Source organism: Entelurus aequoreus, linkage group LG21, assembly GCF_033978785.1.
Source record: "Entelurus aequoreus isolate RoL-2023_Sb linkage group LG21, RoL_Eaeq_v1.1, whole genome shotgun sequence".
NCBI classification, from domain to species: Eukaryota; Metazoa; Chordata; class Actinopteri; order Syngnathiformes; family Syngnathidae; genus Entelurus; species Entelurus aequoreus.
In genome coordinates this window covers 2,199,230-2,343,408 of record NC_084751.1, presented here as the reverse complement: position 1 = coordinate 2,343,408, position 144,179 = coordinate 2,199,230, and the positions used below count along the sequence as shown (strand labels likewise).

The window sequence follows — 144,179 nt, the reverse complement described above, 5'->3', positions numbered from 1 at the left end:
TCAGTACGCATTTATAATTGCTGGTAGGATTGATCACTTCATGACAAGCACTTTGGAGACAGAGGCAAGGAAATACTCCCTGTTTTTATCCCCAAGCCAAAAAAATTATCAGATTGCCACAAATGTTTCCTAAAGTAACACATTAACCTCAGTATGCATTTATAACTGGCGGTAGAATTGATCACTTCATGACAGGCACTTTGGCGACGGAGGCAAGGAAGAACTCTCATTTTGGATCTTCAAATCAAAACAACTGCTTTCACATCACATTCTGGTTGGAAATTAATATTTTTAGCGGAAAAATAATACCTAGTAACACATTAAGCTTAGTGTGCATGCATAACTGGCGGTACGATTGACCACTTTATGACAAGCACTTTGGCGACAGAGGAAAGGAAAAACTCCCTTTTTGGATCCTCACATCAAGAAATGTACTCTCCCATTGCATTTTTTGCTGGAAATTATTATTTTGCGACAGATTATTCCTAGTAACGCATTAACCTCAGTGTGCATTTAGGAATGATCACTTTGGAGATAGAGGCAAGGAATTACTCTCATATAGGATCTTCAAATCAAAGCAGCTGCTTTCACATCACATTTTGGTTGGAAATTATTATTTTGCGACAAATGATTTCTAGTAACGCATTAACTTTAGTGCGCATGCATAACTGGCGGTACGATTGACCACTTTATGACAAGCACTTTGGCGACGGAGGAAAGGAAAAACTCCCTTTTTGGATCCTCACATCAAGAAAGTTAGTTTCACTTCGCATTTTTGCTGGAAATTATTATTTTGCGACAAAATATTCAGAGTAACGCATTAACCTCAGTATGCATTTATAATTGGTGGTAGGATTGATCACTTCATGACAAGCACTTTGGAGACAGAGGCAAGGAAATACTCCCTGTTTTTATCCCCAAGTCAAAAAAATTGCTTTCCTGTCACATTTTTGTTGGAAATGATCAGATTCCCACAAATTATTCCTAAAGTAACACATTAACCTCAGTATGCATTTATAACTGGCGGTAGAATTGATCACTTCATGACAGGCACTTTGGCGACGGAGGCAAGGAAGTACTCTCATTTTGGATCTTCACATCAAAACAACTGCTTTCACATCACATTCTGGTTGGAAATTAATATTTTTAGCGGAAAAATAATACCTAGTAACACATTAAGCTTAGTGTGCATGCATAACTGGCGGTACGATTGACCACTTTATGACAAGCACTTTGGCGACAGAGGAAAGGAAAAACTCTCATTTTGGATCTTCACATCAAAGCAAATGCTTTCTCATCACATTCCTAGTAACGCATTAACCTCAGTGTGCATTTAGGAATGATCACTTCATGATAAGCACTTTGGAGACAGAGGCAAGGAAGTACTCTCATTTTGGATCTTCACATCAAAGCAGCTGCTTTCACATCACATTTTGGTTGGAAATTATTATTTTGCGACAAATGATTTCTAGTAACGCATTAACTTTAGTGCGCATGCATAACTGGCGGTACGATTGACCACTTTATGACAAGCACTTTGGCGACGGAGGAAATGAAAAACTCCCTTTTTGGATCCTCACATCAAGAAAGTTAGTTTCACTTCGCATTTTTGCTGGAAATTATTATTTTGCAACAAATTATTCCGAGTAACGCATTAACCTCAGTACGCATTTATAATTGGTGGTAGGATTGATCACTTCATGACAAGCACTTTGGAGACAGAGGCAAGGAAATACTCCCTGTTTTTATCCCCAAGCCAAAAAAATTGCTTTCCCGTCACATTTTTGTTGGAAATTATCAGATTGCCACAAATTTTTCCTAAAGTAACACATTAACCTCAGTATGCATTTATAACTGGCGGTAGAATTGATCACTTCATGACAGGCACTTTGGCAACGGAGGCAAGGAAGTACTCTCATTTTGGATCTTCACATCAAAACAACTGCTTTCACATCACATTCTGGTTGGAAATTAATATTTTTAGCGGAAAAATAATACCTAGTAACACATTAAGCTTAGTGTGCATGCATAACTGGCGGTACGATTGACCACTTTATGACAAGCACTTTGGCGACAGAGGAAAGGAAAAACTCCCTTTTTGGATCCTCACATCAAGAAATGTACTCTCCCATTGCATTTTTTGCTGGAAATTATTATTTTTCGACAAATTATTCAGAGTAACGCATTGACCTCAGTACGCATTTATAATTGGTGGTAGGATTGATCACTTCATGACAAGCACTTTGGAGACAGAGGCAAGGAAATAGTCCCTGTTTTTATCCCCAAGCCAAAAAAATTGCTTTCCTGTCACATTTTTGTTGGAAATTATCAGATTGCCACAAATTTTTCCTATAGTAACACATTAACCTCAGTATGCATTTATAACTGGCGGTAGGAGTGATCACTTCATGACAGGCACTTTGGCGACGGAGGCAAGGAAGTACTCTCATTTTGGATCTTCAAATCAAAACAACTGCTTTCACATCACATTCTGGTTGGAAATTAATATTTAGCGAAACAATTATTCCTAGTAACGCATTAAGCTTAGTGTGCATGCATAACTGGCGGTACGATTGACCACTTTATGACAAGCACTTTGGCGACGGAGGAAAGAAAAAACTCCCTTTTTGGATCCTCACTTCAAGAAATGTACTCTCACATTGCATTTTTGCTGGAAACCTTTTAATTTGCGACAAATTATTCCTAGTAACGCATTAACCTCAGTATGCATTTATAACTGGTGGTAGGAGTGATCACTTCATAGAGTAGAATAGAAAGTACTTTATTGATCCCTGGGGGAAATTCAGCACCACAGTTCGCTCACATTAGACAGTAATAATAATAAATAATATAATATATATTCATGACAAGCACTTTGGAGACAGAGGCAAGGAAATACTCCCTGTTTTTATCCCCATGTCAAAAAAATTGCTTTCTCGTTTCACATTTTTGTTGGAAATGATCATATTACCACAAATTTTTCCTATAGTAACGCATTAACCTCATTTATAACTGGCGGTAGGATTGATCACTTTATGACAAGCACTTTGGTGATGGGGGCAAGGAAATACTCCCTTTTTGGATGCTCACGTCAAGAAAATTAGCTTCACATTGCATTTTTGCTGGAAAAAAATTTTTTGCGTCCAATTATTCCTAGTAATGCATTAACCTTAGTGCGCACTCATAACTGGCAGTAGGATTGGTTACTTTATGACAAGCATTTTGGCGACAGAGGCAACGAAATACTCCCTTTTTGGATCTTCACGTTAAAAAAAATTGCTTTCACATCATATTGTTGTTGAAAATTATTACACTTCCACAAATTATTCCTAGTAACGCATCAACCTCAGTATGCATTTATACCTGGCGGTAGGAGTGATTACTTTATGACAAGCACTTTGGCGCCGGAGGCAAGGAAATACTCCCCTTTTGGATCATTACATCAAGAAAATGACTTTCACCTAACATTTTTTTCTGGAAACTATTATTTTGCCTCATGCTAGAAGAAACACATTAACTTTAGTGCGTACTCATAACTGGCGGTACGATTGATCACTTTATGACAAGCACTTTGGCGACCGAGGCAAGGAAATACTCCCTTTTTGGATCCTCGCATCCATAAAATTACACAGGATGCTGTCGCATTTTTGTGGGCTCTTTTACACCAAAACTGTGAAAGCCAAGTACACTAGTACCTCAACTTACACGCTTAATTGGTTCCGTAACAGAGCTCTTAACTCAAAACACGTGTATCCCAAATCAAGGTCTCCCGTTGAAATGAATGGAAATCAATTGAATTGGTGCCTGCCCCCCCAAAACAGCCCACTTTTAACATGTAACATGCCTTTTAAAAAGAAAACAAACTTTTTGATCAGAATATTGTATAAAAACAATACAATATGATGTACTACTAACAACTACAGTAGTTTTATGAAGTAATGTATTAACAATACACAGCATTAACCTTGGAGAGTGGACTTGTATGCTACTTCTCTCTTGCTCCTTCTCTGTCAAACACACCATCAGCAGCTTTTCTGTATTTTCGTGGAAAAATGTCCGCTGTTTAAATAATATTTTAACATGATGAATTCAATGAATATCATCTACTTCTTCTCAGCGCTGTCCTTCACACTCCCTTTTTTCCTTTTTTTTGGTTGGGTAACACAGTTTGTTGCTCCGTAGCTAGAAGCTAATGCTAGTGGTGTGTATTTCTGGTCTTGTCTCCCTCTTCCGGACAGAAGGGTGACACGGCAGTGTGGTTGGATCAAAAGAGACGTCGGAGACGCTTTGCTAAACAAAAAGTTGCTTTATTACAAGCGAGCGTCATTATACAGGTCTGCAGTACCTGGAGGAGGTTAAGTCAAAAATGAGGCACTCCTAACTTGGAGAAGCCAAACAGTTTTATATTCCTCCTTCCTGTCTCGACGTGTGTGTGTGTGTGTGCTAAGTCAGGAGAGCACATCCTGACCATAAAAGGAGATGTTTGTTTCTAAGTGTCTGGAAAGACTACAGATGTATACCATAACTTGTCGGTTAACATTTAGGATCAACATGGAGTCTTTCCTCCAGGATAGAGCTATCACTTTTGCATTCCAAACCGTGGTTTCATTGCTTCTTGTGGTGAGAGAGCTAATTCCAGTCCACATGCGAATGTCCAACTAAGATTCCTTAATTTATTATGGGCTCAACCCTTATTTACTTAAACCCGGTGGTTGGCTTTCTCCAAGTTGAATATAAACATTCACCATATGTAGAATATAATATGAGTTAATTCATTCACTTCATTAGCAAATCAGGTAAGGATCTCACCAGGTTCCATGTGACATTTGCTACGCCAACTTATGGCAGGGATGCTTGTAACTCTAATTTTTGCCCGCAACTTAACCCTTATGTGGTGTTCGGGTCTGTGGGACCCGTTTAAATTTTTTTTATTAGAAGAAAAATGATACAATTAATTAATTTTTCAAACTGAGAGTCACTGACTTTGGCTCATTTTCTGTGAAGAACATATATCAGAATACATATTTAATGACCACAGACCATACACCCTCCCTACACATTTCTATTACATATAAGATGTCCGGGTCCACTGGACCGGGGCTAATAGAAGTGTGGAAATTGATGTTCTGTACACTACACACACACACACACACACACACACACACACACACACACACACACACACACACACACACACACACACACACACACACACAGCAGGCCTAGACAGGAGGAGGACAGAGTGTAGGTACACAGAACATCAGAGGGTCAAATGTGCGAGAAAATGAGAGCAGACAGTGTTGACAAACAATGTTGCAACCTTGTGTGGGAACCGCAGGTGCAGAAACACAAAATAAGAATCCCTGTGGGATGCAGAAACTGGCGGAGAAATTTTCCGTGCAACGTTCATATTGTTGTTACTCAGCCAGCGTTTGTGGGTCTGATGGACCCGTTGCATTTTGTGGCTTTTAGTGCCTCACAATCAAACACTTTTATGTTGAAATACTGAATAGATGTTGATTGAGATAAGGGAAACATCTGTTCAGTATTTTAACATAAAAGTGTTTGATTGTGAGGCATTAAAAGACAAAAATGCAACGGGTCCATCAGACCCACAAACGCTGGCTGAGTAACAACAATATGAACATTACACAAGGTTTAAAGCATAACAACTCTTATCTCAAAACACTCTAAAGTTGGGTCACTCTTAAGTTGAGGTACCAATGTAAGTGTGTGTCACTCGTAGTGGTCCAGCTACATTCGTGCCACGGTGAGGAAGGAGAAGGGTCTTCCCATCTTGGTGGAGCTTCTGCGCTCGGACGTGGACAAGGTGGTGAGAGCGGTGGCCATCGCTCTCCGTAACCTGGCCATGGACAGACGCAACAAAGACCTGATAGGTAGACGTCTCCCTCGAGTCCGTATCGCGGGTGTGTCCAGCGCCTCGACGCTTGTCACCTGTGTCTTCAGGAAGCTACGCTCTGAGGGACCTGGTGGCCAACCTGCCGTGTGGCCAGCAGCGCCCCGCCAAGAACTTGGAGGGCGACACGGTGGTCTCGCTCCTCAACACCATCCACGAGATCGTCAGCGACAGCCAGGAGAACGCCAGAGCGCTCATCCACGGACACGCCATCCAGAAACTGGTGGCCATCAGCAAGTCAAGGTGATCGACGACCTCGTCAAGCTAAATGTCTTCTTCCTTTTGTTTACTTATGTTCTTATGACACTCCAGCGGATTCGAACTCCAACGCCAAACTAGCTATTACTTGCTAGGCTAGCTTAATTATTGCAATATTTTTATCGTAAACTACATTGCCAATTCTTACGCTTGTATTCTTCTCGTAAACATTACGACATTATTCTGCTAATAATAGAACGTTATAGGGTTGTAAGGTATACCGGTATTAGTATAGTACTCCAATACTATATTCGGTACTATACCGCCTCTAAAAAATACCGGTATACCCAACTTTCCCTTGTGATAACATGTTTTTAATCTAGTATTTGTATTTTTACTACTACGTTCTTGTGAAATTACTCTTTTGATTTTCGAGATGGCTTTATTCTATTTTTCTTCTTGCAAATGTACTACTTTATTCTTGAAAAATAATAACTTCATTGTGTCAACATTACGACGTTTTTCTAAATTGACTTTATTCTTGTCTTGTTACTAGGACATTATCCTGGAGTAATTAGTAAGAATAAGTACGACGACATTCTCAAGACATTACGACCTTATTCTTCTTACAAATTGACAACTTTTTGTTCTGCTAACATTACGATTTTAGTAAAGTTAGGACTTTATTCTCAAAATATTTAGATTTTAACCACTAAGTTATTCTAGCATTTTTTCAACATTACGACTCTAATCTCCTAAAATGTATTACTTCTCGTTATATTATGGTTTTGTTTTTGTTCAAATGTGACTCGATTCTAACGGGGTTTTTTTTTCGCGGAAACGGACGATTTCTCTCGTATCGAACCGCAAACGTTACCACTTAATTTTCGTAAAATCACGACATTCTCCTTAAGATACAAATCGACAACTTTTTATTCTCTTAACGTTACGATTTTAATAAAGGTATGACTTTATCCTCAAAAAATTAAGACCTTATTCTTCTTACAAATTGACAACTTTTTGTTCTGCTAACATTACGATTTTAGTAAAGTTAGGACTTTATTCTCAAAATATTTAGATTTTAGCCACTAAGTTATTCTAGCATTTTTTCAACATTACGACTTTAATCTCCTAAAATTTACTACTTCTCGTTATATTATGGTTTTGTTTTTGTTCAAATGTGACTCGATTCTAACGGGGGTTTTTTTTCGCGGAAACGGACGATTTCTCTAGTATCGAACCGCAAACGTTACCACTTAATTTTCGTAAAATCACGACATTCTCCTTAAGATACAAATCGACAACTTTTTATTCTCTTAACGTTACGATTTTAATAAAGGTATGACTTTATCCTCAAAAAATTAAGATTTTAGCCACTATGCTGTTGTAGTATTTTTTTCCAATATTCTAACTTTAATCTTATAAAATGTACTTCTTCTACTTATGGCTTTTTTTGTTCAAATGTGACTCGATTTTAACTTCTTTTTTTCTCGGAAATATACGACTTCTTCAGTATCGTACTGACAACATTACGAGTTAATTTTTGTAAAAATCACTACATTATCCTTAAGATATCATGTTTTTAATCCATAATTTGTTTTGTTAGGTTTACTACTTTGTTCTTGCGAAATTACCTTTTTTCTATTCTTGAGACAACTTCTCGTTATATTATGCTTTTTTTCTGTTAAAATGTGACTCGATTTTCACTTTTTAATTTTTCTCGGAAATATACGACTTCTCCAGTATCGTACTGCGAACATTACAACTTAATTTTTGTAAAAATCACGACACTATCCTTAGGATATCGTGTTTTTAATCTATTATTTGTTTTGTAGTATTACTACTTTGTTCTTGCAAAATCACTCTTTTCATTCTCAAGACGACTCTGCTAACATCGCAGTTTTAGTATGACTTTATCCTCAAAATACTTAGATTTGAGCCACTATGTTATTCTAGCATTTTTTCAACATTACGACTCTAATCTCCTAAAGTGTGATACTTCTCGTTATATTATGGCTTTGTTTTTGTTCAAATGTGAGTCGATTCTAACTTTTTTATTTTCCGCGGAAATATACGACTTCTCTTGTGTCGAACTGCAAACGTTACCACTTAATTTTCGTAAAATCACGACATTCTCCTTAAGATACAAATCGACAACTTTTTATTCTCCTAACGAAACGATTTCAGTAAAGGTATGACTTTATCCTCCCAAAATTTTGATTTTAGCCACTATGCTATTGTAGTATTTTTTTTCTTCCATATTACAACTTTAATCTCGTAAAATGTACTTCTTCTACTTATGGCTTTTTTTGTTCAAATGTGACTCGATTTTAACTTTTTTTTTTCTTCTCAGAAATATACGACTTCTTCAGTATCGTACTGACATTACGAGTTAATTTTTGTAAAAATCACTACATTATCCTTAAGATATCATGTTTTTAATCCATAATTTGTTTTGTAGGTTTACTACTTTGTTCTTGCGAAATTACCTTTTTTCTATTCTTGAGACAACTTCTCGTTATATTATGCTTTTTTTCTGTTAAAATGTGACTCGATTTTAACTTTTTAATTTTTCTCGAAAATATACGACTTCTCCAGTATCATACTGCGAACATTACAACTTAATTTTTGTAAAAATCACGACACTATCCTTAGGATATCGTGTTTTTAATCTATTATTTGTTTTGTAGGATTACTACTTAGTTCTTGCAAAATCACTCTTTTCATTCTCAAGACGACTCTGCTAACATCACAATTTTAGTATGACTTTATCCTCAAAATACTTAGATTCGAGCCACTATGTTATTCTAGCATTTTTTCAACATTACCACTCTAATCTCCTAAAGTGTGATACTTCTCGTTATATTATGGCTTTGTTTTTGTTCAAATGTGACTCGATTCTAACTACTTTTTTTTCCGCGGAAATAGACGACTTCTCTTGTGTCGAACTGCAAACGTTACCACTTAATTTTCGTAAAATCACGACATTCTCCTTAAGATACAAATCGAGAACTTTTTATTCTCCTAACGAAACGATTTCAGTAAAGGTATGACTTTATCCTCCCAAAATTTTGATTTTAGCCACTATGCTATTGCAGTATTTTTTTTCTTCCATATTACAACTTTAATCTCGTAAAATGTACTTCTTCTACTTATGGCTTTTTTTGTTCAAATGTGACTCGATTTTAACTTTTTTTTTTCTCTCAGAAATATACGACTTCTTCAGTATCGTACTGACAACATTACGAGTTACTTTTTGTAAAAATCACTACATTATCCTTAAGATATCATGTTTTTAATCCATAATTTGTTTTGTAGGTTTACAACTTTGTTCTTGCGAAATTACCTTTTTTCTATTCTTGAGACAACTTCTCGTTATATTATGCTTTTTTTCTGTTAAAATGTGACTCGATTTTCACTTTTTAATTTTTCTCGGAAATATACGACTTCTCCAGTATCGTACTGCGAACATTACAACTTAATTTTTGTAAAAATCACGACACTATCCTTAGGATATCGTGTTTTTAATCTATTATTTGTTTTGTAGTATTACTACTTTGTTCTTGCAAAATCACTCTTTTCATTCTCAAGACGACTCTGCTAACATCACAATTTTAGTATGACTTTATCCTCAAAATACTTAGATTCGAGCCACTATGTTATTCTAGCATTTTTTCAACATTACGACTCTAATCTCCTAAAGTGTGATACTTCTCGTTATATTATGGCTTTGTTTTTGTTCAAATGTGACTCGATTCTAACTTTTTTATTTTTCGCGGAAATAGACGACTTCTCTTGTGTCGAACTGCAAACGTTACCACTTAATTTTCGTAAAATCACGACATTCTCCTTATGATACAAATCGACAACTTTTTATTCTAACGTTAATATTTTAGTAAAGGTATGACTTTATCCTCACAAAATTTAGATTTTAGCCACCATGCTATTGTAATATGTTATTCCAGTATTACAACTTTAATCTCATAAAATTTACTTCTACTTATAGCTTTTTGAGTTAAAATGTGACTCGATTTTAACTTTTAAATTTCTCGGAAACATACGACTTCTTCAGTATCGTACTGACAACATTACGAGTTAATTTTTGTAAAAATCACTACATTATCCTTAAGATATCATGTTTTTAATCCATAATTTGTTTTGTAGGTTTACTACTTTGTTCTTGCGAAATAACTTTTTTTCTATTCTTGAGACTACTTCTCGTTATATTATGCCTTTTTTTTCTGTTAAAATGTGACTAAATTTTAACTTTTTTATTTTTCTCGGAAATATACGACTTATCTAGTATCGTACTGCAAACATTACAACTTAATTTAAAAAAAAAATCACGACTTTATCCTTAGGATATCGTGGTTTTAATCTATTTGTTTTGTAGGTCGACTACTTTGTTCTTGCAAAATTACTTTTGTTTTCTATTCTTGAAGCGACTTTATCCTATTTTTATTTACGGAAATGTACTACTTTATTCTCATAATATCACAAAGTTATTCTCTTCACGTTTTGACATGTCAAAATACAACTTTTTGTTATCATTTTCCAATGGTCAGGTCCTTGAATACAGCATGAGCGTCCAATCAGATTGCACTAATGCGAGGGGGCGTACTTCCTTTGTGATGATATGCTTTGCTGTTTTAACAAGCCCTTCCACTTTTTGTGTGTTTTTATGTGTTCAGCCAATCATCACGTGAGACCAGAGCCGCTTGCCAAGTCCTCCAGAGCATCTGGACCTACAAGGACCTGAGGACCAATCTCATAAAGGCGGGTTGGAACAAAAGCCACTTTAAGGTATTTCCTTCCTGACTTCAAAAGACTACAAAGTGCTTTTTTTCATCAAGACGCTCTCAAATGTTCCTTTTTATCATTCCCAAGCCAACAGCCACCACGGCGACCAAAAAATCCAAGAGTGCAAAGCAAAGCAGCGATGACATCACTTTGCCTCTCATGGACAAAAGCCAAGGTCAGCACATATCTGTGACATTTTAACATTTTACAGGATTAAAGTGGTACGTTTGAGAGAAGGAAGACGGAATACAGTCGCAATTTCTCAAGCATAAAAGTAAGTAATTTTACAAGAATCAAGTTGTGAAATTAAACGATTCAAGTCATAAATTAAAAACTGAAGTTGCCAAATTACGAAAATAAAGACAGTACAAAAGAACTGAATGATAAGGTTGGGTTTTTAAAGTAGAGTCCAGCAAACTTTTGTAATGTTACGTCATAGTCTTTAGGATCACAATAAACAATAACAATAAAAATAAAGGTGAAATTTTGACTATCAAATAGTTCGTCTATTGAAAGAAAAAAATGTCATAATCTTGCGGAAAATGTTCTAAATTCATAAAAATAAAGAATAAGACTTTGAATTATTTAAAAATAATGGTGCATTTTCACAAGAAAATGTATCACATAAGGTAACCCAAGAATAACGTTGTCATGTTACGAAAATTCTTAGAATTTTTTCAAGAATAAATTTGTACGATAACAGGGAATTCAACGTAACATTTTGAATGCTCACGGTTTGACAAAAAGTTATAAGAGCGGACCCAAAAGTTCAGAATGGTGCAGGAAAAAAGTTAAAATTATGAGAATAAAGTTGCAACATTATATAAAATACTGAGTAACGTTACTAAATGTACTAAAGAATTCAATAAAGTCTCAAAATAAAGTTGCATTTCTATGAAAAAAAATCGGAATGTTACGAGTAAATTGTTGAAATATTACGTCCTAATGTCACAAGTCGGAAATTTACGGGTCTAAAGAGCAGAACTATAATTAACAATAATGTTTTTCTAACGCCCAAATAGTTGGTCCATAAGAGAAAAACATTTCAAAATAATTCATACTTTTAGAAGAAAAAAATTGTACGTTTATGAGGATAAAGAATGAAAGGATGAAGTCTTGAGACTAAAGCCCCATTTTTACGAGAAAAGCCTGAATGTCACGAATAGAAAGTTGTCATGTTACGATATATTTTCTTTTAAAGAATAAAGTTGTACGAAATGAGAATAAAGTAGTATCATTACCAAAATAAAACCATAAATTGACGACACTACGAAAGGCTGGGCAAAGTCTCAAAAATAAAGTTGTATGTTTACCGAGAAAAAAAGGATATGTCAAGTAAAATATCGTCATAATGTCTCGATTGGGTCTGGGAAATTAATTCGACAAAGGTAGTCAGAATTTTACAAGAAAATAAGTTATAAAAGGATAAAGAATAAGACAAGATTGAAGTAGACTTGAAAGCAAAGGTGCATTTTTATGAGAAAAGTCAGAATATTACCAGGAAAATAGCACGGAAATTGTCTTGATTTTCTAGAATAAAGTTGTACGGAATGGGAATAAAGTTGCGTCATTTTAAATAAATCTGTAAATTGATGCTAATAAGGAAATAAAGTTTCAAAATCAACAGTCTGTTTTTACGAAGAAAAAGGGTATGACAAGTAAAATATCATAATGTTACAAGAACAATGTCAGGTCAAATTTTTACCACCCAAAAGTCGGTCTGCAAAAGGTAATTCTACATAAGTAGTCATAATTTTACAAGAAAGGAGGTTATGAAGATAAAGAAAAGAACAACTATGTCTTGAGAACAAAGTTACATTTTTACGAGAAAGCAGTCAGAATATTACGAGGCAAATATTGCCGCACTGCGAAAATCGTTTGTACATGTACAATAATAGCGAATAAGACATAATCAAATATTAATATTATGAAAGAAAGTTTGCAAAGTTATAATAAAAGTTGAGATTTATGAGGATAAAGTGGCGACATTGCTAAAAATGGAGAAGTGCATTTGCCAGAATAAAAAATATGACAATTAAATGATGATGTCTTGAGTAAAAAAAAATTAGTCGGATTAGTATTCAGGGGAAAAAGGATGTGATGTCGGATTTGTACGACAATTAATTAACAAATTACAACAAAAAGTTTCAACGTTACGTGAAATTCAGATTTTAACACTGTAAATAGTCGTACTATATATTATATATGTACAGTATAATTGTCTTACATTGTTAGCAGCAGGTTATATATGATGTATGTATTTGTCTTACATTATTAGCAGCAGGTTATATATGATGTATGTATTTGTCTTACATTGTTAGCAGCAGGTTATATATGATGTATGTATCTGTCTTACATTATTAGCAGCAGGTTATATATGATGTATGTATTTGTCTTACATTGTTAGCAGCAGGTTATATATGATGTATGTATTTGTTTGACATTGTTAGCAGCAAGTTATACAGGTATATGATGTATGTATTTGTCTTACATTGTTAGCAGCAGGTTATATATGATGTATGTATTTGTCTTACAGTGTTAGCAGCAGGTTATATATGATGTATGTATTTTTCTTACATTGTTAGCAGCAGGTTATATATGATGTATGTATTTGTCTTACATTATTAGCAGCAGGTGATATATGATATATGTATTTGTCTTACGTTGTTAGCAGCAGGTTATATATGATGTATGTATTTGTCTTACATTGTTAGCAGCAGGTTATAGATGATGTATGTGTTTGTCTGACATTGTTAGCAGCAGGTTATATATAATGTATGTATTTGTCTTACATTGTTAGCAGCAGGTTATGTATGATGTATGTATTTGTCTTATATTGTTAGCAGCAGGTTATAGATGATGTATGTGTTTGTCTGACATTGTTAGCAGCAGGTTATATATAATGTATGTATTTGTCTTACATTGTTAGCAGCAGGTTATGTATGATGTATGTATTTGTCTTATATTGTTAGCAGCAGGTTATATATTATATATATTTATTTGTCTTACATTGTTAGCAGCAGGTTATATATGATGTATGTATTTGTCTGACATTGTTAGCAGCAGGTTATATATGAAGTATGTATTTGTCTGACATTGTTAGCAGCAGGTTATAGATGATGATGTATGTATTTGTCTTCCATTGTTAGCAGCATATTATATATATTTATTTGTCTTACATTGTTAGCAGCAGTAGATTGATTGGCAACACTAAATTGGCACTAGTGTGTGAATGTGAGTGTGAATGTTGTCTGTCTATCTGTGTTGGCCCTGTGATGAGGTGGCGACTTGTCCAGGGTGTACCCCGCCTTCCGCCCGAATGCAGTTGAGATAGGCTCCAGCACCCCCCGCGACCCCAAAAAGGGACAAGCGGTAGAACATGGATGGATGGATGGATGTTAGCAGCAGGTTATATATGATGTATGTATTTGTCTTACATTGTTAGCAGCAGGTTATATATGATGTATGTATTTGCCTTACATTGTTAGCAGCAGGTTATATATGATGTATGTGTTTGTCTTACATTATTAGCAGCAGGTTGATGTATGTATTTGTCTTACATTGTTAGCAGCAGGTTATACACGATGTATGTAGTTGTCTTACATTGTTAGCAGCAGGTTATATACAGTATGATGTATGTATTTGTCTTACATTATTAGCAGCAGGTTATATACTATGTATGTATTTGTCTTACATTGTTAGCATTGTTATATATGATGTATGTGTTTGTCTTACATTGTTAGCAGCAGGTTATATATTATATATATTTATTTGTCTTACATTGTTAGCAGCAGGTTATATATGATGTATGTATTTGTCTTACATTATTAGAAGCAGGTTATATATTATGTATGTATTTGTCTTACATTATTAGCAGCAGGTTATATATGATGTATGTATTTGTCTTACATTGTTAGCAGCATGTTATATACAGTATGATGTATGTATTTGTCTTACATTATTAGCAGCAGGTTATATATGATGCATGTATTTGTCTTACATTGTTAGCAGCAGGTTATATATGATGTATGTATTTGTCTTACATTGTTAGCAGCAGGTTATATATTATATATATTTATTTGTCTTACATTGTTAGCAGCAGGTTATATATGATGAATGTATTTGTCTTACATTATTAGCAGCAGGTTATATATGATGTATGTATTTGTCTTACATTATTAGCAGCAGGTTATATATGATGTATGTATTTGTCTTACATTGTTAGCAGCAGGTTATATATTATGTATGTATTTGTCTTACATTATTAGCAGCAGGTTATATATGATGTATGTATTTGTCTTACATTGTTAGCAGCATGTTATATACAGTATGATGTATGTATTTGTCTTACATTATTAGCAGCAGGTTATATATGATGCATGTATTTGTCTTACATTGTTAGCAGCAGGTTATATATGATGTATGTATTTGTCTTACATTGTTAGCAGCAGGTTATATATTATATATATATTTATTTGACTTACATTGTTAGCAGCAGGTTATATATGATGTATGTATTTGTCTTACATTATTAGCAGCAGGTTATATATGATGTATGTATTTGTCTTACATTATTAGCAGCAGGTTATACATGATGTATGTATTTGTCTTACATTGTTAGCAGCAGGTTATACAGTATATGATGTATGTGTTTGTCTTGAAGATGTTTATTCCAGTTTGGAGGCCAGCGACAGAGTCGGGGATGGAATTGGAGCAGTTGTTGAGAGAGATGCTGTCCAGGTAAACTCATTGGACTTCCTTCTACGTATTCCTTGGGATTATTGGTTTCTTTTATCCTAACTTGACTCGATTTTTGTGCGCCGACGCAGGCCACCAGCGAGAAGAAGCACTTCATCCGAGCCGGCCGGCCCGCCGTGGGCCTCATGGATAACAAACCTCCGCCACTGGACTCGTGGGTGTAAACACTGTTGACCATTTCTACTGTACTCTACTGGAGACGCCCTCTAGTGGACATTTATGCAAATTGATGCGACACTTCGAAACAACCACTATTTCATTTTGATGATAAAGTAGGGTATGTGCCAAATATTGACGAGATATATTAGACCTGACATCCAGTGTGAAGTAGAGTGAAATATGCAAGCTGTGGTATATTAGGACTCCAAAGAAAATGTAGGTTGACCACAAAAATTCATGAACTTAAGCTGCTATTTTTTTATATATAAATATCAATTATTAGACACTTAAATAATTTGAATAATGATACTAATGATAATAATATGGTGATATATGTATTGAGCATAATGGAATAATTCTGTCCCCCCCCCCCCCCCAACGGTTTTGATTCAGAGCAAGACGAGATGTGTAAATGTGTAACAAAGGACTGTTAATAGGCTAAATCAGTGCATTTATATTGTAATATTTATGATACATTATAGAGTATAAAACAGCCATGTTATGAATCCAAGTACGTCGGTCATTCTGTACACTTGAGGTTTGTAGTCGCTCGCTCCCTTTTGCATTGCAGTGTCGAATGAAAGATGGAAATAAACCCAAGTGCAGAAGATTTTGAAATATTTTGATTATTTTTTTCTTTCTTTTACACGTGCTAGTTTGCAAACAGGATTAGGAGGCTTTATTATTGAATGGTTTAATCAGCAGCACAGGTTTGGGTGATTACAACAGCATGTTGTGTTGTTTGCTGGCAGTCAGTGGACTGTGAGACTTCCAAAAATAGTAAAAGACTTGCCAAAATAATATTTTAAAAACGACACATAAAAGTATAAGGAACAGGGCTGGAATGTAAATAAAAAATTGTTTTTATTTTAGTGACATCACAAAGCAAGACTATTTTTTTTTTTTTTTTTGGTGATATTACCATTTTATTCGTGGAAAATTCCAACCGTTTCGTCGATAAAAAAATGCAACTTTTTTGGTGAGGGAATTGGGGTGTAATATTGAATGAAAAAAAAAGACTTTTTATTCTGCAAAATCAAGACGTTTCTCTGAAAGAAATACAAAGCTATTTTGTAATTAATTCATTGAAAATGTTTTCTCCAAAAAATTGACTAATGACTGAGTGACGTCCTTCTCTTACAAGAAGTAAACCATATGGTTTAAGAAAATAGTTGTAATCTAATCACATGCCTCCAAAAAATGTTGTTATTTAAGAAATGTTTTTTGTTTAGTTTTTTTTATAGAGAAAAAAGTTACTACTGTAGTTTATGTTAATAAAGTTGCAACGCTAACAAAATAAAGTTGTAATTGTACAATTGTTTATTTTAGTGACATCACAAAACAAGACTTTTAAAAAAAATTTATTTGGTGATATTACCATTTTATTCGTGAAAAATTCCAACCGTTTCGTCGATAAAAAATTCAACTTTTTTGGTGAGGGAATTGGGGTGTAATATTGAATGAAAAAAAAAGAGTTTTATTCTGCAAAATCAAGACGTTTTTCTTAAAGAAATACAAAGCTATTTTGTAATTAATTCATTGAAAATGTTTTCTCCAAAAAATTGACTAATGACTGAGTGAAGTCCTTCTCTTACAAGAAGTAAACCATATGGTTTAAGAAAATAGTTGTAATCTAATCACATGCCTCCAAAAAATTTTGTTATTTAAGAAATGTTTTTTGTTTAGTTTTTTTTATAGAGAAAAAAGTTACTACTGTAGTTTATGTTAATAAAGTTGCAACGCTAACAAAATAAAGTTGTAATTGTACAATTGTTTATTTTAGTGACATCACAAAACAAGACTTTTTTTTTTTTTAAATTTGGTGATATTACCATTTTATTCTTGGAAAATTCCAACCGTTTCGTCGATAAAAAAATGCAACTTTTTTGGTGAGGGAATTGGGGTGTAATATTGAATGAAAAAAAAAGACTTTTTATTCTACAAAACCAAGACGTTTTTCTTAAAGAAATACAAAGCTATTTTGTAATTAATTCATTGAAAATGTTTTCTCCAAAAAATTGACTAATGACTGAGTGAAGTCCTTCTCTTACAAGAAGTAAACCATATGGTTTAAGAAAATAGTTGTAATCTAATCACATGCCTCCAAAAAATTTTGTTATTTAAGAAATGTTTTTTGTTTAGTTTTTTTATAGAGAAAAAAGTTACTACTGTAGTTTATGTTAATAAAGTTGCAACGCTAACAAAACAAAGTTGTAATTGTACAATTGTTTATTTTAGTGACATCACAAAACAAGACTTTAAAAAAAAATGTATTTGGTGATATTACCATTTTATTCTTGGAAAATTCCAACCGTTTCGTCGATAAAAAAATGCAACTTTTTTGGTGAGGGAATTGGGTTGTAATATTGAATGAAAAAAAAAGACTTTTTATTCTGCAAAACCAAGACGTTTTTCTTAAAGAAATACAAAGCTATTTTGTAATTAATTCATTGAAAATGTTTTCTCAAAGAAATTGACTAATGACTGAGTGACGTCCTTCTCTTACAAGAAGTAAACCATATGGTTTAAGAAAATAGTTGTAATCTAATCACATGCCTCCAAAAAATGTTGTTATTTAAGAAATGTTTTTTGTTTAGTTTTTTTATAGAGAAAAAAGTTACTACTGTAGTTTATGTTAATAAAGTTGCAACGCTAACAAAACAAAGTTGTAATTGTACAATTGTTTATTTTAGTGACATCACAAAACAAGACTTTTAAAAAAATGTTATTTGGTGATATTACCATTTTATTCGTGGAAAATTCCAACCGTTTCTTCTATACAAAAATGCAACTTTTTTGGTGAGGGAATTGGGTTGTAATATTGAATGAAAAAAAATGACTTTTTATTCTACAAAACCAAGACGTTTTTCTGAAAGAAATACAAAGCTATTTTGTAATTAATTCATTGAAAATGTTTTCTCAAAAATTTTTACTAATGACTGAGTGACGTCCTTCTCTTACAAGAAGTAAACCATATGGTTTAAGAAAATAGTTGTAATCTAATCACATGCCTCCAAAAAATTTTGTTATTTAAGAAATGTTTTTTGTTTAGTTTTTTTTATAGAGAAAAAAGTTACTACTGTAGTTTATGTTAATAAAGTTGCAACGCTAACAAAATAAAGTTGTAATAGTACAATTGTTTATTTTAGTGACATCACAAAACAAGACTTTTAAAAAAAATTTATTTGGTGATATTACCATTTTATTCGTGAAAAATTCCAACCGTTTCGTCGATAAAAAAATGCAACTTTTTTGGTGAGGGAATTGGGGTGTAATATTGAATGAAAAAAAAAGACTTTTTATTCTACAAAACCAAGACGTTTTTCTTAAAGAAATACAAAGCTATTTTGTAATTAATTCATTGAAAATGTTTTCTCAAAGAAATTGACTAATGACTGAGTGAAGTCCTTCTCTTACAAGAAGTAAACCATATGGTTTAAGAAAATAGTTGTAATCTAATCACATGCCTCCAAAAAATTTTGTTATTTAAGAAATGTTTTTTGTTTAGTTTTTTTTATAGAGAAAAAAGTTACTACTGTAGTTTATGTTAATAAAGTTGCAACGCTAACAAAATAAAGTTGTAATAGTACAATTGTTTATTTTAGTGACATCACAAAACAAGACTTTTAAAAATGTTTTATTTGGTGATATTACCATTTTATTCGTGGAAAATTCCAACCGTTTCTTCTATACAAAAATGCAACTTTTTTGGTTAGGGAATTGGGTTGTAATATTGAATGAAAAAAAAGACTTTTTATTCTACAAAACCAAAACGTTTTTCTTAAAGAAATACAAAGCTATTTTGTAATTAATTCATTGAAAATGTTTTCTCAAAAAAATTGACTGATGACTGAGTGAAGTCCTTCTCTTACAAGAAGTAAACCATATGGTTTAAGAAAATAGTTGTAATCTAATCAAATGCCTCCAAAAATGTTTGTTATTTAAGAAATGTTTTTTGTTTATTTTTTTTTAGAGAGAAAAAAGTTACTACTGTAGTTTACGTTAATAAAGTTGCAACCCTAACAAAATGAAGTTGTAATTGTACAAGAACTAAATATTAAAGAATTTTAAAGTAATTTTAACAAGTTTTTTTTTAAACATTTCGTAAAAAAAATAAAACAAAATAAAGTTGTAATTGTTCAAGAACTAAATATTAAAGAATTTTAAAAGTAATTTTAACAAGTCTTTTTTCAAACATGTCGTAGTTATGTATTTTATTTTTACTACGACATGTTTGAAAAAAGACTTGTTAAAATTACTTTAAAAAACATTATTTTGTTTTATTTTTACTACGACATGTTTGAAAAAAGACTTGTTAAAATTACTTTAAAATTCTTTAATATTTAGTTCTTGTACAATTACAACTTTATTTTGGTAGGGTTGCAACTATATTAACGTGAACTACAGTAGTAACTTTTTTTTCTCTAAAAAACTAAATAAAAAACATTTCTTAAATAACACAATTTTTTGGAGACATGCGATTAGATTACAACTTTTTTCTTAAACAATATGGTTTACTTCTTGTAAGAGAAGGACTTAATTCAGTCATTAGTCACGCAAAATTTAAACTTTTTCTTTTTAAAAAATACTGCATTTTTTCTGGTATAATTTAACCCGCCTCTACAAAAAAAAATGCTCGTTAGCTTCCATAATTATGATTTTGTTTCTCAAAAAAAAAGACTCCTTTTTAAATAGTGTAAGACCTATTACTTGAAAAAAATATCACTCTTAAAGATTCTTGATTTTTTTTTTACCTTAAGATAATTTTTTCATGTAGTGTAAATATTTTTAGTGTAAAAATCCACTTAATCTCATGACAAGAGTTAATGTATAAAAAATTTTAAGCCCACTATTTTTTATTATTTTTGCAAAAAATACTCTATCTAAATAAAACATGTTTTTATTGTAATATTCCAGCAGTTTTCTTGTAAAATTTCAACTTTATTCACATAAGGTTACTAATTTTTCCAATTAAAAATATTTTACGCTCCCCATATTATTGCGACTTCAATCTCACAATTATTTTTATTTTATTTTATCTATCTACTCCTTTATATAAAGACAATAAATCTAGACTTTTTTTTTTCACCCAAATACTGGCATTGCTCCCGAAAAAAGGCCTTTTGTGGTGTTTTTGAAATCGCTAATATCATCCTCATCCATTTTAATTAAAACTAGACTGTGATAAGCCACTGCTGACAAAGACTGATTAATAAAATTAAAACCTCTTTTTCTCGTTCAATTAAACTAATGGTAGCCTTAAGCTATAAAACGGCAAAATAGAGATGTTTATCTTATAATAAAGTGTATTTTATTGGATATATGTTATTCTGAGCACAGTGGAAATCCCTCTTGTGCTTCTCTATGTTGGAATGACTCATTAGTGCTGCTCTAAGAGGACAAACAAAGCATGGCGTTATTAATCCCCAAATAAGAGGATGATTTATTTGTGACAAGACAAAAAGATTGTGAGCACAATAGTTTCCCCCCAAGGTGGTAGCGGGTTCACGTTGCAGCTAAACTGCGTCAACATTGTGATGATTCAGCAGTGACTCAGCTATGGATTATGTCGGAATTCTTGAATAAAAAATGCACTGCACTCCGGAAACATGCTGTATATTACATTAAATCACCACATGGTTATTATTAAGCTTGTAGTTTGCAGCGGTGTGCAGCTATTGTATTATATATAATTGTTGTGCCATTTAGAGACTGAATAATAACAGTTAGGCTGTTGGAAAACTAGAAAGCTCAACATTGGAGCCTAAAATGAATCAAATATTGTGCATTTCTATATTTGATAAACATATTTATTTTAGCAGAAAATGTGGCAATAAATATACAAGACTGTATTTATTTGTATTTGTAATTGTTTATTTGACCTAACAAAAAACTATTTTACTTTTTAATCTCACAGTGTCCGTAAAATGACATAAATTAAATTAGATAATGAAAATGTTAGAATTCTCTACATCAGGCCTGGGCAACTATTTTGACACGGGGGCCAAATTTAGAGAAAAAAATGTGTCTGGGGGCCGGTATATCTATTTTAGGAACACTAATACAAAACTGCGCAATAATGTCTGATTGAATGCTAAAAACGTTGTGCCATACCGCCTTAAAAAACTGAATGAAATTTTAAATTTTCTACTGAAGGAGACACCCAGAAAGTACATGACAATAATGTGGGATTTACGATATTAACTATAAACCAGGGGTGTCCAAACTTTTTCAACTGAGGGCCGCACACGGAAAAATTAAAGCATGTGGGGGCCATTTTGATATTTTTCATTTTCAAACCATAACAAAATATATGCATTTTTTATTTATTTTACCTTTAGGGGTCCCGGGGACCATAAAGGGTCTCAGTCATTAAAATGTTAAAAATAAGTCAGATTATTATTTTTTTTAAATTATTTAACGCTTACAGTAAATCTCTATATCAACTTCAAGTTGATATAAAGTAATACAAATTTAAAAAAATGTTTTATGGCTTTTCTGTCATAAACAACTTAGTTTTTTTTTATAGTAAAACTGAAATATGCAGTATTTATTAATTAGAGCCCTAAAAGATCAATAATGCAGGACACCATTGATTTTAATTATTTCATATTTTTGAGTAATCACAGTGAAAAGATAAATAAAAAATCACTAAATATATTTGGGATCCAAAAGGTGCCCCACTCATAAAGTGATACATTTCTATTAGGTTTTTCTTTTACTTTCAAAACTTAAGTTACGAGATCAACTTCAGATACATCTGTCGATTTTATGATGGAACTATTATTTTGTCTGTTTTATGCGCTTTTGTCAAAGAAAACTTTGATGTTTTCATATGGCTACTACACAATATATGCAATATTTACCACATAAAACATTTTACAGTGAAATATTTGAAGTAATTGGAGCCCTGAAAAGAATTCATTATAACATGGATTTTTTGTCATAATTTTTTTTTTTTGAGCAATTGCAAAAAAAGAAAAATAAAGAAAGACAAAAGAAAAAAAAAACAGCTTACATGGCAGCTTTTGTGTCAACATTGCAACTTTTTCTCGTTAGATTTCACCTCATTCCACTTTTTTTAATGTTCTTTTTTATTTTTACAATAGTATTTCCAAAATGTGTGGCGGGCCGGTAAACAATTAGCTGTGGGCCGCAAATGGCCCCCGGGCCGCACTTTGGACACCCCTGCTATAAATGATAAAACACTGAATATTGACAACATATGAACGTCACACCCCCTCTCGATCGACATATTTTACAATCAAGCGAAAGGCAACAAAAATGCAACAAAAGCAGCGAAATATGAACGCAAAGGGTAAAAAAAACCCCACCTACAATCTGACATATCTGATATATCACTAAGCTTTAGAACTTTGTTGTAAAAATCTCCTTCCTCGTCTGTCCCTGACACCCACTGGAAATACTCTGTGGAAACGCTCCCCAACCACACTGCTTGGTGCCTCGTCTGCGATGCTGTGATTTAGATTACCATAGTAACTACTCAGATTACCATAGTTACTAGTACGGGGGTCGGCAACCCGCGGCTCTAGAGCCGCATGCGGCTCTTTAGCGCCACCCTAGTGGCTCTCTGGAGATTTTTCAAAAATGTATGAAGAATGGAAAAAGATGAGGGGGAAAAAAATCTATTTTTTTGTTTTAGTATGGTTTCTGTAGGAGGACAAACATGACACAAACCTCCCTAATTGTTATAAATCACACTGTTTATGTTAAATATGCTTCACTCATTCGAGTATTTGGCGAGCGCCGTTTTGTCCTACTTATTTTGGCGGTCCTTGAACTCACCGTATAGTTTCTTTACATGTATACATTTCTCCGACTTTCTAGGACGTGTTTTATGCCACTTTTTCTGTCTCATTTTGTCCACCACACTTTTAACGTTGTGCATGAGTGCACAAAGGTGAGTTTTGTTGATGTTATTGACTTGTGTGGAGTGCTAATCAGACATATTTGGTCACTGCATGCCTGCAAGCTAATCGATGCTAACATGCTATTTAGGCTAGCGATATGTACATATTGCATCATTATGCCTCATTTGTAGCTATATTTGAGCTCATTTAGTTTCCTTTAAGTCATCTTAATTAAATTTATATCTCATGACACATGTAATATGGCTTTTAATTTTTTGCGGCTCCAGACAGATTTTTTTTTGTATTTTTGGTCCAATATGGCTCTTTCAACATTTTGGGTTGCCGACCCCTGAACTAGTATATCATGCAAAAGTGCAGATTCCAACCATTGAAATACTTTGTATAGTTCAAGACTTGCAGTAATTTAAAAACATCACTGCACATCATAATGGCAGCTACACTTTCCATCTTAAAGATCTAAAAAAAATATTTGGGAATGTCCGGCGACACCAGATTGAAAAGCTTCACGGGCCGCATGCGGCCCCCGGGCCTTAATTTGCCCAGGTCTGCTCTACATCATACTAGAACAGAGATGGGCAAATAGTTTGACTCGGGGGCCACATTGAGAGAAAAAATGTGTTTGGGGGGGGCCCAATGTGTATGTGTGTATAAATGATATATACACATTCAGCTGTAAAAACCTGCTGTACAGTATTTGTGTTTGGGTCCCTTTTTTTTTCCAGGAACACTAATACCAAAAGTCACAATGTCCGATAGAGTTGTAAAAACAGACCGCCTCAAAAAAAACGGAATGGAATTTTACAGTTTTTTACTGAATGGGACACCCAAAATGTACATTAAAATAAAGAAAGTGGGATTTACAATATTACCTATGAACAATAAAACACTGAATATTAACAACATATGAACATCAGCCCAGCTCCTCGATAGACATCTTTTACAATCAAGCAAAACACAACAAACATGTAACAAACAAGCAAGGGTAATAAACACCTACAATATGATATATTATCACTTTTATGCAGACATTTGTTGTAAAAATGTGCTTCCGCATCTGTTCCTGACACATGCGTTTCGGGCTGGCTGCTCTGAAAACAAACCCCGCCCACTCTGCTTTGTTCCTGGTCCGAGCTGCTGTGATGTAGATTACCGTTATAACTCCTATAACACTCAGAAGTGCAAATTTCAACCATTGAAGAACTTTCTATAGTTCAAGACTTAGGCCATTTAAAAACAGCAATGCACATCATAATGCACATCCTACAGTTTTGATGTTAAAGGTCTAAAATAGTTATGTAGAATGTCCGGTGGAAGGGCCGAATTGAAAATCTTAATGGGCCGCATGTGGCCCGCGGGCCGTATTTTGCCCAGACCTGACTAGAAGTTGCTTTAAAATGGTGCAAAATATTCCAATAAATGCAAAAAAATATACAATATTAAAATGAAAAAATTACAATTTTCCTGTGTAATTTCTGGCCTAAAAAAAACTACCATTTAACAAATAAAAATGTACTTTTGGTTATATGTTTTGTTTTACACACACCAAAATGTGTGACACGGAAACATATTTTTTCTAGTGCTGTCCATTGATTAGTTGTTTAAAATCAGGTTAATCACACGTTTGAATCGTGATTAATCATGATTAATCAAAGTAAATTACTTGCTTGCAAACTTTAAAGGAACCTTTAAAAAAATACCACAATATTTTTGACACAAATGCAATTTTATTGTCACAATGTCATACACAAACATTTAAAACATGTTTTTTTTGGGTTAATATTCGTTATTTATTTGCTCAAAACTTGGTTAAAGTTACAGTACCACTGATAGTCACACACACACTAGATGTGGTGAAATTAACCTCTGCATTTGACCCAATCCCCTTGTTCCACCCCCTGGGGGGTGAGGGGAGCAGTGAGCAGCAGCGGTGGCCGCGCTCGGGAATCATTTTGGTGATTTAACCCCCAATTCCAACCCTTGATGCTGAGTGCCAAGCAGGGAGGCAAATGGGTCCCATTTTTATTGTCTTTGGTATGACTCGGCTGGGGTTTGAACTCACGACCTAGCGATCTCAGGGCGGACACTCTTAACAATTGTTAAAGTGTAAACCGTTTTAAACGTTTAGTGGTAAACGTTTTATCTACACTACCGTTCAAAAGTTTGGGGTCACATTGAAATGTCCTTATTTTTGAAGGAAAAGCACTGTACTTTTCAATGAAGATAACTTTAAACTAGTCTTAACTTTAAAGAAATACACTCTATACATTGCTAATGTGGTAAATGACTATTCTAGCTGCAAAATGTCTGCTTTTTGGTGCAATATCTACATAGGTGTATAGAGGCCCATTTCCAGCAACTATCACTCCAGTGTTCTAATGGTACAATGTGTTTGCTCATTGGCTCAGAAGGCTAATTGATGATTAGAAAACCCTTGTGCAATCATGTTCACACATCTGAAAACAGTTTAGCTCGTTACAGAAGCTACAAAACTGACCTTCCTTTGAGCAGATTGAGTTTCTGGAGCATCACATTTGTGGGGTCAATTAAACGCTCAAAATGGCCAAAAAAGAGAACTTTCATCTGAAACTCGACAGTCTATTCTTGTTCTTAGAAATGAAGGCTATTCCACAAAATTGTTTGGGTGACCCCAAACTTTTGAACGGTAGTGTATCTTATTGCCAGGTTAAATGCGATAATTTTTTGTGGTTAATCACATTAGTTAACTTGTTGAATTTGACAGCCCAGAATTGTTTTTGTTTGTAAAAAAAAACTACAGGAAAAGTTTGTTCCAGTGGAGTAAATAAAATAGGTTCAATCATAAAAAAATATAGATCTGAAATTGTGTCAGATTGCAAGGCAACATGTCCGAAAAGGAGTAGGAAGAAGCAGAGTTTATTTAATCCCACCCTTTCCTTGTTGCTTTGTGTGAGGAGACCGATGCTTGGAGTTCCCTAGAATGAGAAGGCATCATGGAGTCCTGGACAGGCATGAGGGTGGTAGGTGATTGGGGGGCGTAGAGGAGGGTCGAGCACGGCCTCGATGACATCTCCAAACATGTCAACAGCACACATTGGACTGCCCTCACAACCCGAGCACATGAAGGGCACAGCTGCTTTGTCCTCGCCTCGTCGCCAACCTGTTCACCGTTGAGAGTCCAATCGCCTCATTTTCGGATACGAGATCGTTGTTTCTGCACCCGGCCATGACCCTGACAGTCGTCTCCGGCTTGGGCTCGATCCTCTCCTTGAGCGTCCTTCTTGTCGTGAGCTCCGGCGGTCCCGTCGGACGCGACGGTTCGCTTCTCGACGCAAAAGACTTCCTCAGCCACTTTCTGGCCACGCTGAACGTCACCGGGCAGAAGACCCCGGTCAGGGCCCTTTCCGCTCCTAAGGAGCCCCCAGAGTACATGCTGGAACTCTACCAGAGATTCGCCAACGACCGAAGCGCAGTGCCCTCGGCCAACGTAGTGCGCAGTTTCAAGAACGAAGGTACGGCCGCTTTTTTTGTCCCATCAGAAGGTATCATATACTGCATTATATTCTCTTTTTTGTAATTAATGGCCTAAAAAAGTTCTGGTATGTTCCCAAAGTGTACACATGAAGGGTGAAAGGTACTTGAGCAGTTCTACCCCTTTGTCAAGCCATACAATTATCCAATTCTGTGCCTATTAATAAACCCTCTATTGGGCTTGTAATTCACCTAAAGTGGTACTGGTATGTTCCCAAACTGTAAAAGAGAAGGGTTAAAAGTACTGAACACGTACTTTTGAGGGAACTACCCCAAGGACAGGTCAGTGTACCTCAAAAACTTTGCTAATCTCCCAAAAAAATCTTGATTAAGGCTATATGTACTGCATATGTTTTTCCATTTCCATTAGCACTGGTATGTTCCCAAACTGTAAAAGTGATGAATGAAAGTGAGTAAAAACATTCGTTTTGAAGAAAACACACCATGAACAAGTCTAAAAAACTGAAGGTTGATAAGCTACATACTTCAATATTCGCTCCCAAATTCTTGATTTAAGACTACTGTATATGTATATGTCTTTTTCCCTTTTCATTGGCTTGAAAAGGTACTGGTATGTTCACAAACAGTAAAAGAGATGGGTTAAAGGTACTAAATACATACTTTTGTGGGAACTACCCCAAGGACAGGTCACAGTACCTCAAAAACTGAAGTTTGATATTCTAGATACTTCCCTAATCTCCCAAAAATCTTGATTAAGGTTATATGTACTGCATATGTTACTCCATTTCCATTGGCCTGGAAAGGCACTGGTATGTTCCCAAACTGTAAAAGTGATGAATGAAAGTGACTAAAAACATTCTTTTTGAAGAAAACACACCTTGGACAAGTCATTGTACCTAAATAACTGAAGGTTGATATGATACATACTTCCTTATTCGCTCCCAAATTCTTGATTTAAGACTATATGTATATGGTTTTTTCCATTTTCATTGGACTGGAAAGGTACTGGTATGTTCACAAAGTGTGAAAGAGAAGGGTTAAAGGTACTAAACACGTACTTTTGAGGGAACTACCCCAAGGACAGGTCAGTGTACCTCAAAAACGTTGCTAATCTCCCAAAAAATATTGATTAAGGTTATATGTACTGCATGTTTTTCCATTTCCATTGGCCTGGAAAGGCACTGGTATGTTCCCAAACTGTAAAAGTAATGGATGAAAGAGACTAAAAACATTATTTTTGAAGAAAACACACCATGGACAAGTCATTGTAACTAAACAACTGAAAGTTGATACGCTACATACTTCCCTTTTCGCTCCCAAATTCTTGATTTAAGACTATATGTATATGGTTTTTTCCATTTTCATTGGCCTGGAAAGGTACTGGTATGTTCACAAAGTGTGAAAGAGAAGGGTTAAAGGTACTAAACACGTACTTTTGTGGAAACTACCCCAAGGACGGGTCATTGTACCTCAAAAACTGAAGTTTGATATTCTAGATACTTCCCCAATCTCCCAAAAATCTTGATTAAGGTTGTATGTACTGCATATGTTACTCCATTTCCATTGGCCTGGAAAGGCACGGGTATGTTCCCAAACTGTAAAAGTAATGGATGAAAGTGACTAAAAACATTCTTTTTGAAGAAAACACACCATGGACAAGTCATTGTAACTAAACAACTGAAAGTTGATACGCTACATACTTCCCTTTTCGCTCCCAAATTCTTGATTTAAGACTATATGTATATGGTTTTTTCCATTTTCATTGGCCTGGAAAGGTACTGGTATGTTCACAAAGTGTGAAAGAGAAGGGTTAAAGGTACTAAACACGTACTTTTGTGGAAACTACCCCAAGGACAGGTCACTGTACCTCAAAAACTGAAGTTTGATATTCTAGATACTTCCCTAATCTCCCAAAAATCTTGATTAAGGTTGTATGTACTGCATATGTTACTCCATTTCCATTGGCCTGGAAAGGCACTGGTATGTTCCCAAACTGTAAAAGTGATGAATGAAAGTGACTAAAAACATTATTTTTGAAGAAAACACACCATGGACAAGTCATTGTAACTAAATAACTGAAGGTTGATATGATACATACTTCCTTATTCGCTCCCAAATTCTTGATTTAAGACTATATGAATATGTTTTTTTCCATTTTCATTGGACTGGAAAGATACTGGTATGTTCACAAAGTGTGAAAGAGAAGGGTTAAAGGTACTAAACACGTACTTTTGTGGAAACTACCCCAAGGACAGGTCACTGTACCTCAAAAACTGAAGTTTGATATTCTAGATACTTCCCTAATCTCCCAAAAATCTTGAATAAGGTTATATGTACTGCATATGTTACTCCAATTCCATTGGCCTGGAAAGGCACTGGTATGTTCCCATACTGTAAAAGTGATGAATGAAAGTGACTAAAAACATTATTTTTGAAGAAAACACACCATGGACAAGTAATTGTACCTAAAAAACTGAAAGTTGATACGCTACATACTTCCCTTTTCGCTCCCAAATTCTTGATTTAAGACTATATGTATATGGTTTTTTCCATTTTCATTGGCCTGGAAAGGTACTGGTATGTTCACAAAGTGTGAAAGAGAAGGGTAAAAGGTACTAAACACATACTTTTGTGGAAACTACCCCAAGGACGGGTCACTGTACCTCAAAAACTGAAGTTTGATATTCTAGATACTTCCCTAATCTCCCAAAAATCTTGATTAAGGTTGTATGTACTGCATATGTTACTCCATTTCCATTTCCATTGGCCTGGAAAGGCACTGGTATGTTCCCAAACTGTAAAAGTGATGAATGAAAGTGACTAAAAACATTCGTTTTGAAGAAAACACACCATGAACAAGTCTAAAAAACTGAAGGTTGATAAGCTACATACTTCAATATTCGCTCCCAAATTCTTGATTTAAGACTATATGTATATGTCTTTTTCCATTTTCATTGGCTTGAAAAGGTACTGGTATGTTCACAAACAGTAAAAGAGATGGGTTAAAGGTACTAAATACATACTTTTGTGGGAACTACCCCAAGGACAGGTCACAGTACCTCAAAAACTGAAGTTTGATATTCTAGATACTTCCCTAATCTCCCAAAAATCTTGATTAAGGTCGTATGTACTGCATATGTTACTCCATTTCCATTGGCCTGGAAAGGCACTGGTATGTTCCCAAACTGTAAAAGTGATGAATGAAAGTGACTAAAAACATTATTTTTGAAGAAAACACACCATGGACAAGTCATTGTACCTAAATAACTGAAGGTTGATATGATACATACTTCCTTATTCGCTCCCAAATTCTTGATTTAAGACTATATGAATATGTTTTTTTCCATTTTCATTGGACTGGAAAGGTACTGGTATGTTCACAAAGTGTGAAAGAGAAGGGTTAAAGGTACTAAACACGTACTTTTGTGGAAACTACCCCAAGGACCGGTCACTGTACCTCAAAAACTGAAGTTTGATATTCTAGATACTTCCCTAATCTCCCAAAAATCTTGATTAAGGTTGTATGTACTGCATATGTTACTCCATTTCCATTGGCCTGGAAAGGCACTGGTATGTTCCCAAACTGTAAAAGTGATGAATGAAAGTGACTAAAAACATTCTTTTTGAAGAAAACACACCATGGACAAGTAATTGTACCTAAAAAACTGAAAGTTGATACGCTACATACTTCCCTTTTCGCTTCCAAATTCTTGATTTAAGACTATATGTATATGGTTTTTCCCATTTTCACTGGCCTGGAAAGGTACTGGTATGTTCACAAAGTGTGAAAGAGAAGGGTTAAAGGTACTAAACACATACTTTTGTGGAAACTACCCCAAGGACAGGTCACTGTACCTCAAAAACTGAAGTTTGATATTCTAGATACTTCCCCAATCTCCCAGAAATCTTGATTAAGGTTGTATGTACTGCATATGTTACTCCATTTCCATTGGCCTGGAAAGGCACTGGTATGTTCCCAAACTGTAAAAGTGATGAATGAAAGTGACTAAAAACATTCTTTTTGAAGAAAACACACCATGGACAAGTCATTGTACCTAAATAACTGAAGGTTGATATGATACATACTTCCTTATTCGCTCCCAAATTCTTGATTTAAGACTATATGAATATGTTTTTTTCCATTTTCATTGGCCTGGAAAGGTACTGGTATGTTCACAAAGTGTGAAAGAGAAGGGTTAAAGGTACTAAATACATACTTTTGTGGGAACTACCCCAAGGACAGGTCACAGTACCTCAAAAACTGAAGTTTGATATTCTAGATACTTCCCTAATCTCCCAAAAATCTTGATTAAGGTTATATGTACTGCATATGTTACTCCATTTCCATTGGCCTGGAAAGGCACTGGTATGTTCCCAAACTGTAAAAGTGATGAATGAAAGTGACTAAAAACATTCTTTTTGAAGAAAACACACCATGGACAAGTCATTGTACCTAAATAACTGAAGGTTGATATGATACATACTTCCTTATTCGCTCCCAAATTCTTGATTTAAGACTATATGAATATGTTTTTTTTCCATTTTCATTGGACTGGAAAGGTACTGGTATGTTCACAAAGTGTGAAAGAGAAGGTTTAAAGGTACTAAACACGTACTTTTGTGGAAACTACCCCAAGGACAGGTCACTGTACCTCAAAAACTGAAGTTTGATATTCTAGATACTTCCCTAATCTCCCAAAAATCTTGAATAAGGTTATATGTACTGCATATGTTACTCCAATTCCATTGGCCTGGAAAGGCACTGGTATGTTCCCATACTGTAAAAGTGATGAATGAAAGTGACTAAAAACATTCTTTTTGAAGAAAACACACCATGGACAAGTCATTGTACCTAAAAAGAACTAAAGGTTGATATGCTACATACTTCCCTTATCTCCACAAAAGTCTCGATTAGGCTATATGTATATGTTTTTCCATTTCCATTGACCTGGAAAGGTACTGGTATGTTCACAAGCTGTGAAAGAGAAGGGTTAAAGATACTAAACACGTACTTTTGTGGGAACTACCCCAAGGACAGGTCACTGTACCTCAAAAACTGAAGTTTGATATTCTAGATACTTCCCTGATCGCCCCAAAAACTTGATTAAGGTTACATGTACTGCATATGTTTTTCCATTTCCATTGACCTGGATATGTACTGGTATGTTCCCAAACTGTGAAAGTGAGTATGAAAGTTACTAAAAACATTATTTTCAAGGAAACACCATGGACAAGTCAATCGACCTCAAAAACTGATGGTTGCTATATACCAGGGGTCGGCAACCCGCGGCTCTAGAGCCGCATGCGGCTCTTTAGCGCCGCCCTAGTGGCTCTCTGAAGCTTTTTCAAAAATGTATGAAAAATGGAAAAAGATGAGGGGGCAAAAAATATTTTTTTGTTTTAATATGGTTTCTGTAGGAGGACAAACATGACACAAACCTCCCTAATTGTTATAAAGCACACTGTTTAAATTAAACATGCTTCACTGATTCGAGTATTTGGCGAGCGTCGTTTTGTCCTACTAATTTTGGCGGTCCTTGAACTCACCTTAGTTTGTTTACATCTGTAACTTTCTCCGACTTTCTAGGACGTGTTTTATGCCACTTCTTTTTCTGTCTCATTTTGTCCACCAAACTTTTAATGTTGTGCGTGAATGCACGAAGGTGAGTTTTGTTGATGTTATTGACTTGTGTGGAGTGCTAATCAGACATATTTGGTCACTGCATGACTGCAAGCTAATCGATGCTAACATGCTATTTAGGCTAGCGATATGTACATATTGCATCATTATGCCTCATTTGTAGGTATATTTGAGCTCATTTAGTTTCCTTTAAGTCATCTCAATTCAATGTATATCTCACGACACACTATCTGTATGTAATATGGCTTTTAATTTGTTGCGGCTCCAGACAGATTTGTTTTTGTATTTTTGGTCCAATATGGCTCCTTCAACATTTTGGGTTGCCGACCCCTGCTATATACTATATACTTCCCTTATCCCTCCCAAAATCTTGGTTTAAGACTACATGTATATGTTTTTTGTTTCATTTTCATTGGCCTGGAAAGGTACTGGTATATTTCTAAACTGTGAAAGTGATGATGAAAGTTACTAAAAACATTGTTTTTGATGAAAACACACCATGGACAAGTCATTGTACCTAAAAAACTGAAGGTTGATACGTTATATACTTCCCTTGACTTTGACACATAGGCACTAAATGGTGGTACGCGTACCACAATTTAAGAATCCCTGTTCTCGATAGATTAATTGGCCTAAAAGAGGAGGGTTATGTTCCCAAGTGAAGTAGAGCAGTTCTTTTGAGAGTACTAAATTTGTTAAGACATCTGTGTTAATATTTTCAGGTTTGTCCCGCAACGGTGTGACATTCAGGGGTGTCAGGACACACCTGCTCCTCTTCAACATCTCCGTTCCGCAGCACGAGGACATCACCCGAGCTGAGCTTCGCCTCTTCACGCTGGTCCGTAGGTCCCAAAGACCCTACCTTGCCTGCAAGGTGACCATTTACAAAGTCCACGGCGGCGTGATTTGGACCAGGGAAGTTGGCAAGACTGTGCGAAGGCGGGATCAAGAGGAGGAGGAGGAGGAGGAGGAGCATCTGGAGGAACTGCTGACCAAGCACATTGTCGCCGAAGATTGCAGCTGGGTGTCCTTTGACCTGACTCATGCCGTGGAGCTCCGACGAGAGTTTGGATATGTGACGCTCAGGCTGGAGGTCCATATCGCCATTTTGGGGTCGGAGGAGGCGGTGACGCGGGACGGCGAGGTCCTGATTGATACCGAGGGGCAGCAAAACCCAGTGATGGTGGTCTTTTCGGACGACCCCGGCAAACGTCACGAGCAACGTGGGAACGACCTACCCGACCGACAGCTTATCCACGACACACCTCATCGGCTCCGCCGCAATGTTAAGAGCGAGGCCTGCAAGAGGACACCGCTCTTTGTGGATTTTAAAGACATCGGCTGGGACACGTGGATCATCCAGCCGTTGGGCTACGAGGCCTACACGTGCAAAGGCGTGTGCGGCGCCCCTCTGACCCCCGAGGTCTCGCCCACCAAGCACGCCATCGTGCAGACGCTGCTGAGCGTTAAGAGCCCGGAGAGGGCATCGCGTGCCTGCTGTGTACCCACTAAGCTGGAGCCCATTTCGCTCCTTTATCACGATAACGGGGTGATCACTTTCAACCACAAATATGAGGGCATGGTGGTGGCGGAGTGTGGCTGTAGATAGTCTCCCACGCACAAAGATAAAGACTGAGGGCTTCAAACATAGTCACTTCTCTACTATACATGGTGTAAATTGTATATTATTAGTATCTTTATTAGTATGTAAATGGTTTGCTTAGTTTGTTTGACACCTACGAATGAAATTACCGTAATGTTTAGACACAAAAGGCAGGTCAAATACGTTATTTAATCATCTAAATGGTTCTTTTGGTGATATTTAATTATGTCCGCATGACATCGACACGATAGCAGACACCTTAATAGGCACACTGTAGTTGAATTCTGATAAAACTGCTCAGTTGTGACAATGTTAGAGAGGTATTAATGTGGTATACATATACAATTCATACATATACTGTGTATGTGTATATATATATATATATACATATGTGTGTGTATGTATATATATATTTTGTATATATTTTTAGATAAAAAATATATATAACGAAAACTCATAAATAAATAAGGAATTGTTTGTATACAGTACAGGCCAAAGGTTTGGACACACCTTCTCATTCAATGGGTTTTCTTTATTTTCATGACTATTTACATTGCAGATTGTCACTGAAGGCATCAAAACTATGAATGAACACATGCGGAGTTATGTACGTAAGGTGAAATAACTGAAAACATGTTTTATATTCTAGTTTCTTCAAAATAGCCACCCTTTGCTCTGATTGCTGTTTTGCACACTCTTGGCATTCTCTCGATGAGCTTCAAGAGGTGACCTGAAAGGGTTTTCACTTCACAGGTGTCCTAGTTTTGATGCCTTCAGTGACAATCCACAATGTAAATAGTCATGAAAATAAAGAAAACGCATTGAAATTAGAATGTGTGTCCAAACTTTTGGCCTGTACTGTATGTAGATAAATTGTATAAGTATATCGCATATCACATTACATATTATATTAATATGTGAAGATGATTATTCAAGAAATGTATTGAGAATCATATGTTAAATGTATCTATTATTGTGGTTTGCATAGGTGTCATAGTGAAGTTTTTATACACTATTAATATTAATATTGATAATAATGTAATAATAATGATAACAATAACAAAAAATAACAACAATAATGATAACGATAAAAACGTCGAAAAATTATTATGTAAATATTAAAGATGTCCGATAAATGCGTTAAAATTATCGGTATCGTTTTTTTTATTATTGGTATCGTTTTTATTTTTATTTTTTTTAATCAAATCAACATAAAAAACACAAGATACACTTACAATTAGTGCACCAACCCAAAAAACTCCCTCCCCCATTTACACTCATTCACACAAAAGGGTTGTTTCTTTCTGCTATTAATATTCTGGTTCCTACATTATATATCAATATATAACAATACAGTCTGCAAGGGATACAGTCCGTAAGCACACATGATTGCGCGTGCTGCTGGTCCACTAATAGTACTAACTTTTAACAGTTAATTTTACTCATTTTCATTAATTACTAGTTTCTATGTAACTGTTTTTACATTGTTTTACTTTCTTTTTTATTCAAGAATTTTTTTTAAATGTATTTATCTTATTATTTTTTATTTTTTTAAATGTACCTTATCTTCACCATACCTGGTTGTCCAAATTAGGCATAATAATGTGTTGATTCCACGACTGCATACTGTATATCGGTTGATTTCGGTATCGGTTGATATTGGTATCGGTATATAAAGTGTTGGACAATATCGGAATATCGGATATCGGCAAAAAGCCATTATTGGACATCCCTAGTAAATATTAATAATGATAATAATAATATCCATAATAATGATATTAATACGCTGCAAAAAAAAGTCTGTAGATTTTACGGTAAAAGACTGGCAGCTCAGTCACCAGAATGTTACCGTAAAATTAACAGTGGTACAGTTTGTCCATGGAGAGTAATCCGGTGCAAAAAACATTGTAAATTTTACTGTAAAATTCTGGCGACAGCTGGCAGTTTTTACTGTAAAATCTACAGATTGTTTTACAGTGTAATAATAATAATAATGCACTGTAGAAAAGTCAGAAGAATTTACAGTAAAAATCTGGCACCTCAGTCGACAAATTTGACCGTAACAATAACAGTGGTATTTACTGATTTTTTTAATTCTTAGTGATTTGGTGTAAAAACCTTTGTAAATTTAACTGTAAAATTTGGATGACTGATCCGCCATTTTTCAACGGTAAAATCTACAGATATTTTTGTTTTGCACTGTGACAATAATAATACAAATAAAAAAATACTTTTGAGTAATAAAGACCTCAGAATAAGTTAGAATAACAATAAAAATGCAATAAAATCAAACGTGAACATATATTTTTTACAATTAATATTTGAAAATCTGCATTAGGGCAGCACGGCAGGGCAGTGGTGCTCTTGCCTCACAATAAAAAGGCCCTGAGTTCGATTCCCTGGCTCAGGGTCTTTCTGTGTGGAGTTTGCATGTTCTCCCCGTGACTGCGTGGGTTCCCTCCGGGTACTCCGGCTTCCACCCCTAAAGGCTCAAGCCCCCCCGCGACCCCAAAATTAACAAGCGGTAGAAAAAGGATGGATGGAAAATCTGCATGAACTAAACATATGTTTAATATTCTGATTATTGCAGGTTTGCAGAGGTGTCATAGCGAAAGCTTGTTTTTAACACCTTTGAGTATGATGCAACCACAGTGAAAATATATATTGCTGTATCAATACTTCTCTAATACTGCATGCATTCATGCTGCATCTCTTGTACTGAATCACATTTGAGCAGGCGAGTGTACATAATGAAATGTACATTATAATGTAAATCACATTTTTCAACTATTTACATTTGTTTTGCCCTATAGCATGTACAAACCCCAAAACCAGTGAAGTTTGCACGTTGTATAAATCGTAAAAAATACCTGTATACAATGATTTTCAAATCCTTTTCAACCTATATTCAATTAAATAGACTGCAAAAACAAGATACTTAACGTTCGAACTGAAAAACGTTGTTATTTTTTGCAAATATTAGCTCATTTGGAATTTGATGCCTGCAACATGTTTAAAAAAATCTGGCACGTGTGGCAAAAAAGACTGAGAAAGTTGAGGAATGGTCATCAAACACTTATTTCGAAAATCCCACAGGTGAACAGGCTAATTGGGAACAGGTGGGTGCCATGATTGGGCATAAAAGCAGCTTCCATGAAATGCTCAGTCATTCACAAACAAGGATGGGGCGAGGGTCGCCACTTAGTGAACAATTGCGTGAGCAAATAGTTGAACAGTTTAAGAACAACATTTCTCACCCAGCTATTGCAAGGAATTTAGGGATTTCACCATCTACGGTCCGTAATATTGTCAAAAGGTTCAGAGAACCTGGAGAAATCACTGCACGTAAGCGATGATATATGGAGAGGTTATTAGGTGACCACACGTAACATTGAATGCCCGTGACCTTGGATCCCTCAGGCGGTACTTTATCAAAAACCAACAACGATATGTTAAGGATATCACCACATGGGGTCAGGAACACTTAAAAAAACCACTGTCAGTAACTACAGTTCGTCGCTACATCTGTAAGTGCAAGTTAAAACTCTACAATGTAATGCGAAAGCCATTTATCAACAACACCCAAGAACGCCGCCGGATTCGCTGGGCCCGAGCTCATCTAAGATGGACTGTTGCAAAGTGGAAAAGTGTTCTGTGGTCTGACGAGTCCACATTTCAAATAGTTTTTGAAAACTGTGGACGTTGTGTCCTCCGGACCAAAGAGGAAAAGAACCATCCGGATTGTTATAGGCGCAAAGTTCAAAAGCCAGCATCTGTGATGGTATGGGGGTGTATTAGTGCCCAAGGCATGGGTAACTTACACATCTGTGAAGGCACCATTAATGCTGAAAGGTACATACAGGTTTTGGAGCAACATATGTTGCCACCCAAGCAACATTATCATGGACGCCCCTGCTTATTTCAGCAAGACAATGCCAAACCACGTGTTACAACCGCGGGGCTTCATAGTAAAAGAGTGCAGGTACTAGACTGGCCTGCTTGTAGTTCAGACCTGTCTCCCATTGAAAATGTGTGGCGCATTAGGAAGCCTAAAATACCACAATGAAGAACAACTTAAGCTGTACATCAAGCAAGAATGGGAAATAATTACACCTGAAAAGCTTCAAAATTGGTCTCCTCAGTTCCCAAACATTTACTGAGTGTTGTTAAAAGGAAAGGCCATGTAACGCAGTGGTAAAAAATACCCGTGACAACTTTTTTGCAGTGTCTTGCTGCCATTAAATTCTAAGTTAATGATTATTTGCAAAAAAAAATAAGTTTTTTAGTTGGAACATTAAATATCTTGTCTTTGCAGTCTATTCAATTGAATATAAGTTGAAAAGGATTTGCAAATCATTGTATTCTGTTTTTATTTACCATTTACACAACGTGCCAACTTCACTGGTTTTGTAGGATATACTGACATAATTCATATATTTGCTAAATTTGCAGAAAACTATGTTTTGCATTCAAAAGTTGCATCTTTTATCCTTGTACAATTATATATGGAAAATAAACGCACACTGTAAATAGATTTGTAAAAAAACAACAACATTTTATCAGTATTGATTGCCAGTCACCTAACAACCTTAATCCCCCCCCTCGTCAAGATTCTTGCATCACATGCCTGACGGGCCTCTCGCTGCCATGCTGCCATGCCATGCCGCCGTGATAACGAGGTGTCAGAGCCTGGAGTCTTGTGGGCCATCACTCAGGACGGGACGCCACTCCAAGTGGCAGCGTTTGTGAGAGGGTGGTGTCAGATTCCTGGTCCCCAGCGCCGGCGTCAGGTTGACCTCCCGAGACCTCCTACTTCCTTTTTCTGACTCCGGCAGCGTCACGGCCAACCTTATCGAGGCCCCCGGCAACTGCACAAATGGAAAAAAAAAAACTACATGGCACATCATCACTTCACTCGGGCTGTTAACAGTCGGAAGCCGATAACAATAACTGTGGAAACAACTGAGTTGAAAGCACTCAAGTGTGTCAGGAAGATGTTTTTATTAAGAGAAGTTCAAGTTGTTTTTGTGGCTGTGTGAAAGTGCTACTACAACCAGAAATGATGAAATCACCAGTCTTGGAGGATGTTCATTCAGTTGTTTGATTTTGTAGAAAAAAAAACAGATAACAGACATAAGACAATACTACAGTCATTTCGAATAGCAACTTTCTGTCTTTAGGAAACACTAAAAGAAATCAAGAAAATAAATTGTGGAAGTCAGTAACTCTTTCATATTTGGATCAAGCAGAGCGAAAACATTATGGAGTCACCCAGTTCTAAAGGAAACAATTATGGAGTTATGAAAAACAAACAAACAAAAAACACTTCAACACACCACTATACAATTCTTGCACCACCTCTGGCTTTTATAACAGCTTGCAGTCGCTGAGGCCTGGACTTAACAAGTGACGAACAGAACTCTTCACCAATCTTGCTCCAAATGTCTCTGATCAGTCTTGTCATGGACCATTTTATTTTATTTCCACCACACATTTTCAATTGAATTGAGATCGGGACTATTTGCAGGCCATGGCATTGACCTTATGCATTTTCTTCGAGGAAAGTTTTCACATGTTTTGCTCTCTGACAAGATGCATTATCATCTTGAAAAATGATGTCATCATCCCCAAACATCCTTTCCATTGATGGAATAAGAAAAGCGCCCGATATGTCAACATAAACTTGTGCATTTGTTGAAGATTTAATGACAGCCTTCTCCCCAGTGCCATTGGCTGACATGCAGACTCATATAATCAATGTCTGTGGACATAGGAATGTTTTCTTCAGGCAGTCGTCTTCATAAATATCATTGGAACGAAACCAAACAAAAGTTCCACCATCATCGCTTTACCCAGTGCAGATTTGCGATTCATCATTGAATATGACTTTCATCCAGTCATCCATAGTCCACCATTGTTTTGTTTAATTCATTGGAACCTTGTTTTTTTGTGTCTAGATGTTAATGACGGCTTTCGTTTAGCTTTTCCGTATTTAAAACCGATTTTCTCAAGGCGGTTTCTTATAGTTCAGTCACAGATGATGACACCAGCTTCCACCAAATTGTTCATTTGTTTTGCCATACATTTTCTGTCTTGAAAACATATTGCTTTAAGTTTTCTGTCTTGACACGTTGTTTTCCTTGGTCTACCAGTATGCTTGCCTTTTACAACCTTCTTATTTTAGTTATATTTGGTCCAGATTTTAGACACAGCTGACTGTGAACAATCAATCAATCAATCAAAGATTATCTATTAGATTACCTACTCAGTGGCCTAGTGGTTAGAGTGTCCGCCCTGAGATCGGTAGGTTGTGAGTTCAAACCCTGGCCGAGTCATACCAAAGACTATAAAAATGGGACCCATTACCTCCCTGCTTGGCACTCAGCATCAAGGGTTGGACTTGGGGGTTAAATCACCAAAAATGATTCCCAGGCGTGGCCACCGCTGCTCCCCACTGCTCCCCTCACCTCCCAGGGAGTAGAACAAGGGGATGGGTCAAATGCAGAGGACACATTTCACCACACCTAGTGTGTGCATGACAATCATTGGTACTTTAACTTTACTTTAACTTTATTTATATAGCCCTAAATCACGAGTGTCTCAAAGGGCTGCACGAGTCACAACGATATCCTCGGCTCAGGAAAAACTCAACCCAATGGGATTACAATGAGAAACCTTGGAGGAGACCGCAGATGTGGGGACCACCCCCTGGGCGACCGGTGCAATGGACGTCGAGTGGATCTATCCACATCCAATCCACATCTTTTGCAACATTAGGGATGGGGTGGCGCGGTTGGGAGAGTAGCCGTGCCAGCAACCTGAGGGTTCCTGGTTCGATCCCCACCTTCTGATGGGTCGTGGTTAGGGCCTTGCATGGCAGCTCCCGCCATCAGGGTGTGAATGTGTGTGTGAAAGGGTGAATGTGGAAATAGTGTCAAAGCGCTGTGAGTACCTTGAAGGTAGAAAAGCGCTATACAAGTATTTACCATTTACCATTTAACATTGCAGGATGATTTACCTCCTTGAAAAAGTTTGATAATCCTCTCCTTTGGTTCAATTGACCTTTCTCGTGCTGGAGCCATGAATTATGCAAATCCACCTGGTGCAACAACTCTCCAATGTGTAAACACTGCTTTTTAACTTCAGACGAATTAACCGATTTAATCAGATTTAAGCTTTGAAATAGAACATTTACAGTAAGATTCCATATTTTTACCTTAGATTTGAGTGATTTCCATAATTGTTTCATTCTGCTTGATTTACAAATGTAACTGTTGCGGACAACAAGAATGTATTTTCTTTAATTATTTGAGTGTTTCTGAAAGCCACAAACTTGTTAATTGAAATTACAACAGTGTTTTGTTACGTCGGTTATCTGCTTTTTATTCCCACAAAATTAAACAACAGAATAAACGTCCTTCAAGTCTGATGACTCCATATTTTTTTTGCCGAGGGTTGTATTTACAATCTAGTCCAATCCAACTTTATTTGCAGGGCACTTTCAAAGTATTAAGGGGACCAAAATGCTGAACTGAATAATGAATAAATGACATAATAAAAGGCACAGAAACTAACTAATACATTATGATACATATTAAAAACCCTTAAACAAATATAAAGATTCAGAAATGAAAATCATGGATGGATAACCAAAATAAACTACAATAAAAACAAATAAAATGGAATCAACAAAAAACAATGCTAAAACTAAACAAAATACTGTATGAGTGGGAATACAAATATCATCAACCTTAAAAAGTGGCAATGACCAAAGACTATTTGTTATTTTTTGTTTACTTTGATTGATTGAGACTTTTATTAGTAGGTTGCACAGTGAAGTACATATTCCGTACAATTGACCACTAAATGGTAACACCCGAATACGTTTTTCAACTTGTTTAAGTCGGGGTCCACTTAAATTGATTCATGATACAGATATATACTATCATATATACTATCATCATTATACAGTCATCACATAAGATAATCACATTGAATTATTTACATTATTTACAATCAGGGGTGTGGAGGGGGGGGGGGGACATGGACATCAAGTAGTGGACATAGAGAGAGAGAGAGAGAGAGAGAGAGAGAGAGAGAGAGAGAGAGAGAGAGAGAGAGAGAGAGAGAGAGAGAGATCAGAAGGCATAAGAAGAAGGCCACAAAAAGTAAGAATAATGAACATGTTTCTAAATATGATTATTTTAGCACAAATTGGGATATTATTGCTGCATAATTACAACAAAATCTGCCTTGACATTAATAAAACTGCTATTTTTTGGCATGCTTTTTACCAAATATTATTTGTCAGGATAAAAAAATAAATAAAAATAACTGCAAAATGTATTTGTTATTTACAATGTTCCAAATCATTAATCAAGAGGAGCCAGATAAGGTGGTTCAGGCATCTGGTCAGAATGTGCGTGTCCGACCGGGAGGAGACCACAGGAAAGACCTGGGACATGGTGGAGAGACTACATCTCTCAGCTGGCCTGGGAACACTTCGGGATCCCCCAGGAAGAGCTGGACAAAGTAGCTGGGGAGAGGGAAGTCTGGGCTTCTCTGCTTAGGCAGCTGCCCCTTGACCCGACTTTGGATAAGCGGAAGAAGATGGATGGATAAATCATTATTTCTCAATAATATATATATATATATATATATATATATATATATATATATATATATATATATATATATATATATATATATATATATATATATATATATATATATATATATATATATATATATATATATATATATATATAAATAAACTACCGTTCAAAAGTTTGGGGTCACATTGAAATGTCCTTATTTTTGAAGAAAAAGCACTGTACTTTTCAATGAAGAAACTTTAAACTAGTATTAACTTTAAAGAAATACACTCTATACATTGCTAATGTGGTAAATGACTATTCTAGCTGCAGATGTCTGGTTTTTGGTGCAATATCTACATAGGTTTATAGAGGCCCATTTCCAGAAACTATCACTCCAGTGTTCTAATGGTACAATGTGTTTGCTCATTGGCTCAGAAGGCTAATTGATTATTAGAAAAACCTTGTGCAATCATGTTCACACATCTGAAAACAGTTTAGCTCGTTACAGAAGCTACAAAACTGACCTTCCTTTGAGCAGATTTAGTTTCTGGAGCATCACATTTGTGGGGTCAATTAAACGCTCAAAATGGCCAGAAAAAGAGAACTTTCATCTGAAACTCGACAGTCTATTCTTGTTCTTAGAAATGAAGGCTATTCCACAAAATTGTTTGGGTGACCCCAAACTTTTGAACGGTAGTGTGTATATATATATATATATATATATATATATATATATATATATATATATATATATATATATATATATATATATATATATATATATATATATATACATATATATATATATATATATATATATATATATATATACTGTATATATATATATATATATATATATATATATATATATATATATATATACATATATATATATATATATATATATATATATATATATATATATATATATATATATATATACTGTATATATATATATATATATATATATATATATATATATATATAAATATATATATATATATATATATATATATATATATATATATATATATATATATATATATATATATATATATATATATGTATATATATATATATATATATATATATATATATATATATATATATATATATATATATATATATATATATATATATATATATATATATATATATATAGCTAGAATTCACTGAAAGTCAAGTATTTATTTATAAATTAAATAAATACTTAAATTTCAGTGAATTCTAGCTAAAAATATACTCCTCCCCCCTTAACCCCGCCCACCCCGACCCCGCCCACCTCTACTGGTGTTTTGGTCCACTGCCAGCTTTCCTATATAAAAAAACACATTTATAAATGCATTTGAATTAGGGTTGCGGTTGAACAGCTTTTATTTGCCAACGTTTAAATGTCTCAATTTAAATTCTACAATAAAACATTATTGATACAGTTAGGAATCAAGGCCTGCCGCAATCTGCGCATGCGCACTTCGTCCGGTGCTGGAGGGGAGGAATGTTCTGTTTATTTTCTGTGCGAGCGAGACAACTGTTGTTAGCATCTCCCGCTGCGCTCACATGCGGACATTTATCGCCAGCGGAGCCCAAACACGACCCTGGGGGATCATAAAACCCCAGAACAGAGTGGCCTGACCGCGGAGGACCGTCACAGAAAGAAGGTTAGTAAGCTGGAAGTCACTAAAAGTCTCCTATAGTTAGCACTAGCCGTCAGCTAGCTAACTAGCCAGCTCGCCCTACAAATCAGTCACGCTAGCTCTAATTGGAAAGCGCCATTATCCCCCCCCCCCTGTTCCTTCTCTCTATTCTTTGCGTTAAAAGTTGTCGATTAACAGACGAGTTTGTGTTTGTCGTTGGTGTTGTTGCGAGACGGAAACATTTTATTTTAATTACCGTCAGGCCCAGCTAACGCAAAAACAGCACCACCGATACAGTACGTTAGCCTGGCGGTGTTAGCGCACAGCAATAAACCTGCTCATTTTATTTTAAACCTAAACTTGTAGATAAATACAATAAAATACTTTTGCTCTGCATGTTTATCCTGAAGTATGAAGTCATGCGTGTATCGTGTGCCTAATTAGGTACCTGTGGGGTTGTTAACAGCTAATTATTCTCTAATTGACCTGAGCTCAGGGCTGGGCGATATGGCATTTTTTTAACATCTCGATATTTTTTGGCCACGATATATATATCTCGATATTTTGCCTTAGCCTTGAATTAACACTTGATGCATATAATCACACCAGTATGATGATTCTTTGTGTCTACATTAAAACATTCTTGTTCATACTGCATTAATATATGCTCATTTTAAACTTTCAGGCAGAGAAGGAAATCACAACTTAGTCAATTGACCAAAACTGTATTTATTAAGCAGTGGCACAAACATTCATGTCATTTCCAATACAGAAAGTGCAAGATTGTCAGAGACATTTTAAAACAAGCTATTAGTGCACTTTTGTGCATGGTGTCACTAAGATGACTTATCAATACAACACTAAATTAAAGTGCACTTTTTGTACAGAACGCTACTACAATAGTATAAAAACATGATGTCACACAAGATATTTCAATAAGTGTCAAATAAAAATGAGCTGCATAATAGGAAATCAAATAGTGTTCGTCCTTCGCTATGTGGTAGGTTCCTGCGGCCATAATCTCCTTTTGTTGTCGACTCTTTTTTACATACGGTGTTGACATAGAATAGAATAGAAAGTACTTTATTGATCCCTGGGGGAAATTCAGTTCGCTCACAATAGACAGTAATAATAATAAATAATATAATATATTATATATGTAATATATAAATAATATAAATATATTCTACATATACTCTACATTTGAGTGCAGTCAAGGAACATATGCATTATACAGTCTGATGGCTGTCGGTATGAAGGACCTCCTGTGTCGTTCCGTGTTGCATTTTGGGAGTCTGAGCCTTCCACTGAACGTGCTCATTCTCTCTGCAAGGTCCGAGTGTAGTGGGTGGGAGGTGTTGTCCATAATGGCTAGGAGTTTTGCTAGACTTCTCCTCTCTGACACCACCGCCAGAGAGTCTAGCTCCACTCCCACCACGTTACTGGCCTTCTCTACCAACTTGTCCAGTCTGTTTGCGTCCCTCGCTCTCAGCCCGCTGCCCCAGCAGGCCACGGCGTACAAGAAGGCGCCCGCCACCACCGACTCGTAGAACATCTTCAACATCTTTGTACAGACGTTGAAGGATCCTAGCCTCCTGAGGAAGTAGAGGCGGCTCTGTCCCTTCTTGTAGAGTGCCTCCGCGTGTTTTGACCCATTCCGCTTGTTGTCCATGTGTACACCGAGGTATTTATAATCCTCAACCATGTCCACATCGACCCCCCTGATGGAAACAGGGGTCGCCGGAGTACTCCTCCTCCTTCCCAGGTCCACAACCAGCTCCTTGGTTTTCGTCACATTAAGCTGGGGGTGGTTATTTCCACACCATGTGACAAAGTCCTCCACCAGTGCCCTGTATTCCTCATCATCACCATCCTCAATACACCCCACATATGGAAATGTTTGCCTCGGCATTTTGATGGTGTGGGCGTGTGGCACCAAATGGAGATGATGACATGCGGAGTAAGCACTCTTCATTCTCAAGCAGGTGACTTTTCAAATGATGCTACATATTAGCAGTAATGCTACTTTTTGTAGAAACGCTTTTGCCCCACACTTGAATTGAAGCCAAACCACCGCCAGACGATGGACCCCCTGCTGTTTTTCTTGGGAATTAATTCTTCCTTCATTTGTTACCAGATTCGCACCTTCTTTCTCTCGTATTACCACTCGCACCACAGCTAATTTTAGCCATGCTGCTACCTCTCTGCTCCGCGAGGGCGTATACGTATGTGACGTATGACGTGACAGTATGTGACGTAGAAGGTGCACTTGCTGTCTGTGAGAAGGAGACACAAGAAGGAGTGGGAAGAGCCTGTCGTGTAATGCCGTCTTCCGCCTGCTCCGCCTTTGAGGTCTTCACCGTATCCCTGGCTAGGGGGCAGTCAGGTACTAGGCCTTTGCCAAGGGCCACCTGGGGTAACAGTAGTAAAGGGGTTAACCTTCTAGTGCCCCAAGACCCCATAGAGGAGTCTCCACTGCCGTATGCACTTTAACGTCATGCCCAGGACTTTGGCATACCACTCGGTAGAGCCCGTACCACAGTTTTTTTTTTTCAGTTCAGTTTCAGTAGCGGGGGGTGTATATTGTAGCGTCCCGGAAGAGTTAGTGCTGCAAGGGGTTCTGGGTATTTGTTCTGTTGTGTTTATGTTGTGTTACGGTGCGGTGGTTCTCCCGAAATGTGTTTGTCATTCTTGTTTGGTGTGGGTTCACAGTGTGGCGCATATTTGTAACAGTGTTAAAGTTGTTTATACCTCACCCTCAGTGTGACCTGTATGGCTGTTGACCAAGTATGCTTGCATTCACATGTGTGTGAAAAGCCGTAGATATTATGTGATTGGGCCGGCACGCACAGGCAGTGCCTTTAAGGTTTATTGGCGCACTGTTCTTTTCCCTACGTCCATATACCACTCCGTACAGCGGCGTTTTAAAAAGTCATACATTTTACTTTTTGAAACTGATACCGATAATTTCCGATATTACATTTTAAAGCATTTATCGGCCGATAATATCGGCAGTCTGATATTATCGGACATCTCTAGTTTTAAGTGTTGTAAAACCTTTAGTGTATCTGTATGTGAGAATCAGTTTGAGAATCTTTGCTATAGTACATGAATTGACCTTATTACAGTAAGTTCACCTGCATAATTACATCAACGACTTCCCTTAACAAATGCTCATCTTATGAATTTGAAGAGGATGTACTGCATGTTTATTGTTATTCTTGAACTTGGATTTAATAGATTGCAGCGGCATTTTATTCGCAACTTTCACACTAAATAATTCACTTGCTTCTCTTTGTGTCTCAGGTTTCTGGCACTGCGCTTGTATCGACTCTTAACGCGGTCTCTGGCACAGGCACATATACTGGAGCGAGAGAGAGACAGAGCGAGAGAGAGAAACTCCCCAAGGCTGAAATCTAAGGAGCAGGATGTCCATCACTAACACACCCACCAGCAACGACGCTTGCCTGAGCATCGTCCACAGCCTGATGTGCCACCGACAAGGGGGGGAGAGCGAGAGCTTCGCCAAGCGAGCCATCGAGAGCCTCGTCAAGAAGCTGAAGGAGAAGAAAGACGAGCTGGATTCGCTCATCACGGCCATCACCACCAACGGGGCGCATCCCAGCAAGTGTGTAACCATACAGCGGACTTTGGATGGTCGCCTACAGGTATTGGAGGAGTAAATACAATATGCTTTACGCCAAAAAGCTGTGTTCGTCCACGCCCGTCTTCTCCAAGACACACGAATGTGTACTTTATCCACTTTTTACTTAATAGATAACAACATAATAGATGTCTTACATCGCATACAACAATGGAGTGAGACAGCAGGACACAAACATTAGCAACACTAGCATAGCTGTGCGAGCTAAAGTGCTAACATTTCACTCACAGCAACATCATGCTCGGATAAAGACACAAAAACGTACAGCTTCACAGCCAAAACTAAAAAAAAATGTACGTTTGTGTTTGCAAAAATGGGCATATAAGCAGGGTGGGTCAACTGTGGGTTTGTGGTGCTTCAAAAGCATCTGAGCGCCTCTTCTCTTAAAAGTAGTGATGTGCGGATCGATACTGAAATATCGATACCACCGATACCAGATCTTTATGCCCTAATATCAATTCTTAAATCAAAATATCGATACTTTTGATACTTTAGTTCAGCGGTGTCCAAACCTTTGGAGTGAGGGCCATATTAATAGTTTTGTATTTTTAAAAAATTGCTAAAAATATTTAAAGACATAATTTTGTGTCAGCTTTGTATTACAGGTGACTATTGTTAATTATTGGTTACACCTATTCAGCCGTTTCTTATTACACACCTATTTTTTTGCTCTTTTTTTCTTACATTTTATTATTTTTTCCCCATGTAAGAATAGAATAAAAAAAATTAATTATATGATTGTGTAACAGCATAACAAAATTCTGCCTGTACAAAAATATTAGAGTTCAGTCACTCATTTAAGTGTTTAGTATGGTTGTAATTTTTCAAATTAATTAATCCATAAATTAGTTATTTTTTAAAAACCTGAGTAACTAAACTTTGTTTGCATTTCTAGTACATTACATTTTTATTTTGAGAGCTTCTAATATTTTAGATCAGGGTTGTCTAATTTTTTATACCAAGGGCCGCATACTGAAAAGTCAAAAATGGGGGGTGCATTTAGATGTATATGTACAGTACAGGCCAAAAGTTTGGACACACATTCTCATTCAATGCGTTTTCTTTATTTTCATGATTATTTACAATGTAGATTGTCACTGAAGACATCAAAACTATGAATGAACACATGTGGAGTTATGTTCTTAACAAAAAAGGGGAAATAACTGAAAACATGTTTTATATTCTAGTGTCTTCAAAATAGCCACGCTTTGCTCTGATTACTTTTTTGCACACTTGTGGCATTCTCCCGAAGAGCTTCAAGAGGTTGTCACCTGAAATGGTTTTCACTTCACAGGTGTGCTTGAAGCTCATCGAGAGAATGCCAAGAGTGTTGAAAGCAGTAATCAGAGCAAATGGTGGCTTTTTTGAAGAAACTACAATATAAAACATGTTTTCAGTTATTTCACCTTTTATTGTTAAGTACATAACTCCACATGTGTTCATTCATAATGTTGATGCCTTCAGTGACAATCTACAATGTAAATAGTCATGAAAATAAAGAAAACGCATTGAATGAGGAGAAGGGGAATTAAATCAACATAAAAAAACACAAGATACACTTACAATTAGTGCACCAACCCAAAAAACCTCCCTCCCCCATTTACACTCATTCACACAAAAGGGTTGTTTCTTTCTGTTATTAATATTCAGGTTCCTACAATATATAACAATACAATCTGGAAGGGATGCAGTCTGTGAAGCACACATGATTATGCATGCTGCTGGGTCCACTAATAGTACTAACCTTTAACAGTTAATTTTACTCATTTTCATTAATTACTAGTTTCTATGTAACTGTTTTTATATTGTTTTACTTTCTTTTGTATCCAAGATAATGTTAAGATATGTTATCTTATTTTATTTTATATTAAAAAAAAAAAAAGGACCTTATCTTCACCAGACCAGGTTGTCAATGAAATTAGATTGTTTAAAGGGTTCTTAAAACCAGGTCCAGTCCAGATTATGTCCAAGTCGGGTTCAGCAACGCACACCTTCATTTATGTACACTCAAAATTAGGGAACACAACAACAGATTGCATATAATCTGTAAACAAAATTACATTTTCAAAATAAGCATTTATGTACAGTCCAGATTATGTCCAGGTCGGACTCAGCAACACACACCTTCATTTATGTACCGGTACACTCAAATTAGGAAACACAACAACTGATTGCATATAATCTATAAACAAAATTACATTTTCAAAATACTTTTTAAATTTTAGCAGACACATTAGGTATATTTTCACAAAGTATCGGTATCGCCGATACCGGCCTAAATTTTACTCGATATCGGATCGAAAAGAAAGTCAGTGGTATAGCACATCACTACTTAAAAGTGAAGCAAACAAGTACCCGGTAAAGGGGAGGTTAGATTTTCGTCATTAATTTAGCATATTAGGGACTTTTTAATCATCACACAAATGCGCTTTGTTTTTTTAGGTTGCTGGTCGTAAAGGATTCCCCCATGTGGTTTATGCGCGACTGTGGCGGTGGCCCGATCTACACAAGAACGAACTAAAACATGTCAAATATTGCCAGTATGCCTTTGACCTCAAATGTGACAATGTTTGTGTCAACCCATACCACTATGAAAGAGTGGTCTCACCAGGCATCGGTATGTACACACACAACTTGGTGATCAGAGTTTTTTAAATCATTGGACACATATGATATTAATATTTTTCGCAGACCTATCAGGACTGACACTCTCAAGCTCAGGTAAGTTCTTCCATATTAAACAAGTTGTATTATACAAGACAAGCTTAAGTGTACTTGTTGTTATCTCCTCCAGGTCCTCTCATGGTGAAGGACGAGTATGACTACGACAACCAGCAGTCTCACCCCAGCTCTGAAAGCCACCTGCAGACCATCCAGCATCCTCCATCCAGGCCCGGCCCACAGGAAACCTTCAGCAGCCCAGCGTTACTCCCTCCACCCGAGGGCAGCAGCTCGGCTTCCACGTCCGCCTTCTCCTCTATCAGCGCCGGACCCTCAAGTGAGTCGCCTCAATGTCTCAACACGTTAATGATGGAGCTTGTTGGATTATTTAAAAAACATTTTTTTTACAGATTCCAACCCCAACTGGAGCAGAAACAGCAGCTTCACCCCTGCGGTGCCTCCGCATCAAAATGGACATCTACAGCACCATACACCCATGTCTCACACGGGACATTATTGTACGTATATAAGTTCTGTATTTACACTCTTTGTCAGTTATTTAGCTTATTACAATATATTTAGTATGATAAGCTATACTGTCATGAGTTTATATAACTGACATATATCTACATTACCACCCTCTTCCCCTTTCTAATGTGTTCTTGCAGGGCCTGTTGGCAATGAAATAGCATTCCAGCCCCCTATATCCAACCACCCAGGTGAGTTACCCTAAATACGACAATTAACGCCTCGATTCAAATACCTGCCAATTTTCTTATAGTCGCCAACCGGGTGCTTGGTATACATACAAAAACAAATAATTGGCAGGGTCTCTAAGGATGTAACAATATGAAAATTCTAGGGATGTCTGATATTATCGGACTGCCGATATTACCGGGCGATAAATGCTTTAAAATGTAACATCGGAAATTATCTGTATCGGTTTCAAAATTATCGGTATCTGTTTCAAAAAGTAAAATTTATGACTTTTTAAAACGCCGCTGTGTACACGGACGTAGGGAGAAGTACAGAGCGCAATAAACCTTCAAGGTACTGCCTTTGGGTGCCGGCCCAGTCACATAATATCTACTGCTTTTCACACACACAAGTGAATACCATGCATACTTGGTCAACAGCCATACAGGTCACACTGAGGGTGACTGTATAAACAACTTTAACACTGTTACAAATATGCGCCACACTGTGAACCCACACCAAACAAGAATGACAAACACATTTCGGGAGAACATCCGCATCGTAACAAAACATAAAGACAACAGAACAAATACCCAAAACCACTTGCAGCACTAACTCTTCCGGGACGCTACAATATGCGCACAGCATGTGTTTGCTGCAGCAATGTCGCCTCTTCTCACGGCGAAAAATAGTCCTTTCTTGTCGGGAGAACAACTTTCCATGGCTTTGAACCTGATATTTCTATAATGTAGACTTTCCATTGTCCATTTCTGCTGACTTGTGGCTTATCAGTAACAAGTGAACTGCAGTCAAGTTCCCCGCGCTCCGGCATGGCAGAATGGTCAAAAAGGAAGTGCTCGCGTTAATCGGCCGCTAAAAAATTTAGTGCCGTTATCGAAATTTATAGTTAACGCGTTATCACGCTAACTTTGACAACCCTATAAATATGTTTGGTCTTTCTCCTTTTTAATTTGTAAAGGTTTTAGAGCAGGGATGTAAAACTTGCGGGAACGGGTTTAAGCCGGCCCGCAAGATGAGTTTGCTAAGTGTAAAAATTAGCTGCATTTTTAAATGAAAGAAACTGCTGCAAATACATCGTTTGTTGGCACCATCATTTCCACAAAATGTCTGTCAAAAAAGAGAAAAGTGAATGCAGTGTTACTAGAAAAATTATCATCCTCCTATTTATTCACAGAAGTCAATGGGAAACCGCATATCTTTGTGGGCAAATGTTCTCTGTAATGAGCATCAAAAAAACAAAGCTACGCTCAGAATCACGCACAAGCATGTGTTTAGCCTCCTGAGATTGTCTGCCACTGAAGATGTTACACCTGATACTGATGCACTTGTGAAAGATAAAAGATGCCAGGTTTCAGGAGTAAAATAAACAATTGGTAACGCCACTTAAAATGCTGCATGAGACACTGCACCTTGATATAGTTCTGTGAAAATAATTGTCTTCTGTGGATATTTAAAGAGAGTGAACAGTGTGTGATTTACTGCAATACTGTCAGTCTCTGAAGTTTATACATTTGATTTGTTGAAATTGTTCATGCATTGCACAGCTTTTATTTTTCTATCAATACACAGTGATGCCTACAAGGCAGGGAGTAACTCAACCTTTTCTAAATAGTTTCTACTTCCGTTTGCATGGTTTGTTGAGTTGGCACAGGATTAATATGTGGAAATGACAAATGAGGTAGTTGATACATAGAATACTTTTTATTTATTTTGTATTTTATTCAACCCCAGATACTGTACAGTAGGTTGTGACTTACAGTTTATTAGTTTTGTAGATACACAGAGATAAAGTCTAAGTTCATTGTGTTCTTCCGTGTTTTTGAAACTGCACCATTTTTTTAAAACATATTTTTCAACTAACTTGAAGGTTTTTGTCAAAAGGATTATTTCTGATATGTACATCTTCAGAATGAGCTTGTTCTATTTTGGGTCAAAGTAAAAGAAGGAAAACAATCTGAAGTTGTCGTAGTTGTATTTTTAAGTTATCATGATTTTACCAGTCCGGCGCACATGGGAATATATTTTCCCTCATGCTGCCCCTGAGCTAAAGTGACTCACTTTGTTCTGAGAGAGCACAGCCTGTAGGTTCAATGTGCACAAATTACGAAAGACATGACGACGGGGTTGGGAGGTCCTCTATTCCGCCCATAAACCCCCCTCCCCCCAAAAAACATCCCAAAACCGCCAGTAATACTCTGTTTACATTTTGTGATTTAAATATTAACAAGGTTTTAGTAATATTGTTACTATAAGTGCTAACACAGACTATTTATTGCGATGACATCATTGAGTGGTCTGCTGTTTCCTCGCTTTCCTGCTCCTTGGAAGTTTATTGTAGATCATAAATCATGCCTCTCACCTGGACAGAAGAAGGCTGAGGACGTATTCCGACAAGTTAGTGCACTTTGACATCCAATTTAGACCCAGAAATGGCGAGAACAACACAAAAAGACGCTTGGTCACGCCCAACCCCTTCTTCCCGAGGATTATGAGTCATTGTTCATCTAAATGGGAATCTATAAACAATTTAGTAGTCGGCATCCTAATGACAGCAGACCTTGTACAGTAAGTGATGTGTTATTAGGTTTGTTGGCTCTCATAAAGTCTGCAGTAAGCAGAAATCGGTGATGAAGAAAAAAAAAGCAAACGTCGTGATGTGTTTTTGAAATGTATGTTTAAAATGATCAAAATACGTAAATATTACATGTTATGAATGTGCCCGTTACTACATTACATATATACTTACTGTGTATACTGTATACAAAACCTTAATGGAGGTGTTTGGAGGTTTTTTAAAGGGCTATATAGGCAGAATAAAACCGCTGTGATAGGCTCCATTGTAAGCGGACTTTTGATCACATTTATTTAAAATATAGAATGCATTAAAAAAAATATACATCCATCGTCATGTCTTTCATAATGATTCTAAACGATAGGCAAAATTCCCCCAAAAAGTGCAGTTCCGTTTTAATGTGTCTTGGATTATAAAATATTAGTAAAGTATATCAGTATTCAAACTAACTAATGATTAGTGGCTTCTCCAGAAAATGAACAGTATCACTGAACTATGAATTAATCCAAGTGTGGTTATGAATTACGGTTTTATGATCATTTTAGTTTAAAACGGTAATACTACTTTATTATTAATACCATTAATCGTTGTAGCGCTAGTCTCAATTTAGCACACGGTCAAAAAACATAGGCATTAAAAGTTTGCTTTGTTGATCGAACAGTCAGCATCCAGAAAATGTATCTACCTCAGCATGCGCTTTAAATTGGTGGCTGCCCTACATAGCTGTTTTTGTGAAGCTCATGCATTACACTTACATGTAATGTAAACATACTGTAATCAACTCTCCAACACTATTAACACTGCCTGAGCAGTTTGCTCGTACCACTATAACAACATTGGTTCTGCTGCTGCTGCTGCTTACGATGTGCAAAATTTAATTGTATTTGTTAATAAACGACCAGGTGGTCAAACAGATTATTATTTTGTCAAAATCATTATTAACGTGACAAAATTAGTTTATATAATAGACTTAGACAGACTTTATTGGTCCCCGAGGAATATACTTTATGTATCCCACAATGGGAAAATTATGTGGTTGCAGATTCAGAAAGTCCTCAAAAAATAAGGTAAAACACATGAAAACAAGAGGGAAACAATCAAAAACACAAAGGAGGATATAAAAGAGCACAAAACTGCTGCCACTTCAGCGGCGCCATTCTTACAAAGTAAAACAGTGAAAAACAAAAATAACTCATAAATAATACATATTGTGCACACACCAATTGTTTTACATAATATGTAAAACAATTGGTTTTTTTTTACACTTTTGTAAAAAAAACGCCTGTGTTGAATTTTTGCCTGCTTCCAATTTGTAAGGCAAGTTTATTTATAGAGCACAATTTGTACACAAGGCAAGTCAAAGTGCTGTGCAGAAAATTACAGGAATCATAAAAGTAATAATTCAAAGTAAAACATAAAATAAAATAATCATAAAACTATTTTAATTTAAATTAAAATCCAAGTATGGAGGTAAAATACTTTCATTAGTCATATTCACAATTCATTTAAAGTATTTTCAGCCTGGTTGACAATCTGCTGCAAAACCCCCCCGCAACTCCTAACATGTCATCAGCTGATTTGACGTGGTTGTTTTTTTTCCCACACAGCTCCAGAATATTGGTGCTCAATTGCGTACTTTGAGATGGACGTCCAAGTCGGTGAGACGTTTAAGGTGCCCTCCACGTGCCCGATAGTGACCGTGGACGGCTACGTGGACCCCTCTGGAGGCGATCGCTTCTGTCTGGGTCAACTGAGCAACGTCCACAGGACGGAGAACATAGAGAGGGCCAGGTGCTTTGCTGCTTTCACGTAGATAACAAAAACTATATACAGTAATAAGCGCCATATATAAAAATTGTTTTTGTTTCTTAGGCTTCATATTGGCAAAGGCGTGCAGTTGGAGTGCAAAGGTGAAGGAGACGTGTGGGTGCGCTGTTTGAGTGACCATGCAGTGTTTGTGCAGAGTTATTACCTGGACAGAGAGGCGGGACGGGCACCCGGGGACGCCGTCCACAAGATCTATCCCAGCGCTTACATCAAGGTAACGCATGAAAAACAAAATTGTGTGCTCCCCACAGCCTTTTGAACCTATCATATCTGTTATAACTCAATGTATGAGTGCTTGTCCCGGCCTCCTCCAGGTCTTCGACCTGCGTCAGTGCCACAGGCAAATGCAGCAGCAGGCAGCCACAGCTCAAGCGGCTGCTGCGGCTCAGGCAGCAGCGGTGGCCGGGAACATCCCCGGGCCTGGCTCCGTGGGCGGCATTGCTCCGGCCATCAGTAAGTCTTGGACCTACTGTAGATTAGTCTAATTATCATCAGTGTTTGTTCTTTACAAAGTCTACTTAATTTTCATCAATAACTGTAAATAGCACTTCAGCTCAGTTGCACAGGGTGTACATCAAGGCTCAATGCAAAGTGCCTTTCTGTTGATCAACTACATGCTATCAATTAAAAAAAGTCGATATTAAAGAAAATATAGAAAAAGAAAAGCCTATAGGTTTAGCATGGGAGTGCAGAAACAAATCATACACGTAACACTCCTGTTACAAATCTTCAGTTTGATGAATACAGCTTAGTTTTTTTGTATCAGCGGCTTTGTAAATTTGAAAAAGTAGGGGAAAAACACCTGGAATTATACTTAAAAAACCCCAAAACAACTTAAATATATGGCTGGTTGTACATTTTTTATTCAGACTTGCACCAAAATGTGACAGATTGTTCCAACTCCATTAGGTGTAGCTTTGACCTTTTTGCCGTTTGTGGAGATAAAATATGGACAGGGAGATGAAGGGAGAGCAGCCGGTGGCACATTGCTCTGTCTAATCTTGTCCTTTTTTTTTGTCCAGCTTCTGGATTCTTGTTCCAGTTTGCATCATTGGCTCAAACTAACTTTTAGAGATGTCCGATAATGGCTTTTTTGCCGATATCTGAAATTCCGATATTGTCCAACTCTTAATTAACGATACCGATATCAACCGATACCGATATATACAGTCGTGGAATTAACACATTATTATGCCTAATTTTGTTGTGATGCCCTGCTGGATACAATGTAACAAGGTTTTCCATAATAAGAGAACAACTTCAACTCAAGTTATGGAAAAAAATGCCAACATGGCACTGCCATATTTATTATTGAAGTCACAAAGTGCATTATTTTTTTTAACATGCCTCAAAACAGCAGCTTGGAATTTGGGACATGCTCTCCCTGAGAGAGCATGAGGAGGTTGGGGGAGCGGGGTTGAGGTTGAGGTGGGGGGTACGGGGTAGCGGGGGTGTATATTGTAGCGGCCCGGAAGAGTTAGTGCTGCAAGGGGTTCTGGGTATTTGTTCTGTTGTGTTTATGTTGTGTTACGGTGCGGATGTTCTCCCGAAATGTGTTTGTCATTCATGTTTGGTGTGGGTTCACAGTGTGGCGCATATTTGTAACAGTGATAAAGTTGTTTATACGGTCACCCTCAGTGTGACCTGTATGGCTGTTGACCAAGTATGGATTGCATTCACTTGTGAGTGTGTCAAAAGACCTAGATATTATGTGACTGGGCCGGCACGCAAAGGCAGTGCCTTCAAGGTTTATTGGTGCTCTGTACTTCTCCCTACGCCCGTGTACACAGCTGCGTTCTAAAAAGTCATACATTTTACTTTTTGAAACCGATACCGATAATTTTGAAACCGATACCGATAATTTCCGATATTAAATTTTAAAGCATTTATTGCTTTAATATTATCGGACATCCCTACTAACTTTGTTTTTAAATGTCTCCTGTCCTCCTCTTACCCCGCAGGTCTGTCTGCGGCCGCAGGCATCGGCGTCGACGACCTTCGCCGGCTGTGCATCCTGCGCATGAGCTTTGTGAAGGGCTGGGGGCCCGACTACCCCCGCCAAAGCATCAAAGAGACGCCCTGCTGGATCGAGATCCATCTACACCGTGCACTGCAGCTCCTGGACGAGGTCCTGCACACCATGCCCATCGCCGACCCACAGCCTCTCGACTGAGTCTCAAGACGTGAGCTTGTCCAAAAACTTTTTTTTTTTAAATGACGGCACTCTCCTGGGAGGGCAGAGGAGAGGACTGCACAGCCACAGGGACAACAAGAGCTGGGCCAGGCGGTATGATTAGAAGCGAGGACACTATATAGCCCGGTTAAGCTTACCGAGTGGGAACGCGTGGCTGCAGTACACTGACAACCAGTATTTTTTCTCTATGTGGGACATCTCTCAAAAACAAACGCGTCAATGCTAGGGCTAGGCGATATGGCAAGAAAAAAAATCTAGATTTTATTTTTTTTTAATTAAAGCTGATTGTCCTGTGCAGGATTATACAGAGTACCGTATCCCAACTGTTTGCTACTGCAGTATCTTGTAACAAACATTTCCACCATGTTTGTTTGAGGTAATACATGCTAACAGCTGTCATTTTGTTCATATCTATATTTGTGTTTACTGGAGGTGCAGCAGTACAGGTAACCCCGGCTAAGGTCCGTACCTGGTCTTAGAGTCACGGTTTGATTCTTTTTCGGTACGTTTTGTGGGGGTAATGAGAACAACTTTTTCGCCTCTCAAAAGTTACTTTGTTTTTTTGCTCATCATCACAAACATTCTGCAGTAAACAAAGTATACTTGGTGTAGTGAACACTAAGACTTGTATTTCAAGTTAACATTTACTAAACAACACTTTCAAATGGTAAATTACTATTTGTATTCTTTAATTACTTGTATACATCAGTACTTCTCAAGCACTGATGTACAAACCCTGTTTCCATATGAGTTGGGAAATGGTGTTAGATGTAAATATAAACGGAATACAATGATTTGCAAATCATTTTCAACCCATATTCAATTGAATGCACTACAAAGACAAGATATTTGATGTTCAAAATCATAAACTTTATTTATTTTTTTGCAAATAATAATTAACTTAGAATTTCATGGCTGCAACACGTGCCAAAGTAGTTGGGAAAGGGCATGTTCACCACTGTGTTACATGGCCTTTCCTTTTAACAACACTCAGTAAACGTTTGGGAACTGAGGAGACACATTTTTGAAGCTTCTCAGGTGGAATTCTTTCCCATTCTTGCTTGATGTACAGCTTAAGTTGTTCAACAGTCCAGGGGTCTCCGTTGTGGTATTTTAGGCTTCATAATGCGTCACACATTTTCAATGGGAGACAGGTCTGGGCTGCAGGCAGGCCAGTCTAGTACCCGCACTCTTTTACTATGAAAAGTGGCTTGGCATTGTCTTACTGAAATAAGCAGGGGCGTCCATGGTAACGTTGCTTGGATGGCAACATATGTTGCTCCAAAACCTGTATGTACCTTTGAGTATTAATGGCGCCTTCACAGATGTGTAAGTTACCCATGTCTTGGGCACTAATACACCCCCATACCATCCAGATGCTGGCTTTTCAACTTTGCGCCTATAACAATCCGGATGGTTCTTTTCCTCTTTGGTCCGGAGGACACGACGTCCACAGTTTCCAAAAACAATTTAATATGTGGACTTGTCAGACCACAGAACACTTTTCCACTTTGTATCAGTCCATCTTAGATGAGCTCAGGCCCAGCGAAGCCGACAACGTTTCTGGGTGTTGTTGATAAACGGTTTTCGCCTTGCATTGGAGAGTTTTAACTTGCACTTACAGATGTAGCGACCAACTGTAGTTACTGACAGTGGGTTTCTGAAGTGTTCCTGAGCCCAGGTGGTGATATCCTTTACACACTGATGTCGCTTGTTGATGCAGTACAGCCTGAGGGATGGAAGGTCACGGGCTTAGCTGCTTACGTGCAGTGATTTCTCCAGATTCTCTGAACCCTTTGATGATATTACGGAGCGTAGATGGTGAAATCCCTAAATTCCTTGCAATAGCTGGTTGAGAAAGGTTTTTCTTAAACTGTTCAACAATTTGCTCACGCATTGGTTGACAAAGTGGTGACCCTCGCCCCATCCTTGTTTGTGAATGACTGAGCATTTCATGGAATCTACTTTTATACTCAATCATGGCACCCACCTGTTCCCAATTTGCCTGTTCACCTGTGGGATGTTCCAAATAAGTGCTTGATGAGCATTCCTCAACTTTATCAGTATTTATTGCCACCTTTCCCAACTTCTTGGTCACGTGTTGCTGGCATCAAATTCTAAAGTTAATGATTATTTGTAAAAAAAAAAAAGTTTTATCAGTTTGAACATCAAATATGTTGTCTTTGTAGCAACTGAATATGGGTTGAAAAGGATTTGCAAATCATTGTATTCCGTTTATATTTACATCTAACACAATTTCCCAACTCATATGGAAACGGGGTTTGTATACAAGCGGTGACCCAGATTGTGGAGTTTTTAAAACCCAAATACTGTATCTTATACTGAATGAAAATACATTAAAGTGCAGTTTGAAATTGAGGTACTGTAAAATTATATATACCAAAACACATTATTTCAAGAACAAAATGTGTTTTTTTCCCCTGCACAAACAAAAAGAACACAAAGTGTCTCTCTGCAGAGTTTTTAGTACATGTTATATCAGAGGAATGAAATCTTTGCAGACACATAAACAAAAAGTCTGATTTAAAATAATTTAGACATAAAAATGTCTTTTCTGATTAAATTAGTGGGTGTGTTCATTCTCCCAGTCGGGACCAATACAGTCACATAGACGTTCTGAGTGCCTGCAGGTTTGCATTCAGGGCAGGATTACTGGTGAGCTGCAGCAGACAGTGAAACTAAAGTCGCTGCTCCTTTTAAACGTTGTTTCAACTTCTATGCTAGTGTTAGTCATATGTCTTTATTTTGTTCTTGTTGGCTGCACTTTCAGCTGTGTCAGGGGAAGAGGCACATCGCTGATTGGACGTCAATTACGTCATGACAAGCCTCACTTTCGCGACGGTGGAACGGGAGGTGGCGCGTACACACGCAAACGTACACAATCACAGACACACACAGGATCACGGTCAATAAAGATGGATTGTTCCGTGCAGGATTATACCAAGCATTGTTGCTTCCCTACTGTTGACTACTGCCGTAACTTCTAACAGACATAATCGAGTAAATATGCTACCATCTGATCACTGGGATCGAACTCAAATTAATCACGATCATATAATCGCCCAGCCCTAGTTCACACTAGCGTAAGTAAATCCACTATTTATTCAAACTTATAGTGTTGCACAAACGATTCCCAAACGGTCTTTTTTCTCTCCGCTATGTGGACATTTCATGTATTTAATATTTAAACTGTGCAGAGCCCCTGTTTTGAACTTTTTAATGAGACTGCTTGGCTTCTGCTGGTCCAGTGCTCCTCATCCTCATCCTCCTCCACCGGCTCTCATATGGCATCATGTAAGTTTTTCATCCTCCTCCTCTTTGCAGTCACATCAGGATGTTACTCTTGTGTATTGTTTGAATGCTGGTTGGTTTTGGACGTTTTTTATGATTTTTGAGTGATACCAAGAACTCCACCCCCCGCCCCCTGACGTTTTTCAAACTGCACATGTTTTAAACTGATATTCTCATCTAGACTGGCCTGATGGTTATATGATCGTCATCTTTTAAATGGTATCTCCTTTTAAGCCCTCAGTTTGTCATCTTGTGCATAGTCTCGCTAAATGCTACAGTATTGGACAAAATGCATCATGTGCTAACTCGCCCTGACAGCTCATAACCTCCCAAAAGCTGTGAGAGGAAATGCAAGCCATATTGATGCCAAATGCAGTCATTTCAGTGATATTCTTTATTCCACATAGTAGTATTGATAAATAGCGACAACTCTTGTATTTTCTCTTTTTTTTATGCTCTATCCATCAGCCGCCACATAACTTCCAGCATCTGAAATACATAACACATCTGGATTATAGCAGTGTTAATATGTTTGAATAAAAATGTAATGGGCTAACATGATTGGTTTTAGGTGGATTTTGTACACAGGAGACTCAAGGCGTTGAACAAGAAAACGTTTATTACTGCAAAGACAAAGTCACAAAAACAAACAAAAAAACCACTAAAAAGAAGCTAGCCTGAGCTGAGATCTGAAATATTCAGAAAAAACGAACTACATGTGTCTTTTTTTTGTTTAAAGTTTCTATAGTCAGCAATACGACACACTAAATAAATGGGAACATCTTTTATAAATATAAAAGTCCTTGTTTTTATACAAAATGCAACGATACAAATCACCCTACACGCTCGCCATATTGAAAAGATATATATTTACTGTATATATATATGAGAAAAAACGGCACACGGAAAGAAAGACATGAAATCTGTGTGTATATATTATATCAGATATTATACAGGATCAAAAGAAGACAGGGGATGGGGGTAATAACCAAATCAAATGATCAGGACAAATAAATAAACCTTAAGTTCAGGATATTTACATTTGTGTCTCAAATGAACAAAAATAAGCCTCCAAACGTCACTGCCAAAATGCTTGTGCTTGCATTCGAGCGTGCTACAGATGGCCACAACTCACTAAGACTGTCCAATGGCACTTGAAATCATAAAACATGAAAATAAACGGATCACAGCATTCAGAAACAAAAATAAAGAAAAATCAGCATCATTATGAGGAATAGGGAAACAAACCTGGAAACAAAATGACTCATTGATGGTTCTATACAATTAAAAAGAAGCCTTAGGGGTAATCTGTCACATGATATAATAAATAATAATCCAGTCAGGATCAATTTCATGCTGCCGTCCTTACAACAAAATGCCTCTAATGGAGCGTGTCTGTCTGAAGTACGCCATAAACCCAAAAGTCAGCCGGGTTTTGGAGGGAGGGGGGAGTTAAAAGGCACTGGAGTCTTGCTATGGGTCAAATGAAGCTGCTGTAAAAAAGCACTTTTTTTATGCTCAGAGATTCTCTTAGCACACACGGCTCTGACAAGAAAAAAAACATGTTGTGTCGGCAGCATTATCATCACTCCTGTGTGAGGCTTTTAAGAAGCAGAAATAAAAATCACTGTCTGGCACTATAGTGTATCAAAGTAAATAAAATAAAAAAATCTAGCAGCACAGACCAGAAAGCACTTGATCCCAAAGCACATCCATACGATTTGAAGAAAGCAAAGCCATTTTTCCCCATAATTAGGCACAAATAACAAGTTTACCATCTATGTGTTGTGTGGATTTATACAACAGAAGGGAGGTGAGATTTACATTACAAACCACAACGCAGATCCACGTCGCTTTTCTGAAGATTCATCAACAGATTTTTTTTTTTTTTTTGAAGAATAAGGCAAAGATCCAGTGCAGTCCATTCTGACACATATCTTGACCTCCTTAAGGGGCCAACTCAGTAGAGCATGTAAACAAAAAGAAAAGCGTTACACCTGGTCCTTCTGTACAGTAGCGCTGCACTTTTTCATTCCTTAACAGTACCACCGACTGTATGGCGTGGGCATGTGGAGCCAAACACAATAAATATCAATAAATAAAATGCAGGGAAATGGTGCAGACCATTTAAAAAAAAAAAAAAAAAAAAAATCCTATTTAGGAGGAATAATCTCAGTAGTGTCCACAACGTAAGAAGGGTTTGACAGTTCAAGTGTAGATGGTACAGTAGTTTTTTTTTTGTTTGTTTTTTTAAACCCTTTTTCAGTCTACTTACATCAGCTACCTTGGAAACAATCACACCCATTGAAAGCAACACATAGATGTAGTGTAGAAGCATTATATATATAGATTCTATACATATATATCTAGATTTATATATCTCTTTGAATATCAGAAAATATCTACTTTGGGTCCACTGTACAAAGATGACCAAAGTGGGGAAGGATGGGGAGGCGACCAAAAAAAGAAGAAGAAGAAGAAAATAATGTTTTTTGTTGTGTAGTTTGTGTGTGCAATAGGGTTTGGACAGACTGTGCTGCACGCGTCAAAGGGGGCTGGCACCACTGGCTTGAGGTAGGGTGACTGATGTGTTCGCACAACACACACACATTTAAAAAAATAGAGCAGAGCGACACACACTTCACCCAAAACAAAGGCTTGTACACAACAAAAGGCCTCAACACGGCAGAGTGGGGGGGGGTTTGAATAGAGTGTGGGAGTGCAGGGGGACTAAAGGGGGAACAGGAGGTACAGTATTGCAAGAGGAGTCAGGGTAGGGACATTTTGGTGGAAAAGTGAAATACAGTACAGCGAGAGACAGTAATGGCGCCTTGGGGGGGGGGGGGGAGTAGGAGCAGGACAGAGGACTAAAACACAGGTATGATCGAAATTTGGAGACAGCAGGGACAGGGGTAAAAGTGTAAAAAGAGGTATAGTACTGCAAAGACAGACCAGGAGAAAATGTATTTAGAGTAGAAAGAAGCAGGACTATGGGTAGGAAAAGGCCACAGAGCAGCAGATCATGTCGCAGGAACGAGACACGGGAGTGAAAGGAGGTGCTTGCTAGATTGAGAGATGTAAGAAGCTTAGCGGTGCTGATCCCGACAAAAGCAACAAGTGTGTCTGCGACTGCATCCCTTGGTCCAAACACCGACGAGCCAGCCCAAATCCAAGCCTATCCTGTGATCGGGGCGCCCCAAAACCAAATAAAGTAAGCAGAGAGAAAAGAAGGGGGGGGGGACACTGAGAACATCCCTATTTAAGGATAAGGCACTGTGATAAAGCCGAGGTACATGAAATCCCTGACATTCCTTTTGCTCCGCAACATGGCACAACAGCTATTGGCTCACCCTCAGCCGCCTCTCGTTGGGTTTTTTTTTTTTTTTTTTTTGGTCCTTTGCAAATGTAATAAATTTGATTGAGACAGAAAACTGCAAAAAACAGGGGAACATGTCCAGTAGGCTGATTTCTTCACGATTACGTGGACAAAGGCAAACGTTATGTACCGAGTGCATAATAGTCTAGTGGCCAAGGTGTGGGTTTGTACAGCCGGGGTCCTCCTATTTACAAGAGTAGCAGCGCACATATTCTTTAAGGGGTCCGTTTGACTGGGGGCTAAAAGCTTGACGTATTTACCATACGAAGGCTACCACCCCATCCTGGTTGGTCGAATGGCGTACGTAACCGCTACATACAATCGTCCAGAATAGTTCTTGTTCAGCATCTAATTCAACACAATGATAGCACCATGAGTTTTTGGGTTATACTATTTAAGAAGTACAGTAAATATGTACAGTGGGCCATGTGAGCTCAGAGACATCAGTAGTTTGGAGGATTTGTTAAACCCTGTTATTCTAGACCAGCAGAGGCCTTTCATACTGTCCTCCTCCAGCAGACGCTGCTAAAAGCAAAGACTTACAACAGGTGACCACGTCCTGGCCGCAGTATCCATATCCCGGGCTGGACCGTGTGGACCAGAGTGCAGACAGAGACAAAAGAGATGTAAACATGGAGGCTGACAGAGAAGTGGCGGAGCCAGACAAGGTCAGACACGCCCTCTCACACCATCAAACCGAGGCGTAGGTGTTGCCCGTGGCGCTGCAGTGGCGTATGGTCGGGGTACCGGCCGAGGGGGTTAGGATGTGCTCGCTGTGGTCTTGGGGGGGCAGTGGCAGCGAGTGGAGGACGCCCGGCTGGACCACGCCCACCACGGGGTGCGATCCGTCGTCGAGGCCGCCGACCTGAATGACTTGGATCACCTCGTGTTCAGACTTCTCGCGTTTGGCAAGAGGCTCCCCTGACTCTTCCGACTCGTCGTCCAAATCGCTATCCAGTCCGCTTGTTTCATCTGCGGGTGGAGGGGAAAAAACAGTTGATGAAATAGACTTGTGCTCATACGGTGCAGACATCCTACCATGTGGCTGGGCGGTGCCATTTGACTTGTGGGGCGGAATAGAATGATCCGCATCAAAACATAGCACTCTAATAAAGAAGTTGTTGTACACCCCTAATTAAAAAAACGGAAACTCTAAAAAAACAAAACAAAAAAAAACAGCTTTCTTACAGATGAAACAAACAAACATAGAAATTTGTGTAAAAGTCCATTCATTTCTGCATTTCAACTTCAAATGTGAAACTAATGTGATATAAACTCATTACATATAAAGTGAAATGTGTCAAGCTTGTATTTGTTATTTCGATGATCGTGGTTTACAGTTTTTGAAAATCAGAAATTTTCAATTCGAGGTTTTCATAAGCTGTAAGCCATAATCATCAAAATGAGGCTTGAAATATCTTGAGTTGGATGTAATGAGCCTGTCATATTACTTTCACCTAACTAACCTTTGCACTATATTCCATTTTTTGGAGTTCCACATGTTTATCTTGTTCTCTTTTCTCCCTTTATCCCTCGTTCTACTTGTGTCCCCACTGCTCTGTTGTACCCTTTAACCTTTGTTCTACTCATTAGCTCTTGGTTTTACGTGTTCACATCCAGCAAGGGGTATGCCAATGCCTTGTGAGGTTAAAACAATTCCCTTTTCCCATCCAAATCCTTCTTCTCTTCTGTTCCTCATTCCACTCTCGCTCTTTTCTTCCCTTCAGCCCACACTCTTGCTTCTACTGTTTTGCATCTCCCCTCTCACTCCTGCTTCCCTTCTTTCATATTCCTGCTCTTGTCCCCACTACCAAACTCGGCACTTAAGGAAGCAGGATGCACCTACCTTTATCCATGTTGGAGAGCGTCAGGTTGTTGAGGCTGTCGAACTGGCAATGTAAAGAAAAATTGTTTTCAGAGTTCACCAATGAAATGAACCTAGATCCGAAAAAAAGGTATGTAGTAACAATACCTCGCCCATGACACCAATGGGCGTCTCTCCGGTCGCTTGGGCCACGCGGTGCTCCACCAGGTAGAACATGTACTCGTCGTAGAGCAGGCGGATCAGGTGAAAAGAACCGAAGCTGGCAGCGCTGCGCAGGGTCAGGTCCCGGATCACCATAGAGCTAAAGACAATTCACAGTAAGCTTATTCTTAAAGGGGAACTGCACTTTTTTTTAAATTTCTGCTTATTGGCCACAATCATTGTGAGGGACAAGAAGACAAATGTCTTTTTTAATGCAATCTAACTCTTCAATAAAAGTCTGCTTACAATGGAGTTCATGGGAGGTCCTCTATTCCGCCCATAAAGCCTTCTAAATAAAAGTGCCAACAATACTCAATTTACATTTTGTGACCTGAATATCACCCAAGTAAGTGATATTGTTTATATGCATTTTTAGTGGCGCATTGTCACAGAGAGCTAACTAGCTTGTTGCTGCTATATTGACATCATCAGCTGCTTTTTCGCCTTGGAGCTGGTGAAAGTTTATTCTAGATCATAATGCCTCTCACCTTGATAGTAGAAGGATGAGGACGTAATCCGACATGTTGGTCAACTTTGGCATCCAACTTAGACCCGGAAATGGTGAGAAAGACCCAAATAGACGCTTGGTTCCACCCCATTTTTTCTTTGTGAGGATTGAGTCGTTCATCTTAACTGGTACATATGAACTTCCTATCAGTGAGAGCAGACTTTGCACAGTGAGTGATAGGGGTGTGGGAAAAAAATCGATTCGAATTCGAATCGCAATTCTCACGTTGTGCGATTCAGAATCGATTCTCATTTTTAAAAAATAGATTTTTTATTATATTTTTTTAATTTTATTTTTAATTTTTTAATTTTTTTTAACCAATCCAACAAAACAATACACAGCAATACCATAACAATGCAATCCAATTCCAAAACCAAACCCGACCCAGCAACACTCAGAACTGCAATAAACAGAGCAATTGAGAGGAGACACAAACACGACACAGAACAAACCAAAAGTAGTGAAACAAAAATGAATATTATCAACAACAGCATCAATATTAGTTACAATTTCAACATAGCAGTGATTAAAAATCCCTCTTTCACATCATTAGACATTTATAAAAAAAAAAAAAGAACAATAGTGTCACAGTGGCTTACACTTGCATCGCATCTCATAAGCTTGACAACACACTGTGTCCATTATTTTCGGTTCATTTAATGGTTAAAACAAATTTACATTATTGCAATCAGTTGATAAAACATTGTCCTTTACAATTATAAAAGCTTTTTACAAAAATCTACTACCCTGTTTGCATGTCAGCAGACTGGGGTAGATCCTGCTGAAATCCTATGTATTGAATGTATAGAAAATCGTTTTGAATCAGGAAAAAATCGTTTTTGAATCGTATTGAATTGAAAAAAAATCTATTTTGAATCAAATCGTGACCCCAAGAATCGATATTGAATCGAATCGTGGGACACCCAAAGATTCACAGCCCTAGTAAGTGAGTGATGTTTTATTATGTTTGTTGTTTCTCATGAAGTCTGCAGTTAGTAGTAATCAGTGATGTTGTCGAAGGAAAAAGCCAATGTTGTAATGCGTTTTTTAAATTAATGTGCCGCCGTATGCTTAAAATGAGAAAAATATGTACAGCTTGCATATAAAGGTGTTAGGATGGTTTTTTAAAGCGCTTTCTAGGCAGAATAGAATGACTCACAGGCTCCATTGTAAGCGGACTTTAGATGACATTTATTTACTACCGTATTTTTCGGAGTATAAGTCGCACCGGCCGAAAATGCATAACAAAGAAGGAAAAAAACATGTATAAGTCGGATGTTTTGGGGAAATTTATTTGATAAAACCCAACACCAAGAATAGACATTTGAAAGGCAATTTAAAATAAATAAAGAATAGTGAACAACAGGCTGAATAAGTGTACGTTATATGAGGCATAAATAACCAACTGAGAAGGTGCCTGGTATGTTAACGTAACATATTATGGTAAGAGTCATTCAAATAACTATAACATATAGAACATGCTATATGTTTACCAAACAATCTGTCACTCCTAATCGCTAAATCCCATGAAATCTTATACGTCTAGTCTCTTACGTGAATGAGCTAAATAATATTATTTGATATTTTACGGTAATGTGTAAATAATTTCACACATAAGTCGCTCCTGAGTATAAGTCGCACCCCCGGCCAAACTATGAAAAAAACTGCGACTTATAGTCCGAAAAATACGGTAGTTGGAATGCATAAAAGCACATATGTTCTTATCTTACGTCAAGATTGTGAATTATAGGCAAAATTCCAAAAACGTGCAGTTCCCCTTTAAGGCCTGCAACACATTGATGTGGTTTTGGTGGTACCCACCTGTAAAAGGACCACTTGAGTAGGAACTGCCGTGCCGCCTTTGGGAAGCTGGGCCGCTGCTCGTAAGGCTTCAGCACCTGAGTGACCACGTTATCCAGCCAGGCTGCCCACTGCTCCAGAGAGCTTTGCTGCTGTAGCGTGGCCTTGAAGTCCTGCTCCAAGTGCTGAACCATGCCTTCCTCGCACTGGCACACCCACGACGCCTGCTCCTGTTCGGCGCAGAAAGAAGTAGCGTTAAAGTCACCGCGGCTCTGGGCGGAGAAACCAATTTGCGTGGCCGTGACACAAACCTGCACGTTGGCGAAGTCGACGCGGTTGAGGTCGCTCAGCATCTGGTTGATCTGCGACGTGTTCTGCAACACTGCACGGGCCGCCTGAGCCAGGTGGTTCAGAGACGTGTATCTGCGGAGTGTTTGCGCAAAGGCACTAACAGCAGCAACCTATGAAAAGGAGACCCTAGTCATGTGACTTACTTATACTGAATTGTTTCTTATGCATTACAAAAGGTGAAAATCCATCAGGACCGTGAATAGACATGCTTGGTATTTACATTCATTTGGGATAGCTCCTTGAAAGGCAGCATTTTGTGTTCAAGGTGGTCCCTTGCTTGTAAATCACTGTGAAGTAGGGCTGCACGATTAATTGACATTGAGGTTTTATTAGTGTGATTAAAAAAAGGCTGAGGTTTGTTTTCCTCCACCGTCACTTGAGTGAGAGCCATGTTCACCAATCACAATTGTTAAGCCTCGCATTTTTTTGTCTCCCGCTACAAACAGGGAGAAAGAGGTCTCACTTTGTGCAGCGCCCTCAGCGATGTTTATTTAACAGAGAATTAACTGAACGCAGTGAGCCCGCTTTTCAGTCATTAACAATCTTTGTTTTGGTGGGCGGAGAGCAGGGTGCAGAGACTCGCGACTTGCCAGTAAGAAGTTCCACAAAGTAACAAAAATTAAGAGGAGCAAAATATGATTATAAAGCCAAATATCCCATTAAGGAAATATTTCAGCTTAAAATTGGATGGGCAAAATGAGCCCATCAACAAGGACGAACGAGTGAGAATGCCGTGATCACATGAAGTTGGTCCATTTTATTTTGTTTATTTATTAAATATAACAAAGTTATTTACCTTCCAATTGTAAACAATTCTACAGTAATGAGAAATGAAAGTTTTTATCTTTTTAAATGGTTACGTACATTATTATGTTATGATGACATTACATTATAAACACAATTTTTCTATCAGTTATTTCTACAGTTAAGGAGCATGATGTAGACAAAAGCTCCGAGTCTGTCTCAAAGAAGCAAATATGTTTTTAGGTCAATTATTGCACATTGTTCTAATGTGTGGCACCTAGAGACAAGAATATGTTGATTGACAGTCTAAAAGTAACATGTCTTCTTCCTTCACTTGCTATTTTCACAGTTTTATGAAAGGAATCTAAAAATCGCAAATTCACTTGCAATTTTGGAGAGATTAAACACAATTTTTTTTTTCTCAAAATTGTGCAGCCCTACCGTGAAGACACCGTTTTTAAACCTTTCATTAAATGCATTATGGACACCTACACCCGCTGCAGCTTAGAATAGCTCCGTTCATCTATTGTTTGTTTTTTTAACCTTACTTTCAACCTTTTTCCTGGTTCATTTCTCACTAAATAGGTGACGCACGTGCTTCCCCTTTCTGATTACGTTACTATTTCATGTTACAAAAAGTTCTCCTTTTGCACCTTGGACTGGATCATCCTTTGTGGGATTGCGTTCATGGCATTATTGAGCCAACTTTCCAGGCTTTTGGCAAAATTGCGAATGGCTTGAGTCAAGGCACCTGGGAAGTGAAAGACGATAATGAATGATGACTTTGGCAAGGAAGAGGTAAGTCGTGTTGGGGATCAGTGACTCACTGGGAATGGGTCTCAGGACATCCGGGATGAGGATCTCCACAAGGGCCTGGTACATAAGATGGTCGCAGGTGCTCATCCACTTGAGCACCACCTCGTTCCGGCACAGCGCCAGCAGCTGCGACTGTGGGAGTCGGGCTTCGATCTCGCTTATGCTGCTGCACAACGGGTTCAAACGTAGGTTTCACATTTATTCATGTAGCAATCACCACACCTACGAAGTCAGCACTACATTCCCACTTGTCGGTACCTGTTTTCTGTTACAGTGGTGCCCTCTACAGAGTCGGGCGGAGTGTAACGCCAGAATGTTTGCCAGAGCTTCTCGATGAGACTAAACTGGAGGTTGACCACCACGTCCAGGATGGCCTGAGACAAGTGGAGAGACACAAACAGTGAGTGATGTTTTAGCACTTACTGTAGGTTGTTTTTTCAGTCGGGTATTTGAGGACACGAGCGGGGAAGATGTAAACTTTAGATAATTTTTTTCAAACTTTATAATGTTGAGAAATCAAAATGCCAGCGCTTGGCATTTCAAAAATCTCTCACTGTAAACACACATGACCTTTCTGAAGTGTGAATCCAGATGAAGTTTGATTAGGTGTTATATCGTCTTTAATTTGTCAAATTGTTGTTCATTATTTTCCAACCTTTTCTCACCTAAACCCATACTCAAAGATTAATACATATGTATGTGTAAGGGAAAACCAAATGATGGTCTTTAAAAGGAAGTGCAATTACAGAAGATGAATGAGGAGCGGTGGAGTCTCAGACATGATTGGAACTGTGAACAGGAACATGACCCCATTATCTCCCTTATTAATAAACTACAGTGGTACTTCGGGTTTTGTACGCCACATTTTTACAGTGATACGGGTTTCAATCAGACGTTTTGCAAAAATGTTCCTTGTTCATGTTTACCTTCCAGGTCAGGTGTGTCAAACTTGTATTTTTTTTTTAGGGCCACATCATAATTATGGCTGCTTGTGACCGTGAATACACATGAAAATAAACTTATACTGTAATAGCCTTAGTACAGAGTTTGCACAGGCAATTGTTTGATTATTGCATTTTTTACCAACAGATTGTTGGAGAACTTGCTTTAAAATCGTAAGTCAGGGTGACAAGCAGATGTTTTATGTATTTGTGATAACCAAAATAAATACTTACAATATTTTGTTGCATGATAAGACTACCGTATTTTTCGGAGTATAAGTCGCACTGGCCGAAAATGCATAATAAAGAAGGAAATAAACATATATAAGCCGCACTGGAGTATAAGTCGCATTTTTGGGGGAAATGTATATGATAAAACCCAACACCAAGAATAGACATTTGAAAGGCAATTTAAAATAAATAAAGAATAGTGAACAACAGGCTGAATAAGTGTACGTTATATGACGCATAAATAACCAACTGAGAACATGCCTGGTATGTTAACGTAACATATTATGGTAAGAGTCATTCAAATAACTATAACATATAGAACATGCTATACGTTTACCAAACAATCTGTCACTCCTAATCGCTAAATCCCATGAAATCTTATACGTCTAGTCTCTTACGTGAATGAGCTAAATAATATTATTATTTTTACTATTATTTTTTATTCATTATTATATTGATATTTTACGCTAATGTGTTAATAATTTCACACATAAGTCGCTCCTAAGTATAAGTCACACCCCCGAAAAATCTATGAATATACGGTAATATAGTTTAGAGGATATGCAATTGCATTCAGTGCATTTGTCTGCCAAAATTGAAAGAACCAATTTAGCCAGAAAGTGCCTTATCACATCATTACCAGCTTCTCCTAGGCCACATCTGGCCTCCGGACCTTGAGCTAAACCACACCTAAGATCTAGGATCAGGGGTCTGCAACCCGCGGCATATGTGGCTCTTCTGCCCCATTGTTGAGGCTCTCCCCAGATTTTTTATAACCCCGGAGTGAGAAAAGTTTGCATATTACAAAGAAATCTATAATTCCCGGCTGTCCGTGAGGCCGTGAATGCGCACAGACTAAGTTCTGAGGCGCAAGGAAGGCCTGTGTGTTCAGTTCAGCTTCTTGTTTAAGCTGACCATGAATACTTGCCAAAAAGGTAAAATAGTTTAATTTCACATGGACAGATTGCTTTGCCTGTAAAATAAAAAAAAAAGATAAACGTTTAAAAGTTTATAAACTGTGTTACGTTTTGCTACTCTATACTATTTTTCTTTAGTGAAAGAGGCGGCAACAAGTCTCTTTTGATAGTAAAGGTTGCAGAGGTTATCATACAACCAAACATTGCATGTCACAAACTCGTCTTTATCATTCGGTGTAATCAAGTACCCAAGCAAAGACTCAGGCCATGTCCACACAAACACAGATACTTAATAAACGCATACTTATCTCTGCGTTTAGGCCTATTGTGCACACCCAGACGCATACTTTTGTCTTTAAAAATGCAGACTTTTGCAAACGCTGGCCAAAGTTTAGAGTTCCAAAATTCTCCGCTTAGCGTGTGCGTGTATACGGCACAAACGGAGACTTGTGATGACGTCACGGTTGTGCGCTGTCATTTCCAAGCTCAACAAGATTAAGATTAAAGTACCAATGATTGTCACACACACACTAGATGTGGTGAAATTTGTCCTCTGCATTTGACCCATCCCCTTGGGGAGCAGTGGGCAGCAGCGGCGCCGCGCCCGGGAATCATTTTGGTGATTTAACCCCCAACTCCAACCCTTGATGCTGAGTGCCAAGCAGGGAGGAAACGGGTCCCATTTTTATAGTCTTTGGTATGACACTGCCTTGCTGCCTTTAAACACACTATAAGATGACTTACTGTATGTCTGAACGTAAACATGCTGCTCTTTTCACTCAACATTAATAAAAAATGCGACACTAATGACAGTCAGCTGTTTTGGATATGATCGCTGTTGAACCTCCACTTGATGGGACAACTTTGACAAGCAAGACTTTTTGTTCTGTGTCATCAGAAAGGTGCAACACTATCTTATGTTTTTAGTCCTTGTTTAACGACGAATCATGAAGTTAACTTACGTGTCTTGCTTGCATTTTTGTAGATCGAGCCGGGTGCGACCCAGCAACTAAAAAAACCATAATGTAGCGTCCTCCTTGTAGTGTGTACTGATGTTAAAGACAATATACACTTCATTAAACACGTACTATATCACTATATGCATTATTAAATGCTTTATAATACCCTTAAACATGCAAGATGGTTTCCTTGGCTCGTTAGTGTGTGCTGATTTTAGAAATAATGTACACTTGACTGCACATGTAATACATCACCATGGTGCTGAACATGTTATAATTCTATGAGTGTTGGATTTCAGCAGCACATGCATGCATTTGCTCTTTAATAATGTTCCCAGGGCTCTGTGTATGTGCAGGCTGGTTTTAAAGATAATGTACACGTCATTGTACATCTAGTATATCAAAATAAACATAATAGGAGGTGTAATGCCACCAAGTCAGCTATTGCTGCTTTTTTTTAGGCTTCTGGTTGGATAAAATGTGCAAGGCAGCAGGTGTATGTGTTTGTGTGTAGACATAAACAGTTTTGAAACTACACTTGTGTGAATGGAGATTGTTTTAACCCCAAATATGTGTTTTTGAGACTCTCCGTGTTCGTGTGGACATGGCCTCAGTGTCACTGCTGTTTTTTAATTGAGTACAACTTCTAAATAAGCCACCTTGGTCCCAAATAAGGCTGCGAGTGCTAGCGTTTTGATAAAGAAAGTGAAAAACACTATTGAATTTAAGAAAGAACTTGAGTACAAAGGTGGCATATGTGTTGCTCTCCCTCCTTTCCTCCCTTTCTGCTCAGAGTCATCAGGAAAGGTAAAAGTGATGTTGAATGTTCTTTGATCCATTTAAATTGTAATTTATACTTATCTCACATTGTAAAGCTATGATTATTCTCAATCAAATAATGATAATACATCAGACAAGATCAGTGGGATTAATAGAATACAATAAAGCAATGCATAAAGAAATAACAGTTATTCACTTCAAAACAGAAAACAACTACCGTATTTTTCAGACTGTAAGTCGCAGTTTTTTTCATAGTCGGGGGTGCGACTTATACTCAGGAGCGACTTACGTGTGAAATTATTAACATCCATCCATTTTCTACCGCTTGTCCCTTTTGGGGTCGCGGGGGGTCGCTGGAGCCTATCTCAGCTTCAATCGGGCAGAAGGCGGGGTACACCCTGGACAAGTTGCCACTTCATTGCAGAAATTATTAACACATTACCGTAAAATATCAAATAATATTATTTAGCTCATTCACGTAAGAGACTAGACGTATAAGATTTCATGGGATTTAGCGATTAGGAGTGACAGATTGTTTGGTAAACGTATAGCATGTACTATGTGTTATAGTTATTTGAATGACTCTTACCATAATATGTTATGTTAACATACCAGGCACCTTCTCAATTGGTTATTTATGCCTCATATAACGTACACTTATTCAGCCTGTTGTTCACTATTCTTTATTTATTTTAAATTGCCTTTCAAATGTCTATTCTTGGTGTTGGGTTTTATCAAATAAATTTCCCCAAAACATGCGACTTATACTCCAGTGCGACTTATATATGTTTTTTTCCTTCTTTATTATGCATTTTTGGCCGGTGCGACTTATACTCCGGAGCGACTTATAGTCCGAAAAATACAGTATGCATTGAATGAAGTAACAGCATTAAAGATTCAATTAAAAAAGTGAGTTTTGATGATGGACATGTTAGTGCAGTTATGGGCGGGAGTTAAAGAGGGAGGGGGCAGCGGATTCATTGCATTTACATTATTTCTTACAGGAGAGAATTGCTTTGGTTTCTTTCTGTTTTTTCTCCTCAAAAAGCGTGTTAGGTCTGTATTAGTGCAAAAGCGTGCAAAGCAAGACAACGTGCTCTAACCTCACAGTGCTCCCTGTAAAGTGACTGGAGAGCTTTCACGTCCTCCGGGCTGATGTTCTCTGCGTTACTCTGCCCCAAGTCCAGCTCCACAAAATCAGGCAGAGCCCGCGATGCATCTGTTGCCATGACGACAGTTAAATCGGTTGCTACGGAGTCATTAAGAAGACAGTCAGGGTCATTTTTATGCGGCTGCGACTGACCTAAGAACTGCTGGTGGTGCTGACTCTGTGCGATAATCGTCTGCTCAGCTGCACCCGGCTGGTTAAGACCCCCACCTGAGTAGTTCTCTGCCGGACTGGTGTCAAACTTCTGCACTGGCTTGAATCTGAAATGGTCCGCCTTTGGGTTTAATGTCCTCAAACCAGTTACTGCGTGTGTGCGCGTGCGCACGGGAGAGTCTACCTCTGTTTCTGCTGGACTGGCTGCTGTCTGAGGGCCATATACTGCATGTCCTCCTGGAGTCTGTTGAGCGGCGAATCAGGCTTGACACGTATTCCGTAGTAGTGATATTTGGAGTTCCCCCTGCAAGACGGAACGCCGACGTCAAAGGCGGATAGGGCGTCCGGGCCACGAGAGCGTACCTTGTCCCGAGGCGTCTTGTACGGAGTCCCATGAAGATGGAGCGGATGAGTTTGCCAAAGGAGGCTGCGTTCACCGGGTCCAGTTTTTGCTCCTGGCAGTGGCGCAGATAGTGATTGTAGAGGGTGGATCGCGGTAGACTCACACCCTCTGCTGTTTCGTAGTTGTCCAGCAGCCACTGCAGCTGCAGGGGCGGAAAACAGTTTGAACAACACACAAAAGACGTAGGGCTGCCTGTCTGTAATTCAAATCCCCCCCTCAAAAAAAAAAAAAGCAAAGCAGGCAAAAGAAGCAAGAGGCATCAGCGAACTGAAGAGAGACAGGAAAAAAACCGAAAGAGGCAAAGCGCAGCAACTTACATGGCTGTTGAGTAGTGAGCTTCTCTGACTGGATAAACCCTCAGATTTTTGGAGCGTCTCAATCGCCATTTCAATCTGACAACGCACCAAGCACAGGACAACAAAATGTAAGAAGAGCGAAATAAAAACAAAAGCCAGGAAGAGTCCAACAAAATAATGGAGTGACAAAGAAAACCTCGGCAAAAGCCCTTCACCTCAGAGCAAGCGCTTGTAAACCCGAGTAGAGCTGAACATAAAATAACATATTTGCTTAGTTAAGACATATGAAGGCGTCTCATGTGAAAGTCCGCAATGCCATACTTGCAGAGAACTAACCCTTCCAGATTCCTCTGGCACACACACCAACAACTGTTACAACCACCCGCTGCACAGGACTGAACAAGACTACAAATTGCATGATAATCTAACTTCGGAAACTGAAGTCATGCTTTGTCACAACAAGGTTCTTAAAAAAGTATTTATTTTAGTGTTGGGATGCTACAATTCACGTACTAGTCTATGACACATTTGCTACTGGGTGGAAGGGCTGGGCGATATGGCCTTTTATTAATATCTCGATATTTTTAGGCCAAGTCACGATACACGTTATATATATCTGGATATTTTGCCTTAGCCTTGAATGAACACTTGATGCATATAATCACAGCAGTATGATGATTCTATGTGTCTACATCAAAACATTCTTGTTCATACTGCATTAACATATGCTCGTTTTAAACTTTCATGCAGAGAGGGAAATCACAACTAAGTCAATTTAACAAAACTGCATTTATTAAACAGTTATTAAGCAGTGGCACAAACATTCATGTCATTTCCAAAACAGAAAGCGCAAGATTGTCAGAGACATTTTAAAACAAGCTATTAGTGCACTTTAGTGCATCATGTCACTAAGATGACATATCAAAACAACACTAAATTAAAGTGTACTTTTTGTACAGAACGCCACTACAATAGTTTAAAACTAATAAAGTGCACTTTTGTGCATGATGTCACACAAGATATTTCAATAACTGTCAAATAAAAATGAGCTGCATAATAGGAAATCAAATAGTGTATTTCCTTCGCTATGTGGTAGGTTCCTGCGGACGTTATCTCCTCCTGTTGTTGACTATTTTGTTCATACGGTGTTGATCTGAAAATGGCTGCTTGGGCATTTTGTGGGTGTGGCACCGGCCGAGATGTTGACATGAGGAGTTTCAAGAACTCCTTATTCTCTAGCGGGGGACTTTTCAAATGATGCTACAAATTAGCATAGCAATGATACTTTTTGTAGCAACACTTTGCCTCATACTTGACATATTACGGTTGTCTGTTCGACACATTTCTGCTTGAAGCCAAACCACCGCCAGACGATGGACCCTGTGCTGTTTTTCTTGGGAATTAATTCTTCCTTCATTTGTTACCAGATTCACACCTTTTTCTCTCGTATTACCTCTCGCTCCGCACCGTTAGCACTACAGCTAATGTTACCCGTGTCGCTACCTCTCTGCTTTGCGAGGGCGTGTCATGTGCAACATCATGTTGCACGTGCGACAGTATGTGACGTATGTAAGAAGGTGAGCTCGTTTTATGTCTCATTGAGAAGGAGGGACAACAAAGAGTGAGAAACGCCTGTAGTGTAATGCCCGCAGCTAAAAGCAACTGCGTGAGAACGCATACTCGAGTATCACGATATAGTCATTTTCTATATCGCACAGAGACAAACCGTCGAGTATATTCGATATATCGCCCAGCCCTACCGGGTGGCAAACATTTTTTTAAATAATTTATAAACCACCACATTTTCTCTGACTCAACTTTCGCCTGTCCCACTAGACACACCATTTAGCTTGTTCATAGATGAATAATAGAACTCGGATAATGAATTTGCCACTTGTTATGTCTTCCCAATGAACATGTATGCAAATGTTCCAGATTGTAGCCAAAGGCTGATTTCCATCTGCAGTCCCTGGCAGGTTGATGGTATACAGCAGGGAAGGGATTTATCTGGCTCATTCCTGGGTGGATCTCGCGTAGAGGAAGGTGGGGTTTATTCATTTTGCAATGCAGTCTGCTAAAAATGATGGAAAGAGCCACTCTACATAGCAACTGACACTGTGGTCAAAGTTGGAATAGCCACAAAACATATTTTAAGATATTCAGCACTCTGCCATCTAAAGTGGCTAATACATCCCCCCAATTCGTCACGTTTCATGTGTCAGGTAAATTGCAACGACTGGAGTCATATGAATCCCATTCCTACTGCATACTATATCTCATTCCATCTCATCGCAAAGAAACCAGCCAAGGGCTCCCACTAATTCAGCGTTATGGTGACTTGTATTTTTGCAGTACCGGTATTTATCTGCCACACTTGGAAGGTCGGTCCATGAAAATAATGCCTACATTAAACTGGTCCCTGGTGCAAGAAAAGTTGGAGACCCCTGCTCTATGTATGTTTTGTGGTAAAGTGTCCCCCAATAGTAAATGTAATCACAGCCACATAATGAATAGATTAGAATGTAGCAGGGCTATTCAACTGGCGGCCCAGGGGCCAAATCCGGCCCGGGAATGACACTATATCGGCTCAAAACTTAGGAGACAAACATTTTTGCAGCAAATTCCTAAAAAAAATTCCCCCAGTGTACTCCTGAGTCAATATTAATATAAAGTTCCTTTGGTGTCCTCATCACTATTCAAAGGAAGCAAAAAATACAACTCTGAAGCCTTATTATAAATGGTCACACATTAATATAACAATAGGTCTCTTAAAATATGTTTCCTTAATTTAATACATAGTTTTTTATCATTAATGTATGTAACTTTGGCATGTCCCACAAATTGTTTTGTGCACTACAGTAGTTAAATTATATAACATCAATTTCTTTTTACCTGGTTTTATTTTCCACAACCACTTCTTTGATAAAATGAGTCATTATAGTAATTTATATTCTATTTCATAATCATTTTGCACATGTCCCTGGAACATTATGAGCCCAACCTCTCAGGTTGTCAGTGACATTACTACCAACATTGTGTCTTTTAAACGTGGATAGTTGAAAAGTAAGTATTATTTTGACATTTTCATCACATGTAGTTAGTTGTCAAGCTCATTAACATGTCCACTCGGGGGAAAAACTAATACAAAAGCTTTTTAGAAATTTGAAATACATTTGTTAAACGTTATATGGTTAGCTTGCTAAATCAAAGTCCACCATAACCTTATTAAATGCTAAGATTATCCAAAGATGTCCTCTCGGTCATTGGAGGTGTGCTGACAAGGTGGACAAGTGCATTGTTTAGGCCATATGCTGATTGTATTACATATATTACGGCATTTGTAAATGTAAACATAAAACTACATTTTATAACAGTACATATTATACATAGTAAGAGTGGACAATATGCACTTTTCTGGGGATACCAGTTTTAAAAAAAACTATTTTATAAGGCAAGCCTAGTCTAGCTGGAAAGGCAATTTCAAATGTGGGAGTGAACATTTTGAATTGTCTTTTTAAAGGAACGAGCTCAAAAAACCTGAGAAAGCAAGAAGTCAGAAGATATAGAGAATGTTGTGATTCTGACCAGGATAAAAGAAAAAAGAACCCAAAGAAAGCGAGGCACAAATGGAAAACAGTCTGATAGTCTGCTGGGGAAAGAAAGAGTGTCAATGAAAGGAAAGTCAAAGTGAAGTGTAAGCAGCGTGGAAGCACAATATGTGGAATAGCAACAGCAGAATTGAGCAATGTCTCTGCAGATGTTTGCAGATGTGTCCAAGTGTTCTCTCTATAACATTTGATCGATTGATTGCAGGTAGAATGGAACAAAACGGTTTTACTGGTAACTTCTTCCTATATGCGGGAAAAAGGACCTTTTTTTTTTTTTTTTACAGAATTTCCTTGATATGTATTGAATTAATAAGGCTATTTAATGACATATCACAATGTATCCACCCTCTTATGCCATTGTCCACCCTGTCATTTTCATGCCTTATGAAAAAAACAAATTATTTTCACAGGTTTTTGCGCGCATGAACAAGTGAGGGGCAAGGAGTATTGATTACAAGTTTCCTTTCCTATCAACTAATATATTTTTTAGAAAGAGACTACAAGCTTTCTAAAATGTACATGTCATAATTACTATGCTATTACAATGTACTTATTCTACTTTTGAAGTGCAGGGGACATATTTTGCTTGCAGTTTCGTTATCCAAAGTGTGGGAGCTTTACCAACATGCACACTTCACTGGTTTTGGGTTTTGTAGATTGTGTGTCAGTGCTAATTCAGCGTGTCGAGTGTACGACTGCAGGTAAGAAAAGCTCGGCAGATGTGAGCCCCATAAAACACACTATAGATGGGTCTGGAAGTTAAGCGAGACATGAGGCCAGGTGTGGTGCTACTTACAGTAGCCGGGGACGCCCGTGCGGTCTGGGTGGCAGGGTGGGCTCCGGCGTTGTCCATGAGGTAGGCCCCGGAGCCGCCGCTGATAACCTGACCCCCGGTCAGACCCATGCTCATGCCTCCGCTGCCCCCTCCGCCGTTGCTGGCCATGCCGTGGGAGGTGACCACCGTGGACACTTGAGACGAGCTCCCTTGCGTGTCAAAGTAGCTTCCCCCACTGTTCTGGCTGTACAGCTGTGGCTCCGAGTACGAGTAGGTTCGTCTGTCAGGAAGAGAGCAGCGGAAAGAATTTATAAAAGTTTTTTTTTTGCCTTTTAATTTGTTATTAATGGATTTTCTTGACATGTATCTGTCAAGAGAAGTTGTTTGTCCAGTAGATGCTTTCTGGTATTATCGTGACACAAAATAACACTGATGTGCAAGACCCTTACATAAATGCTGCTAATTGCAGATTTTTTTGTGCAGAGTCTGAATCGATCCGAAAGTGTGACCGGGTGAATCTATATAATAATATAATATATATAATAATCTACATATGACAACCTACTCAGTGGCCTAGTGGTTAGAGTGTCCGCCCTGAGATCGGTAGGTTGTGAGTTCAAACCCCGGCTGAGTCCTCACCTCCCAGGGGGTGATCAAGGGTGATGGGTCAAATGCAGAGAATAATTTCGCCACACCTAGTGTGTGCGTGTGACAATCATTGGTACTTTAACTTTTTTAACTTTATAATGATCATGAACTTTATTTTGGACCATTTCTGGAAAAAAATAATAACAATTTCAAAAGATAAATTGTGATACTATTGGAGAGGGTGGGGTGTGGTTTTAAGATAAGGGTCACAGTAAAGGAAAAAAAATGACAAGGGGTTTTGCAACATACATTTGTTTTGCCTCAATTCGCATATCTAAAAAATAATTGTCACTGAAGGCATCAAAACTATGAATGTGGAGTTATGTACTTAACAAAAAAAGGTGAAATAACTAAAAAACATGTTTTATATCCTAGTTTCTTCAAAATAGCCACCCTTTGCTCTGATTACTTTTTTGCACTCTCTTGGCATTTTTTTCAATGAGTTTCAAGAGGTAGTCACCTGAAATGGTTTTCGACCAGTTTTGAAGGAGTTAGCTCATCGAGAGAATGCCAGGAGTGTGCAGAGCAGTAATCAGAGCGAAGGGTGGTTATTTTGAGAAAACTAGAATATAAGACAAGTTTGTTATGTACATAACTCCACATTCATAGTTTTGAAGCCTTCAGTGACAATCTACAATGTAAATAGTCATGAAAATAAAAAAAACACATTGAATGAGAAGGTGTGTCCAAACTTTTGGCCTGTACTGTATATACCGTATTCTTCGGATTATAAATCGCCCCAGAGTATAAATCGCACCGGCCGAAAATGCATAATAAAGAAGGAAAAAAAACATATATAAGTCGCACTGGAGTATAAGTCGCATTTTTTGGGGAAATGTATTTCATAAAATCCAACACCAATAGACATTTGAAAGGCAATTTAAAATAAATAAAGAATAGTGAACAACAGGCTGAATAAGTGTACGTTATATGAGGCATAAATAACCAACTGAGAACGTGCCTGGTATGTTAACGTAACATATTATGGTAAGAGTCATTCAAATAACTATAACATATAGAACATGCTATACGTTTACCAAACAATCTGTCACTCCTAATCGCTAAATCCCATGAAATCTTCTTTCTCGGTGTCGCTTCTAAACAACTCTGCCAACTCCAAAGGTAGACAATGCGGTACTGTACGTCTAGTCTCTTACGTGAATTAGATAAACAATATTATTTGATATTTTACGGTAATGTGTTAATAATTTCACACATAAGTCGCTCCTGAGTATAAATCGCACCCCCGTCCAAACTATGAAAAAAACTGCGACTTATAATCCGAAAAATACGGTAATGTTTAACTATTTAGCATATTTTGGCCAATGTCAGATTGGTTTTAGCGTGTTTTATAAACACAAACGTGAAGAACATCAAACGCCCCACACATCTTTTCATATGCGGCCGGCTCTTGTTGGAAAATGTTTGGACGCCGCTGTCCAAAAGTATTCCATTGAAGCCACCAGTAGCTGGAGTCAAACACGCAAGTCTTAGCTTGTTAGCGGCACCGCGTCGCACCGCCCCTCAGGGGGGAGGGACGCCGCTGAGCCACTTAAAACCACAATCCTACTTCTGGTCATGTTCAGGTGACGGCGCCCCAAATCGCGCTCTGGCCGACGTCATGTGCCAGTGACATGAATGACATGCGTGAAGAGACTCTCCAGAGGTGAGCCGACAGGCTGTAATCCGTGACTCACATGTTGCCATTGGTGTAGACGCTGCCATTTTCCTCCACGTACTGCACCTGTGCTGGGTAAACATGCTGGACCTGTTGAACAGTCTGTGTCTGGAATGCAATGGCCAAGGAACACGTTAAAGATGCAGATCCTGAAATATATATGCGGTGTTCACCCGTGGTGATGTTACCTGTTGCTGTACAGGCAGCTGCTGGGTGGAGCCCGCAGGCTGGACAGGCACGCTGGTCTGGATAGGGACGGTGGAGGTGGAGTCAGCGCCTGCTTCAGGGGTCTGCATGGCGCCTAATTAGACGGACGACATTTACAGCCATGCTAAATGTAGATTCAGGTGCAATGCTGATAAACCTTTCAAGTATGACTACTACCGGAATGACTGCCTATTTTACAACAATTTTAGATTTTCTGTTGAGTGTAATATTCATGAGTGACCTCACTTTCTTATCAGTCCGCATGTATTATTCTCATTTTCTTTGAGTCACTGCACTTGGAAGACCTTCAAAAACCCTGCTTTTGGTATTTGATGCATACACTTTGCAATACTTTATCTACAATGTAGATTATCGTTCTCAGTAATATCCAGGAGTGATGTGACTTCCTGATCCGTCCTCATTTAATATTCCTATTTTTCCCCTTGAGGCATTGTAGGGTTTACTACAATGCATCAAGGGTAAGGGTGGAGGAAAAAACGGTTTTGATATTCCCATTTAGCGATGTATGGACCTAGCCTTCATGCCACCACCTATCAGACTGGCAAAACCAGTTACAGCTCAATAGTAATTACTCATCTTAGCCAGCAATTTGGTTATTGTTAAAAAAACATTTTCGTTGACTACAAAGGATTATCAGTGACACACTAGCAATAAAAAATAGACCAGTGGTTCTCAAACTTTTTTCACCAAGTACCAACTCACAAAACACATGGCTCCCCAAATACCACCATAATGACTAACATTAAAATACAGTAGCGTAGTAGGCCAAAGTATTCATTAAAAACAAGGCAGAGGTTTGAGAGTTTTCCCGAGATTGCCCAAGATACTTGTGGCGGGGGAGGGCGTGGCCATCATGACGTCATCATATAATTTACAATGATAAGATTTTCTTTAAAAAGGCTAAAACAATGTATACCTACATTTAAAAACAAATCTCTTATAATTTAAAATATATATGCTAATGGTAGTTAACATCGTTTCGCTCAAGAACCAAACTTCATGAATGTCTTTTGTGACCAACAAGTACACTACCGTTCAAAAGTTTGGGGTCACATTGAAATGTCCTTATTTTTGAAGGAAAAGCACTGTACTTTTCAATGAAGATAACTTTAAACTAGTCTTAACTTGAAATAAATACACTCTATACATTGCTAATGTGGTAAATGACTATTCTAGCTGCAAATGTCTGGTTTTTGGTGCAATATCTACATAGGTGGATAGAGGCCCATTTCCAGCAGCTATCACTCCAGTGTTCTAATGGTACAATGTGTTTGCTCATTGGCTCAGAAGGCTAATTGATGATTAGAAAACCCTTGTGCAATCATGTTCACACATCTGAAAACAGTTTAGCTCGTTACAGAAGCTACAAAACTGACCTTCATTTGAGCAGATTGAGTTTCTGGAGCATCACATTTGTGGGGTCAATCAAACGCTCAAAATGGCCAGAAAAAGAGAACTTTCATCTGAAACTCGACAGTCTATTCTTGTTTTTAGAAATGAAGGCTATTCCACAAAATTGTTTGGGTGACCCCAAACTTTTGAACGGTAGTGTATGTGCTACAATCACTCTATCACGAAAAAATAAGAGTTGTAGAAATGTTTGGAAACTCAAGACAGCCATGACATTATGTCCTTCACAAGTGTATGTAAACTTTTGACCATGACTGTAAATGACATGTGTAGAGTTACAACGGACTTAAAGTTAGTACTATTTGCTGATGATACAACCATGTTTTGTAATGGAAAGAACACACAGAAGCTAAGAAATTAACAAAACCAAAGAGTTGGTTCGACAAAAACAGACTCTTTAAATCCAAGTAAAACTAAAATAATGATATTCGGTAACAGTAGAAGAGAAAGTCAAACACAAATAGAGTAGACATTGAAAGGATAAAACAAATCACATTTTTGGGTGTAATAGATGAGAAAATGAACTGGCAATCTTATATAAAAAAATATACAACATAAGGTAGCAAAAAATATTTCAACAGCGAAAAATAGTAATATATTCTGGACCAAAAATCACTCCATATTCTTTACTGCTCGCTAGTGTTACCATATCTGAGGCATTGTGCAGAAATATGTGGGAAAAAATTACAAAAGTACACTTCATTTACAAAAAAGGTCAGTTAGAATGATGCATAATGTTGGCTATAGAGAACACTCAAAGCCTTTTGTTTATTGAACTATAACCTGCTACCCAAGAATGTACAACAATTATTCTCAATAAAAGACAAATATAACCTTGGGGAAAAATGTAATTTAAAACATTTGTCAGCACGTACAACACTTATGACCTTTAGTATATCAGTATGTGGAATTAAATTAAGCAAAGAACTCAAACAATGTACTGATATGATCCAGTTTCAGAGGCTGTTCAAATGCAAGTGTTTACAAAGCACAAGGAATAAGAATCCTGATAAACATCTCGAAGCTTATTGAAAAATTAGATAATCTTAATCATCTCATTATGTGAATCATAACTTAAGTATTTAATTATGAGAACTTTATTTGTATATGTATCTAATATTCATTTATTCACTGTTGTGTTAGAGATTGAGTACAAACAAATGCGCAGTTGTACCTACTCAGTGGCCTAGTGGTTAGAGTGTCCGCCCTGAGATCGGTAGGTTGTGAGTTCAAACCCCGGCCGAGTCATACCAAAGACTATGAAAATGGGACCCATTACTTCCCTGCTTGGCACTCCGCATCAAGGGTTAGAATTGGGGGTTAAATCACCAAAAATGATTCCCGGGCGCGGCCACTGCTGCTGCTCACTGCTCCCCTCACCTCCCAGGGGGTGATCGAGGGCGATGGGTCAAATGCAGAGAATAATTTCGCCACACCTAGTGTGTGTGTGACAATCATTGGTACTTTAACTTTTTTAACTTTATAATGATCATGAAGTTTATTTTGTACCATTTCTGGGAAAAAAAAATAGTGGTGACAACTTTAAGATACGGATAACAATTTCAAAAGATAAATTGTGACACTATTGGAGAGGGTGGGGTGTGGTTTTAAGATCAGGGTCACAGTAAAGGAAAAAAAATGACAAGGGGTTTTTCGACATACATTTGTTTTGCCCCAATACACATATCTAAAAATAATTGTCACTGAAGGCATCAAAACTATGAATGAACACATGTGGAGTTATGTACTTAACAAAAAAAGGTGAAATAACTAGTTTCTTCAAAATAGCCACCCTTTGCTCTGATTACTTTTTTGGACACTCTTGGCATTTTTTTCGATTTCACCTGAAATGGTTTTCGACCATTCTTGAAGGAGTTAGCTCATCAAGAGAATGCCAAGAGTGTGCAAAGCAGTAATCAGAGCGAAGGGTGGTTATTTTGAAGAAACTAGAATATAAGACATGTTTTTAGCTATTTCAATTTATTTTGTTATGTACATAACTCCACATTCATAGTTTTGATGCCTTCAGTGACAATCTACAAAGTAAATAGTCATGAAAATAAAGAAAACACATTGAATGAGAAGGTGTGTCCAAACGTTTGGCCTGTACTTTATATAATATTTAACTATTTAGCATATTTTGGCCAATGTCAGAATGGTTTTAGCGTGTTTTATAAACACAAATAGAATATCAAATGCCCTGCACGTCTTTTCATATGCGGCCGGCTCTTGTTGGAAAACAAAATTGCTTTGAAATGAAAAGAGGTAGGATTAAATAAGATCTGTTTCTTCCAACTCCTTTTCGAGCATGCTGTAATGAGAAACTGACAAATATGTGATATATCATATTGTAATTGTATGCATGTTCAAAATAAACTAACACTATAACCATGTTTTGACTCAAAATATTGAAATTGTTCAGTCGGTAGCAGTTTTCTTATGTTCAACGTGGAATGTTGCCCTCTTTCGTACAACAAAGGTTGCCTTTTAAAAGATTTTTTTTTTTTTTTTTACTACTAAACTTCTCAAATGGTAGCACATAATAAGCGAGGTCTGGGCCTCGTAATAACAGGCTCATCCGTCTCGGGCAAATCGATAGCTGCAAAGCACCTGTTCTCTTGCCGTGTGGTACTCAATGTTCTGAGAAGCTCATGCATCAGTGGCACATGGTCCTGTCTCCAGGTCAGCGGCCATAAAGCAAGTTAATATGTAACAAACTCCAAATAGATGCTGCTTCTCCTTGCTTTCTACCTTTAGTTCAGGGGGAAAACAAGGTACAGAGAAGCTCATTTATACCTTTTACTCAACAGATGTTTGGGTAAGAAGATGTCACTTTTTGTCGACTAGTACAGAGTAGAACGCAACACATGCCTGACATTTGTCATCAGTAGTTATTCATGAGCCCCTTCCCCTACTAATAGAGGAATACGACTGCTAAATAGCCATTGCCTCCAGGGGGGGGGGAGGCCACCTCCTCCACATCACAGTTTCCATGAACAAACCTCTCTTGGTTAATTAAGTCGGGTTTCCTTACAGCGTCGACTCTCTCCGGGGACAGTCGCACCCCTCCCGCCCTCTTTCCTTATCTCCAACATCACACTGGCCCTTTTTCTGTGGGCTTTCACTCGCATTAACAGTTAGAGTGGTTGACCTCCAAGTTAGAATACAAAGCAGAGTCAATAATCTTCGCTACTAAAGGTGGAGAAAAGCGAGAGAGAGAGAGAGAGAGAGAGCGTAAAGAAAAAAAAAAAGAAGACTCATTTTCCTGAGCCATACAGAGATTCATCAATGGCGAGCTATTTTCAACACCTCGGGGAGGGTAATTGGCACTCTCACTATCACTGTCAGACATGATGCTGAACATCATGGCGCCTGTTTACATATTTATTACATTCTGTGATGTTGACACAATCATTCGTAATGAAAAAAACTCCTTCACAGGGAAGGAAAAAAAAAAAAAAAGCACCCCTGAACCACAACACATTCCCGGGTTGCCTCACCCCAACCCCCTCCACAAACACTAAACACACCTTCTGCCTCACCATTCAGGCACACACTCCCTTGTGGCCCACTTAAACGCCGTGCTCCGCCGAGCAAGTGCGAGCCCGACAAAGACACACGGGAACAAAAGCGTCCGAGGAGGGCCACGTTTTGGTTTTTCTTTTTGCCCCGCACCCCACACCGCCTCCATTCCCCTTACTAAAAACGATGACGAGCGCAAGGTTCCCCTTTATAAAGAAACAAACAAAAAAAAACACTCGTACTTTTGTTTTTTTTGCAAATTCGTGAGCCGAGTCATGTAATTGAAAATATTAAAGAACTTTGAAAGAGGCGCACACATACCCACCAAGCCAAGGTGACAGCATTGTAGTTAAACAAGGAGACGCTGAAGAAGAAAAAAACATCAGAATAGTCACAGAATTACAAAACTTACAATTTTATCGTATTTTTGTGTGGATACATTTGACATAGTAGAGGGGGAAAAGTTGTAGTTTTTAATGAAAATGAGGTCATAATATGTGAAGGGAAAAAAAAAATATATATATATACACAGTACAGGCCAAAGGTTTGGACACACCTTCTCATTTCAATGTGTTTTCTTTATTTTCATGACTATTTACATTGTAGATTATCACTGAAGGCATCAAAACTATGACACCTGTGAAGTGAAAACCCTTTCAGGTGACTACCTCTTGAAGCTCATCGAGAGAATGCCAGGAGTTTGCAAAGCAGTAATCAGAGCAAAGGGTGGCTATTTTGAAGAAACTAGAATATAAAACATTTTTCCAGTTATTTCACCTTTGTTTGTTAAGTACATAACTCCACATGTGTTCATTCATAGTTTTGATGCTTTCAGTGACAATCTACAATGTAAATAGTCATAAAAATAAAGAAAACACGTTGAATGAGAAGGTGTGTCCAAACTTTTGGCCTGTACTGTGTGTGTATATATATATATATATATATATATATATATATATATATATATACATATATATACATATATATATATATATATATATATATATACATATATATATATACATATATATATACATATATATATATATATACATATATATATACATATATATATATATATACATATATATATATATATATACATATATATATACATATATATATATATATACATATATATACATATATATATATATATATATATATATATATATATATATATATATATATATATATACATATATATATATACATAAAATATTTATTTTATGAGAATAACCGTGAAATTACACTCACAAACTTGTGGTAAAATGGGGAGTTTCTATCACGTTAGAAGTATAAATGTTTGACAAAGAATGAAATATTGACAAAATTATGATTTTTTATTGTAGCATACAAAGAATGAAATATTGACAATATTATGATTTTTTTATTGTAGCATGAGGATTCTTTTATTGAGAAAACCCCCCCAAAAACCTTTAATCTTGCATTTTTCTAACTAGGGATGTAAATTGGGCTGCAACTAACGATTAATTTGATAATCGATTAATCTGTCGATTATTACTTCGATTAATAATCGGATAAAAGAGACAAACTACATTTCTATCCTTTCCAGTATTTTATAGAAAAAAAACCCAGCATACTGGCACCATACTTATTTTGATTGTTTCTCAGCTGTTTGTACATGTTGCAGTTTATAAATAAAGGTTTATAAAAAATTAAAAATAAATTAAAAATTGCCTCTGCGCATGCACATAGCATAGACCCAACGAATCGATGTCTAAATTAATCGCCAACTATTTTTATAATCAATTTTAATCGATTAGTTGTTGCAGTCCTAGATGTAACGTGTCCATGCACTAAATTAGTACGATTTGTCAAATAGATCCGCTCTAAATAAGCATCCTACAACCCATGGAAACACTTTAATCTGATCGTGTTCAGTTTTTGGAAAACGAGCAACACAGCTGGATAGTGCGATGGAAAACCAGATCTCTCGAGTGGGTGTGTGCCGCCGCAGGGGACCCTTTATATCGCGCATGCGCCAGTCTCAACGCTTGGCTTATAATCCAGAAGCAGATTCCGGCAAATAAAAAAGGTAACAATTTCAGTAAAGAGGAAACTGTTTATTTGCTTCACAAATTAAAATGATGTAAAATTTTGAAGTGCATCAAATGGGAGAAAAAAAGCTAAGGAAATGTACGATACCGCAGCTTCATTCAGACTCACGATGAGTGAGACGTAAGATAATGAAGCAGGAATATTGCAAGGCAAAAAAAAGAAAGTGCACACAAACCTTTTTGTGCTGCATTTGCTAGGCTGTTGACTTGTAAGAAGTCGCAGATGCCTGGTGTGACGTCTTAAGTCAACCGGAAAAGCAATACATTAATCCGCGCTAAAAGGGGAAAAAAGCGCCCCGAATGTACAGAAGGCACATGGCGTATGACCAGTAGTCATATGAGAGAGTGCATAGACACAGGGACTTCAAATGTAGGTGTGAGAATACAAAAAAATCAACTATTTGAGAAACCAGACTAATTTAGTGCATGGAAACATAGTCAATGTGAACATTTCATATCACAGTTATTGTGACTAAAACGGTTATCATTATTATGGCTGTTTTGTTGAATGTACTCAAAAAGTACTTACACACACGCTGAAATCTTTTGACTTTTTTTAAATAACTAAAATAAAAAACGGGCGTTTTGTTGTCCTACTCTGTTCAGCGGTCCTTGAACACACCTGTGTCATATTCCCCTGAGTATAAATCGATTTCTCCGTTCTAAGACAGCACAGCTTGTATTTTCAATATACACAATTGAATATATCTTTGTCATTTAGACAGAAATGTGTTCAGTTTAAATTGGAGTATGTCGTGTCTAAATGTGGAAAGACATTAAGGTCACTTGTATTTATGTTAGCATTTAAGCTAGCGAGCTAGCGCCATGAGTTTACCAAAGTGCGGCTATCAATCACAGTTTTTCCATAATTTAAATTTAAACTAACTGTCGGGAGTTTTATAGCAGTTATCATTAATACTGTTTATTGCTAAATCCCGAATTTCTACTAACATTATGATTTTTTTCTTGCAACATTACAACTCTTAATAAAACAACTTATCGCACATTTCAATTCTAACATTACAATTTTTTTCTTGTAATGTTATGACTTTTCCTCCAATATAATCTATTTTTTTGTAAAATATTGTGACTATTCCTTTTTTCCTTCCAGCATTTAAAAAAAAATAATTATCATTATAACATCATTATCATTTCAGCACATCCGAACTTTGTTGTTAAACATTAAGATTTTTTTTCTCATACCATTGCAACACTATTTATAAATAAATACATTAATGAATGAAAAGAAGGCTGTATTCTTGCTATGACTTTTTTCTTGTCGTATGGCCACTTAATTCTCTGCAACTTCATTCACGTCAATGCAATTTTTTCATGCTATGCCTTGTTTTTAAAATAATATAATGGGACTATTCTTTTGAATTTCTGATTCTTTTCTTGTAATATTGCAACTTTATTCTTACAAGACTCAGTCCTTTTGAGCAGTATGTCCTTGGCAATAGGCACACTGCAGAAAAGTTCAACAGAATACGCAGAATATTACCCCACAGACCGGTTTGAACAAATACTTTCCTATTGGAACCAAAAAAATGTCAGATTAAAATAAATACCAAAAAAAATCCTGACTCATGCGATCATGAAATACTGTTCAGTTTAATTGGCAGATGTGGCTTCGGGCCAGGACGCCATCTCTCCGAATTCAGCAAGGATCTAAAATGCCTGTTTTGCAGAGGAACACGAAAAGCAAACAAATACAAGCTGCATTCTGCTGAGCCATGAAAATGGATGACTGAATAATTGAATTAATCAGGCCCTCTTTTAGTGATTGGAAATGCAACGAGATCCTGCTGGCAGGTGGCACGCCGCTATTCCTGCAGACAACAGGTAAGCGGTAACATGATCTGATAACTAGCAGTTGACTGTAGAAAAGTGGGGTTCAATACTTATCCCATTTTGGGCATGTAAATGCCAACAGATCAATATGTTTATTTCGGAACATGGTACTTTAACCTAATTGTTTTGATTTAATGCGGTCTACTTGCACTATCGTTGCAGGTCTTAGGCGGTCTCGCTGCGACCTGAGGAGGTGCACCTGTACTCCCTATCACCTGCTCTTCCTTCCCCTGATGGGAAATAGGAGGTAGCAGCTGCACAATACACCCACAAAATCATTGTGATGCAACAATACGCCAACAAGACCAATCTAGGGAATATTGACGATACAAGGACAGAATATAAACCCTTAAAAAACATTCAAAAATGTACCCCAAATTGAAAAAAACTGCTATAAAAACATTATTTTTAGCACTTCCCATGATTCCATCTCTTAAGACTACTTATCAAATAATTATAATTTGTTCTTCCAAACAGTTTTTATTGACCGAACTCTAGCTCGGCCCACTCCCTAAAAAATACATTTTGAAACTTTTAGCCTATTATTATTATAAACCTCTGGGATTGATGGATTGACATAAATGTAGATTTTCAGTCATTTCTTTTTTTCTACAGTTTTAGATGTGTGGTCTGCCTAAAAACTGCTGTAAAAATGTTACGTTTTCCCACACTTTAAAGAGTCTATCTTTTAAAACTATTTCTGTCTGCCTGAGATATATACATAGAGTATTCATTATATTTGGGGGATTTGAACACTTTAAAGGCCAGTATGTTTACATGATCCCTCTTTAAAAAAAAGACAAAAAAAAAACAAGCTGAAGTGAACAGTCAACTTTTGTTTTTTTACACAGTAGCAAGACACCATGGCAGAAAACCGTAAAAAAAAAAAGTTTTTGCTGCATGCTTTGAGTGGGAAGAAGTAGCACCATCTAGTGGACGAATATGTTATGTTAGAAATAAAAGTTTGCAACGTCCTTCTCAAATAGTGGGGCGTGTGTGACATGCTTTATCAGTATCATGCTTCAAACCCCGCTTTAAAAAACTGTGCACTACTAAACATTTTAGCCATTAATCTTGACTTCCTAATTTTAATTTATTTAAATAAATAAAAAATCAGCACAAATTGTTGAAATAATTTTTGTTTTGTAGCTTCAAGTGTTTTATATATTGTGCTCAAGTTAATGTTGCAGATCAATTTGAATGTATTATTAATCATTCAGATTATTTTATTTTTCAGTATCAAATTGCTCAAGACAGTCAAAATAAAAAATTTTATAGTTAAAAAAAACATTTATTTTTTATTTTCAGGCAAATTGATGCACATTAGATATTATCTGTAACAGACTAAACAAACAATGTTAACAAAGGTATTCTTTGTTGTAAGTTTACATTTATTTTTTTATTTTGTTTACTTTTACTGTTAATAAGGATACAATGTTATGCAGAGGTGTACTTACAACACATTTAAAATAATTGAAGCACTGATTTTATAAAATAAGTGTGGAATCAAAAATAGCATTTTCAATAGAAATGTTTTGCCACAAAGTGCAAATGTGTAATTTGTTTTGTGTAGTCTTGCCATTTTAAGCTAATTTAAAGAAAGGCAGTGACAATTAAAAAATGTATTTAATCAAACTTCACAAAATATCCCTCTTATAGGTTAAAAATATATATATCAAGTGAATTATTCATAGGGCTGGGACAATAAAACGATAGCAATATATATCATGATAGACAATATCAATGAAAAATGCGTTTGATAAATATATTTTTTTTTTAGTTGGAAAAAACGGAAATGATGAAGCAAGGTTGGTTGCATGAACAAAGGCATTCACACTGATAAACTAGCAAAACAGGAAGTGATCATTGAGCAATGGGAAGGACACGCTAACAGCCAATCACGTAACAGTATGAAGTTCGGTTGCGCCATCTTGTTGTCTCGCTGATGATTCTCTGCATGGCGTGAGAAGAGAAAGTAAAACTGAGCGCTGTAGAGAGTGAAGAAATTGAGGATAAAACAGGAAAAGTCACCTCCACAGTTTGGCAGTTTTTTCCTATTATTATTATTATTTTTAACAGACCGTAGTCCTTAGCCGCTCTCACATCTTTCTTTTCAACCCCTGCCTGTTCCCTATTCAGTTATCAAAAAACAGGTAGGAGCCAAAGTGCAGGACTGGTCATACCACAGACTATAAAAATGGGACCCATTACCTCCCTGCTTGGAACTCAGCATCACGGGTTGGAATTGGGGGGAGAATTACCAAATGATTCCCGGGCGCGGTGTGACAATCATTGGCACTTTAACTTTATATAAATAGAATACATTACAAAATATAACAAATGTGCTTCTTTAAAAGAATAATTTAAAACTATTTTTAAAATAATAATTACTGCATAAAATTTATTATTTTCCATACTTAAATAAGAAAAACAGACCAAATTAAATGTTACACAGCTGTTACTTCCTAACACGACACTTGCAGATAACAGTTCCTCTCAGGTTTCTCCATGTTTACATTTTCACACTATGCACTATTGCGATGCACTTTATTGAGCATTTCTTACACACTCATTATTTTGCACCTACATTTTGAGAGATTATTATGGTGTTCATTGTGATTTTGTTTAATGCTTTTGACGACATTTGCTTTTCTTTCCGCCTTGATAGCTGAGGGATCACAATCAGAGGAAGGTTACATTTAAAATAAAATGTTTACATTTAATATCCTGGTCCTTATTTTCGATAGTTTAAAAAAAAGGATCAATAATCATTGATATCGACAAATAAAAATTGTGATTCAGCCATATCATCCAGCCCTAATTATTTTGAACTAACCCAAATATATACTTCTCCCTCTGTGTGTTGTTGTGTTTTTTTAACACCTATGGCTGTATCCTGACAGACAAGTGCACAATTAGGTGAGCATTACTCGTTACATATGATTCATTGGATCTCATTAGATCGGTGGTTTTCAAAGTGTGAGGCACCTAGAAGACCTCTGGGATTGAGCAACAGCTTCAACAAAAAAAACAACTAACATGTTCAAACCTGCTAAGAAAACTCACAGTTACGTTTTAATCGGCAACATTTATAGATTTTTTACCAAACGTTGACAGAATAAAAAAATGGGGTGAGCAAAAAAACAAAAAAAAACCACCACATATGAAGCTAAGTCATTATGTTTCTGTCACTGTGCCACACTTTGAACAACCCCTGCATTGGACCAGTGTTTTTCAACCTTTTTTTCTGAGCCAAGGCACATTTTTTTCCCTGAAAAAATCCTGAGGCACAACACCAGCAGAAATCATAAACAAATGAAACGCAGCAGCTGATATTGACAGTGAAAAGTTGTTCTCGCAATTGTTGGATATTAATTCAAACCATAACCAAGCATGCATCACTATAGCTCTTGTCTCAAAGTAGGTGTACTGTCACCACCTGTCACATCACACCGTGACTTATTTGGAGTTTTTTGCTGTTTTGTGTAGTGTTTTAGTTCTTGTCTTGCACTCCTATTTTGGTGGCTTTTTCTCTTTTGATAGTATTTTCCTGTAGCAGTTTCATGTTTTCCTTTGAGCGCTATTCCCCGCACCTGCTTTGTTTTTGCAATCAAGACTATTTAAGTTGTGCGGCCGCTAGGGGTGTAACGGTACACAAAAATTTCGGTTCGGTACGTACCTCAGTTTAGAGGTCACGGTTCGGTTCATTTTCGGTATAGTAAGAAAACAACAAAATATACATTTTTGGGTTATTTATTTACCAAATTTGCAAAATCTTCCACCAAAAATATTTTTCTTAGTGGAGTATTTAAAGTGATATTTGATAGGTCAATAATTCATAATAACATTGATTTTGTTTCAATATTATGTTTTGAGCAATGACAGTTTGAAATAAAAAAAAACAGCTTTGTTTTATTAGTCAACATTGCAACTTTTTCTAAATTATATTTAACCTTTAAGCTTTTTTATTTCACTTTTGTTATGTTTTTGTTTATTTTAATAGTATTTTTAGAATGTGCCGTGGGCCTTTAAAACATTAGCTGTGGGCCGCAAATGGCCTCCGGGACACACTTTTGACACCCCTGCTATAGATAATAAAAAATGTAATATATGGATAAAAAGCAGAGCCTGGCGACGTATGCACGTTTATCATAACTCTCTCGCTCTCTCTGTCTCTGCCCCTCCCTCACGAATGCTGCTGCATGCACAATTTGTTTTGTTTTTAACCCCTTCTTAACCCTGAACGTACATTGAAAATACATGCAACCCTAACTAAAAATGCCGGACATTTGAGGCATTTAAGAAACTCCGCCCTGACAAAAGAGGACATGTCCGGTGAAAAGAGGACGTATGGTCAGCCTATCGTAGCCCTTTAGCTGCTAGCATGCTGTGTGTTGTGCCTCGGTGTGCATTGTTTACACAACGTGTGTTACGCTACTTAATATGTCCGTGTGGAAACTCGTTCGGTACACCTCCGAACCGAACCGGAACCCCCGTACCGAAACGGTTCAATACAAATACACGTACCGTTACACCCCTAGCGGCCGCTATCCTTCTTTGTGGGGACATTGTTGATTGTCATGTCATGTACGGATGTACTTTGTGGACGCCGTCTATGCTCCATACGCTGTAAGTCTTTGCTGTCGTCCAGCATTCTGTTTTTGTTTACTTTGCAGCCAGTTCAGTTTTAGTTTTGTTTTGCATAGCTATCCCTAAGCTTCAATGCCTTTTCTTAGCGGCACTCGCCTTTTGTTCATTTTTGGTTGAAGTGTTAAATACCTTTTTACCTACATGCTGCCTCCCGCATATTGTGATCATGACAAACCATGTTCCTGACATCTACCAAGCAATTAGCTATCTGCTGCCACCTACTGATATGGAAGAGTATTACACGGTTACTCTGCCGAGCTATAGACAGCGCCGACACTCAACAACGGCACATTTGCGGATTATAATTACTGGTTTGCAAAAAATATTTTTAACCCAATTAGGTGAAATGGCATAATCTCCCACGGCACACCAGACTGTATCTCATGGCACACTAGTTGAAAAACACTGCATTAGACAGTGCAGGGGTGCCTAATGAAGTGGCCTCGTCCTTTACACACATTCAACAGACATTTAATTTAAAAATAAAAAGATATGCCACAGGAAGGCACATTCATGCTAACTTAGCCTGGTGTTACCAGCTAGCTCAGTGTTTTTCAACCACTAGTGTGCCGTGGGAGATTATGTCATTTCACCTAATTGGGTTAAAAATATTTTTTGCAAAACAGTAATTATAATCCGCAAATGTGCCGTTGTTGAGTGTTTGGGCTGTCTAGAGCTCGGCAGAGTAACCGTGTAATACACATTATTTGCAGATTATAATTATTGATTTGCAAAAAAAAACAACATTGGACCAATTAGGTGAAGTTGGGAGAGTGGCCGTGCCAGCAATCTGAGGGTTACTGGTTCAATCCCCACCTTCTACCACCCTAGTCACGTCCGTTGTGTCCTTGATAGAGATGTCCGATAATATCAGACTGCCGATATTATCGGCCGATAAATGCTTTAAAATGTAATATCGGAAATTATCGGTAATTCCACGACTGTATATATCGTGTCAGTTGATATCAGCATCGGTAATTAAAAGTTGGACAATATCGGAATATCGGATATCGGCAAAAAAGCCATTATCGGACATCCCTAGTCCTTGAGCAAGACACTTTACCCTTGCTCCTGATGGCTCCTGGTTAGCGCCTCGCATGGCAGCTCCCGCCATCAGTGTGTGAATGGGTGAATGTGGAAATAGTCTCAAAGCGCTTTGAGTTCCTTAAAAAAAAAAAAAAAGGTAGAAAAGCGCTATACAAGTACAACCCATTTACCAATCCAAGCCACTTTATTCATATAGCGCATTTAAACAACAAAAATGTTTCCAAAGTGCTGCACAACAATATTAAAAACAATATTCAAATATTAACTTTAGCTCCACCAATGACTGAATAAAAACAAAAAATAAATATAAAACCAATATAAAAATAAATATGATTAAAAACGATGTTAAAGGGTAAAACCAATTAAAACAGTAAATAGAAATCAAAATTTATTTAAAAAAAACAGAGGACAGAGGACCACACAACTCACGTAGTGTTAAAAGCCGAAGAATAAAAGTGGGTTTTAGGACGAGACTTAAAACACTCCACTGTGGGAGCAGTTCGAACATGGAGGGGCAGAGTGTTCCAGAGCTCAGGGTCGACCACAGAGAAGGCCCTGTCTACCCTAGATTTAAGTCTGGTCTTGGGCACCACGAGCTGGAGCTGGCTCTCGGACCTCAGAGCGCGCGCAGGAGTGTAAATTTGGATGAGGTCTGCGATATAATGAGTTGCCAGTCCATGTAAAGCTTTAAAATCAATTCTAAAATGAACAGGGAGCCGGTGCAAACTCTGAAGAATTGGGATTATATGCTGGCGTTTCCTGGCCCCTGTTAAAAGCCGTGCTGCCGCGTTCTGGACTAACTGCAACCGGGAGAGAGCTTTTTGCAGTAGTCCAGGCGACTTGTTCAAAAAGGTTAAAAGATAAAAACGGTTTTACTTTTACTAAAAGACGAAGATGATAAAAACACAATTTTAAAACGCCATTGACTTGTTTGTCAAGTTTTAAAATCGCTATACCAAGTTGCATAATTTCCCACGGCCCACCAGACAATATCTCACGGCACAGTGGTTGAAAAACACTGAGCTAGCTTATAGGGATGATACTCGAAACCGGTTTTCCCGGTTGTTCGATAAGAAAAGAACCGAGTCTTCGGACTCGAATCCCTTTATGAGAACCGGTACCCGTTATCGAGACCACTATAGTAAAGAAAAAGAGTTGGTTCTTTATTCGAATCCCGTCCCGACCAGAAATGCCCCGTGGGACATCACAAGAAATGACGTCACGTAGCTCAGTCATTAGGCGCAGATAGCGAAAGCAGGAAAAACAATGGACCGGAAAAAGCGCTCCAAGGTGTAATAAAGTTCAAAACAAAAGATATAATCCAATGAATAACTTTACTGAGAGATTTGAGCAGGGTACAAACACATGACGAACACTTTTACGACCAACCGGAAACATAGCAACCAGGCTAGCAAAGCACCTCCTTTACGGCAGCTGTCGCAACGTTCTTAAAGCAAACGCAGCACGTACATATATATATACACAACACATCTCCCTTTTTTAACTTTTGTTTTTCTTTCCTTGTAAACAAAACAAAATCACACTGTATATGTGTTGTCTGTCTAATTATAAGTAATGCAGACGAGGCGTGTTGGCTGAGTTTTTGACGTTTATTTTCACAGCGTGATCATAACCTCATTCTTAGCTGCCGGCGTGACGACATGCAACAACACTTTTCGGGGTTACCGCGCATGCTGGTCACTCCCGTTGCATGCTGGGTAGTGTAGTTGTTATATTCCCTAGCCTAGCTCATAACATCACATCTTTCCCCGTATAAAGAAATAATATTAACTCAATAAAGTGTTTTTTTTTTTTTTTTAGCTTTATAGGCCTACTGAAATGTGATTTTCTTATTTAAACGGGGATAGCAGGTCCATTCTATGTGTCATACCTAATAATTTCGCGATATTGCCATATTTTTGCTGAAAGGATTTAGTAGAGAACATCGACGATAAAGTTCGCAACTTTTGGTCGCTTTGCCTGTATCGGAAGTAGCGTGACGTCACAGGTTGTGGAGCTCCTCACATCTTCACATTGTTTACAATCATGGCCACCAGCAGCGAGAGCGATTCGGACCGAGAAAGCGACGATTACCCCATTAATTTGAGCGAGGATGAAAGATTTGTGGATGAGGAAAGTGAGAGTGAAGGATTAGAGGGCAGTGGAAGCAATTCAGATAGGGAAGATGCTGTGAGAGACGGGTGCGACCTGATATTCAGCTGGGAATGACTAAAACAGTAAATAAACACAAGACATATATATACTCTATTAGCCACAACACAACCAGGCTTATATTTATATATGCCACAAATTAATCCACATAACAAACACCTCCCCCCTCCCGTCCATACAACCCGCCAATACAAATCAAACACCCGCACAACACACTCAATCCCACAGCCCAAAGTACCGTTCACTTCCGCAAAGTTCATACAGCACATACATTTCCCCAAAGTCACGTACGTGACATGCACGTAGCGGCATGCACGTACGGGCAAGCGATCAAATGTTTGGAAGCCTCAGCTGCGTACTCACGGTAGCGTGTATCCAACTCAAAGTCCTCCTGGTAAGAGTCTCTGTTGTCCCAGTTCTCTACGTGTTTGTGTTGCTGCAGCCGGCCGCTAATACACCGCTTCCCACCTACAGCTTTCTTCTTTGCTGTCTTCATTGTTCATTAAACAAATTGCAAAAGATTCACCAACACAGTTGTCCAGAATACTGTGGAATTTTGCGATGAAAACAGACGACTTAATAGCTGGCCACAATGGTGTCCCAAAATGTCCTCTACAATCCGTGACGTCACGCGCAAACGTCATCATACCGAGACGTTTTCAGCAGGATATTTCGCGGGAAATTTAAAATTGCACTTTACTAATCCAACCCGGCCGTATTGGCATGTGTTGCAATGTTAAGATTTCATCATTGATATATAAACTATCAGACTGCGTGGTCGGTAGTAGTGGGTTTCAGTAGGCCTTTAACTTTTAATTTTTTAGCATTGTAACCACATTTGCAAACAACTTTTCTCTTCATAGAATTTTCTTTCAATAAAGAAATAAAGTGCAACAATGCCAAAGCATCATAACAAACAGTTATGTCAAATAGCAGCAGAAGTGCACTTTTTGGAGAGCTGTATTTTCAGTTTTGTGCCCAAGGGACTGATTTTATTTAACACTAAATTATTATAGTGTTATATATTATTATTAGTATTATATATTATTTATACACTTATAGTGATCACAGAGACAGGTTTTTTTGTGTTACTGTATATTTGTTTTTCTGAAAAATCCCACTTAATATACTTTGGGTAACAACAGTCAATATTTATTTATTTTATTTTTTTTAGGGGGGGTAACAGTCAATATTTATTTATTTATTAGATTTTATTTTTTTCTTATATAATATAAGTGAGCTTTTGTTAAACCAAATATTGTGGGTTTTTTTCTCCATATACAACAACCTATCTGGGCTCGATAAGAGAATCGATAAGGAATCGGTTAGATAAGAGGATTCGATAATAGGCTCGAACTCGATAATTTCTTATCAAACATCATCCCTACTAGCTTATCACCATCTGATGCCACAAAAGAGGGGCAGGTGGAGAGAGAAAGAGAGAGAGAGAGAAAGAGAGAGAGAGAGAGCTAGCGCTGCTATCTTGCTCTCCCCTCAAGACAAAAGGGAAAGTAATGGCTTAGCTATTATCAAAGACAAGTCATCCCAGCTCAGGTCGCTTTGCTTTTTTAAGTATTTGAGTAAAAATGTCACATTGGCTCCCAAATAAGGGGGCTGATTGTGACAGGGGTGGGCAATCCAGGCGTTAGCAGCAGGCAGAGACACCTGCTCCAGCTGACCAGCTAGCATCCAAGAGGGGGGTGAGGGGGGGCGGGAGCTAGCGCCCGTAGCTAGCAAGTTGATTTTCGGCCGAATGTAAAGTTAAAACACATTCCTCACACATAAGCCACGGAGATAAGTCGGCGGTCGAACACGACTACATTGTCCGCTTAGGTGTCGCCGGCGCGCTGGGGGGGCGGGGGGGGGGGGAGATTCAGAACAACCGCGGCGGTGTTAGCATGGAGGCTAACACGTTACAAAGAAACACCCTCGCTAGCCAAACTGCTACCCGAGCCTCCGCGCTCACACGCCGGACAAAAACACTCTCACGCACCGCCTGCAGGTGAGAACAACCAGCCGGTAAGTGGAGTTTAAAAACAAACCCCCCCAAAAAAACAAAAAGATGTTTCCAAACCTGAGCTGTGGACTGGCGGATGAGTATGAGGATGGTGGAGGAGGCGGTGGTAAATGATGAAGCGAGAGGTTGTTGTTGGTGGGTTACAGTCTCCAGGACTACGGTGACTATGGCGCTGCTGCCTCACCGGGCAACAGTTGCTAGAAAACTCACCGACAACTGGGAGGAGATTATCTTGCACTTCGCGGAAATGAAACCAAGAGGAAAACACCCACGGAACACGCCTTTTTTTTTTCTTTTTTTTTTAAAATCCTTTTTATACTCCAAAATTATCGTACAAAGCGAGGTGATTTATTCATTCGTCATTTTTATCAGCCAACTGGTGTCATTATCAGACTGGCGCTTTCTGTTCATCACAACAAAACATGATTAAGATACTTAAAATCCACTCACACATTTGACCCTAATTACAAAAAAAGGCAGCTTCCCAAAAACAGCTATACAGTATATATTTACAATTTAAGTTATCTACTTTACTCTGTAATATACATATCTAATGTAAACTATATTGTTTATTAACACTCCAAATTAACTCACACATTTCCCCATATGACAAAAAATAGCAGATTACCCAAAACCACTGTACAGTATATATTTACAATTTAAGTTATCTACTTTACTCTGCAATATACATATCTTATGTAAACTATATTGTTTATTAACACTTCAAATCCACTCACACATTTCCCCAAATGACAAAAAAATAGCTTCACGAAAATTGCGATGAAATATATATTTACAATTTTTTCGGCTTTAAGTTATCCACTTCACTCTGCAATATATATCAAATGTAAACTATATTGTTTATTAACACTTTAAATTCACCCACACATTTGACCCTAATGACAAAAAATAGCAGCTTCCCAAAAACCGCTATTCAGTATATATTTAGTTATCTAATTTACTCTGCAATACACATATCGAATGTAAACTATATTGTTTATTAACACTTAAAATCCACTCACACATTTCCCCATATAACAAAAAATAGCAGATTACCCAAAACCACTATACAGTATATATTTACAATTTAAGTTATCTACTTTACTCTGCAATATACATATCTTATGTAAACAATATTGTTTATTAACACTTCAAATTCACTCACACATTTCCCCAAATGACAAAAAAATAGCTTCACGAAAATTGCGATGAAATATATATTTACAATTTTTTCGGCTTTAAGTTATCCACTTCACTCTGCAATATATATCAAATGTAAACTATATTGTTTATTAACACTTTAAATTCACCCACACATTTGACCCTAATGACAAAAAATAGCGGCTTCCCAAAAACCGCTATTCAGTATATATTTAGTTATCTAATTTACTCTGCAATACACATATCGAATGTAAACTATATTGTTTATTAACACTTAAAATCCACTCACACATTTCCCCATATAACAAAAAATAGCAGATTACCCAAAACCACTATACAGTATATATTTACAATTTAAGTTATCTACTTTACTCTGCAATATACATATCTTATGTAAACTATATTGTTTATTAACACTTCAAATTCACTCACACATTTCCCCAAATGACAAAAAAATAGCTTCACAAAAATTGTGATGAAATATATATTTACAATTTTTTCGGCTTTAAGTTATCCACTTCACTCTGCAATATATATCAAATGTAAACTATATTGTTTATTAACACTTTAAATTCACCCACACATTTGACCCTAATGACAAAAAATAGCAGCTTCCCAAAAACCGCTATTCAGTATGTATTTAGTTATCTACTTTACTCTGCAATACACATATCAAATGTAAACTATATTGTTTATTAACACTTAAAATCCACTCACACATTTCCCCATATGACAAAAAATAGCAGATTACCCAAAACCACTATACAGTATATATTTACAATTTAAGTTATCTACTTTACTCTGCAATATACATATCTTATGTAAACTATATTGTTTATTAACACTTCAAATTCACTCACACATTTCCCCAAATGACAAAAAAATAGCTTCACAAAAATTGCGATGAAATATATATTTACAATTTTTTCGGCTTTAAGTTATCCACTTCACTCTGCAATATATATCAAATGTAAACTATATTGTTTATTAACACTTTAAATTCACCCACACATTTGACCCTAATGACAAAAAATAGCAGCTTCCCAAAAACCGCTATTCAGTATATATTTAGTTATCTACTTTACTCTGCAATACACATATCGAATGTAAACTATATTGTTTATTAACACTTAAAATCCACTCACACATTTCCTCATATGATAAAAAATAGCAGATTACCCAAAACCACTATACAGTATATATTTACAATTTAAGTTATCTACTTTACTCTGCAATATACATATCTTATGTAAACTATATTGTTTATTAACACTTCAAATTCACTCACACATTTCCCCAAATGACAAAAAAATAGCTTCACGAAAATTGCGATGAAATATATATTTACAATTTTTTCGGCTTTAAGTTATCCACTTCACTCTGCAATATATATCAAATGTAAACTATATTAATTATTAACACTTTAAATTCACCCACACATTTGACCCTAATGACAAAAAATAGCAGCTTCCCAAAAACCGCTATTCAGTATATATTTAGTTATCTACTTTACTCCGCAATACACATATCGAATGTAAACGATATTGTTTATTAACACTTAAAATCCACTCACACATTTCCCCATATAACAAAAAATAGCAGATTACCCAAAACCACTATACAGTATATATTTACAATTTAAGTTATCTACTTTACTCTGCAATATACATATCTTATGTAAACTATATTGTTTATTAACACTTCAAATTCACTCACACATTTCCCCAAATGACAAAAAAATAGCTTCACGAAAATTGCGATGAAATATATATTTACAATTTTTTCGGCTTTAAGTTATCCACTTCACTCTGCAATATATATCAAATGTAAACTATATTAATTATTAACACTTTAAATTCACCCACACATTTGACCCTAATGACAAAAAATAGCAGCTTCCCAAAAACGCTATACAGTATACTATACAATTTAAGTACTCTGCAATATACATATCAAATGTAAACTAAATTGTTTATTAACACTTCAAATCCACTCACACATTTCCCCAAATGACAAAAAAATAGCTTCACGAAAATTGCGATGAAATATATATTTACAATTTTTTCGGCTTTAAGTTATCCACTTCACTCTGCAATATATATCAAATGTAAACTATATTGTTTATTAACACTTTAAATTCACCCACACATTTGACCCTAATGACAAAAAATAGCGGCTTCCCAAAAACCGCTATTCAGTATATATTTAGTTATCTAATTTACTCTGCAATACACATATCGAATGTAAACTATATTGTTTATTAACACTTAAAATCCACTCACACATTTCCCCATATAACAAAAAATAGCAGATTACCCAAAACCACTATACAGTATATATTTACAATTTAAGTTATCTACTTTACTCTGCAATATACATATCTTATGTAAACTATATTGTTTATTAACACTTCAAATTCACTCACACATTTCCCCAAATGACAAAAAAATAGCTTCACAAAAATTGTGATGAAATATATATTTACAATTTTTTCGGCTTTAAGTTATCCACTTCACTCTGCAATATATATCAAATGTAAACTATATTGTTTATTAACACTTTAAATTCACCCACACATTTGACCCTAATGACAAAAAATAGCAGCTTCCCAAAAACCGCTATTCAGTATATATTTAGTTATCTACTTTACTCTGCAATACACATATCGAATGTAAACTATATTGTTTATTAACACTTAAAATCCACTCACACATTTCCCCATATAACAAAAAATAGCAGATTACCCAAAACCACTATACAGTATATATTTACAATTTAAGTTATCTACTTTACTCTGCAATATACATATCTTATGTAAACTATATTGTTTATTAACACTTCAAATTCACTCACACATTTCCCCAAATGACAAAAAAACAGCTTCACGAAAATTGCGATGAAATATATATTTACAATTTTTTCGGCTTTAAGTTATCCACTTCACTCTGCAATATATATCAAATGTAAACTATATTAATTATTAACACTTTAAATTCACCCACACATTTGACCCTAATGACAAAAAATAGCAGCTTCCCAAAAACGCTATACAGTATACTATACAATTTAAGTACTCTGCAATATACATATCAAATGTAAACTATATTGTTTATTAACACTTAAAATTAACTCACACATTTCCCCAAATGACAAAAAATAGCAGCTTCCCAAAAATTGCGATGAAATATATATTCACAATTTCTTCGGCTTTAAGTTATCTACTTCACTGTGCAATACACATCAAATGTAAACTATGTTGTTTATTAACACTTTAAATTCACCCACACATTTGACCCTAATGACAAAAAATAGCAGCTTCCCAAAAACCGCTATTCAGTATATATTTAGTTATCTACTTTACTCTGCAATACACATATCAAATGTAAACTATATTGTTTATTAACACTTAAAATCCACTCACACATTTCCTCATATGACAAAAAATAGCAGATTACCCAAAACCACTGTACAGTATATATTTACAATTTAAGTTATCTACTTTACTCTGCAATATACATATCTTAGGTAAACTATATTGTTTATTAACACTTCAAATTCACTCACACATTTCCCCAAATGACAAAAAAATAGCTTCACGAAAATTGCGATGAAATATATATTTACAATTTTTTCGGCTTTAAGTTATCCACTTCACTCTGCAATATATATCAAATGTAAACTATATTAATTATTAACACTTTAAATTCACCCACACATTTGACCCTAATGACAAAAAATAGTAGCTTCCCAAAAACGCTATACAGTATACTATACAATTTAAGTACTCTGCAATATACATATCAAATGTAAACTATATTGTTTATTAACACTTAAAATTAACTCACACATTTCCCCATATGACAAAAAATAGCAGCTTCCCAAAAATTGCGAGGAAATATATATTCACAATTTCTTCGGCTTTAAGTTATCTACTTCACTGTGCAATATATATCAAATGTAAACTTTATTGTTTATTAACACTTTAAATTCACCCACACATTTTGACCCTAATGACAAAAAATAGCAGCTTCCCAAAAAACGCTATACGGTATATATTATTTATCTACTTTACTCTGCAGTATACATATAAAACATAAACTATATTGTTTATCAACACTTAAAATTCACTCACACATTTCCCCATATGACAAAAAATAGCAGCTTACCCAAAACCGCTGTACAGTATATATTTACAATTTAAGTACTCCGCAATATACATAACAAATGTAAACTATATTGTTTACTAACACTTAAAATTCAGGCACACATTTCCCCAAATGACAAAAAATAGCAGCTTCCCAAAAATTGTGATTAAATATATATTTACAATTTCTTCAGCTTTAAGTTATCTACTATACTTTGCAATATACATATCAAATGTAAACGATATTGTTTATTGACACTTAAAATTCACTCACACATTTCCTCAAATGACAAAAAAATAGCAGCTTCCTAAAAATTGCGATCAAATATATATTCACAATTTCTTCGGCTTTAAGTTATCTACTTCACTCTGCAATATATACCAAATGTAAACTATCCCGTGTTTTTAACACTTAAAATCCACTCACACATTTGACCCTAATGACAAACAATAGCAGCTTCCCAAAAAACGCTATACAGCATATATTTACAATTTAAGTTATCTACTTTACTCTGCAATATACATAACAAATGTAAACTATATTGTTTATTAACACTTAAAATTCAGGCACACATTTGACCCTAATGACAAAAATAGCAGCTTTCCAAAAAACACTATACAGTATACATTTAAAATTTTAGTTATCTACTTTACTCTGCAATATACATAACAAATGTAAACTATATTGTTCACTAACACTTAAAATTCAGGCACACATTTCCCCAAATGACCAAAAAATAGCAGCTTCCCAAAAATTACAATGAAATATATATTCACAATTTCTTCGGCTTTTAGTTATCTACTTCACTCTGCAATATATACCAAATGTAAACTATCCCGTGTTTTTAACACTTAAAATCCACTCACACATTTGACCGTAATGACAAAAAATAGCAGCATCCCAAAAACTGATACAAAATATGTGTTCCTAATTTTTTCCACTTTTAAGTTATCCACTTCACTTTGCAGTATACATATCAAATGTAAACTATATTGTTTATTAACACTTAAAGTTCACTCACACATTTGACCCTCATGACAAAAACAGCAGCTTCCCAAAAACTGCTGTTAAATAGATATTTACAATTTCTTCCAGTGTAAGTTGTCTACATCACTCTGCACTATTCATATCAAATATAAACTATATAGTTTTTAACACTGAAAGGTCACTCAGACATTTAACCCTGATGACAAATATTATATTGCTATATTTGAAATATAGCAGCTTCCCAAAAACTGCTAAAAGATATATATATATATATATTTACAATTTCTTCCACTGTAAAGGGGAACTGCACTTTCTTCTGAATTTTGCCTATCGTTCACAATCATTATGAAAGACATGACGACGGATACATATTTTTAACACATTCTAAAAAACATCCAAACACCTCCATTAGGGATTTATATACATGATGTAAGTATATATGTAATGTAGTAATGGGCACATTTATAATAACATTTAATATTTACGTATTTTGATCATTTTAATCCAATCCAATCCACTTTATTTATACAGCACATTTACACAACAAAAATGTTTCCAAAGTGCTGCACAGCCATGTTAAAAACAATATTAAAAACAATATTATGCTACACCAATGACTGAATAAAAACAAAGAATAAATTAATAGAAAACCAATACAGAGACTATATAAAAAAATAAATATGATTAAAAACGATTTTAAAGGGTAAAACCAATTAAAACAGTAAAATAGACATCAAAATTTATTTAAAAAAAAAAAAATAATAATTTAATTTTTTATATTTTAAGCAATAATTTCAAAAAATATCACAACGTTTGCTTTTTTTTTCTTCATCACTGATTTCTGCTTACTGCAGACTATATGAGAGCCAATAAACATAGTAAAACATCACTTACTGTGCAAGTTCTGCTGTCATTAGGATGCCGACTGCTAGGATGTTCATATATTCCCTTTTAGGTGAAGAATGACTCATAATCCTCGTGAAGAAACGGGATGGGGGATCGGGGGAGAACAAGCGCTTTTCGTGTCGTCCTCGCCAGTTCCAAGTCCTAAATTGGCTGTCAAAGTGTCCCAACTTGTCGGATTACCTACTCAGACGTCTCATTTCTAGGTAAGATGCATGATTTATGATCTACGATCAACTTACAGGGAAGCGAGGAAACAGCAGACCACTCGATGATGTAAACATAGGGACACAAGCTGGCGATCACGGCGCCGCTATAAATAGTTTGTCTGCGTTAGCGCTTATAATAACAATATGACTAATACTTGGTCAATATTCAAGTCACAAAATGTAAATGGAGTATTGTTGGCGCTTTTTGTATAGTTATTTATCTGATTTTATGGGCGTAATAGTGGAGCTCCCATTGGCTCCGCTGGAAGCAGACTTTTATTTTACTAGGATATCACCACATACTATGCAGTGCCCTCTGCTGGTTGTTCAGGGGAGTGTGTAGGTCACATTTATTTGTGCATCTGGTTTGTGGGAGGAATGTCTCATCGACACGAAAGCAAAAAAGCGATCCACATATGCAAATTCAATACAAATACAAATACAAAATCAAGCATATTTATATTCAAATCTCAAAAGAATATTTCTTGATTTATTTGTATTTAACATTTTTATATTTATACATTTTATTTGTATATATTTTCAAATCTCAAAAATATATTTACAAATACGCGTTTATTTATACAAATGATTTATTATATATGTATATCAAATATGTATTTGTATATTTATTAATATATGCATATGTATTAATATCATATTAATATATATAAGTTGATGTGAGACAAATCTACTTCCATAGATGCTGAGTGTCAGGCAAACTTTTTACTAAGAAATGGCTTCCGTCTGGCAACTCTACCATACAGGCCTGATTGGTGGTTTGCTGCAGAGATGGTTTTCCTTCTGGAAGGTTCTCCTCTCTCCATTGAGGAATTCTGTAGCTCTGACGGAGTGACCTTCAGGTTCTTGGTCATCTCCCTGACAATACTAAAATGTTAAAAACCAACGCTTCCCATCCAATGTGATGGAGCTTGAGAAATGCTGCAAAGAAGAATTGCTGCCAAAAATGCATCAACAAAGTAGTGAGCAAAGGCTGTGAATACTTATGACAATGTGAGTTTTTTTTTTATCAATTAAAAAAAAAACACAACATTGTCATTATGGGGTATTGTGTGTAGAATTTAGAGGACAAAAATGAATGCATTCCATTTTGGAATTAGACTGTAACATAACAACATGTGGAAAAAGTGAAGCGCTGTGAATACTTTACGGATGCACTGTAGTGTGCAGCAGTGTTTTTCAACCACTAGTGTACCGTGAGATATTGTTGGTGAGCCCTGGGAGATTATGTAATTTCACCTAATTGGGTGAAAAAATATTTTTTGCAAACCCGTAATTATAATCCGCAAATGTGCCGTTGCTGTTGAGTGTCTGTGTCTCTTCCATATCAGTAGGTGGCAGCAGGTAGCTAATTGCTTTGTAGATGTCTGGAACGACGACGATGGTTTGCAGGTAAAAAGGTATCTAACGCTTAAACCAAAAATAAACAAAAGGCTAGTGCCCCTAAAATGGCATTGAAGTTTAGGGATGGCTATGCAAAACGAAGCTAAAACTGAACTGGCTGCAAAGTAAACAAAAACAGAATGCTGGACGACAGCAAAGACTTACAGCGTGTGGAGCAGACGGCGTCCACAAAGTACATCCGTACATGACATGACAATCAACACCAAAATAGGAGTGCAAGACAAGAACTAAAACACTACACACAGGAAATCACCAAAACACTCCAAATAAGTTACAGGGTGATGTGACAGGTGGTGACAGTACACCTACTTTGAGACAAGAACTATAGTGATGCATGCTTGGTTATGGTTTGAATTCATATCCAACAATTGCGAGAACAACTTTTTACTGTCAATATCGGCTGCTGAGTTTAATTTTTGAATGTTTTCTGCTGGTGTGGTGCCTCGGGATTTTTTCAATGAAAAAAATGTGCCTTGGCTCAGAAAAGGTTGAAAAACACTGGTGTACACTATATAGCGTTTTTAACCCTTCAAAGGTCAAGCCATAGTTACATTTCCAACATTATAGTTTTTTAATTGGCACCTCCGCCCTAAAAAAACCCAAAAAACAATACCAACCTTGAGATTGATCGATTGGGGAGTCTGATATAAAACAAAAAGTCACTCTCGGGGTCAGTTTCCCAAAAACTGCACTATCATTTATTACAGGTCGTAAGTGAAAACGCTTGTATGTTTTTCACTTTAAATGACTCAATCTTTGAAAACTATTCTTGCCTGAAATATACTGCACATATCAAACAAATCAAATCAAATCAAATCAACTTAACTTTATTTATAAAGCACATTTAAAATTTACCACAGGGGTAGCCAAAGTGCTGTACAATGGGCAGGTTAAAAATAATACGAGAACCGAGCAAACACAACACAACACAAACAGAACACGATAAAAAATAAATAAATAAAATATAAAAACATAAAAACAGGTTCACAGCAGGTGTATTATGGGGTGCCATTGCAGGATGGGTATCACTCAGTGTTAAAAGCCATGGAATAAAAGTATGTTTTTAAGAGAGATTTAAAAACAGGAAGAGAGGAGGCTTGTCTAACACTAAGAGGTAGGTCGTTCCAGAGCTTGGGAGCAGCAGCGGCGAAAGCTCTGTCACCTCTAAGCTTCAGCCTTGTGTCCGGGACCGTCAGTAGCAGCTGATCGGCTGATCTTAGGGATCGGGTGGGGCAGTAAGGCTGAAGGAAGTCGGAGAGATATGTTGGCGCGAGGTTTTTAGACATTTAAAAACAAATAAAAGGAGTTTAAAATTGATTCTGTAACGCACAGGGAGCCAGTGAAGGGACGCTAATATAGGGGTGATGTGCTCACGTCTGCGGGTCTGTGTTAGCAGACGAGCAGCAGAGTTCTGCACGAGCTGCAGGCGGGCGAGGGAGGCCTGGCTAATGCCTACATACAGGGCATTGCAGTAGTCTAAACGAGTCGAGATAAAGGCGTGGATTAATTTCTCGAGATCATGTCCTGATAGAAGCGGTTTCACTTTCGCTATTTGGCGTGATTGATAAAAGCTTTTTTGTACGACGCTGCTGATTTGTTTTTCGAATTTAAAATCTGAGTCGAACTTTACCCCCAGGTTTGTGACACAGTCGCTGAGATACGGGGTCAGAGTGCCGAGGTCAACGTTGAGGGAGGGGGAGCGACTTGGACCGAACAACATAACTTCTGTTTTGTCTTCATTTAGGCTCAGGAAGTTAGCTGAAAGCCAGGCTTTGATGTCGTGCGGGCAGTCAATAAGACGTTGAACCGTGTTATTTTGTGCCATGGGAAAATAAATCTGGCAATCATCGGCATAAAAATGAAATGCAATATCGTACTTCCTAAAAATAGAACCAAGGGGGAGAAGGTAAAGCGCAAATAAGATTGGGGCAAGGATTGAGCCCTGGGGAACCCCATGTGGTAAAGGAGCTGTGGAAGACATAAAACTGTCTATTTTTACACAAAAACTCCTGTCAGTTAGGTACGACCGGAACCAGTTGAGGGCGGCGCCCTTAATGCCCACACAGTTCTCAAGACGAGTGATTAAGGTGGCGTGGTCGACGGTGTCGAAAGCAGCAGACAGATCTAAAAGCACCAGGACAACATATTTACCAGAATCAGTTGACAGGAGGATATCGTTAAAAACTTTTAAAAGCGCTGACTCTGTGCTGTGGAGGGCTTTAAAACCGGACTGGAACAACAACAAACAATTATACAGTATACATCTTATATATTTAAAAAAGAAGTTAAAAGCACACCACATTAATCAGGCTTTTTACTGATCATTTTTAAACACTTCTTATGTTCCTAATTTTTATTCTGTTATTTCCCATTTTATTTCTTTCTATTATTACTACTATTATCTCAATAATTCATGTTTTTGTTTACTTAATTTATTATCCATTTTCCATTGATCAGTGTGATGCCACGTGCGTGTTTTCTTTGTTGTCGTGTAAAGCACATTGTGTTGCAACTTGCCTGTGCATGAAAAGTGCTAAATAAATAAAGTTTGATTCATATATTCTAAAACTTTTAAAAGGCAAATAAATGTACAGTACAGGCCAAACGTTTGGACACACCTTCTCATTCAATGCGTTTTCTTTATTTTCATGGGTATTGTTGGAAGCATATCCATATTTAAGTGTTACTTCTTTATATGACTATAGGAGTTTAGAAAGAAGTAACACTTAAATATGGATGGCCAAAAACCATTTATTTGCTCAGTTTGCGGTAAAAGCTTTTCTCGAAACAGCTATTTGATTCCACACATGAGAACACACACAGGAGAAAAACCGTTTAACTGTTCAGTGTGCTGTAAAAGCTTTTCTGTAAAGTGCAATTTGATCGAACACATGAAAAAACTTGTTCAGTTTGTTGTAGATTGTCACTGAAGGCATCAAAACTATGAATGAACACATGTGGAGTTATGTACCGTACTTAACAAAAAAAGGTGAAATAACTGAAAACATGATTTGTATTCTAGTTTCTTTAAAATAGCCATCGTTTGCTCTGATTACTGCTTTGCACACTCTTGGCATTCTCTTGATGAGCTAACTCCTTCAAGACTGTTGGAAAACCACCAGCCGAAAATGCATAATAAAGAAGGAAAAAAACATATGAGTCGCACTGGAGTATAAGTCGCATTTTTGGGGGAAATTTATTTGATAAAAGCCAACACCAAGAATAGACATTTGAAAAGCAATTTAAAATAAATAAAGAATAGTGAACAACAGGCTGAATAAGTGTACGTAATATGACGCATAAATAACCAACTGAGAACGTGCCTGGTATGTTAACGTAACATATTATGGTAAGAGTCATTCAAATAACTATAACTTATAGAACATGCTATACGTTTACCAAACAATCTGTCACTCCTAATCGCTAAATCCCATGAAATCTTGTACGTCTAGTCTCTTACGTGAATGAGCTAAATGATATTATTTGATATTTTACGGTAATGTGTTAATAATTTCACACATAAGTCGCTCCTGAGTATAAGTCGCACCCCCGGCCAAACTATGAAAAAAACTGCAACTTATAGCCCGAAAAATACGGTAATCAGAGCAAAGGATGGCTATTTTGAAGAAAGTAGAATATAAAAACATGTTTTTTAGTTATTTCACCTTTTTTTGTTAAGTACATAACTCCACGTGTTCACAGTTTTCATGCCTTCAGTGACAATCTACAATGTAAATAGTGAAGAAAACGCATTGAAATGAGAAGGTGTGTCCAAACTTTTGGCCTGTATTGTACATAACTACTGTTTGTTTTTTTGTTTTTTTAAATTACAGTACTCTACTTAAGTTATTTTTTGCAGTAAAAGGCTTTTAAGGCAGTATTTGAATATTATTGTTATTTATTGAAAGTGTATATTAGGGACAGTTAGCAGTAACATTGATTTGAATGATTTTTATTGTATTATTTGTTATGCTGTCAATGTACACTGTAAAACACTGTAAAAACACCATTAAAATACCATTTTAAAAATAACAAAAAATAACCCCAAATAAATACAAATGCACCACAAAGTGCTTTACCGAATTAAAAGTAGTATTATTTTTTATGATGTCAATGTATACTGTAAAACACTGTAAACACACCATTAAAATACCATCCTAAAAATAACGAAAAAAAACACAAAATAAATACAAATGCAACACAAAGTGCTTTACAGAGTTAAAAGTACTGTAATAATGTCATTAATGTGATGATTCAGCATAAGCACTAGCATGACAGCATTCTGAGCTCTGTATACTTCCTGACCTTCCCGAGATATTTTTAAAGAGGATTGTCCATTTTTGGTCTAAAGTGTTTAAAAGCATTGTTTCTCGCCTTGACTACAAAAATAAAATTGGTAATTTTTGTAGTCAACAACATTTGCCAAAGGTGGTTAGCCGTGTTAAGCAGATGCTTTTTGGGGGAAAGCTGTTGTTGTTGCTAAGCAACCACTTCAACTCCCGCCTGGATAATTGTACTCTTTGCTTCAAGAATTTGTATTTTCAAAGTAAAACAGTTTGGCCTTTCAATAGCAAGAAAAGTACACCTGCAGGGTTTTTTTTGTCTTACATTCATTCCTGCTGAAACTGTCAAAAGTCATTGCTGACACATATTTATCCTATAAAACAAAAAAGGTTTGTTGCTGTTGATCCATTAGATTAGCCCGAAGAGGATTTATGATGATAAAAGTGTTGATTTTTTGGCCAGAATATAAATGGGGAATAAACGTATCTTTGATTTTATACCTCTATGGCAGGAGTGACCAACTCATTTTCATTGAGAGCCACATCGCAGTTATGGCTGCCCTCAGACGGCCGCATTTAACGATGAATAATACAAACCCCAAAACCAGTGAAGTTGGCACGTTGTGTGAATGGTAAATAAAAACAAAATACAATGATTTGCAAATCCTTTTCAACTTATATTCAATTGAATAGACTGCAAAGACAAGATATTTAACGTTCGAACTGGAAAACCTTATTTTTTTGCAAATAGCTCATTTGGAATTTGATGCCTGCAACATGTTTCAAAAAAGCTGGCACAAGTGGCAAAAAAGACTGATAAAGTTGAGGAATGCTCATCAAACACTTATTTGGAACATCCCACAGGTGAACGGGCTAATTGGGAACAGGTGGGTGCCATGATTGGGTATAAAAGCAGCTTCCATGAAATGCTCAGTCATTCACAAACAAGGATGGGGCGAGGGTCACCACTTTGTCAACAAATGCGTGAGCAAATTGTCAAACAGTTTAAGAACGACATTTCTCAACAAGCTATTGCGAGGAATTTAGGGATTTCACCGTCTACGGTCCGTAATATCATCAAAATGTTCAGAGAATCTGGAGAAATCACTGCACGTAACATTGAATGCCTGTGACCTTCCATCCCTCAGGCGGTACTGCATCAACAAGCGACATCAGTGTGTAAAGGATATCACCACATGAGCTTAGGAACACTTCAGAAAACCACTGTCAGTAACTACAGTTGGTCGCTACATCTGTAAGTGCAAGTTAAAACTCTACTATGCAAAGCGAAAGCCATGTATCAACAACACCCAGAAATCCCGCCGGCTTCGCTGGGCCCGAGCTCATCTAAGATGGACTGATGCAAAGTGTAAAAGGGTTCTGTGGTCTGGCGAGTCCACATTTCAAATTGTTTTTTTGGAAACTGTGGACGTTGTGTCCTACAGACCAAAGAGGAAAAGAACCATCCGGACTGATAGGTTCAAAGTTGAAAAGCCAGCATCTGTGATGGTTTGGGGGTGTATTAGTGCCCAAGACATGGGTAACTTACACATCCGTGAAGGCACCATTAATGCTGAAAGGTACATACAGGTTTTGGAGCAACATATGTTGCCATCCAAGCAACGTTATCATGGACGCCCCTGCTTATTTCAACCAGACAATGCCAAGCCACGTGTTACAACAGCGTGGCTTCATAATAAAAGAGTGCTGGTACTAGACTGGCCTGCCTGTAGTCTAGACCTGTCTCACATTGAAAATGTGTGGCGCATTATGAAGCCTAAAATACCACAAGGGAGACCCCCGGACTGTTGAACAACTTAAGCTGTACATCAAGCAAGAATGGGAAAGAATTCCACCTGAAAAGCTTCCAAAATTGGTCTCCTCAGTTCCCAAACGTTTACTGAGTGTTGTTAAAAGGAAAGGCCATGTAACACAGTGGTAAAAATGCGCCTGTGACAACTTTTTTGCAACATGTTGCTGCCATTTAATTCTAAGTTAATGATTATATGCAAAAAAAAAAAAAAAGTTTCTCAGTGTGAACATTAAATATCTTGTCTTTGCAGTCTATTCAATTGAATACAAGTAGAAAAGGATTTGCAAATCATTGTATTCTGTTTTTATTTACGAACTATAGAACGTGCCAACTTCACTGGTTTTGGGTTTTGTATATGGATACGAAAGTATGAGAATTTGCCTCATGATACTATGACACACCTGACTATACATTTGATATTAGATTTTTATTTACGTACACTGTAAAAAAAAAAACAACCTGTAGATTTTGCAGTAAGAAAAATTGGCAGCTCAGTTGACAGAATTTTACCGTTAAATATGAAATTAAAAAATTAAAATTTACCGTAAAATGTATTTTAGAGCATACTACTGTAAATGGAAAAAAAGGTACCACACTAAAATTCTCGTGACTCAGCTGCCAGGTATTATCTTTTACACTAAAATCTACAGTTGTTCATGTATTTTCTGGAAATGAAAAATTGGCACCACTATTTTTTTAACAGTGAAATTCTGGCAACTGGTCTGCTAATTTGTTATTGTAAAATCTATTGACAGTTTACACCGTACACTTTGATGAATAACTTGCATTGAAATCATAAGTCAAGCAGATATTTATTTGTATTTTGACAAAAAAAATGTTTGGAATGCATGGTGATATAATATTGATGCATTATTAGATTATATCAAAGTTTCAAGGATATACAACTGCATGCAGTAGATGCATTTTTATTCTGTCAAATTGTAAATGACAAATATATTTAGTAAGAAAAGATTAAGTGGTTTATAAACGGCTTTTGTTTCCAGGCCATAAAATGATGTGGGACGCCAGATTTGGCCCCCAGGCCTTGAGTTTGACCCCTATACTCTATGGCTTCAAAGTATTGTTATTGATACACAATTTCTAGTCAGCTATTTTTGACCTTCCCATGTTGAACAGAGATGGCTTACTGTAAAAAATAAGTAAAAAAATGTCTCTCCTGCCTTAATGCACGGGCTTACATGGGCTAAAGCCTCGGGGGCCCCCACCCAATCAGGGACACCCAATTTTGACAGTGTAGCGATTATGTATTTGCATGGCCCTGTCGCGCAGTACATGCATTCATGAGCGAAATTATTTTTCAAAGTGGGTGATATTTTGGCATATTTTGTTAGGGGACGCGGGTGTGGCAAAACCCCCTCAGCCCTGGGGCCCACCCTTAGATTAAGGCCGCCCTGATCACTGCGTTAATGAAATAAAAAGTAAATAAACAGTGAACGTTCAAAAAGGATTGAATAATTTTTTTCTTTTTCTTTTTTCTTAAAGCACATAAGTGTCAAAGTCAAGGCCCGAGGGCCAGATCCGGCCCGCGAATGAACGATCTATGGCCCCCGGGACGATATTTGATTAGTATTAGAACCAGCCCGGAGGCCACAGCCGCCTGCTGCTGTTTTGCACGCACCAATACTCCATCAGTGTTGGCGCTAGAAATGTTCAAAATGGGGTGCCAGGGACCCCATCAAGTCATAAAAATGGGGTCCCACAGTAAATTTTTGGGGTCCCACTTTTTTTGTAAGCGTTTTGAAGACAAATGATAAATGTATGCATTATCCTGTTATATAACTCACATTCTATATTGTGTTGTGGAAAAAGGTTGTCATAAACGTTACTTAATTCCTAAAAAAAAAAATAATACAAAAGAAAACACATTTTTATGTATATGTAAATTTATTCAGTTATAAACATTCATTCATTTTCTTCTTTCCTTCATGGATCTAAACCAGGGGTGTCAAACGTACGACCTTAACAGGTTTTATCCGGCCCACGGGATGAGTTTGCTCAATATAAAAATGGGCCGAAATTTTTGAATGAAAGAAACTGCTGTTCTAAATGTGTCCACTAGATGTCGCAATAGCAATTATTTGTATCTCTGTAGATGATGCTACATATGTAAAAAAATAAAAATAAACCACATGTTAGTGCACCAGTTGAGGAAAATGAGCAAAATGCATAAATAACATCCTGTAATTTGATTTTGATATTATTTTTTTATCTTGATAGATTGAAAATTAACACCAATGATTTGACTGATGAACATTATCACATCATTTATTCAGAAAGTATAAATAACGACAAAGGAAGATAAAATACTATTAATCGCAACATGTAAGTGTAAAAAAAACAACAACATAATGATTTGTACATTTTCAGAATGTGCTTGTTCTACTTTTAAACAAAGAAAACAGTCTGAAGTTGTCTTTATTTTTAAGTTATCGTGCCGTGATTTTACCAGTCCGGCCCAGTTGGGAGTAGATTTTTCTCCATGTGGCCCCCGATCTAAAATGAGTTTGACACCCCTGATCTAAACTTTACCGCTGCCGGTATTTTTTTCGATTTTTTTATTGTAATATTTTCAGAACGTCTATTTTTGGCCAAAGTAAGACAAAGAAAACAATCTGAAGTTGTCTTTATTTTTTTGGGTTTTAATGCCATGATTTTAATAGACCTGCACAGATTTCCCTCCATGCGGCCCCTGAGCTAAAATGAGTTTGACACCCCTGTATATAACAAATACTGAATTTTTTTACACTGTATATTTATACACAGAATTTTCTTACACTGAATATTTACACACAGAATTTTTGTACACTAAATATTTCTACACTGAATTTTTACATTTAATTTTTACACACTGACTTTTTTAACACACGCCTTTGGCAAATAAATTGTTTTTCAATGAAAATGATCAGCATAATTTGATGTAAAAAATTCAGTTCACAAAATGCACACGCAAAAAATTCAGTTCCATGAATTCAGTGTCAAAAAAAAAAAAAGAAGCTTTGGTAATAAAGAGACAAATTAACCTCCACATTTAGCACTTGTAGACAAAAATAAATAAGGCAGGCGTGTTAAGAACATTTATCATGGCAATGCAGAACTTTGACAAAAGGGGTGACTTGCATGAATCATACCTTTGCTTTTTTATGCAACACACTCTGCTGCTTCAAAAACCCTTTTGGTAACTTTTTCTTCTTCTTCAAAGCAAAGATTATACAGTAGCTCTATAAAGGCTGCAGTGAAAAGTCCATCTTGTTACTATAGTTACAATTGTAAGTAAGTCCTGGCACTGAGGGGGAAACAAATCGACTTTGTGATGTCTTACTTTTAGTACTAAATGTAATACAGCCGCTATCAAAAGTTTACATACACTTGTAAAGAACATAATGTCATGGCTGTCTTAAGTTTCCAATAATTTCTACAACTCTTTTTTTTTTGTGATAGAGTGATTGGAGCACATACTTGTTGGTCACAAAAAACATTCATGAAGTTTGGTTCTTTTATGAATTTATTATGGGTCTACTGAAAATGTGAGCAAATGTGCTGGGTCAAAAGTATACATACAGCAATGTTAATATTTGCTTACATGTCCCTTGGCAAGTTGCACTGCAATAAGGCACTTTTGGTAGCCATCCACAAGCTTCTGGCAAGCTTCTGCTTGAATTTTTGACCACTCCTCTTGACGAAATTGGTGCAGTTCAGCTAAATGTGTTGGTTTTCTGACATGGACTTGTTTCTTCAGCATTGTCCACACGTTTAAGTCAGGCCATTCTAAAACCTTGATTCTAGCCTGATTTAGCCATTCATTTTCCACTTTTGGGGCTGATGATTTTAGGTTGTCCTGAAGAATTTAGAGGTAATCCTCCTTTTCCATTGTCCCATTTAAAGCACCAGTTCCATTGGCAGCAAAACAGGCCCAGAGCATAATACTACCACCACCATGCTTGACAGTAGGCCTGGTGTTCCTGGGATTAAAGGCCTCGCCTTTTCTCCTCAAAACATATTGCTGGGTATTGTGGCAAAACAGCTCAATTTTTGTTTCATCTGACATCACATGGACAAAAATAAGACCTTCTGGAAGAAAGTTATGTGGTCATCCATCTATCCATTTTCTACCGCTTATTCCCTTCGGGGTCACGGGGGGAGTTATGTGGTCAGATGAAACGAAAATTGAGCTTTTTGGCCCCGATATCCAGCAATATGTCCAGAGTCGGGACCCGAGGTGGACCGCTCGCCTGTGCATCGGTTGGGGACATCTCTGCGCTGATGACCTGTCTCTGCTCGGGATGGTCTCCGGCTGGCCCCACTATGGACTGGACTCTCACTATTATGTTAGATCCACTATGGACTGGACTTTCACAATATTATGTCAGACCCCCTCGACGTCCATTGCATCCGGTCTCCCCTAGAGGGGGATGGGGGGGTTACCCACATCTGCGGTCCTCTCCAAGGTTTCTCATAGTCATTCACATCGACGTCCCACTGGGTTGTGAGTTTTTCCTTGCCCTTATGTGGGCTCTGAACCGAGGATGTCGTCGTGGCTTGTGCAGCCCTTTGAGACACTTGTGATTTAGGGCCTATATAAGTAAACATTGATTGATTGATTGATATGTTTGGAGGAGAAAAAGTGAGGCCTTTAATCCCAGGAACACCATCCCTACCGTCAAGCATGGTGGGGGTAGTATTATGCTCTGGGCCTGTTTTGCTGCCAATGGAACTGGTGCTTTACAGAGAGTAAATGGGACAATGAAAAAGGAGGATTACCTCCAAATTCTTCAGGACAACCTAAAATCATCAGCCCGGAGGTTGGGTCTTGGGCACAGTTGGGTGTTCCAACAGGACAATGACACAAACACACATCAAAAGTGGTAAAGGAATGGCTCAATCAGGCTAGAATTAAGGTTTTAGAATGGCCTTCCCAAAGTCCTGACTTAAACGTGTGGACAATGCTGAAGAAACAAGTCCATGTCAGAAAACCAATACATTAAGCTGGACTGCACCAATTTTGTCAAGAGGAGTGGTCAAAAATTCAAGCAGAAGCTTGTGGATGGCTACCAAAAGCGCCTTATTGCAGTGAAACTTGCCAAGGGACATGTAAGCAAATATTAACAATGGTCACATTTTCAGTAGACCCATAATAAATTCATAAAAGAACCAAACTTCATGAATGTTTTTTGTGCCCAACAAGTATGTGCTCCAATCACTCTATCACAAAAAAATAAGAGTTGTAGAAAGTATTGGAAACTCAAGACAGCCATGACATTATGTTCTTTACAAGTGTATGTCAACTTTTAAACGCGACTGTAGGTAGACCAGGAGGGGGGAAAAATATACAGTTAGGTCGGGAATTATTGCACTCTTTTTTTTCAATGGCAGGAGATTTGAATAGGTTGTCAAAAGGTGACATGTCCAGAGAAAAATATTTGTTTAGGTAACTTCCGTTACTGACATTGTCCCATAATGGCTTTTTTGCCGATATCCGATATTCCGATATTGTCCAACTGTTATTAACAATTCAGATATCTACCGATACTGATATATACAGTCGTGTAATTAACACATTATTATGCCTCATTTTGTTGAGATGCCCCGCTGGATGCATTAAACAATGTAACAAGGTTTTTCAAAATAAATCAACTCAAGTTATGGAAAAAAATGCCAACATGGCACTGCCATATTTATTATTGAAGTCACAAAGTGCATTATTTTTTTCAACATGCCTCAAAACAGCAGCTTGGAATTTGGGACATGCTCTCCCTGAGAGAACATGAGGAGGTTGAGGTGGGCGGGGTTGAGGTGGGTGTTAGCGGGGGTGTATATTGTAGCGTCCCGGAAGAGTTAGTGCTGCAAGGGGTTCTGGGTATTTGTTCTGTTGTGTTTATGTTGTGTTACGGTGCGGATGTTCTCCCGAAATGTGTTTGTCATTCTTGTTTGGTGTGGGTTCACAGTGTGGCGCATATTTGTAACAGTGTTAAAGTTGTTTATACGGCAACCCTCAGTGTGACCTGTATGGCTGTTGACCAAATATGCTTTGCATTCACTTGTGTGTGTGAAAAGCCGTAGATATTATGTGACTGGGCCGGCACGCAAAGGCAGTGCCTTTAAGGTTTATTGGCGCTCTGTACTTCTCCCTACGTCCGTGCACCGCTCCGTACAGCGGCGTTTTAAAAAGTCATCAATTTTACTTTTTTAATCCAATACCGATAATTTCCGATATCACATTTTAAAGCATTTATCGGGCGATAATATTGGACTGCCGATATTATTGGACATCCCTAATTGTAACAGTTCCTAAATCACATAAGTCATGCCCTTTTTTTTTGTTTTCTTGTCGAACTTCACTATTGTGTTTGCCTCCTGGTGTTTATTTTTTAATGGCTCTTCCCTTTCTGTCCTATTTTTAAATAAGATACTAAGCTGTTTTTTGCCATTGCTGCTGTTTTCAGTTATTGCTTTTTTTTTTATACCTCTGTCCCCCCCATAAGTGCACGTTGCTCTTGTTACGGTGTTCCCTTATTGCTTTCTTACGCTCTCTATTTTCTCTCAGTATGTCCCCTCTGACAGTACCGTATTTTTCGGACTATAAGTCGCTCCGGAGTATAAGTCGCACCGGCCGAAAATGCATAATAAAGAAGGAAAAAAACATATATAAGTCGCATTTTTGGGGGAAATTTGTTTGATAAAAGCCAACACCAAGAATAGACATTTGAAAAGCAATTTAAAATAAATAAAGAATAGTGAACAACAGGCTGAATAAGTGTACGTTATATGAGGCATAAATAACCAACTGAGAACGTACCTGGTATGTTAACGTAACATATTATGGTAAGAGTCATTCAAATAACTATAACATATAGAACATGCTATACGTTTACCAAACAATCTGTCACTCCTAATCGCTAAATCCCATGAAATCTTATACGTCTAGTCTCTTACGTGAATGAGCTAAATAATATTATTTGATATTTTACGGTAATGTGTTAATAATTTCACACATAAGTCGCTCCTGAGTATAAGTCGCACAAACTATGAAAAAAACTGCGACTTATAGTCCGAAAAATACGGTAAACTAAACTGATTTATTGCTTTTGTCAACACTTAAATTTAAGCCAAATCAAAACTAGCAGGTTCTGTTTTATTGCTTTTTCTTCTATATTTCTCTCTGTCCCTTCTTAAACTGGTTTAAAGCAAGCCCTAGCAGGTAAATGTTGCTCGAGTTTTTGTCCTCTGTGCCTTTTTTAAAATGAAGTTAAACTACCGGCGCTAGCAGGCGATGTTATTTATTTTCTCTCGATCATGTAGTTTCTCTGCTTGTCCCCTCTTAAATTAGGATGAACCAAGCACTAAGAGATGCTATTGTCCGTCTTATTGCTTTATGTCCTATCTTACACCAAGCTAAACCAACCACTAGCTGCTGCTGTTGTCCTGTTATTTATTTGTTTGTTTTATTGTCTCTGCAGGTCCCCTCTTAATCTAAACTAAACGGAACTGAACTCCTGGCACATGTACACAATGTTGTTGTTGCTTAATTGCATTTGTCCTCTATTGTCTCTCTCTTCCCTCTGAAATTAGGTAGCAGGTGGATGTTGCTTTGGTTTTTGCAGTCGTGTTATGGCTTTTTTGTCCCCACTTAAATTAAACTTAACTATGACCACAATCAGGCGATGTTGTTATCGCATACTGCTTTCTGTTTTCTCTCTATCAAAGTAATTGATCTATCTGTCCCCTCTTATATTGAGCACTGAGAGATTATGTTATCCTGTCGTTTCTTTCTATCCCTTCTCAAATCAAGATAAACCCAGCACAGGTTGTGGTCTTCTGTAATTTATTTTTGTACCTTATCTTTGTCTCTGTATGTCCCCGCTTAAACTAAACTAAACTAAAGTACTAACACAAGCAGATGACCTTGTTGCTGCTGCTTCATTGCTTTTGTCCTATATTGTCTATCTATCCTCGCTTAAATTAAGTGGACATTGTTCTTGTTGCTGTCTTTTGTTTTTGTTTTATGGTCCCCACTTAAATTAAACTTAACTTGCCACACAATCAGGCGATGTTGTGTCTGCTGCTTTCTGGTACTGCCTACTGTTTTCTATTTTTTTCCTCTGTCGTGTAGTTTCTCTGTCACTCCGTCCCCTCTTAAATTAGACTGAACCAAACACTAAGAGGTGGCCTTATTTGCTTTTTTATCCTGATGTTTGTTTCTACCCCCTCTTAAATCAAGATAAACCAAGCACTAGCAGAGCACGCAATGTTGCTGCTGCTGTCTTGTCATTGCTTGTTGTTCTCTATTTTATTTCCGTTCATCCCCTCTTGAATTAGTTAAACTAAGCACTAACATGGATGTTGTTTATTAATTGTTTTCTCATTGTTTTTTGTTCTGTTGTTTCTTTGTCCGTCCACTCTTCAATCAAGATAAACTAAGCACTAACAGGTCACTCTGTGACTGTCCTGCTAATAATTTTTTACCCTCTGTCTCTGTTTGGCCCCTCTTAAATAAAGCTGAATTAAGCACTAGCATGTGTTGTTGTTGATGTATTATTTGCTTATTGTTTTTTTTTTTTGCTTTATCTTTTTCCGTCCCCTCTTCAATCAAGATACACTGAGACCTAACAGGTAATGATATTGCTTTTTGTTAGTGCTTTTTACCCTCTGTTCGTCCCCTCTTAAATTAAGCTGAATTAAGCACTAACATGTGATGTTGTTGATGTATTATTTGCTTATTGTTTGTTCTTCTGCTTTATCTTTGTCCGTCACCTCTTCAATCAAGATACATTGAGCACTAACAGGTAATGATTTTGCTTTTTGTTAATGATTTTTACCCTCTGTCTCGGTTTGTCCCCTCCTAAATTAAGATGAATCAAGCACTAACGGGATGTTGTTGCTGTATTATTTGCTTATTGTTTTTTCTTCTGCTTTATCTTTGCCCGTTCCCTCTTCAATCAAGATACACCGAGAACTAACAGGTAATGATGTTGCTTTTTGTTAATAATTTTTACCCTCTGTCTCTGTTTCTCCCCTCTTAAATTAAGCTGAATTAAGCACTAACATGTGATGTTGTTGATGTATTATTTTCTTATTGTTTTTTCTTCTGATTTATCTTTGTCCGTCACCTCTTCAATCAAGATACACCGAGCACTAACAGGTAATGATGTTGCTTTTTGTGTATAATTTTTACCCTCTGTCTTTGTTTGTCCCCTCCTAAATTAAGCTGAATTAAGCACTAACATGATGTTGATGTCTTATTTGCTTATTGTTTTTTCTTCCGCTTTATGTTTTTCCGTCGCCTCTTCAATCAAGATACACCGAGCACTAACAGGTAATGATATTGCTTTTTGTCTCTGTTTGTCCCCTCTTGAATTAAGCTGAATTAAGCACTAACATGTGTTGTTGTTGATGTATTATTCGCTTATTGTTTGTTTTTTTCTGCTTTATCTTTGTCCGTCTCCTCTTCAATCAAGATACACCGAGCACTAACAGGTAATGATATTGCTTTTTGTCTCTGTTTGTCCGCTCTTAAATTAAGCTGAACTAAGCATGCACATGTGATGTTGTTGATGTATTATTTGCTTATTGTTTATTCTTCTGCTTTATCTTTGTCCGTCTCCTCTTCAATCAAGATACACCGAGCACTAACAGGTAATGATATTGCTTTTTGTCTCTGTTTGTCCGCTCTTAAATTAAGCTGAACTAAGCATGCACATGTGATGTTGTTGATGTATTATTTGCTTATTGTTTATTCTTCTGCTTTATCTTTGTCCGTCCCCTCTTCAATCAAGATACACCGAGCACTAACAGGTAATGATGTTGCTTTTTGTCTCCGTTTGTCCCCTCTTGAATTAAGCTGAATTAAGCACTGACATGTGTATTTGTTGATGTATTATTTGCCTATTGTTTTTTCTACTGCTTTATCTTTGTCCGTCCCCTCTTCAATCAAGATACAGCGAGCACTAACAGGTAATGATATTGCTATTTGTCTCTGTTTGTCCCCTCTTGAATTAAGCTGAATTAAGCACTAACATGTGTTGTTGTTGATGTATTATTCGCTTATTGTTTGTTTTTTTGTGCTTTATCTTTGTCCGTCCCCTCTTCAATCAAGATACACCGAGCACTAGCAGGTAATGATATAGCTTTTTGTCTCTGTTTGTCCCCTCTTAAATTAAGCTGAATTAAGCACTAACGTGTTGTTGTTGATGTATTATTTGCTTATTGTTTTTTTTCCTGCTTTATCTTTGTTCGTCCCCTCTTCAATCAAGATACACCGAGCACTAACAGGTAATGATATTGCTTTTTGTCTCTGTTTGTCCCCTCTTAAATTAAGCTGAACTAAGCATGCACATGTGATGTTGTTGATGTATTATTTGCTTATTGTTTATTCTTCTGCTTTATCTTTGTCCGTCCCCTCTTCAATCAAGATACACCGAGCACTAACAGGTAATGATATTGCTTTTTGTCTCTGTTTGTCCCCTCTTAAATTAAGCTGAACTAAGCATGCACATGTGATGTTGTTGATGTATTATTTGCTTATTGTTTATTCTTCTGCTTTATCTTTGTCCGTCCCCTCTTCAATCAAGATACACCGAGCACTAACAGGTAATGATGTTGCTTTTTGTCTCCGTTTGTCCCCTCTTGAATTAAGCTGAATTAAGCACTGACATGTGTATTTGTTGATGTATTATTTGCTTATTGTTTTTTCTACTGCTTTATCTTTGTCCGTCCCCTCTTCAATCAAGATACAGCGAGCACTAACAGGTAATGATATTGCTATTTGTCTCTGTTTGTCCCCTCTTGAATTAAGCTGAATTAAGCACTAACATGTGTTGTTGTTGATGTATTATTCGCTTATTGTTTGTTTTTTTCTGCTTTATCTTTGTCCGTCCCCTCTTCAATCAAGATACACCGAGCACTAGCAGGTAATGATATAGCTTTTTGTCTCTGTTTGTCCCCTCTTAAATTAAGCTGAATTAAGCACTAACATGTGATGTTGTTGATGTATTATTTTCTTATTGTTTTTTCTTCTGCTTTATCTTTGTCCGTCCCCTCTTCAATCAAGATACACCGAGCACTAACAGGTAATGATGTTGCTTTTTGTTTATAATTTTTACCCTCTGTCTTTGTTTGTCCCCTCCTAAATTAAGCTGAATTAAGCACTAACATGATGTTGATGTATTATTTGCTTATTGTTTTTTCTTCCGCTTTATGTTTTTCCGTCGCCTTTTCAATCAAGATACACCGAGCACTAACAGGTAATGATATTGCTTTTTGTCTCTGTTTGTCCCCTCTTGAATTAAGCTGAATTAAGCACTAACATGTGTTGTTGTTGATGTATTATTCGCTTATTGTTTTTTTTTTTCTGCTTTATCTTTGTCCGTCCCCTCTTCAATCAAGATACACCGAGCACTAACAGGTAATGATATTGCTTTTTGTCTCTGTTTGTCCGCTCTTAAATTAAGCTGAACTAAGCATGCACATGTGATGTTGTTGATGTATTATTTGCTTATTGTTTATTCTTCTGCTTTATCTTTTTCCGTCCCCTCTTCAATCAAGATACACCGAGCACTAACAGGTAATGATGTTGCTTTTTGTCTCCGTTTGTCCCCTCTTGAATTAAGCTGAATTAAGCACTGACATGTGTATTTGTTGATGTATTATTTGCTTATTGTTTTTTCTACTGCTTTATCTTTGTCCGTCCCCTCTTCAATCAAGATACAGCGAGCACTAACAGGTAATGATATTGCTATTTGTCTCTGTTTGTCCCCTCTTGAATTAAGCTGAATTAAGCACTAACATGTGTTGTTGTTGATGTATTATTCGCTTATTGTTTTTTTTTTTCTGCTTTATCTTTGTCCGTCCCCTCTTCAATCAAGATACACCGAGCACTAGCAGGTAATGATATAGCTTTTTGTCTCTGTTTGTCCCCTCTTAAATTATGCTGAATTAAGCACTAACGTGTTGTTGTTGATGTATTATTTGCTTATTGTTTTTTTTTTCTGCTTTATCTTTGTCCGTCCCCTCTTCAATCAAGATACACCGAGCACTAACAGGTAATGATGTTGCTTTTTGTTTATAATTTTTACCCTCTGTCTTTGTTTGTCCCCTCCTAAATTAAGCTGAATTAAGCACTAACATGATGTTGATGTATTATTTGCTTATTGTTTTTTCTTCCGCTTTATGTTTTTCCGTCGCCTTTTCAATCAAGATACACCGAGCACTAACAGGTAATGATATTGCTTTTTGTCTCTGTTTGTCCCCTCTTGAATTAAGCTGAATTAAGCACTAACATGTGTTGTTGTTGATGTATTATTCGCTTATTGTTTTTTTTTTTCTGCTTTATCTTTGTCCGTCCCCTCTTCAATCAAGATACACCGAGCACTAACAGGTAATGATATTGCTTTTTGTCTCTGTTTGTCCGCTCTTAAATTAAGCTGAACTAAGCATGCACATGTGATGTTGTTGATGTATTATTTGCTTATTGTTTATTCTTCTGCTTTATCTTTTTCCGTCCCCTCTTCAATCAAGATACACCGAGCACTAACAGGTAATGATGTTGCTTTTTGTCTCCGTTTGTCCCCTCTTGAATTAAGCTGAATTAAGCACTGACATGTGTATTTGTTGATGTATTATTCGCTTATTGTTTTTTCTACTGCTTTATCTTTGTCCGTCCCCTCTTCAATCAAGATACAGCGAGCACTAACAGGTAATGATATTGCTATTTGTCTCTGTTTGTCCCCTCTTGAATTAAGCTGAATTAAGCACTAACATGTGTTGTTGTTGATGTATTATTCGCTTATTGTTTTTTTTTTTCTGCTTTATCTTTGTCCGTCCCCTCTTCAATCAAGATACACCGAGCACTAGCAGGTAATGATATAGCTTTTTGTCTCTGTTTGTCCCCTCTTAAATTATGCTGAATTAAGCACTAACGTGTTGTTGTTGATGTATTATTTGCTTATTGTTTTTTTTTTCTGCTTTATCTTTGTCCGTCCCCTCTTCAATCAAGATACACCGAGCACTAACAGGTAATGATGTTGCTTTTTGTTTATAATTTTTACCCTCTGTCTTTGTTTGTCCCCTCCTAAAATAAGCTGAATTAAGCACTAAAATGATGTTGTTGATGTATTATTTGCTTATTGTTATTTCTTCCGCTTTATGTTTTTCCGTCGCCTCTTCAATCAAGATACACCGAGCACTAACAGGTAATGGTATTGGTTTTTGTCTCTGTTTGTCCCCTCTTGAATTAAGCTGAATTAAGCACTAACATGTGTTGTTGTTGATGTATTATTCGCTTATTGTTTGTTTTTTTCTGCTTTATCTTTGTCCGTCTCCTCTTCAATCAAGATACACCGAGCACTAACAGGTAATGATATTGCTTTTTGTCTCTGTTTGTCCGCTCTTAAATTAAGCTGAACTAAGCATGCACATGTGATGTTGTTGATGTATTATTTGCTTATTGTTTATTCTTCTGCTTTATCTTTGTCCGTCCCCTCTTCAATCAAGATACAGCGAGCACTAACAGGTAATGATGTTGCTTTTTGTCTCCGTTTGTCCCCTCTTGAATTAAGCTGAATTAAGCACTGACATGTGTATTTGTTGATGTATTATTTGCTTATTGTTTTTTGTACTGCTTTATCTTTGTCCGTCCCCTCTTCAATCAAGATACAGCGAGCACTAACAGGTAATGATATTGCTATTTGTCTCTGTTTGTCCAATCTTGAATTAAGCTGAATTAAGCACTAACATGTGTTGTTGTTGATGTATTATTTGCTTATTGTTTTTTTTTCTGCTTTATCTTTGTCCGTCCCCTCTTCAATCAAGATACACCGAGCACTGACAGGTAACGATGTTGTTTTTTGTTCGTAATTTTTTACCCTCTGTCTCTATTTGTCCCCTCTTAAGTGAAGCTTAACTTCAACCACAGTCAAATCTATGTTGTTGGCTGACAAAGGTAAAACCCCACCACTGTCATTGTCACAAATATTTCCAGACCTAACCATAAACCACGTTGAATGCGTCGTTCTTTTTTTTTTAGGTGACGTGACATCTGCATGACGTCCATTGTCTTCCGACTTGAATGGAAGCAAAAACCAGTGCAAAGAATGTCACAAGTGGGCTGATTTCACTCTCCCGTGTGGTTACTGGAGGCATCCATCACGTTGAAGAAATGGCCTCCCGACGCTTGGACGTCAAAGCCTGCAGTTTCGGGCGCACATGGAGACGACTTGAAATCCAGCGGTAATAAAGAGCTCATCCTCAGACTTTTATTTTCATTACCTGTGTTGCAGGAAAGTGCTGTTTGCCTGCTGGGATTACTGCCACCACTGTAGGCGTCCACTCGCATGGAATGACTGGAAGCGTCCACCCCGTCGTAACAATACAGCGCCTCCATTGGCCCTGAGAGCTCTGCATGCACCCAAGTTAAGAGTCTATCATCACACGCTCAATTATGTGTTTTTTTAAATTTTTTATACCTGCTTTAATTACACATTGCGCGACAAAAGCTCTGCAACAAAGCCTGTTATTATCGCAGCGGCTCAAATTGTTTTTGATGCCGGTGGCGGTGGTACAGGTGGAGGTGTTATCTATTCTGAGGTACAGCGAGTGGCGTTAATTCTAAGACGCTCCACCTGCGACATATCACCATGAAGACAAGCTGTTCAAAACAGCCGCCCACACATTCGCTAATTGACTCGCCACATGTTAAACTTGCAAAAATCACTTTTTGTGTTTTTTTTGGGCAAAAACATTTACTTACACCGTATTTGTTGTGTAGGATTGAAGGAGAAAACATTAACTACCTGGACTGTGGTCTGCTGCAGGGCCGGGATGCTTCACGCTTTGAGTAGGATGCGGTAGGCAAGAGAGTGGGGGGCCGGGGTCCCCGCAGAAGAGCTGGTGATCGCCAAACCTGAAAAAAACTAACCAGTAAGTAAATACTGCATGTGTCTACTCAGTGTGCACAATTATTGAGCAAGGTGTATTTTCCACTTACAGTAATTGTAAATGATATTTGTGGTGCCCCGTAGAGCAGAGCTGGGCAAATGTTTTGACTCGGGGAGGCCCCGTTGAGAGAAAAAAATGTGTGTGGGGTGCCAAGGTGTGTATTAATCAGGGGTGTCAAACATACGGCCCGAACAGGTTTTATCCGACCCGCGGGGTGAGTTTGCTAAGTATAAAAATGAGCCAACATTTTTGAATGAAAGAAAATGCTGTTCTAAATGTGTCCACTAGATGTCGCAATAACAACTATTTGTATCTTTGTAGATGATGCTACATATGTAAAAAAAACCCAAAAGAAAACATGATCTTAGTGCACCAGCCGAGGAAAATGAGCAAACTACATAAATGTAATTTGATTTTGATATTACATTTGTTTATTTCAACTATTTTCCCTACAATACGCATGGAGGCTATACAATTTGTTGTATCCTATTACTCAAGTAATCCATAGATTGATTGATTACTGTAATAATTGAAATGAAGTATTTATTTCGAACCGCACAGTACAACAACACACTTTTTTTTTTTTTTTTACTATTTTAATATTGATCGTGATTGTAGTTTACTAACGTACCGAACTGAATAATATTTTGCCTCTTTTATGTCGTTCAATATTACAACTAGAGATGTACGATAATGGCTTTTTTGCCGATATCCGATATTCTGATATTGTCCAACTCTTAATTACCGATTCCGATATCAACCGATACCGATATATACAGTCGTGGAATTAACACATTATTATGCCTAATTTTGTTGTGATGCCCCGCTGGATGCATTAAACAATGTAACAAGGTTTTCCAAAATAAATCAACTCAAGTTATGGAAAAAATGCCAACATGGCACTGCCATATTTATTATTGAAGTCACAAAGTGCATTATTTTTTTTTAACATGCCTCAAAACAGCAGCTTGGAATTTGGGACATGCTCTCCCTGAGAGAGCAGGGGGTGGGGGGAGGGGGGCAGGGTTGAGGTGGGGGGGTGTATATTGTAGCGTCCCGGAAGAGTTAGTGCTGCAAGGGGTTCTGGGTATTTGTTCTGTTGTGTTAATGTTGTGTTACAGTGCGGATGTTCTCCCGAAATGTGTTTGTCATTTTTGTTTGGTGTGGGTTCACAGTGTGGTGCATATTTGTAACAGTGTTAAAGTTATTTATACTTTCACCCTCAGTGTGACCTGTATGGCTGTTGACCAAGTATGCGTGGCATTCACTTGTGTGTGTGAAAAGCCGTAGGTATTATGTGACTGGGCCGGCACGCAAAGGCAGTGCCTTTAAGGTTTATTGGTGCTCTGTACTTTTCCCGTTTTAAAAGTCATAAATTTTACTTTTTGAAACCGATAATTTTGAAACCGATACCGATAATTTCCGATAGTACATTTTAAAACATTTATCGGCCGATAATTTCGGACATCTCTAATTACAACTCTTGTATTTTGGCTTTTATTCAAAAGTCGGACTGTCACCTCCTGGTGGTGCACCCTGGGTAATGCTAACAACGAAGGCGAAGCAACGGACGTACCATCAGGAATTTGACCGAACAGACTTGGAGCAAGACTTTTTTGTAACAATTAATGCTGGGACAATACGGGGAAATATTTAAAAAAAAATAGCCAAACTCATAAGAAGACCTCAAAATCAAAATCCTAGGTGTTGTTAAAACAAGACTCAAAGGAAACGGAAGGAACATAATGCATGATGACTATGAACTGGTCTACTCTGGAAGCGATACAGATACAAGACATGGAGGAGGAATCTTCCTGGACCCTGGATTTTCCAATTTTGTGAAAAAGGGAGGAGTGGGAATGTGAGCACTGGGCTTATTGGAGGTTACATTAAACATACAAAGTTACAAGGTGACATTCATCCAAGCATATGCCTCTAAGCAAAGCAAACCACATGAAGAAAAACAATTGTTCTTTAAACAGTTGGAAGACCGTATTGGATAACATAACAAGTGAAATTAACATCATCATGATGTGTGACTTGAACTGCCATATAGGCTGTGAAACTGTTGAAGACATCATAGTCACGTTTGGAGTTGGAGATAGGAGAGGAAAGAGAAATGCTCATCAACTTATGTCTTAGAACTTCTCAGTGATTACCACATACTTTACCCACCAAAAAAAAACCTCAGTACACCTGGTACGGAAACAACAACAGGATATGACCTTATATCACGGATTGATTTCATACTTTCCAACAAGAAGTCTATCATAAATGATGTACAAGCTATCCAATCCGCCTCATTGGACTCAGATCACAGACTCGTTAAAGGCAAGGTGAAAACCTCGGATAAGCGGAAGAAGATGGATGGAAAATAGTTTTACCAGAAAGAGAAAATACATTTGTCAGGAAAATGCGAAAAACAGAAAACATGGAAAGAACAAGGACAACAATCCAAGAGAAACTGGCAGAAGAGAAAGTAAATATATATAATACATAGAATCATGTGCTGACAACTCAGTTGGATTGACAGTTGTGGGGAAAACGAAAAAGAAAAGAACTGGCTGGTGGACAGAGCAGGTGAAGAAAGAAGTAGAAAAGAAAGATAAATGCTTTAAACTTTGGCTGAAGGAGAGGACGCCGGAAACTAAAGCTGCATACACTCAACAATGAATTCATGTGATCCATGTCAAAAGAAAATCACAAAAAGAATTGTGGGAGAGAATAGACAGGGCTCTACAGGAAGACTCACAAAGAACAAATAAACTCCTGTACCAACTCCTACAAAAGCAGATTCAGCGAAAAGCAGCACTGGGGAAATAGTCATTGGACAAGACACGATACCAGATCATTGGACCGAACACCTTCAGGAATTATTGAATGTAGCTCAAGAAGGAGATACGATGCACAATCCACAGGAAGTCACTTTGCTGACGATTAACTCTTCTCCTTAAGTTGCAGAATCTCCAATAGGGAGGAATTAGAGACTGCAATCAAATCAATATCATGCAATCAATATCCTGCTCGAACTGTTCAACCATGCATGGAAATCAGGGACAGTACCGGAAAACTGGAACTGGTCCATAATCTGCCAAATCTTCAAAAATTCGGGTGACCCACTAGACTTCCGTCATGAAACACAAAGTTGTATGAACGAGTACTCGAAAGAAGACCAAGAGCTTGAGCAGAAAGCCCTTTGTCAGAGATCGAGTGTGGTTTCAGACCAAGGAGAGGAAAAGTGGGTCGGATTGCAGCCTTGAGACTATTTCTTGAGAACAGCTGGGAACATGACATCAACCAGCATATTTGCTTTCTTGACCTCAAAAAAACATTCAACCAGGTCCCCGGAGAGACAATGTGGAGCCTGATCGAGGAATATGTGATCAGTAAAGCATTGAGCACTTCCACCGACCATAGGCCCTTCACCATCAATACTGGTGTCTGACAGGGTCCTACCCTCTCACCCCTTCTGTTCATCTTTTACCTGAACCAAGTCATATTCAAAGTAGATAGAGAAGACCATAAACAGAGCGATTTGGATATGCAGATGATAGAGCACAAACAGGAGAGTCTTATAAAACTCCAAGCCATCATGGACCATTGGGACAGGGAAGTTACTGCAGCAGACCTCAAATGATGCTGCAGGAAAAACAAAATGCATGAAAGTGGGTCGGCAGCCGATTATGGTTGTACGGTATACCGGTATTAGTATAGTACCGCGATACCAATGAATCATATTCGGTACTTTACCGCCTCTAAAAAGTACCGGTCCCCCAAAATGTAAACAAACGCCATTGGTGGAGCTACACCTAACATCCACTGTAATGATACCAAGTACAGGAGCGTATCTAGTCGATAGTACTATGATTACATCAATATTTTGTTAACATCACAAAATCTTCTTTCGTTTCTTAGAAATGTATATTATGTTTATAAACTCAGTAAATATGTCCCCGGACACATGAGGACTTTGAATATGACCAATGTATGATCCTGTAACCACTTGGTATCGGATTGATACCCAAATTCGTGCTATCATCCAAAACTAATGTAAAGTATCAAACAACAGAAGAATAAGTGATTATTATACTTTAACAGAAGTGTAGACAGAACATGTTAAAACATAAATTAAGCAGATATTAAGAGTAAATGGACAAGTACATTAATAATTAATTTTCTACCACTTGTCCTTAATAATTTTGACAAAATAATAGAATGGAAAATGACACAATATGTTACTGCATACGTCAGCAGACTAAATTAGGAGCCTTTGTTTGCTTACTTATTACTAAAAGACAAGTTGTCTTGTATGTTCACTATTTTATTTAAAGACAAACTTGCAATAATAAACATATGTTTAATGTACTGTAAGATTTTTTGTTAACATTAAGCCAATAATGCACATTTAGAAAAGTAACAAAACGTATCGAAATACATTTTGGTACCGGGACAATACTAATCACAATCAACGGGCATGTACTCAAACATACAAATACCTTCACTCACTTGGGCAGCTAACGATCCTAAAATTATTTAATAGAAGCAGAAATAAATAATAGAATTACCAAATTTACAAAAAACCTTAATGCCTTGTACCCCTTCCTGAAAGGAAGGGAAATTCAAATTCTAACAAACATTTGGACACACCTTCTCCTCATTCAATGTGTTTTCTTTATTTACATTGTAGATTGTCACTGAAGGCATCAAAACTATGAATGAACACATGTGGAGTTATGTACTTAACAAAAAAAGGTGAAATAACAGAAAACATGTTTTATGTTCTAGTTTCTTCAAAATAGCCACCCTTTGCTCTGATTACTGCTTTGCACACTCTTAGCATTCTCTCGATGAGCTTCAAGAGGTAGTCACCTGAAATTGTTTTCACTTCACAGGTGTGGTTGAAGCTCATCGAGGCACTCTTGGCATTTTCTCGATGAGCTAACACCTTCAAGACTGTTGGAAAACCATTTCAGGTGGCTACCTCTTGAAGCTCATCGAGAGAATGCCAAGAGTGTGCAAAGCAGTAATCTGATCAAAAGGTGGCTATTTTGAAGAAACTAGAATATAAAACATGTTTTTAGTCATTTCACCTTTTTTTTGTTAAGTACATAACTCCACATGTGTTCATTCATAGTTTTGATGCCTTCAGTGACAATCTACAATGTAAATAGTCATGAAAATAAAGAAAACCCATTGAATGAGAAGGTATGTCCAAACTTGTGGCCTGTACTCTATGTACCAGGGGTGTCAAACGTACGGCCGATGAGTTTGCAAAGTATAAAAATGACCCAAAATTTTTGAATGAAAAAAGCTGCTGTTCTAAATGTGTCTTCTAGATGTTGCAAGAGCAATTCCTTGTATCTTTGTAGATTATGCTCCATATGTAAAAAAAATAAATACAAAAATAAACCACATGATGTTAGTACACCATGAAAATGAGCTAACTACATAAATAACATCCTGTAATTTGATTTTGATATTATTTTTTTATCTTGATAGATTGAAAATTAACACCAATGATTTGACTGATGAACATTGTCACATCATTTATTCAGAAAGTATAAATAAGGGAAAAATATCCAAATTAATTGCTATTCTTTATAAAGTAAGACACATGCTGAATAAGACATGTCTGCATATGTTATATTATTCTTTTATTTTTCCATATTTAACATATTGTGTTGAAGTTTGGGGAAATGTTTATAAAACAAACATAGACTCAATAATTAAACTTCAAAAAAGGGTCATTAGAATAATACACAAAGCGTGCTACTATGAACATAACAATCCATTATTCATAAGTTCTAGTGTTAATAACCTTTTCAGATATTGTGTTTTTAAAAACAATGGAAATTATGTTTAGAGTAAAGAACAACAGCCTTCCAGCTTGTATTCTTAGGTTATTTAAATTGAGAGGAGAAAACTATAATTTACGAGAGATATTGATTTTTAAAATATGTAAAGTAAGAATGAATATAAAATACAAATGTATTTCAGTTTTAGGAGTTAAATGGTGGAACAAGCTCAGTGATGAGTTGAAGACATGTAGTTCTTTGTTAAGGTTTAAGAAAGCCTTGAAAGGTGAAATAATGGAAAATTATAAAATATAGCAACGATTACTTTCATTCTATTTTTTTTTTTTAACGTTGATGTTCCAGGCAATGTAATTTTCAGTGAATGTATAGGATAGGAAAATATAAGCTTTGGCTTCAGCCTATTCCTTTTTCGGTCATTCTTTTTATTTTATTTTTGTGTGTAAATGTGTATGATTGTTAAATATCCAATCCAATCCAATCCACTTTATTTATATAGCACATTTACACAACAAGAATGTTTCCAAAGTGCTGCACAGCCATGTTAAAAACAATATTAAAAACAATATTATGCTACACCAATGACTGAATAAAACAAAGAATAAATGAATAGAAAACCAATACAGAGACAATATAAAAAATAAATATGATTATGTATAATCTGTACTTTTAAACTGGTCACACAAAATGGTTGATGGTTGATTATATGACCGAAATAAACTTACATTTATTTCATTTCATTAACGACAAATAAAGATAGAATACTACCAACCGCAACATATAAGTGTAAAAGAACCCCAAAAACATTATGATTTGTACATTTTCAGAATGTGCTTGTTCTATTTTTAAACAAAGAAAATAATCTGAAGTTGTCTCTATTTTTAAGTTATTGCGCCGTGATTTTACCAGTCCGGCCCACTTGGGAGTAGATTTTTCTCCATGTGGCCCCCGATCTAAAATGAGTTTGACACCCCTGGAATACACACTGTCATTCTAAAGACAGGTGTACCTAATAGATTGTACAGGAAGTATATTTTCCCAAAGGCTAGTACAGTACACAAAAAATGCAACACAAATACGTGTTAGACCGCATGATAGGAAAACAGGCAATGATCCTCCTATTTCCTTATATCGAATACATCCTCTATGGGGCATATTTGCATGATTGTTATGATATACTGTGATGCATTAATCAACATAGTAGTTAGCCGTTATTACACAACCTTTATTTATTGTGCCCAATGTAATATGCAGTATTTTGTCCCAACCAGAGTTTGGAAACTTTGACCATGTTAAATAAAACCTTCAAGGGACTGATCCAGATTGTGCTCTAAAGAGCTTTAAACTAGTAATTGTTGGCCTGCTCTGTAGCAAACTCGCACGTCCGCTTGGCAACAAATATAAATGGAGGCAACGTTTTGCAGACAATGCGCACAAAAACTGGATTAGAACACAAAAAAAGTGAGCCCGAGAAGAGTAAAGCAAAATGCCAACGAGGATTTTACAATTGATTTAACTTCTATGAAGTCATTACAGATCTCGCTCCCCCAACTGGAGTTTGAATGCTGTTTTAGATTTTATAATTTGCTTATTGAATTCCTCATCTGCTCCCGTCGGTGGCTATAGCATCCATTAACGGCGCTGGATCGAGACCAATGAGGCAAAGCGAGGACTGCTTTCACAGCCCCTGATTGTCTAACCAGAATCCCGCGGTGCGTGTTCACGGCCGACTGCTGATAGGAGAACAATTGCTGCCAGTGAGGAGCCGTGAAGCTTCTGGCTGCAGAAATCCTTGAGTGGAGCCTCTCAAGAAAGATGGCACATTTGGTTCTTGCATATTCCAGATAGCCCGATGCTGGTTTTATTTAGCTTTGTTTTTTATTTGTTTGCCCTTCCTCATGCCACCAGTCTTTTTTATCCAGGCTTAGGGCTGGCATTACGGAGCTTTAATGGGGAACAGACCGGAAATCGAACCCGTACCGACTACAGAAAAGACATCAACATGTAACCACTACACTACCAGTGCAATAATAACTAACACAATGACTACACTAATAGCATGAATAAATAATTAATGAACTTTCATTTTTTTATTACTTTTTACGAGTCCTTTCTTTTGCACTATATTTGATTAGTATGTATTTTTTGTAATCTGCCTGACCTAAGCCTTGTGACTAACACATGCTTCATATTATTTGACAAGGTTTATCCTGTTAAACTGTAAGTAGGTTTGATATAATTATTGAATACAATTAAAGTCAAGAGTACGATTATTAATTCAGTGTTAAGATTTGAGCGGGCCCCGGGCGCCTTTGTAGTGGAAAAGTTGGGCCCCAAGGTCAAGCAAGTTAACAACAAATTGGAAAGTCAGCACCCTCTATGCATCTGCGTAAATGTTGCAAACCCCCTTTAATTAGGACTATTTTATTTTAAAAGAAACATTATGCCTCTCCAGAAGTAATACAAAATTAAAATAAATAATAATGTAACAATATTTTTATCAACATTCTTGTCACTATGAACAGTATTTTATTGTGTCATACAAACAGAAGAAATCTAGACTTAAAGTCGTAGAGAATTTTCTTCAGCGCAGAAATTATGACTTAAGTGGCGAAGCTGTATTTTTGTTTGCACTTAAATTATTTTGACAGTTTATGTAGGAAACATATATGTTATTATCGTTGATAATTTATCATTAATTAGTTAGAATTGTTTTATTTTAGCACTGTATGATTGTATGAACTTTCATTTTTTATTACTTTTTATGAGTCCTTTCTTTTGCAATATATTTGATTAGTATACATTTTTTGTAATCTGCCTGACCTAAGCCTTGTGATTAAAGGCCTACTGAAATGAATTTTTTTTATTTAAACGGGAATAGCAGATCCATTCTATGTGTCATACTTGATCATTTCGCGATATTGCCATATTTTTGCTGAAAGGATTTAGTAGAGAAAATCGACGATAAAGTTCGCAACTTTTGCTCGCTGATAAAAAAAAACCTTGCCCCTACCGGAAGTAGCGTGACGTCACAAGCGGTAGTGCTGCTCACAATTCCCCGTTGTTTACAATGGAGCGAGAGATATTAGGAGCGAGAAAGTGACGATTACCCCATTAATTTAAGCGAGGATGAAAGATTCGTGGATGAGGAACGTTAGAGTGACGGACTAGAATGCAGTTCAAGAGATATCTTTTTTCGCTCTGACCGTAACTTAGGTACAAGCTGGCTCATTGGAATCCACACTCTCTCCTTTTTCTATTGTGGATCACGGATTTGTATTTTAAACCACCTCGGATACTATATGCTTTTGAAAATGAGAGTCGAGAAGGCGAAATGGACATTAACAGTGACTTTTATCTCCACGAATATACATCGACGAAGCTCTTTAGCATGAGCTAACGTGATAGCATCTGTCTCAAATGCAGATAGAAACAAAATAAATAAATCCCTGACTGGAAGGATAGACAGAAGATCAACAATACTACTATCAGGAGACACCGAACCAAAAACTGGACATGTAAATACACGGTTAATGTGTATTCGACGCCTGTCGAAGCCTATCCAACAAAGTCCTCCTTGTTGTGTTGCTGCAGCCAGCCGCATACACCGATCCCACTTACAACGTTCTTCTTTGCAGCCTCCATTGTTCATTAAACAAATTGCAAAAGATTCACCAACACAGATGTCCAGAATACTGTGGAATTTTGTCGAAGAAAACAGAGCTCTGTGTATTGTGTCCAAAAGGGTCCAAACACTTCCGTGGACCTCGCGACGTCACGCGCATACGTCATCCTCCAAAGGCGTTTTGAACCGGAAGTTCCCCGGGAAATTTAAAATTGCACTTTATAAGTTAACCCGGCTGTATTGGCATGTGTTGCAATGTTAAGATTTCATCATTGATATATAAACTATCAGACTGCGTGGTCGGTAGTAGTGGCTTTCAGTAGGCCTTTAACTCATGCTTTCATATTATTTGACAAGGTTTATCCTGTTAAATTGTAAGTAGGTTTGATATAATTATTGAATACAATTAAAATCAAGAGTACGATTATTAATTCAGTGTTAAGATTTGAGCGCCTTTGTAGTGGAAAAGTTGGGCCCCAAGGTCAAACAGGTTAACAACACATTGGAAAGTCAGCGCCCCCTAGGCATCTGCAATGTTGCAAAACCCCCCTTTAATTCGGACTATTTTATTATAAAAGAAACATCATGCCTCTCCAGAAGTAATGAAAATAAATAATAATGTAACAATATTATTATCAATATTTGTGTTACTATGAACAGTATTCTATTGTGTTTGGGAAGGCAAACTATTACAATGGACTTATTTTCCTGTACAGTGGTCCCCCGCCACATCACACATTAAATATTGCAGCATCACGGATGTTTTCGGAATATTTGACCATTTTTTTGGTCCTAAACTAAGCATTTTCAAGCGTAAACATTGCTAGATTAACCATAAATATCAATATTACAGTATTATTGGCCACTAGATAAGACCAGATCAATCAGAGTGCACTCAGGCAGTATGACTAAACTGGAATAAAAGAGTGTACACGTGACTTAATGGTGTTCTTTCATGTCTAGAGGGCTCTCATACAGTAATGTTGAAAAACATTACTAGGCCATAAACATGTTTTTATGCTCTAGCCACGAAAATGTTTGATTAATAATTAATGATTCGTACTGTGCAGAAATTCATCTATCCATGTCCGGAACCAATTACCAGCGATAAACGAGGGACAACTGTATTGATAAATTGTTTGTGTATTTTATATATTTTATGTTAATTTACATGTATTCATTTTGATTACAAAATCGTTTCGAATAATTTTAATTTACAATAGGCCAGTGCACATGTGTGAAACTTACGGCCCGGGGGTTTGATCTGGTCCGCCACATTGTCACATGTGGCCTGCGACACCTTGGAAATAACCCTAACCCTAACCTCAAACCTAACCCTAACCCTGACCCTAACCCTAACCCTCAATAAAGCACCTCATCTTTCTCACTAAATGTACAAAACCCAAAACCAGTGAAGTTGGCACGTTTCGTAATTCGTAAATAAAAACAGAATACAATGATTTGCAAATCTTTTTCAACTTCTGTTCAATTGAATAAACTGCAAAGACAAGATATTTAATGTTCCAATTTAGAAACTAAATTTTTTTTTGCAAATAATCATTAACTTAGAACTTGATGGCAGCAACACATTGCAAAAAAAGTTGGCACAGGAGCATTTTTACCACTGTGTTACATGGCCTTTCCTTTTAACAACACTCAGTAAACGTTTGGGAACTGAAGAGACCAATTTTTGAAGCTTTTCAGGTGGCGTTTCTGGGTGTTGTTGATAAATGGCTTTCGCTTTGCATAGTAGAGTTTTAACTTGCACTTATAGATGTAGCGACCAACTGTAGTTACTGACAGGGGTTTTCTGAAGTGTTCCTGAGCCCATGTGGTGATATCCTTTACATACTGATGTCACTTTTTTGATGCAGTACCGCCTGAGGGATCGAAGGTCACAGGCATTCAATGTTGGTTTTTAGCCTTGCTGCTTACGTGCAGTTATTTCTCCAGATTCTCTGAACCTTTTGATTGTATTATTACCGTAGATGGTGAAATCTTCAAATTCCTTGCAATAGCTGGTTGAGAAATGTTCTTAAACAATTTGCTCACGCATTTGTTCACAAAAGTGGTGACCCTCGCCCCATCCTTGTTTGTGA

The 144,179-nt window shown here is 37.2% G+C and overlaps 4 protein-coding genes across 11 annotated transcripts in view; 3 read left to right on the top strand and 1 right to left on the bottom strand.

Annotated features, from left to right (window-relative positions):
• The window catches only part of arvcfa (ARVCF delta catenin family member a), a 63,494-nt gene extending 47,058 nt beyond the window's left edge, over positions 1 to 16,436 (top strand). For all 7 annotated transcript variants that reach the window (XM_062032195.1, XM_062032199.1, XM_062032200.1 and 4 more), the window contains 6 exons: positions 5,747 to 5,897; positions 5,968 to 6,160; positions 10,807 to 10,918; positions 11,003 to 11,090; positions 15,579 to 15,655; positions 15,745 to 16,436. In XM_062032195.1, coding sequence (XP_061888179.1) covers positions 5,747 to 5,897; positions 5,968 to 6,160; positions 10,807 to 10,918; positions 11,003 to 11,090; positions 15,579 to 15,655; positions 15,745 to 15,837 — 714 coding nt within the window. In that variant the 3' untranslated portion in view covers positions 15,838 to 16,436. The remainder of the gene's footprint in view (positions 1 to 5,746; positions 5,898 to 5,967; positions 6,161 to 10,806; positions 10,919 to 11,002; positions 11,091 to 15,578; positions 15,656 to 15,744) is intronic.
• A 10,490-nt stretch (positions 16,437 to 26,926) lies between these two features.
• On the top strand, positions 26,927 to 34,442 carry LOC133638831 (bone morphogenetic protein 10-like). Its single transcript, XM_062031815.1, has 2 exons — positions 26,927 to 27,212; positions 33,556 to 34,442. The coding sequence occupies exons 1-2, from the start codon at positions 26,927 to 26,929 to the stop codon at positions 34,440 to 34,442; spliced, it is 1,173 nt and encodes a 390-aa protein (XP_061887799.1).
• A 10,075-nt stretch (positions 34,443 to 44,517) lies between these two features.
• smad4a (SMAD family member 4a) lies at positions 44,518 to 62,169 on the top strand. Its single transcript, XM_062032192.1, has 11 exons — positions 44,518 to 44,691; positions 47,974 to 48,335; positions 50,774 to 50,948; positions 51,023 to 51,052; positions 51,126 to 51,329; positions 51,403 to 51,510; positions 51,661 to 51,711; positions 55,889 to 56,072; positions 56,154 to 56,322; positions 56,423 to 56,561; positions 58,070 to 62,169. Exons 2-11 carry the CDS (start codon positions 48,096 to 48,098, stop codon positions 58,279 to 58,281), a joined length of 1,512 nt encoding a protein of 503 aa, XP_061888176.1. The 5' UTR covers positions 44,518 to 44,691; positions 47,974 to 48,095; the 3' UTR covers positions 58,282 to 62,169.
• A 42-nt stretch (positions 62,170 to 62,211) lies between these two features.
• Positions 62,212 to 103,009, bottom strand: rfx3 (regulatory factor X, 3 (influences HLA class II expression)). 2 transcript variants are annotated; one of them, XM_062032190.1, is made up of 17 exons: positions 102,828 to 103,009; positions 83,981 to 84,093; positions 83,812 to 83,900; positions 81,488 to 81,746; positions 77,105 to 77,179; positions 76,748 to 76,929; positions 76,569 to 76,688; positions 76,367 to 76,491; positions 76,167 to 76,282; positions 71,494 to 71,609; positions 71,247 to 71,401; positions 71,073 to 71,170; positions 69,636 to 69,785; positions 69,346 to 69,554; positions 66,963 to 67,116; positions 66,837 to 66,879; positions 62,212 to 65,962 (listed from the first exon to the last, which is right to left on the bottom strand). In XM_062032190.1, exons 2-17 carry the CDS (start codon positions 84,086 to 84,088, stop codon positions 65,682 to 65,684), a joined length of 2,280 nt encoding a protein of 759 aa, XP_061888174.1. In that variant the 5' UTR covers positions 84,089 to 84,093; positions 102,828 to 103,009; the 3' UTR covers positions 62,212 to 65,681. The 2 variants fall into 2 exon arrangements, with proteins under 2 accessions (XP_061888174.1, XP_061888175.1); XM_062032191.1 differs by having other exon boundaries at positions 76,167 to 76,312; positions 76,442 to 76,491.
• Between the last annotated feature and the right edge of the window lie 41,170 nt (positions 103,010 to 144,179).

Excerpts from the sequence above, each read along its gene's own strand:
- LOC133638831 (XM_062031815.1), top strand. The coding sequence starts at position 26,927 with ATGACCCTGACAGTCGTCTCCGGCTTGGGCTCGATCCTCTCCTTGAGC. Across the intron at positions 27,213-33,555 it reads GCGCAGTTTCAAGAACGAAG|GTTTGTCCCGCAACGGTGTG; the intron begins GTACGGCCGCTT and ends TAATATTTTCAG.
- smad4a (XM_062032192.1), top strand. The coding sequence starts at position 48,096 with ATGTCCATCACTAACACACCCACCAGCAACGACGCTTGCCTGAGCATC. Across the intron at positions 51,712-55,888 it reads CCCTATATCCAACCACCCAG|CTCCAGAATATTGGTGCTCA; the intron begins GTGAGTTACCCT and ends TTTCCCACACAG. Across the intron at positions 56,323-56,422 it reads ATCCCAGCGCTTACATCAAG|GTCTTCGACCTGCGTCAGTG; the intron begins GTAACGCATGAA and ends GGCCTCCTCCAG.
- rfx3 (XM_062032190.1), bottom strand. The coding sequence starts at position 84,088 with ATGCAGACCCCTGAAGCAGGCGCTGACTCCACCTCCACCGTCCCTATC. Across the intron at positions 83,901-83,980 it reads AGCTGCCTGTACAGCAACAG|ACACAGACTGTTCAACAGGT; the intron begins GTAACATCACCA and ends ATTGCATTCCAG. Across the intron at positions 69,786-71,072 it reads AAAGGATGATCCAGTCCAAG|GTTGCTGCTGTTAGTGCCTT; the intron begins GTGCAAAAGGAG and ends TCCTTTTCATAG.